Raw genomic sequence first — 144,179 nt, 5'->3', positions numbered from 1 at the left:
CCCTTTATACAATACATGTATTCATAGTACCTCCCACCTAGGGGCGGGAGAGTAGCACATACTCCCTCTATACATGCAACAAACCAAGTGAGAGAAATCCCCCTGACTTTTACAGACATTTGAAATACATCCACTGTTTTCTCATTATATAGTTTGAAATAACACTTACAAACTCTGGTGTATGATCTTCACATAGTGGATCCCCTCCACACTCGACCAGCGTTTTTAAGAGACAAGCGAAAACTTTGAAAGATAGGTTCCTTCTGTCTGCTGCCTATAAATCGAACCTGGGTGAATCCCAAGAAGAATTATTATTTCCCAAGGAAGAGAAAAAGAAAAAACAAAAGAAAAGTACTTGTGATGATTATAAGTCCAATTTTATCACCAGTTTTAACCCTTAGGGGACACAGCCAGTTTTCATTTTTGCGTTTTCGTTTTTCCCTCCTCGTGTATATAAGGCCATAGCGCCTGCATTTTTCCACCTAGAGACCCAAGTGAGCCCTTATTTTTTGCGCAACTAATTGTACTTTGCTATGGCAGATGTAATTTTTGCCTAAAATGTGCCGGGAAACCAGAAAAAAATTCAAAGTGTGGTGAAATTGAAAAAAAAAACGCATTTCTTTTATTTGGGGGAAATGTGTTTTTACGCCATTCACCCTGGGGTAAAACTGACTTGTTATGCATGTTCCTCAAGTTGTTACGATTAAAACGATATGTAACATGTATAACTTATATTGTATCTGATGGCCTGTAAAAAATTCAAACCGTTGTTAACAAATATACGTCACTTAAAATGGCTCCATTCCCAGGCTTATAGCGCTTTTATCCTTTGGTCTATGGTTCTGTGTGAGGTGTCATTTTTTGCGCCATGATGTGATCTTTCTATCGGTACCTTGATTGCGCATATATGACTTTTTGATCGCTTTTTATTACAATTATTCTGGATTTGATGCGACAGAAATTGCGCAATTTTGCACTTTGGGATTTTTTTGCGCTGACGCCGTTTACCGTGTGAGATCAGGAATGTGATTAATTAATAGTTTGGGCGATTACGTACGCGGCGATAGCAAACATGTTTGTTTATTAATTAATTAATTTATTTTTATTTATAAAATGGGGAAAGGGGGGTGATTCAGACTTTTATTAGGGGAGGGGGTTTTGTGTTATTAAAAATACATTTTTCTTTTACTTTACACATATACTAGAAGCCCCCCTGGGGGACTTCTAGTATATGTACTCTGATCTCTCATAGAGATCCATGCAGTATAGTTATACTGCATGAATCCATGAGATCGGTGTTCTATTACTTTTGGCTGCTGCAGCCAAAAGCAATAGAATGCCGAGCCGGGATCAGCGCCATTACGGAGCAGACCCCGGCCCGGGATGGATGCGGGGATCGCCCCCCCGCAATCGCGCCGCAGGGGGGCGATCCCCCCACTAGACCACCAGGTATGAATAAAAGCAAGTATTTAGAAGCAGCTGTCAACTTTGACAGCTGCTTCTAAGTACTTAATTAGCGGGCACGGCGATCGGACCGTGCCCGCTAATAGCCGCGAGCCCGGGCTACACGCGGCACCCGGGATCGCGGCAGTTCAGAGGGTGGTCGCCGCGCGACCCCCCTCTGAACTCCCATAGCGGCACGAGGACGTTCAATAACGTCCTGGTGCAGCTATGGGTAAATATTCATAATAAGGAGATTAGGAAATCATTAGAGCGAAACTGAAAAATTTTACTGAAAGACCCCATTTTAAAGACTACCATTTCGAAAAAAAAGGAAAATTACTTTTAGAAGGGGGAAAACCCTGAAAAACATTTTAGATCCCAGCAGGGTAAAAGAAATAATACCAGTCTGAGAAAAACACAAGAAGAAAGGAAAAGTGTCTAGATGCAACAAGAAAGGATGTTTATGCTGTGGTAATATAAAAGACCAGACAAGCCATTTCAAATCCAATAGCACTGGAGAGAAATTCTGTGTTCATTCTGAGTTGGATTGCGGTTCACATTTCGTTATCTACCTCCTTGAGTGCGAGTGTGGACTCCAATATGTAGGGAGGACCTCACAGACATTGAGGAGGAGACTGACGGGTCACCGCTTTAATACCAACTCATGCTTTTTGAAACATAGTGTATCCAGACACCTCTGTGAGGCACACCAAGGAAATTTTAACTCCATCACAATAATGCCCATAGAACAAATACAGATCACTGATAGAAATAGATACAAGTCTCTGAATAGAAGAGAAGCCTATTGGATCTATAAATTGAAGACGTTAGTACCTGAAGGCCTTAATGAAGCAATTGAATTAGGGGGTCTGAAAACCATAACATAAATATTTTATATTTATATTTTAGAATAATTTTTTATATATGGCCCTTCTCATATATGCTCTTTTTTTATATATGTCCTTTTAATGGATTGTGATTTCTTTTAATATGGATTGTTATTTCTTTTAATATGTGCTCCGTGTACATTGTGCAATAACTCAGGATGTCACTGTTCTTCATGTGTGCCCCCTCCAGGACTTGATCCAGTGACCTGTGCGCTGCTAACTCCAGAGGCTTTCATGACGCAGAGCGGCAGGATCCACGAGGCTTGATAGCTTGAGATGCGATCCGGCAAGATATAAGCCATCCGAATGTATGGTGAGTTCAAGGGCCGGTACGCGGAGAGTTAACAGCCCGAGGATGTGTCACCTGACGTAGGCGGATGTGATGTCATGGTAGTTTGTCAGCTTGCAGTTTGTCTAATGGAGTCGAGTGTGGAGGGGATCCACTATGTGAAGATCATACACCAGAGTTTGTAAGTGTTATTTCAAACTATATAATGAGAAAACAGTGGATGTATTTCAAATGTCTGTAAAAGTCAGGGGGATTTCCCTCACTTGGTTTGTTGCATGTATAGAGGGAGTATGTGCTACTCTCCCGTCCCTAGGTGGGTGGTACTATGAATACATGTATTGTATAAAGGGACTGTTAGTCCCATACACTGTAGGAGCTTGATAAAGGCGACGGTACGCCGCCAAAACGCGTTGCTCAGAATAAAGAAGTTGGTTTCTAATAGCTCCCTGGCCATTGGAGTATATGTCTCAAGTCCAGCGCCGAGGTCATTGCAGTCTCTTTTTAAGTCTTGTCTCCAATGATTATGCAAGTGACAGCATCGTGACGGAGCTGCCCATTGTACGCTGTAGACCTGGCTGCGGTCTATTTTACAATTGTCAAGCTTGACTAGTGTTGTGCCTATCGCTCACACAACACTTACTGCACCATAAGCGCCCCTCTTTGTTCCTCTCTCTTTTTTTTTTTTTTCCCCGTCCTCACTGCACTGCGAGATATAGTACGTAGACCTTTTGTTATGGTAACTTTGCTCTATCCAGGTCTGTTCCTCTGTAGCTAGGATACTGCTCTGCACTTTGTTGAGTGGTTCTCGGCGTGGGCTGCGATTGATCCCCGACTTGTCCTCCTAGTAGCGTCTAACACTGCATAGTAGGAATATTTAGACTAAAGAAGCTGAAAGTCTCTAGTTGCTCCATACACGTTGGTCTCTGACTCTCCAACACAGCTTGACTGTCCCGGAGAATCTGAAGGGAAACTGAAACTATTCTTCCTCCCACCAAGTGACTACTTCCTACAGGGATATGTGTAGCCCCCTGTGAGTGGTGGAGGAGAATGTGTGCTAGAGAAATAAGAATAGGGATTGGTTAGCAAAAATACATACCATAAGAGGAGCAGTAACCCTCTTTTCACTACAGCTATGCAGTATATACAGGTTCACATACAAGACACTGACACCTGGTGGTGAAACCAATAAATACCTTCATCACCACCTGACTTTTGAATGAAAGGCTTTTGCGACAGGTGTAGTGCAGGAAACACCTGTGGTGGGACACCACATATGTCAGTAAAATACACGGTTTAATGCATCTTTGCGTTGCTGGGGATCAGTCCTTCTTTATTTCCTTTGGGGGTGACTGTCCTGACTGAAGAAATCCTCGGCGTAGACAAGGGTGGTCCTATTGTCTGGTTACTGCAACTCTAGTGTTCAGCGCTACATACTGGCTGTATGTCTTAGCATAACAAAATAAGTCTGGTCCCTGTCTAGGGCTCTGGCCTAAGCCAGGCTGGTTTAGCTACTGCAGCAGGAACTCTGGCCTGTGGTCAGTGCCCGCAATACAATTGTAAAAAGCAGTATCGGCTTAAGGAACGTGCCGAACTCCACCTGGCAGTATAATACCATCTGTTGCTATGCAACGGACGGTGTTATACTAAAAGTGAATATAACCATTATATTTCATTCGATCTGACAATTATTTAATTTTACATGTTTTATTTGTATAATAAGTATAACTCATCCGGTGGTCAGGGAAAGTGATTAGGACCCCTGAAATTACACTGTGGGTGTCCAGATCGGTAAGTGACAGGTGCTGCGTTTAAGGGGTTAATGACAGGCTGATACGGGTACGGCATGGGTCACCTGGTCACAGACGCCCATGCTGTACCCATAGGGAATTGTCATCTAGGGGTTAAGCTCTTCACTGTGATGTGCACCATCCCTCCTTCCTCCTTTTTTCAGTGTGACTAAGCAGGAGGAAGAGAGGAAAGATGCACTAACCTCTCCTTTCAGGCTCTATAGTGCACCCCCTTTCATCCTTTACAGTGCAAGACCCCCATATCTCATTGTCAGATGTTGCAGTTATGATATAAACTCACAGATCACCTCTTCACAAGCTCTTCCCAGTTCTTCTTACCTGGGGGCACTGCAGCCTTCACTTATTTTGCCCCCCATGCTTCTGGAGGAGTTACAGGTTAGCACAGTCACTGACTATGTGACTGAATGGAATCACTGTCATTGATATGCATGAGCCTGTACACTAGAGGAGGAAGTGATTAGCACCCAGAAAATGTTGCTGCCACCTAGTGGCTATCATGTGTCAAAGTCAGACCAAGTAACTGCATGCACCAGTTCGGTCCTACTAAGTCTCCTGAAGGAGTCAGTGGTCAGTCAATAGCTAATAGAGAGGAGATAAAGTAGTGGAAACAGAGAGGGACTCGAAAAATTAATTTGCACAGGTGCGTTAGTCCTTACCCAAGGGATTATACATTCATCATTCAGAGTGCTAGCTATAGAGAAAGTCACATATTCCTCATCATATTCATGTATGGATTTGATGAAGGGAGAAGCTATTCCCCTGAATTCCATTGTCAGTTTTCTTAAAGAGTCACTGTAGTTAATTTTTTTTTTTGCAGAAATCAATAGTCCAAGCGATTTTAAGAAACTTTGTAATTGGGTTTATTAGGCAAATATGCCATTATCTGCATTTAAAAAGCCTTTTCGCAGGCCCCCCCCTCCCCTCCTTTCTGTCATCCACTGCCCAGAATCAGGAAATCTCGACTGTTTTTTTTATCCTGTCTATGTAGAGGGGAGGGGGGGAGGAGAGATGGAGGAGAAGCAGAGAGCTGAGAACAAAGGATTACTCAGTGGGGGAGCTATTCAGAGAGCTATTCAGAGGTCAGAGAGGTCAGTAGTGACTGTCAGAGGAGAGAGCCTGTGATGTTGCTGTAAATTAACTCTTTGTTGTCCTGTTTTGGTGCCTTGTTTCCCTCTCTCCATAGGGAAACCATGAAGACAGGGGGGAGAGCTTCAAACTGCTTTTTCATTATAAAAATTCATTTTTCGGCTAATAAAACCAAATACAAAGTTTCTTAAAATCGCCTATACTATTGATTTCTGCAAAAAATTTTTTTACGACAGTGACACTTTAACCCTTTGAGGACCAGGCCCAAAATGACCCAGTGGACCGCGCAAATTTTGATCTTAGTGTTTCCGTTTTCCCTCCTCCCCTTCTAAGAACTCCAGCACTCTCAGTTTTCTATCTACAGGCCATGTAAGGGCTTATTTGTTACAGGAATAGTTGTACTTTGTAATGGCGTCTTTCATTTTACCATAACATGTATGATGGAATTCCAAATATATTATTTATGAAGATATAAATAGGTGAAATCGCAAAAAAGAATGCAATATGGTAACGTTTGGGGGGTTCCTGTGTCTACGTAATGCACTATATGGTAACAGCGACATGACACAATTATTCTATAGGTCAGTACGAACACAACCATATGCAGGTTACACAGATTCTCTAATGTTATATATTTTTTTTAATGAAATCCTTTTTTTTGGCAATTAATTATAAATAAAATGGGCCTATTGTGACGCTTATAACGGTTTTATTTTTTCACCTACGGGGCTGTATGGGGTGTCATTTTTTCCGCCATGATCTCTAGTTTTTAATAATTCCATATTTGTGAAGATCGGACGTTTTGATCACTTTTTATTAATTTTTTTATATATATAATGTAACATAAAATCGGTAATCCGCGCACTTTTTTCCCCTCTTTTCGTGTACGCCGTTTACCGTTCGCAATGACGCTTGTTATATTTTAATAGATCAGACAATTACGCACGCTACGGTATATTATATGTTTATCTATTTATTTATTTTTATATGTTTTATTTATATAATGGGAAAGGGGGGTGATTTCAACTTTTATTGGGGGAGGGGTTTTGGGGTAGTGTGTGTGTGTTTTTAACTTTTTTTTTTTTACACATTTGAAGTCCCTTTGGGGGACTTTTACATAGATTAGTTTGATTTCTACACTGATGAATGCTATGCCATAGGCATAGCATTGATCAGTGTTATCGGCGATCTGCTCATTGAGCCTGCCTGTGCAGGCTCAGTGACCAGAGCACCGATCGGACCGCACGGAGGCAGGTGAGAGACCTCCGGCGGCCCGTTTTACCGATCGGGACCCCCGCAATCACACTGCGGGGGTCCCGATCGGTAAGTGACAGGGGACTCCCCCTGTCACTTACACTTAAACGCCGCGGCGTTTAAGGAGTTAATGACACGCGGCAGCGCGATCGCTGCAGCGTGTCATTACCGGTGAGGTCCCGGCTGCTGATTGCAGCCGGCCCCCACCTGCTATGAAGCGCGCTCCGCTCCGGAGCACGCTTCATAGCGGGAGAAACACCCAGGGCGTACAGTTACGCCCTAGGTCGTCTGGGGACAGACTTCCATGGCGTAATTATACGCCCTGGGTCGTCTAAGGGTTAAAGTGTTACTGTCGTGAAATTTTTTTTTGCAGAAATCAATAGTCCAGGCGATTTTAAGAAACTTTGTAATTGGGTTTATTATCCGAAAAATGCATTTTTATCATGAAAAAGCAGTTTGAAGCTCTCCCCCCTGTCTTCATTGTTCTCCTATGGAGAGAGCTAAAGAAAAGACCAAAACAGGACAACAAAGAGTTAATCTACAAATCCCTCACGGGATATCTCCTGTGACAGTCACCAGTGACCTGTCTGAGCTCAGATTACAGCTGTCACCCAGCTCAGTGCCTGTAATCCTCTGTTATCTGCTTTCTGCTGCCGGCTAACTCCCTCCTTCCTCCTCCCCCCTCCCCTCTCCCTAGAGCAGACGGTATGACTCCTGCAACAAGTCACAATTTTCAGATTTTTTGGAGTGGATGAAAAAGAGGAAGGAGGGGGGGACCTGGGAAAAGGCTTTTTACATGCAGATAATGGCAGATTTGGCTAATAAACCCAATTACAAAGTTTCTTAAAATCGCCTGGACTATTGATTTCTGCAAAAAAAAAAAATTAAAAATACGACAGTGACTCTTTAAGAAATAAAATTTCTATCGTATTTTAAACCATCAGTCCAGAGTTCCTGCTTTCAAGGTGGATCCATTGGGCAGCTGTTTTGGCGGCTTGCATACATGCTGGTCTCCCGAGAATTTTATAATATTTGCATTATAGATCTTCTCCCTTTGCTGATCATAAAATACTCATATTACTGTACTTTTTATTGCTATGAATGACTAACATGGTAGAATAATCTGCTACTCATGGCCATTTTAAGAAATCATGTACAGCATTCATACAATTGCATTACATTTTCTCCTGTTGTTAGCACAAAACACCACAAGGTGGCAGCATTGGCTGAAGGAAATCAGCATTCAGCCAAGATGAGCTGTGTTCATATCTATGTTGTGAATTCCATTTTTTCGGTCCATCATAGAAACACATATTAAGGTTTCTTAGGTAATGTCATGATGTCTGTTGAGGGCAAGAATAGCATTTTATCCTGCGCTATTTGTCATGTCATTGACTACAATGCAGGCTCTGTACTCATTAAATGTAAACCCTGCGAAGCACATAATCTCCTAATTCCTTTGTTGATATGTCCTCTGAAATTATTTTGAATTAGGAGATGCTTTGGATTGGTAATTTGTGATTATATTAGGCATAGTTGCCAACATTTGAACATTTTTTCAAGGGACACTTTAGTGTTGGCAACAAGGGGTGTGGCTTATAGTAGGTGTGGTCTCGGTAGGTGTGGTTTATGGGGTGTAGCTTGTCGCCAGTGTTTTAGGGTTAGAACTTTACAGTGAGAACAACAAAAAAGGATGAGGGGTGTAGTAGTAGTACAGGAACACATCAGGGGTGTAGTAGTACAGGAACAAATGAGGGGCAGCGGTGTGGCTAGGAGTCATGGGGCCCTATAGCAAACAACTGCATGGGGCCCCACAAAACCTTAAAAACTTGTAGCTGGGGGAGACTGGGGGTGACTGAAGCAGACAAAGGGTGGCTGAAGCAGACTGGAGCAGACTGAGGGTGACTGGAGCAGACTGAGGGAGACTGGAGCAGACTAAGGGGGACTGGAGCAGACTGAGGGTGACTGGAGCAGACTGATGGTGACTGGAGCAGACTGAGGGTGACTGGAGCAGACTGAGGGTGACTGGAGCAGACTGAGGGTGACTGGAGCAGACTGGGGAAAACTGGAGCAGACTGAGGGTGACTGAAGCAGAATGAGGGTGACTGGAGCAGACTGAGGGAGACTGGAGCAGACTGAGGGAGACTGGAGCAGACTGAGGGTGACTGAAGCAGACTGAGGTTGAGTAGAGCAGACTGGGGGAAACTGGAGCAGACTGATAGTCACTGGAACAGACTCAGTAGCGGGGCCCTGAGCTCCTAGGGGGGCCATGGCCCTCCAAACAGACTTTTACTTTCAGTGGTGTATTATCTCCAGGCTACAGTTTTGCCATGATTTGCATAAAAATTGCTGCTTTTTACTGCAATTTTGCACAAATCAAGGCAAAACTGCAGCCAGGAGACAATGCAGTAACATTAAAGAAGATACTTAAGGACCTTATCATGTGACAATAATGTCACCCCAGGTCCTTTACAGGCTGCATTATGGAGGAAAAAGACTAAAGCTAGTGTCGCCATAGTTACAGTGGGTTGGGGGGCCCAGCTTAGTAAACAGCCCAGGGCCCATGGTGAAGTTAATCCGCCCCTGAGCAGACTGAGGGTGACTGGGAGTAAATGGAGCAGACTGGGGGTGACTGGAGCAGACTGGGGGTGACTGGAGCAGACTTAGGGTGACTGGAGCAGAGGGTAACTGGGGGTTACTGGAGCAGACTGGGGGAGACTGGGAGTAAATAGAGCAGACTGGGTGTGTAATATACTGGGGACCTGATACTGGGGTGTGTAATGCTCCTTTTGTGTTGTTTTAACTGGAAAAAGAAACCCTCTGGTGACAAGCCACAAACCTCAGACTACACCCACGACAGGCCACACTCCACTGAGGCCATGCCCACAATAAGCCACTCCCCTTGTTGTCAATGCTAAAGTGTCACTGGAAAAAAAATTCAAATGTTGGCAATTATTTACTAGAAGAAACACCCAACCAACCCAAAAAAATTGCATTTGGTAACTGGGGCAGACTGGGGGTGACTGTGGTATCGGGCAGCCTGTCTGGGGGCGCATCCCCCAGTAGATATTTATGGCTGCGAGGGGGCCCTGTTTGCAATCTGGGGTAGGTATCCTGGATTCTTCAGTGAACATAGCTTTCAATGGTATGTGCCTTCAGGGATGGCCTTAGGGGTGTTCGACCACATGAGGCACATCACCACATCAACCAAAAGGGGGAAACAGCACCCTGTATACCAGACCTAGTGCAGTGCAGCCCCCTTTAACTATAGGTGAATCTAATAAAATCCTTATAGTTACAGTATCAAGGAGCCTAAAATGTTTCTCTGTCAAAGATTCATGTCAAAGAGAAGACTTCAAGATGGAAGGAGAGAAAATAGGACAAAGTGAACGACACTGATCAGAGAAGATGCCCCCTGTAAGTCACTGAGTGGAACTGGACTCTTTTATAGGGCCTGTAATGGTAGTGATAGTGGTCATGGTGTGGTAGTATTATTAAAGGGAACCTGTCAGCCCCCGTGCCGGGGTGACAGGTTCCCGACCTCCCGTTAGAGCCCCCTATACTCACCTAATCCCGCCGGGTCCCGCTTCTGGAGGTGGTCGGGTGATGAAGATCTCAGCCACTGCAGCCCGGCGCGCGCGCTGAGAGATGAGTCCAACACCCATAGAGAATGACAGGAGAGTCCAGCACTCCGTCATTCTCTATAGGTGTTGGACTCATCTCTCAGCGCGCGCCGGGCTGCAGCGGCTGAGATCTTCATCACCCGACCACCTCCAGAAGCGGGACCCGGCGGGATTAGGTGAGTATAGGGGGCTCTAACGGGGGGTCGGGAGCCTGTCACCCCGGCACGGGGGGTGACAGGTTCCCTTTAAGGTATTATGTAGTGGTATCATTAGCAACAATGTTATAAAATAACTGAGTATGTATTGGGGCACTTTAAGGGCATTATACTGTTTGTGGAGCACTAAAGTAGGCATATATTGTGGTGTCCTACCATGGGTGTTACAGTAATATACACCCCTAGCAAAAGTCTGTACTTATTGTACTTGTGTGGTGATTAAGGTAGTACTAAAGTTTCACCACTAGATGTACACTGTATTGTATATGCGTATATGGAAGCTGCACAGCTGAAGAATGTAAAGGGTTATTGTTTCTCTATGTGTCACCGGAATCTTTAGACCAGTAGGAGTCTTGTGTTCTTCTCTCCTATCACCTCTCTTCTTATTTCTTCTGTTGCACTCTTCACCCACTCACAGCGCACGTTAGTTACGTTAGGGAAGTAAGTCACATGGTTGGAGGAGGTGCAAGAGGTCTTTCGTGTTAGGCATTGTGGAGGAAGGACGCAAGCTAGATAGCTCTCCACAGTGGTCCTATCTGGGCCCTGGCCCTCTGCCAGGTCCCTGTACTCTAAAAACTCAGTCTTAGCTAGAATCTTGTATGGGTAGGAAGTAAGACAGTACACCTTCTTTAGTAACGCTATACAGCACTATGCACTGTTAAACCCCTCTTAGGAGAGGACAAGCCCAATGTACATCTTGTGCGATGTATGCAATCCTTGATCAACCGATCGAGGGTGCATACCATTGTGGGAGATGTGTGTATGTTGCTGATTTGAAAGCCCAGATCCTGGATCTAAATGAGCGGCTGCGACGATTGAGATGCATTAGCAAACTGGAAAGGGGTCTGCTGCTCACTGAGCAAGCACTCCAAGGGGTAGATGGGGGAGAGAGTGATAGCATGGAGGTACAGGAGGAAGAGGCAGCTAGTTGGGTCACAGTTAGAAAACGGGGTAGAGGGAAGAGTGTGAGGGAGGCCAGTCCTGATCTGGCACACCCCAACAAGTTTGCCAAATTGGCGGATGAGGGGGATGTTGATTCAGGGGTGGAATTGCTGCAGCAGGACACTGCCTCTGAAAGCCAGGGGGGTGTCTGCTCCAGTAAGGTGGGAAACAGGAGTTCAGGGCAGGCCAGGCAGGTACTGGTAGTAGGGGACTCAATTATTAGGGGGACAGACAGGGCAATCTGTTACAAAGACCGGGATTGTCGAACGGTGTGTTGCCTTCCTGGCGCTCGAGTTCATCACATCACAGATCGGGCTGACAGATTACTGGGAGGGGCTGGCGATGACCCAGCAGTCATGGTGCACATTGGCACCAATGATAAAGTTAGAGGTAGGTGGCGGGTCCTCAAAAACGATTTCAGGGACTTAGGCTGGAAGCTTAAAACTAGGACCTCCAAGGTGATATTCTCCGAAATATTACCTGTACCACGAGCCACAGCTCTGACCGTTGGTCTCAACTTTGCAAAAGGGAATCGTTTTGGATATATCAACTTCAAACCCTTATACCTGAGGGTCTCAATGAATGCATTGAGCTTGCAGTTTAGTCCTCTCATCCCCCTTCCTTCTTCTTCTTTTTTTCTCTTCATATAATTATTTCCTAACTACTATTTCCTAAACATTATCTACTAATATACATATTTCTCCAGTTAGTTATGTACACACACACACATGTGTGTTTGTCCAGTAGGTGTCACCTGATAATGATATTTCCATCCACTGCCTTACTGGATTTACATCCTTACATTTACTCACAAACAAGCGATCATATACATATGTTCATCCAGTAGGTGTCGCTGGAGTGATGTGTTATCTCTGCAAGGTGCAATTTGATAATGTGTTTTCTATTATAATATCCTGATTTTATAATATAAGTTAAAGATAATTTTATGATGAAATATGTGTATATTTTCTTTTAATGCAGATATGTTAAATGCTTTACGCTCTTTTCTTATTCTCGATTCCTTATTACACAGATGGCGCAAGTGACGCTGCCGGAGTCATGTGATGCCATTACGCTCCTCCGTGATGACGCGGTGACGCATGGCCGCTCACGTGTAAACGCCGGTCTGCAGCACTTGGAGCCCTGGGATCTCTCTTTTTCACTGTAAGTTATGTTTTTAATTGGTATTTTTAATTGATATTATTATGAACGTACTACCATGAATGTATTACTTATGTATGTATATGCCTATGCCCTGAAACGGTTTATATGTGTTCACCCGGAAGCTCTCTCCCCTGTCCTGGTGCAATGAGCTATAAATGATGCTGTATTATATGGTCTGATGTTAACTTGAGAAAGGCCTCCTTTTACCCGGTGCCCGAAACGCGTCGTTTTATAAATAAATCTACACCTTTATGGAATAACCACGTATTTAGTGTGGTTTACGTTACAAGAGAACACCTGTGCCCACTATCAAGCCGGGATTTATGGTCCCGTGGTCCTTGGAAGACCACAAACGCATTTGTATCACGGACGTCTTCGGACGGTGTACCCCGGCAGGAGCTGCGGTGGTTCTCCCCCTCCTTCCTATAAGTGCTACATAGAGTTGTGCCTATACCTTGCACAACTCCACTAGGTGAGTGCAATCCATCCTACACATTGTTTGTAGGAACTGATCCCTACATATTACACCAGGAGGCGCCCCCTCTTCTTATTTCTCTCTGTCTACGAGCCACACCTGAGAGACAGCGGGAGATAAGGGAGGTAAATAAGTGGCTCAAGAGCTGGTGTAGTATAGAGGGGTTTGGGTTCATGGAGAACTGGGCCAACTTCTCGGTCGGTTACAGGCTCTACGGTAGGGACGGGCTGCATCTCAATGGGGAGGGTGCAGCCGTGCTGGGGGAGAAGATGGCTAAGAGGTTGGAGGAGTGTTTGAACTAGGGACAGGGGGGGAGGGCAACTACAATATAGTAAGTGAAGACAGAGTAGATGGAGAGCTGGGCCTAAATTATGGAACTGGGGGTGGAGCGGCAGGAGGGGATAGAACAGTCACTAGTGACAAGAGGAAAGGGAATATGGACAAACAAATTAAATGTATGTATACTAATGCTCGAAGCCTCACTAATAAAGCTGAGGAATTAGAACTCATAATGGTTGAAGAGAAATATGATATAGTGGGGATAAGCGAGACATGGCTGGATGAGAGTTATGACAGGGCTGTTAATATCCAGGGTTATAGTCTATTCAGAAATTACCATAAAAATAAGAAAGGGGGAGGGGTCTGTCTATATGTTAAATCATCCCTTAAGCCCATTCTGCAGGAGGATATAAGTGATGATAATATGGAATCTCTTTGGGTAGAAATAAGCGGAGGGACGAAGAATAATAAAATTCTTATAGGAGTGAGTTATAAACCTCCAAGTATAGTGGAAGAATCAGAAAATCTTCTCATAAGACAAATAGATGCGGCAGCGAAGCAGGGTGACGTCATTATTATGGGGGACTTTAACTACCCAAATATAAACTGGAAATCAGAAACCTGCAGCTCCAGGAAGGGAATAGTAAAAGATAATTACCTTTCCCAACTAGTACAGGAACCAACAAGAGGAGGGGGGGGGGGGCACTCCTGGACCTAATCTTAACCAATAGGCCAGACAGAACATCAAAAATAGAGGTGGGGGGTCACCTAGGTAATAGTGACCATAACATAGTAAGTTTTCAATTATCCTTCAATAAAATGATTAGTAGAGGGCTACAAAAACATTAAATTTCAGGAAGGCTAATTTCCAAAAACTAAGAGAGGACCTTGGGAACATAGACTGGGACAATGCCTTCAGAAATAAAAGTACACAAGAGAAATGGGACATATTTAAGAGCATCCTGGGTAAATCGTGTGAACGACACATACCATATGGGAATAAAAGTAGTAGAAATAAGAGAAATCCAATGTGGTTAACTACAGCTGTAAGGGGTGCAATAAATGATAAGAAACAAGCATTCAGACTACTAAAACAAGAAGGTAGTGGGGAAGCATTGAGCAACTATAGACAGAAGAATAGAATGTGTAAAAAGCAAATAAAAGAAGCAAAAATAGCAACAGAAAGAAGGATAGTCACCGAAAGTAAAACGAATCCCAAAATGTTCTTCACCTATATAAACAACAAAAGACTTAAAACCGAAAATGTTGGTCCCCTCAAGGAAGAGGAAAAGGCCAATCTACTAAATACATTCTTCTCTAATGTATTCACAGAGGAGAATCCCATAACAGAGGGCATGACTAGGGATAATATAAATCCTCCTATAAATCTCACCTGCCTAACACAACAAGAAGTGGGGAGATGCCTTAAAAACATTAAAATCCATAAGTCACCGGGCCCAGAAGGTATCCATCCTAGAGTTTTGCAAGAATTAAATACTGTGTTAGACAGACCGTTATTCCTAATATTTAAAGATTCTATTATGACAGGGATTGTTCCACAGGACTGGCGCATAGCTAATGTGGTACCAATATTCAAGAAGGGGTCAAAGAGTGATCCTGGAAACTACAGGCCCGTAAGTCTAACATCTATAGTAGGTAAAGTATTTGAGGGGATTGTAAGAGATGCTATACTGGTGTATCTTAATGAAAATAATCTTATGACGCAGCACCAGCATGGATTTATGAGGGATCGGTCCTGTCAGACTAATCTGATCGGCTTCAATGAAGAGGTAAGTTATAGACTGGACCTGGGGGAGGCTGTGGATGTTGTGTATCCGGACTTTTCAAAGGCATTTGATACTTTGCCGCATGAAAGGTTGGTCTACAAAATGAGGATGCTGGGAATCGGGGAAAATGTATGCAAATGGGTAAGTAACTGGTTGTGTGATAGAAAACAGACGGTGGTCATTGATGGAACATATTCAGATTGGGTTTTAGTTACTAGTGGGGTACCACAGGGGTCAGTGTTGGGTCCACTTCTTTTAATATTTTTATTAATGATCTTGTAGAGGGACTACAGAGTAGAATCTCCATTTTTGCAGATGATACTAAACTGGGTAAAGTAATCAGTACAGAGGAGGATAATATCATATTACAGACGGATTTGGAGAAGCTGGCAAATGTGGATAAATGTAAGGTTATGCACTTGGGCCGTAGAAATAATTAGTACAGTTATGTGCTAAATAATAAAACACTGGGTAAAACTACTTCCGAAAAGGACCTGGGGGTATTGGTGGACAGTAAACTCAACTTTAGTGATCAGTGTCAGGCAGCAGCTGCCAAAGCTAATAAAATAATGGGATGCATCAAAAGAGGTATAGATGCTAAAGATGAGAAAATAGTTTTGCCTCTTTATAAATCACTGGTCAGACCACATATGGAATACTGTGTACAGTTTTGGGCACCGGTATATAAGAAGGACACAGCTTAACTGGAGCGGGTGCAGAGGAGGGCAACAAAGGTCATTAAGGGAATGGGGGGGTTACAGTATCAGGACAGGTTATCAAGCCTGGGGTTATTTACGCTGGAAAAAAGACGTCTTAGGGGCGATCTGATCACAATGTACAAATATATGAATGGACAGTACAAAGATCTTTGTAGTGATCTTTTTACTCCTAGGTCTGTAACCATGACTAGGGGGCATCCTCTACGTCTAGAGGAAAGAAGATTTCATCATCAGCATCGACGCGGGTTCTTTACTGTACGAGTGGTAAGACTGTGGAACTCTCTGCCACATGATGTTGTCATGGCCGATTCATTAAATAAGTTCAAGGGAGGCCTGGATGCTTTTCTTGAACAATATAATATTACAAGTTATGGGCATTAGGGATTGTTCTGGTTGCCGTTGGAGTTGCGAGGGGGTTTTCTTGCCCTTCCTGGATCAACACAGTAGGATTTCCCTAGGTTGAGCCTGATGGACTCTTGTCTTATTTCAACCTTATTTACTATGTTACTATGTCACTATGTAAGCCAGAGATAACCCTGAACTCAAGCCGTGGACAAGGAAAAGGCGGGTGTCAGCAGTAAATCCTCAGCACTCCGCTCATCCCAGGTAACAAGGTCTGGGGCCTGTGTCACCCTCTAGGAAGGTTCAGCCAAGTCTAGTGGGCATAAGGTGGTGTGAAAACTAACTCAAGGGCAATAGACAGACACAGGTGTTCTTCTTCTAAATATTCTACCTCATCTTCCAACATCCCGGCAGAGCACAACTATTTCCTACACTGCACTTCTACTACAGATCAGCTTGCTGTATTGTCAAGTAATTGTCCAGAACTATTGTCAAGTGTGTTATCAAGTGCTTTATCCAGAGAAACCTCATACTGTTCTGTATGACCTGCTGCACATTTGCAACTTTACATTAACCAAACTTATCCACACTGAAGAGACTCTGTGATTCTTCACTATCCACTGACACAGCACACACCGCAACCTTGGGACACTTCCCCTTACGGTGGGTGGCAGTTCTGATAACCTGAGAGGGTCACTACACCACTCTGGCCATCCGTGATCACTCTAACCTAAGGGACCCAGTAGCAACCCAGCAGGACACTGACCACAGGGGAAAAGGGTACAATCGGCCTTGTCAACTAAAAGCAGGCGTGCCATCACACCTGTGTGCCTCACTGGCACTGGTGTCACAAAGTAACACTCCAAGGTCCGGCTGTATCCCGGCCAACCACCTCTGGTGTGGAGTCACACCTGACCACCTAGCAAGTGACCGGCCACTCCTCTGATATAACATCACACCGGGGGATATGCATACACCACATATTGTGTGGGGAGACTTAGAGTGTCTCCCTACACAGTATATGGAGCACTACCTGTATAGATTCTGGTCTCATGTCCTGCTGATTTTGTTGTTCTGTTAGTGCTACATCTCAGGTTGTAACTGGTTATCTACTACCTGAGCACCTTCACCATTGCTACATCTCTGCTTGCCACTAGCTATATTAAAAAATATATGTCTGCGGATTGCTTCTGCCACTAGGAGGTGTGAACCGGTTACTGTTCATTTAGATGAGTAGCAGCTGTAATAGGATCAAACCCCTTTAGATGCATTCCCTGAGAATTATCTTATTTGAGGGAAAGAGGAGAATCAATACTCCACTCCACTTCCATCTTTAAAGATGTGGGCTTGTAAGTGAGTAAATTGGCAATCTTGGAACAAAGCACCAAAATCCAGCACTAAGGGATAATCTATAGGGGTGTTGTCGCAAGAAAAACGCTAAAGCATTTCAAGGCTAGATGTTTGCTCCATTCCAAGGTCCCCATACACTAGAAATAGGAATCGCAGTGTTTTATTTTAACGTCAGTATATGATGAGCAATACTTTACATAAGACGCAGAAAAAACGAACTAGTCTACTGAAAGGAAGACATAGCCATACATAGTTATTGTTACATTACTAATGATCCTATGAAATCACACTGATTAATATCGCGATGATCAATGATGTCTCTGATTCGAAGAGTAAGGGTACAAACACACACGGCATATACGCTGCGTATTTACTGCTGCGATACGCAGCAGATACGCAGCAGATTAGATCTAAATAACTGAACAGAGCATCAAATCTGCTGCGTATCTGCTGCGTGTTTGTACCCTAATAAGGACAATACTCAAGCATATACCTGTCTGCCATATTCCATTTCTGCCATAGATTGTAATCTTAATAATAATTATTTAAAAAAAAATCTGTGTTTTAAATGCTAGATTCTAATCAACAGACATGTTGTCAGACAGTGATGACTACATCTCTGCTGTTCAGGCTTGTCAGAAATCTTATCATGAACTCTTACTGGGTGATAGCACTGAATGAGTTAATCATTACACACAACTGATTGCTTTGAAAAGGGAAAATGGTTGCTAGGAGATGGAAGCTTATGGTTATATCTGTGACCCTATAACGTCTCCGCTCTTTTCCAGTGTTTTATTCCCATCACACAGGCTCCTCTCTCTTGGTGAGTTACAGACAAGGTATAAGACATAAGGCTGACGTCATCTTGAGGAGTATGGAAAACAACTACAATTTCTTTCATGTGAACCACAGTACAAGGATTTACTTTAACTGGTCAGCTGAGGAACATTGGAAAACCAAATTAACAATTCTGCCTTTTGCTAAATTCTTGGAGCTCAGCTCTACAGTAAGATAATTTCCACAATGGGGCTTCTGTCTATGTTCAGTGATGCTGTCAAAATTGGATGCCGACATAAACCATGGAGTACAGACAGCAGCTCCATTTGCTTCAAAATGGTCTAAATGTAGTCACTAGTGGGCAATGATCAGGGCATTAAAGTGAATGGGCTCACTGCCAGTATACCACAGTATGCAACAAAAAGAAGGACAAATTTGGTCAGCTCTCCTAGAACACCATTCACACTAGGCAGGAGCAAGTTGCTATGGCTGAAGTTGCAAACACACAAAAAAACAAAAAAATGCAACAGCTCACCGCAATGACAAGATACAGACCCACTACAGACATTAAAATAGTTAAAAGCAGCCCCCCCAACTGCCAAAAAAAACTTCCACAAAAATAATGAGGCTCTTGGTTACCAATGGTGTAAACTACCCCACCACGTTACGGTGGCCTCATACATGGGGAAGTCCTACACTGTACTATGGCCTCTGCATGGCATGAAATACACCTATGCTCTGGGCATGCATGATTTGAGCGATAATCGTTCCGTGTAAACACAGCGAACGATCAAGCGACAAGCAAGAAATTCATTTTGATCTTTCAACAAGATCTCAAATCGTTGTTGGTTGTTCGCAAAAAATTTGCAGATCATCCCGTGTAAACAGTCTTTCACCGATGTAACCTAAACGATCGCAAAACGATTTTTCCGTACCATATATCATTCCGTCTAAACGCTGATCGTTATGAAAAACACATTGTTCATTCGGAATTGTTAATCATGCGAATTATCGTTCCGTGTAAAAGTACCATAAGACAGATCTTGCATGCCCAGAACATAGGCGTATTTCATGCCATGGAGAGGCCATAGTACAGTGTAGGACTGCCCCGAGCATGAGGCCACCGTAACGTGGTGGGGTAGTTTATACCATTTTCAAATAGTAACCAAGAGCCTCATTATTTTTGTGGAAGTTTTTTTGGGAAGTTGGGGGGGGGGGGGGGGCTGCTTTTAACTATTTTCATGTCTGTAGTGGGTCTGTATCTTGCCATTGCGGTGAGCTGTTGCATTTTTTGTGTATTTCTGTGTTTGCCACAGTATGTGGCGTCATCTCATTTTTACAGGATGCCAACATATCGCCTGAATATAAGGGTAAATCATGATGTGAACATACCTGAAATGGTACAAATATTTCACTGCTCAAACAGTTCTAGTCATTTTCAGATAAAGCATGTGGCTGTGCTTTGCTATGAGGAAACTACCTTTATGAATCTTGTATCTTAGTTGGGGCTGCCATGTTTTTTTTCCACATTTTCTTGGGGCAGATGCCCAGAAAGCAAAGCAAAGTAATGTGTGAAATCTGTCAAATGTTCCATACCCCAGGGCTGGAATTACTTTCTTGTGCACAGACTAGTAACCAATGAGTTGTTGGTGATGATGGCCCTGACAGCACTTCTGACCCTTATGAATCTAAACACATACATACATTATTAATGTGATTACTTTTCTTGGTTGCTTTGCAGATATCAGGTCTTCCATGGTGATTGCTATTCATCCAACTCATGTCCCAACGATGTAGTAAGGAAAGAAGTAGGAAACTCTTACACTTAAAATTACTTGTACGAGGCAAGAAAACATGTTTTTTTATGGAATCACTCAAAATGGCTACATCAGGACATTTAAGCTCCACTCCCAGAAATCCTCCGAAATACTTAAAGTGACACTGTCACCCCCTTTGTGCATTCTGACATCTCTACACAGGTGTAAAGGGTAAATTTAGCATTTTTCATACCTTATTTCATATCATTCGTCATGGTGCTTGTTCAAGTAAAAAGTGTCCTTTTATCAACTGTAGATTGTATTAAGTAGGCGTGGCCTCGCGGCATAAGTGCCACTTAGCCCCGCCCACAACAGCACCATTGGCCATTGGTTGGCCGACGTAAAGGGGGTGGGGTCTAGACCTTTCACCCAGCCTGTTCCAATGGCCGACGAGGGGGAGGGGCTAACTGTGGTGTGGTGGGCGGGGCTAAGTGGCGCTAATGCCGCGAGGCCCCGCCCGCTTAACACAATCTGCAGTTGATAAAAGATGACTTTTTACTTGAACAAGCACCATGACGTATGATATAAAATAAGGTATGAAAACCGATAAATTTACCCTTTACACCTGTGTAGAGATGTCAGAATGCAAAAAAGGAGGTGACAGTGTCACTTTAAGATTACCACCTGCTGTACCTTTTGCAGCCCAGAATTATTGGCATATTTGGGCACATACTGTAGATATGCTTGTATATATGTGGGCCTATATATATATATATATATATATATATATATATATATATATATGCTCCTCAACATTGCAACACCTAAAAGGAAAGATAGATATGTTAATGATAAAAAATGGAAGCAAAATATTCAAAATATCTTAATTTATTCAATATTGAGTATAAACATGCAGAAATACATGTACTTACACGTCTTGGCATGCTATTCTGAATGCCACTCTGAATGCACTTGGGCATGCAAATCATTAAGATCTGTTGCTGGCAGCCCCCTATTTATTTTGATTCTATTTTCTACTCCTTTGTATATCATTAACATGTCTTTTAATCCTGTGCTTCCCATAATTCCATGATTTGCCATCTTGATGTTACAATTTAAATATTGAAGAATGATAAATCAAACTGATAAATCCAGGGCTATGTCTTTCTGGGTTTGAACTAGGTGACTTTTGGGTGACATGGCCAACATTAAATGTATAGTGCTAATGTTATGTATGATCGATACTTACATGGATATATGAAAAATGTTAGCTTCTGTAGGGCCCGACAACTAAGGGGGCCCATTCCCACAGAGACCTTAAGTGCACTTACTGATGAATATAGCTAATGAAGGAATTTGGATTATCACTTATATTACTATTACCCCCTATATACCTGTATGTAATCCCTTATAAGCCCTCCAAACAGTTTCCCCACAATAGACGTTAAGCTTACCGGTCTATAGTTACCTGGGGAAGTCCTAGAGCCCTTTTTGAAAATTGGCAACATTTGCCTTACGCAGACTGTAAAATATGTATGTGGGAACAAATAGCTGCTTTCCCATTAGATTCAAAAGATCCATTGAGAAAAATACAGTCTTTTAAAAATACAGTTTTTGCTTGTTGGGTCCCTTTAAAGTTTATTATGGGACCCTGCAGTTATTTGTTATACCCTTGAATACATAAATAAACACGTATGAGTCTGTTTGTGTCATTTTAGTTTACCTATGTACTTCCTTTGTGTCTGGTTATAGTAAACCTAAGCTGATCTGCATAACCACTTTTAATTGGCACTTACCGGGGCCCTTGATACCTTCATGACTCCTGTCCTGGCATTGCTGTGGGTTATTTTTGTTTTAGATTTACAGATTAGTCACACTACATGTGACCACAATCCCTATTTAACTAAATACTCCTACAGTGAGGTCACTCAGCAGCTGCTGTCCAAGCTATAAAATTATACTTGGAAGCTTATAAGGGGCTTTCTTGTAAAACCCTAATGAACTCAACAATGATGAGATAAAGCGGATATGAAAGCTATGTCGGACAGCCATTTGTGGTAGATAATATTTGATATCATGAACGGGACTACTGGAAATCCCTGTGTTTCAGCTACTTTTGGAAAGTTGAGCAATAGACATACAATTAGCTGGTTTAATAAAAGATAATGAGAACAGACAAGTGAGGCATAGTCCATCTGTCTAGACCTGTGCCCATGTCCCTCCTTTAACAGCTCAAAACAATAGCTTCACGTAAAAAAAAATCATTTTGTTGTAAATATGTTAATTAGATGGACTGTAAAGTGTAGTCACCAAGGCATTATTTTTATCCATTGTTATTCATTGGCAAGACACACTGCTTCAGGCCCCCACATCAATCAGTGTATACGGACTGATCCACATCTGTGCTCAAACCATCCAGATGGTCAGTCCAGTAAATGACTGGGTCAAGCAGCAATATCTAATATAGGCTTGTAGGAATAGCGTTGTGTGAAACTATCCAACTAAACAACACAAATAGTACCAAAATAGGCTGTAATTTAAGGCCCTATTCCACCAACAGATCTGACGACAGATTATCTGCCAAAGATTTGAAGCCAAACCCAGGAACGGACTATAATCAGAGATCAGGTCATAAAGGAAAGACTGGATTTCTTCTCTTTTCAAATCCATTCCTGGGTTTGGCTTCAAATCTTTGGCAGATAATCTGTCGTCAGATCTGTTGGTGGAATAGGGCCTTAAGATTTACTTGTTATCTGTATTTTTATGTGTGTGTGTGTGTGTGTTTTATTGTAGTGTTGCTATTTACATCTGGTGTTAGGCTATGTTCACAATACGTAAAACTACAACGGTGTGTGACATAGCTTTATGTTCAATGGGATCCCGGCCGGAGTGTACACACATCATATGCGCTCCGGCCGGGATCCCATGTGGTGCCGGATAAAACTGTCGTGTCAGTTTTCTGTGGCCAGAATTCAGTGAATTCTGGCCACAGAAAGACCTGTCAGTTCACACAGTGAAGCAAAATCCCAGCAAAACAACGAACAGTGTGCAATTACTCTGAACCATTGGTGAAAAAATGCGGAACTTGAACGAACAAATGTGGAATTACAGTGAACGACTAGCGAACGATTAACAATAATTTTAGGTTCAGATCTAAATCAACAATCAACGACATACGAATTAAACTCTCCCTCACCTCCCAGTACTCAGCCTATCAGCACATCGAAATGGCAGGACAGTGACAGTGGAAATGGAGTCTGCTCATGGTACTCCTTGTAGTGTATGTTAGAGATATTTGATATTTTTTTCACCTTTTGTTTTGTTGCAGCCAAAAATTTTTTGCTCCCATAACCCATCAGAATTTTTTTCTGCAGGTCTGAAAAGATCTGAAACATGAGAACATATTTACTGAAAGAGTTTAACCCCTTCAGGAGGCTAAAAACCACAATTCTTTTTCTTTGGGGGGGTTTCGTTTTTACGCCGTGTGTCCTATGGAAAAACGAAAAACTTTTTTTTCTGCAGGGACACTGTTTACATGAGCCATTTTGTAAGGGAGAGGGGAAAGAGAGAACACCTCTTACACAGTTTTTTTTGTCATCAGCATAAAGCAGCCGCTCAGAACTGGGGGAAGGAGACAGATAAGGTAATGACATGTATGGAATGAATTGTTAGTCTCTGGGGGGGGAAGGGAAGGATGGATGTGATAAAAACCATTAAATATAATAACGGGTTAATTAAGGCTCAGGAAGAAAGTGTTTTTAATAAAATAAAAAGATCGGAAACATGAGAACATATTTACTGAAAGAGTTTAACCCCTTCAGGACCAGGCTAAAAAAACCACAATTCTTTTTCTTTGGGGGGGGGGGGGGGGGGTTCGTTTTTGCGTTTTCATTTTTTCCTCCTTGTGCTTAAAAGGCCATGGCACTTGCATTTTTACACCTACAAACCCGCATAAGCCCTTATTTTTTGCGTCACTAATTGTATTTGCAATGACAGGCTGAACTTTTGCATAAAATATGCTGCAAAATCAGAAAAAAATTATATGCGCAGTGAAATTGAAAAAAACCCACAATTCTTATTCTTTGGGGGGGTTTCGTTTTTACGCCGTGTGTCCTATGGAAAAACTGACATGTTATTTATGTTCCTCAAGTCGTTACGATTACAACGATATGTAACATGTATAACTTTTATATTATCTCATGGCCTGTAAAAAATTCAAACCATTGTTACCGAATATATGTTCCTTAAAATCGCTCCATTCCTAGGCTTATAACGCTTTTATCCTTTGGTCTGTGGGGCTGTGTGAGGTGTCATTTTTTGCGCCATGATGTGATCTTTCTATCGGTACCTTGATTGCGCATATGCGACTTTTTGATCGCTTTTTATTACAATTTTTCTGGATTTGATGCGACCAAAAATGCGCAATTTTGCACTTTGGGATTTTTTTGGGCTTACGCCGTTTACCGTGCGAGCTCAGGAATGTGATTAATTAATAGTTTGGGCGATTATGTACGCGGTGATACCAAACATGTTTGTTTATTTATTTATTTATTTATTTTTAACATGGGAAAAGGGGGGTGATTCAAACTTTTATTAGGGGAGGAGGCTTTTTATTAATAACATCACTTTTTTTTTAAAGGGAACCATTCACCCCGTGGCCCAGGCAGAAACTGACATACAGTGACATAAAGGTCAATATACTTACCACATCGCTCCCGGTCCCGTCCCGGATCCCGTTGTTGACACAGAGAAATCGCCGATTCTTCTTCTCACGCCCATTATGGTAATGAGCGCCGCCGGGCCCGAAGTCCAGCCTTCTCCCCGCCTCCGACACTTGATTGACGCCGTTCTTCTTTCTCCTCGTCTTCTTTCTTCTCGCCGGATCCCATGCAGGCACCGTGACAGTCGTTTTCGGCGCATGCGCAGTTCACAATTGCAGCCGCTCCGCAGCTTCACCCTTTACTGCGCGTGCGCCGATTGTCTCGAGCACGTATCCTGTTTACCGCGCAGGCGCAGAAGAGGTGACGAGACCATCACAACGGCGCCTGCGCGGGAATTCGTCAGAAGACTGAAGACGTCAATCAAGTTCCAGGAGGCGTGGATGGGCGGCGACGAGAAGAGGACCTCATGAATAAGTTGGACTCATCCGTCGCTGCTGCAGCCGAGCCATCTTGGAGAGGTCCCCGGCCGGCAGCAGTAACGGAGATCGCTTCTCCGGGACAACGTCCCGGAGGAGCGTTCTCCGCCACTAGACACCAGGGAAGTGCTGTCATCTTTGTCAGCTGCATCTGATTACCTTATTAGCGGGCACGGCGATCGGACCGTGCTCGCTAATAGCCGAGGCTACATGAGGCACCCGGGACCGTGGCAGTTCAGAGCAGGGTCGCCGCACGGCCCCGCTCTGATCGCCCGCACCCGTGCGAGGACGTACAGTTACGTCCTCTTGTGGGAAAGGGTTAAGATGCTTGGAAACTAAAGTAAATTAATTTAAACCTGCTTGGGATAAACATATATTTATGCTAAGGCAATAAGAAAGGAGATAATAAAAGGGCGAACTAGATGGACCAGGTAGTCTTTGTCTGCCAACAATTTGCTATGTTTCTATTTGAAACAACCAGGACTTCTTAGAACTGGCTTTCCCAACCAATCTAAATAACTGGGGGAGAAGAGCCTTGGTAGGAGAAGTGACCAAGAACGCAATGGTCACTCAGAGAGAGCTCCAAGGATCCTGTGTGCAGATGATAAAATCGTCCAGAAGATCAACCATCACTGTAGCACTCTACTAATCTGGACTTCATGGCAGGGCACCAGAAAGAAGCCTCTAGCCAGTAAAAGTCACATAAAAGGCTGTCTGGAGTTTTCAAAAAAGCACTTCAGAGAAATAAGATTCTCTGGTCTGAGAAAACCAAGACTGGACTTTTTGTCAAAATTTCCAAGCGTCACGTCTGGTGGAAACCAAGCACTGCCCACCCACCTAAACCATCCCTACAGTGAAACGTGTTAGAAAAGATTTCTAACACTCTAATATCACTTTGTAATTATGGGGTACTGGGTGCAGAATAATTGGGGGGGGGGGGTATTTATTTATTTATTTTGTTTCAGCAGAAGGCTGCAACATAACAAAATGTGGCAAAGTGAAAGATCCTGGAATGCTACACCTCTTAAAAACTTGGATGCATTTTTGTGCACAGTGTATATTCTTTTGCAGCATTTATCAAGCAGTTTGCTCTATTTTCGAGCAGTTGTTGCCGATTGTGCCTTTATTCAAATATTTTTTGCTTGAAGGTGTGTGGTTTATAGTAGCCAGTTTTTAGGGTCCCTTTACACACACAGATTATCTGACAGATATCTGACAGATTTTTGCAGCCAAAACCAGGAATTGATTTGAAAAGAAGAGAAATCTCAGTCTTTCCTTTATGACCTGTTGTCTGTTTATAGTCTGTTCCTGGCTTTGGCTGCAAATATCTGCCAGATATCTATCAGATAATCTGTGTGTAAAGGGCCCCTTAGCCAGATTTACCATGTGCAATTTTTTATTTTGTGCAAAAAATATTGCACAGCAGTGCTCCAGTCAGATCCTGGCGTGGTTAAAAAAAAACCCCCACACACACACAAAATTTGCACAATATTTATCAAGTCCTGTTCTCCTATCGATCATTTTTTGCACAGCACAGGAAAAGTGCGCTAGTGGGGAAGAATTTTTGTTTTCTAATGAGACATGCCCCCATAAATCTTTCTTGCTATAAGAGGATGTAAATGTGTTACCATGTGCACCGCTTTTGACTTTAGCATTAAAGGTGTTATCCAGGATTTTAAAAAAACACAGCTATTTTCTTGCAAAAACAGTACCACATCTGTCCCTAGGTTGTGTGTGGTTTTACAAATCAGCTCCATTCACTTCAATGGAACTAAGCTGCCAAACCTCTTTAACATGTCTTAAACTTGAAGTGAAAGGAGTTCCATTGAAGTGAAAGGAGCTTAATTGCAAACCGCACCTGAACTGGAGACAAGAGTCGTGTTGTCTCTGAAAGAAAGTTGCAATGTTTTTGTAGTACTGGATAAACTCTTTAACCCTTAGGCGACCCTGGACGTACCCGTACGTCCAGGGCCGCCTCCATGCGTTCAGAGCGGGGCCGCGCGGTGGCCGCGCTCTGAACTGCCACGGTCTCGGGAGCCGCTCGTAGCCCTGGACCACGGCTAATAAAGTAATCGGATGCAACTGTCAAAGCGATCCACACATCTAACCCCATCTGGGGTCAGCGCCGTAATGGCACTGATCCCGACTCGGCACTCAATTGCTTCCGGCTGCAGCAGCCGGAAGCAATCAATGTACCTATCTCGTGCAGCATAGATCTGTATGAGAGATCAATGCACTTATACTAGTCCCCCAGGGGGAATAACCCTAACCCCAGGGGGAATAGCTCTAAACCCAGGGGGAATAACCCTAACCCCAGGGGGGCTTCTAGTATAAGTGTAAAAGTACAAATAAAAGTGTTGTTTTTAATAAAAAGCCCACTCCCCTAATAAAAGTTTGAATTACCCCCCCTTTCCCATGTTATAAATAAATAAACATGTTTGCTATCGCCGCGTGCGTAATCACCCACGCTATTAATTAATCACATTCCTGATCTCGCACCGTAAATGGCATTTTTGGTCGCATCAAATCCAGAAAAATTGTAATAAAAAGCGATCAAAAAGTCGCATATGCACAGTCACGGTACAGATAGAAAGAACACTTTATGGCGCAAAAAAAAGACACCTCACACAGCCTCATAGACCAAAGGATAAAAGTGTTATAAGCATGGGAATGGAGCGATTTTAACCCCTTCACGTCAGTAACATGTATATATACATCAGATCCAAGATGGCCGCCGCCATCACTGTGAACAGACTAATGTCTGTTCACAGTGATTTAAAGTAAAAATGAATGAAAGCCCCATGCTCTCCGCCACCGGAGGTAGCGGAGAGAATGGGGCAGTGATCGGGGACCCCCCTGTGGGGTCCCGGTACAAGCGATCAGCGGTATATACTATATACCGCTGATCGCTTGTGCCATGTGCTTCCCAGCACTTTTTATCCCCTGTCACCATAAATGATTGGTGACAGGGGATAAAAAGTGATGTGGCCCCCCCCCCCCCCCAAGTCGCCCCCCACCCCACCTACCCCATATACTCACCTGATCCTTGGAGCTCCTTCCTCCTCGACGTCCTGGCTGGTTATGAAGTGCGCATGCGCTCCACAAGCAGCCAACTCAGAAAATTTAAAGTGACAGAGACCAATTTGGTCTCTGTCACTGAACTATGATTACTGTGATAGAAAATATCACAGTAATCATAGTAATATAGTGAAAATAAATTACCCGTAACCACCGCAGGTTGCCCATAACCACCCCAGGTTGTCCGTAATCATGTCAGATTGCACGTAACCCCCCAGATTACACGTAACCACCGCACGTTGCCAGTAACCACCGCGCGTTGCCCGTAACCACCGCACGCTGCCCGTAACCACCGCACGTTGCCCGTAACCACCGCACGTTGCCAGTGACCCCCTCCAGATTGCCCGTAACCAAGACAGATTACAGGTACCCACCTCAGATTGCCTATTTGCACTTCAGTTTATCCGTAACCACCCCAGATTGTCTGTAACCACCCCAGATTGTCTGTAACCACCCCAGATTGTCCGTAACCACCCCAGATTGTCTGTAACCACCCCACGTTGCCCGTAACCACAGCAGGTTGCCTGTAACCACCCTAGATTGTCTGTAACCACAGCAGGTTGTCCGTATCCACCCCACGTTGCCCGTAACCACCCCAGGTTGCCTCTAACCACCCCAGGTTGCCTGTAACCACCCCAGGTGGCCGTAACCACAGCAGGTTGCCCGTGACCACCCCATGTTGACCGTATCCACCCCAGATTACCCATAACCACCCCAGATTACCCGTAACCACCTCAGACTGTCCATAACCACCCCACATTACCTGTAATCTCATTTTTTTCTTTTATTTTAGTAACTGCGCTATTCTAATAACCATTACTAGCTGCGGTTTTGCTCCAGCAAATTGGCGCTTCTTCCCTTCTGAGCCTCGCTGTGTGCCCATACAGTGGTTTATGTCCACATATGAGGTACCTTTTTACTCAGGAGAACCTGCGTTACAAATTTTGGGGTACTTTTTTTCTCTTGTTCCTCGTGAAATTGAGAAATTTTAAACTAAACAAACATATTATTAAACTAACATGTTTCCCAGGGGGCAATGCACCTAGGATTTCACTGCATTGAGCAATTTAACTGGCAGCCGGGAGTGTTATCTTTAGCTGGTCTCCCTGAGATCAGTAATCTGTTTCTCTTATAGTATTGGAGAGTGCAGCAATAAAGTGAATTTCTGCATGGGATGTTTCCTGCTGTGACTGCACATGGACATTTAAAAGGCTACACTGTAACAGGCAGTGGCATAGCGATAGGGGTCACAACAGTAACCACATCATGTCACTCTTCCAAGTTAGCTGATGATAACAGCCGGTTCAGGAAAATTGCAGAGAGCAACTCTCTCTCTCCCTATTCAATTGTATCAGGAATCACTGACACAAGTAGATAGCTGAATGGCACAAGAGGGGAGCCCCATGCTTTGTCTCCTGCCACTTCCTGTGTAATGCGGGGAGAGCAGTGATTACCTCCGTTCACATTACACAGGATGCAGACCTGACCAGAAGAGGCCAGAGCAGTGGAGCACAGCAGGACAAGTAAGATTACCATCATGTCCTGTTTATACTTCATGATAGGAATTGTAGTTTTGCAACCTGTGGCTCTCCAAGCCGCAGAATCACAACCCCATCATGTTCGGTTCTTAATTCATGATGGGAATTGTAGTTTTGCAGTCTGTGCCTCTCCAGGTTTCATCACTAGAGCCCCTATCAAGTCCTTATGACAGTTCATTATGGGAGTTGTAGTTTTGCAACCTATGGGTCTTAAGGTTCCAGAACTACAACCTGAGCATGGACTGTCAACAGGGCATGATAGCAGTTGTAGGTTTGCAACCTGTGGCTCTCCTGTGTGTCGATTTTGCATCTGATTTGGGGGGAGGGTTCATGCTGAAATTCTGCACCAGGGCACACAAGGCTTTAGCTACACCTCTGGTAAAAGGTATACTTTAATAATATATTTTTGGGGGAATTAAAGTGTAATTTTCCCACCAGATCTAAAAAGTTCAGTATTGAGAGACACTGCACATGCTGGTCAGTATAGTTGTTGAGGCAACCATATGATGTCTAGTGAGTTCTGGGCACAAGTCTTATCAATTAGAAAAAGACTCATGCAAAGAACTCACTGCTGAACTTTGCAGAACAGGCAGGACAGCAATGAAACAAAAACTGGTGTTATTTGCCCACAGCAACCAATCACAGCTCAGCTTTCATTTCACCAGAGCTTGTTAAGATATTAAGACTGAACTGTGATTGGTTGCTATGGACAAATGACACCAGTTTTTGTCATCCTTTATGCCTGGCTTATTAAAAGTGACAGGTACAGAACCACAATTTTTTTTTTGCTTTGTGCAAAAATTAAATCTGTCACAAGGTTTATGTCTCCCTCCTTAGCCCAGATCTGAGCCAAGGAGGGAGACATCCAGTAACTAGCCGCTATGGCTGCTACGGGGGCCCATGGCATCAGAGGGCCCTGCAGGGCTGGCCTTCTAGTTTAGAAGTTCCCTGAGGCCAGTCACTCGGTATACTCCTGCTTGCCATCCCAGCCATAGGCTCTATACAGTAAACTGGATAACCACCAGTGATAAGAGTGATTATGCAGAAGTGTAGCTAGGCTCTCCTGCACCCAGGGCAAAGATTCAATTTGGCACCCCCCCCCCCCCCCTTGTATGCGCAGTAAGCACAGGGGGGCCATGTGTGTGTGTGTATATATATATATATATATATATATATATATTTATATTTATTTATATTTAATTATTTATTTATTTTTTTCTTGATGAAGTTTAGGTGAGCTATAGTTTAGATGAGCGATTCGGTCATCTCTACTTGCAGCACTAGTGTGGTGTTCACAATATGGGATACATAATGTCATATTTACTGTGTACCTAGAATGTTCCCATTTAAAATTTGCTCCCTAAGTACCTTAACAGAGACGCCGTTGTCTCCGCTCCCTGCTATCTGTACCTGAGGAGGTGCCGTTGTCTCCGCTCCCTGCTTTCAGTACCTGTGAATTAGGAGATGGCGTTGTCTCCCCTCCCTGCTGTCTGTACCTGGTGTCGACACAGAGCCTCCCCCACCTCCCTTCTATGAGCTCAGGCTTCTTCCTGCTCCCCTCCTATGTTGAAACATAGGAGGAGGAGGGGGAAGAGGGAAAGCCCCACACTGACAGCTGCTGCTGCAGGGAAAGAGGAGACCTCAGAGCTTCCCTACATGTACAACTTGTGTGTGGCTGGGTTGGAGGGAAAGGGGGTCCGCAATCAAAAGTTTGCTATGGGGCCCAGTCATTTCCAGTTACACCCTTGGAAATATCACTACTTAAGCATGCATAACAACCTCCATGCTCTCTTTGTTTTCCATAGAAACCAATTAAGCTTTCATTTTTCAATAGCAACAATTGAAATCAAAGCTTGCTTTTATTGATTGCTACAATACCATCAACATACACATATACAATTTTGATAAAATGATAACTGTGTGTTGCAATGCTGCCTCCAAGTTCGCATACAGCAGGTATGGTATTTGGTATTGAACACGTAACAAATATTTCTAAGGATGGTTACACAGAGCCTTAAATTTTCACAAAAAGGGTGCGTTCACAGTGAGGAATCTGGGCGGATTACCGGCTGCGGATTACGCTGCACATTCCGCTGTGCATCTCCACCCGTGCTATAGACTCCATGCTATGGTCGGACAAATTCTGCAGTCCGCCTAAAGAATTGACATGTTTGTCTATCTTTATGCTGTTATGCACCTGGGCAAAGTAACTCACTCAGGTTCTTACTAGAAGGGGATGAAGGAAAGTGTGTTTTTCCCACTAGGTGTCACTGCTGCATTTTTTATGTATATTGTACTATGCATAGCTGAAGGTCTCATGGGTTAACTGTTATTTTCACATGTTGTGTTCCAACCTATTACAGGTGCAGGCCTTTTTCCCTCTTATTTCAACCTATCATCTCTCACACACACAGCCCCACCAAAACCACACTAGCTAAGGTAACCGTATAAAAAGAAGCACTATGCAGTGCTAGATTCTTAGTAGAGAGTGACATCCTCTGAGGAGAACCTTGTCCATGCCAGGGATACCTTCAGCAACACACAGGGCAGTATACCTGGAGCTAGGTACTGACCCCAGTAAGACAAAGCAGAGTGCAAGCCTACATATCCTACTGTAACACATGGCTGTTCTGGGAAGTCTTGGAAAGTCTGCTCATCCCAGTGCAGGCACTTGGGACCCCATACTACCCTAGCAGGATGGATACCCTGACACTTTAGGGCAAAAGACGATCAGATCAAAAGTATCTATATGTGAGTACTAGTATCTTCTTCTTCTGTTCTCCACTACACTATCCCGGCAGAGTACACTACTATTGTACATTGGACAGGGCCGTCAAGATGCTCCTCTACTCTGTTCTACTCTTGTTTTGTAAAGTCTACTATAACTACCTCTTGCCTGCACCTGCATGCCAAAGTCTGCCTATTTTCTTGTATTGAACTGAAGATTCTACAGTAAGTAAACGGAATTTCTTCTGGTTAAGTCATTGGACTTGGGTCTAGCCTTTTAGTTCACACTACACACCAGTTCGCACCAGCTACCCAAACCTCGAGCAAGATGCCTGTTTGTCCTGGGATGGGTTTCAACACCACCCCTGGCCACGGTGACAAGCGCCCAAGTGACCCGACACCCACGCAGCCACAACACCGCATAGCTACCCCGACATACAGCAAAAGTGTCCAAGTACCCAAGTGTCCCTCTTTTTTGGGGGGGTGGTGCAGTGCCTACTTTTGACCCACGTCCCTCTGTCCCTCTTTCCCCCTTACATGTCCCTCTTTTTTGCCTAGGAATTAGATTTGCATTAATAAACTTTCTATGTTGCTTTTGAAAGAGTCTGGTTTCTTACTGTGTAATAGACCCAAACATGCCTTTTATTCTATCATGTGGTGAACAGTGGATCCTAAATATTTTATATTCAGATGAATTATGTGGCATTATGCTCCTTTCACACATCATTTCACACATGCAGTTCTTTTGGCCCTAAACACACATCTGTAGGTGTTATGGATCCGTTTTTGGGCCATGATCTGTGACACAAAAAAAATAACTAAGCCATTGTGCATTCGTGTTACATGTGACAGTGGGTCCCTGCAAATGGGTATTACTATTATATACACCCTTCATAAAAGCCTGTACTTATTGTACTGATGTGGTGATGAAAGAAGTTATGAAGTTTCGCCACTACGTGTCACTGTATTAGATATGTATGTTCAGATGCTGCACAGCTGAAGTGTGTAAAGAGTTATTGTTTATTTGTATGTCTAATGGATCTGCAAACCAATAGGAATCTGTTCTTCTCTCCTATCACCTCTCTTTACTTCTTCTGTTTGCACTCTTCACCCACTCACAGCACACTTTAGATGCCCTGGAGGAAGGAAGACACATGGGTAGAGGAAGTCCATGGGTCTTTCGTGTTGGACATTGTAGAGGAAGGACGCAAGCTAAGCAGCTCTCTACAGAGGTCCTCTCTGGGCCTTGGCCCTCTGCCAGGTCCCCTACTTGGGTCAGTCTTAGTCAGAACCCCGTATGGGTAGGAAGCAAGACCTGACACAGTTAACAGTTTCTTCTCAGTAACGCTACACAACACTAAGCAGTGTTAAACGCCTTTTAAGAGAGGAAGAGACAACCTCAACCCACGCCATGGACTAGGAGAGTCACAGAGCAGGACAGTATCCACAGACAGCAGTAATCTAGGAACTGATGTACATAGAGCAAAGTTGCAGTACGCCTAGGAACCCTATCTCGCAGCGAGGTTGTCAGCAGGGAACCCTCAGCATTCGGCTCATCCCAGGTAACAAGGTCTGGGCCTTGTGTCACCCTCTAGGACGGTTCAGCCAAATCTAGTGGGCATAAGGTGGTGTGAAGACTTATCAAAGGTCAATACACGGCACAAGTGTTCTTCTTCTCCTAAGCACTATTCTACCTCATCCTCCAACGTCCCGGCAGAGCATGGAACTACTTGGGCTGAGACTCTCGTGACATCCTCCTCTCTGCCACTCTGCTTCTCTGTATCACTCCACAAGCTACTCAGTCGGCACGTTTATATCTCACACTATAATCCTATGGCAGATTTGGTTGCTGTATGGTCAAGTATTTGTCTACAAGTGTTATCAAGTGTATTATCCAGTGCTTTATCAAGAGAAACATTATAATTGTGTAACCTGCTGCAAGCAAGTGCCTTCTCTACTAAAGACAAACTTATTCATGGTAAAGAGACTCTGTGATCTTTTGCCTTACACCGACACAGTACACACTGCAACCTTGGGACATTTTCCCTTTCTGTGGGTGTCAGATTCGATAGTCCGGGAGGGTCACTTCACCGCTCTGACTATCCTTGATTACACTAACCCAAGGGACCCCACGGCAACCCGGCAGGACACTGACCAGAGGGGAAAAGGTACAACCGGCCTTGTAAAATAAAAGCAGGCATGCTCTCACACCTGTGTGCCCACCAGCACTAGCGTCACACTATAACTCCTCAAGGTCCGGCTGTATCTCGTCCAACCACCACCGGAGTGGAGTCACACATCACCATCTAACAAGTGATCGGCCAATCCTCTGACACAACATCACCGGGGGCTCACATATTACAAAAACACATTCATAATTCGGTCTGCAATTACAGACAGGGAAACTGATGTGTAATTAGGATCTAAGCATGCATCCACATAAACAGAATCTGCTGCAGATTTATAGATATCTATGTAACTAAATGAAGAATGAAGGAGTAGAACAGCACTGTGCAGACTTCCAGTCAGTGAGCTTCCAGCTCGTGGGTGCAAGACTCCAGGTAACCGACCCCCGGTACCAACAGTACGTCAATGAAGATAGGGATGAGACGGCACTCCGTAACTAAATGTATGCATCAATCTGCAGCAGATCCTGTATGTGTGATTGAATCAATCTGCAGCAGATCCTGTATGTGTGATTGCATCAATCTGCAGCAGATCCTGGATGTTTGATTGCATCAATCTGCAGCAGATTCTGGATGTGTGATTGTATCCTCGAATTAAAAAGTATACAAATGTCTGTAAAATTTTCCTACAGTGAGCAAGTGAGCCATAGCTTTGATTGAAACTGTAGTTTGGGGACAGCTGGAGGGCTGCAGGTTTCTCACCCCTGGTTTAAGAGATCCATATTCCATTCAAAAGGTGGCTACCAGAACTAAGTATACTAAGTATAATAACCAGAGTAATGTGGATATACAGCTACAAGAGCACATAGCTATAGGGGTGACCAGGTAAGCAGTTGCACCCTCACCTTCTGTCATATACAAGGACACCAGTATTTTAAATAACAAGTGGTAAGTTTTGCACTGGGGGCCAGGAGCTCCAAGTCAAGCTGGTACAATAGGCTTTTAAACTCATTTTCTAATCCCTAAACTTGCTTCAACAAATACAAAGGCAGGAAATGAATGGGCAGGTGGTACAAGGATAGGGGGATTCCAAAGTCACTCTGCACCTTTATTAGCTTATTCCTGCATGAACCAGGGGAGGGGTGGGTGGCAGATATGGGAAAGCCCTTTAAGCAGAGATGGGCTCTCAGCTGTCAGAGCGGGTACCAGGAAGTCAGTTCATGTGAATTACAATTATTTCTACTATGCGTCTGGAAGGCCAGCATCCCTGAGGAACAGCTGAGCCGTCCAGCCCACAGAGAATTCTACACATGAGCAGTCATCTGCTGGCGCAGCATGACAGTGTTTCTCATGTGTTGCCTTGTGAGCTGCAGCCTGTGTTAGGTTAGTCTCATCCTGATGCATTCAGTGATATCTGTGAATCAGACATTCTTTTTTACTACATGAAATTTGCCGTGCAGTTTTTGGTGCTAATATTGATATGGTTTTCTAATATTGAATAACCATGTTCTATGCTCACACAAAGTCTTTTTTTAGCTTTATTTCGGCCATCCTTTTGGATGGCTACACGTTGGACAGTAATTTGCATAATACAGCCGTATTTTTGCTGACGCGGCAGAGAAAGAAAACCGTTGTGTGTAGCCTAGAGAAAAAATAGCAGCAGGTTAGAGGACTATAACCCGCTGTTCTGTTCCTAAATCCCACCCCCAGTGCACCAAACTGCCTAATTTACATATTAATTAAACTTTAATGAAAAGGACACTGAGGATGCAGGTAAGAAAACTACCTTCTTTCTCAGTGTTGTGCTCCCCTATATCAGGCTCTAGTGTGTAAGGTCTATATATGCACTAAATCCTTAAACCACAACCAAAAAAGAGAAATGGGTCTGAGGGGAAACCAAACCAAGGGAACCCCCCGACTAAAACAGATGCAAGACCAAAATATGAGAAAATTATATATTATTGAATGTATTCCAAAAAAATAAACTTTACTAAAATGCATGTAATGAGAACTGGAGCCTATACAAATCCGCAACATAGGGTGGATACAAGTAGATTACATCACACAACATAGACCAATAAATAAATAAATAAATAGATAGGTAACCTACATACACATATACTGGGCACAGGGCACATCACAGACAGAAATATAACTCACAGTGGATAGTCAAGCAGTAAATACCATCAAAGGTTATTGCACATTACCCATACAGCGTGTCCTTAGTATATTTGTCCACCACACCACTCACCCGATGCGCGTTTTGCGTGTTGCTTTATCGAGGGTGATCTACTTGGTTTGGTTTCCCCTCAGGCCCATTTCTCTTTTTTCGGTTGTGGTTTAGTGCTGTGCTCTGTGGAAACCTGCCTAGGAAGAAAATCCTGCAGATTTTTCACTGTGAAAAATCTATAGCCTTTCCGTAGGGAGGGAAAAATATTCACACTTGAAAAAAAAAAATGCAAAGTCACAGTTGCAAATTCTCCTATCAATTTATATGGGGTTTTGATTTCCCCAAAATGGGGAAAATTCACAATAAATTGTGGATTTAGGCTATGTTTTCACTTATGTGTTCGTAGTGCGTCAAAACTTTTCAGCATCATTGTGAGGTTTCCATTGTGTTCGAATGCTTATGTGGAAACACAACCTAAATCCACAATTTATGCCATCAATTCTTGGGTGAGTTTTTCTATAGTGTGTGGACAATGTTCCTTATCATCTAGAGGTGAGCGAACCGGGTTCGGGTTCGAGTCGATCCGAACCCGAACGTTCGGTATTTGATTAGCTGGGGCTGCTGAACTTGGATAAAGCTCTAAGGTTGTCTGGAAAACATGGATACAGCCAGTGACTATATCCATGTTTTCCACATAGCCTTAGGGCTTTATCCAAGTTCAGCAGCCACCGCTAGTCAAATGCCGAAAGTTCGGGTTCAGATCGACTCAAGCATGCTCCAGGTTCGCTCATCTCTATTAACATCCTATCCACTGTAGGAAAGATTTGAATGGGTGCATCAAAATACATAGTTCTATCGCTGTAAAAATCACTTGACCAACAGCACATGGCATATTATTGTTACAACTCTAATGGGTTGCTAGACTCACCTATAAGGCCCTATTAAACTGAGTGATTATCGTCCTCACTTGGCTCATTAGCGACCGTTCAGGCCGATAATTCTTTTGTGTAATAGCACATGTTGAAAGGCAACGAACAGTCACATGTCAGTTGATCGTGGTCTTTTAACCTGATGTCAAATCATGATCAGTCTGCTGCAAGTTGCTCCATCTAATAGTAGTAGTGGCAGCAGACCGCCGCTCATTGAGCACGGCTGTGTCAGTACAGTAGTGCACAGATTTAAACTCAATCAGAGCTCCTGGCATCATAATGAATCATGATGCCGAGATCTCCCCATTTCGTTATGCAGCAAGTTTCCATATACATACGGATCGTGCACAGAACCTGTGAATGCCCTCTAAGGCATTACCTAAAAAGCAGTCAAAACAAGTTATAAACTATAGGCACAACAAACATCATCGCTGTTATGGGAATATCACTCCTGTTTCTGACTAAAAACATTGACCCATCGATCACTGATTGTGAACATGGTTTGTCCACATATGGCAACAGCAACCCTATCAGTTGGGAGACAACTGTGACTCTTTGTTCTCCAGCACACTCATTTGATTAACACCCACGGTCTTTTCTATGAAATAAACAAGTATTGTAATGTATTGTGTGAAGCAGTAGAGGATTTGCATCATTAATGCAAAAGTTACATATTTAGGGAACTAAAGAGCAAATAAGTCTTTGTTACACTGTTAATACCATTCTCAATGACTTGCAAAATGTAGCAGTAGGTCATTTCATAGAATACTGGAAGTGGTGGTGTTAGCAGTGGTTTACGCTTTATGGACAGGTACTTGTGTCTAGACTGCGTGATGTTAATATTCTCTTTCAGGTCAGAATTTTTTGAAAATAAGAGATGGAGCTAAGCAGTGTCTAGTGGCTATTAGAGGTCGAAGCTGATTATTATGTCCAATAAAATATGATCTGTATCAGGGACCAGTTCAAATTTCCATAATGACAGAAGATAGAACTACAAGCAAAAGGTATTGTTAAGTAGATGACTACACTAAATTGGGAATTTCTTTAACAAATCCTGCACAAAGTGTCATTTGTCAAATCAGGGTAATAAACAGCTAGTATGTAGAGATAAGCGAACCTTAAGAACACTCGGGTTCATCCAAACCCGAACACTCTGCATTTGATTACCAGAGGCTGAAGAAGTTGGATACAGCTCTAAGGTACAGCCATAGGCCATAGGCTGTATCCATGTTTTCCAGGACTTCTTAGGGCTGCATCCAACTTCTTCAGCCACTGGTATTTAAATGCAGAGTGTTCGGGTTCGGATGATTCAGAGCATTCTCAAAGTTAACTTATCACAATGGGAAAGCATGTGTTTCACATAGCCTACCATTCAATTGTAACACCAAGAAGGAAAATTCATAAGATAAACAGAATGGTAATGATATGCAAATTTGGGAAAAATTTCAACAAAATATTTTAAACATCTTTATTTAGCATTGAGTATTTGCACTATGCGCAGAACTATAGGCACTAACATATATTGACATTCTATCAGTGTGGTTAATAATTGTTGTCTAAGAAATTTCTGCCCCACTCAATATACTTGGGCAAACAAGAGAATGTACTGTGTTCCTCAATAAACTTTTTTTTTTTTGCTCTAATATTGTAATTACTAACATATATCATCATTGCATTCATACATTGTTAGGACTCAGGCCATGCGCTCAGCTCCTGGTGTCACAGATGCGTGCCGCCAAAGTTTTCACAACAACCACTCAGTCCGGTTGCTAGGGGCGTAATGATGGCGTCCATAGAAGCCTCTCATGTTTTGCTCTACTCGGCTCTGCTATTCCTTGTTGTAGCGGTGGCCGGGGTTTCACTCCACTGGTAGAGCAGCATAAGGTGTAGTGTGTTTTACTGATTGTTGATTGACAGCTTAAACACCAGTCAGCTGTTGGTATCTGGGTATGACCTGGAGCCAGGGGCGTAGCTAATGTCTCCTGGGCCCTGGTGCGAGAGGCCAACTTGGCCCCCCCCCCTCCTTTCACGACCAAGTGATGCTATTGGTGTGTATATTTATATATATGTATGTATATATATATATATATATATATATATATATATATATATACACCAAGACAGATATTACCAATAACACCAGCATATTGGAAGAGAAAGTATTATCACCGTACATATTACCGCCATACTGTTACCGACCAAATCCAGTATACTGAGACCAATATTACCAGTAATACTAGTATATACGAAGGAAACATTACCGCCACACCACAACCACTACCATCACCACCATATTGTTACTGACCAAATCCAGTACACTAAATCACCTCATCCTAGTCATATAGAGGTGGCCCCAGCTCTACACAGGTCCTGTACACCATATACATTACAGTGCAGTTATATCAGGTGACTCCCAGGAGACGTCTTTTCTGATCAGAGTTCTTTCCTTTTCATCTTCTTCTCCATCCGTCCTGGGCCGTTATGAGAACTTCTCTGAGCCACGAATCCACGGAATCTGCCAGACAGACATATTAGTCTCCTCACTCTGGCACCATCCTTATCATCTATACACACTGCACATCTGTATTGGCCCCTTTACACCCTCATTTAGTGGGTAGGCTGACTCTATGTGACCCCCTAATAATATATGCCCCCCTCTGTGTATTCCCTCTCCCCCTATGTTGACCCCCCAAATAGATGGCCCCTCTCCCCCCATGTTGCCCTCCTTATAGATGGCCCCCTCTCCCCCCACCCGTCCCTTATAGATGGCCTCCTCTCCCCCCTCCATATAGATGGCCCCCTCTACCCCCTCCCTTATAGATGGCCTCCTCTACCCCCTCCTTATAGATGGCCCCCTCTACCCCCTCCCTTATAGATGGCCCCCTCTCTCCTCACTCTCCCTTATGGATGGTCCCCTCTCCCCCCTCCTTTATAGATGGCCCCCTCTCCCCCACCCATGGCCCCCTCTCCCCCCTCCTTTATAGATGGCCCCCTCTCTTCCCACCCTCCTTTATAGATGGCCCCTCCCCCCCACCCTCCCTTATAGATGGTCCCCTTCACCACCCCCTCCCTTATAGATGGTCCTCTTTCCCCTCACCCTCATAGATGGCCTCTCTTTCCCCCCACCCTCATAGATGGCCCCCTCTTTCCCCCCCACCCTCATAGATGGCCCCTCTTTCTCCCCCACCCTCATAGATGGTCCCCTTTCCCCCCACCCTCATAAATGGTCCCCTTTCCCCCCACCCTCATAGATGGTCCCCTTTCCCCCCACCCTCATAGATGCCCCCTCTTTCCCCCCACCCTCATAGATGGCCCCCTCTTTCCCCCCACCCTCATAGATGGCCCCCTCTTTCCCCCCACCCTCATAGATGGCCCCCTCTTTTCCCCTCACCCTCATAGATGCCCCCTCTTTCCCCCACCCTCACAGATGCCCCCCTCTTTCCCCCACCCTCATAGATGGCCCCCTCTTTCCCCCCACCCTCATAGATGCCCCTCTTCCCCCCTCTCTCCCCCCCTCCCCCCCCCCCCCCCGTGCAGGCTGATAAAAAAAACAAAAACTTATCTTATCCCCGGCAGCGCGTGCATCCCAGAGCTCCCTGGGCGCCGGAACTGGAAGTCAGGACCCAAGGCACTGCAGGGAGCTCTGGGATGCGTGCGCTGCCGGGGATAAGACGCGACACCCCCGGCAGCCACGCAGCAGCCGGGGGAAGACGGAGCCGGACTCTTGTGACCGCAAGTAAAACAATGCTTGCGGTCACAAGAGTGATTGATCGGGAGGGCCTTGCGGGGCCCCCCTTTGGCTACGCCACTGCCTGGATCCTTAGCACCAATCACGCCTGGGGCTGGGACTACAGGTTCCATAAGTACCTTCCCCTGTTTCCCATCCCTTGCCTACGATAGAGCCTAGTTGTATAGCGTTTCTTGACCTAGCATTTACTCTGACTTGTACTCCTGGGTACCTGACTTTTGTCTTGTACCCCAACTATTCTTTGGATCTCGACTGTGTACTTAAATTGACCGGCTATTACCGACTCAGTCCACTGACTATCCCCTTTTTGTGTGTACGTCTAGTCTCTGTTTTATGTTTCCACTTGGATCAGGTCAGGGAACGCCACCCGATTGTCCGATGCCATTTTAGGGCTGTTGAGGCAAGTAGGCAGGACCAGCTGGGGCGGGTGTCAGTTCTAGGGCTGCACCTGTCTGTTGTCATCCCAGACCGACCCCAACCAACCACCTGACTCATACATTTATTCACCCATTATGTGCAATACAACGTTTCAGTTTCTCAATGAAACCTTTTTCAAGCAACACATGGCATCCCAGAATGTGCTCCCAGAATGTAGAGAAATACTTTTATTCTATTGAATGAAGTGTCAAAGAGGCTTTCCTAATGCTGCGTTTACACGGAAATATTATCGTGGGAATTCGCAAGATAACGATCGAATTCGAACGATAATCGTACGTGTAAACGCTGCGAACGATCAAGCGACAAGCGATAAATCGTTCATTTTGATCTTTCAACAAGTTCTCAAATCGTCGTTGATCGTTTGCAAAAAATTCGCAAATCGTTCCGTGTAAACAGTCGTTCACCGATTTACCCTATGTGTGAGATGGGCTTAAGCGATCGCAAAACGATCGCAAAACTAATTTCCCGTACGATATATCGTACCGTCTAAACGCTGATCGTTATGAAAAACACATCGTTACTTTGACATCGTTAGTCGTACGATCGGGCGAATTATCGTTCCGTGTAAACGTAGCATTAGCTTCTGATCTGCTGTAAGCCGGGATGCCTCCTCTCCACCCTCCCTGTTGATTGACACCTGGAAGATGAGTCCCAAACAGGCTAAGGTATGGGAGAGAGGAGTAAGGAGAGGTGCACAGCTTGGTGCACTTCAGGAATTCAGGAAAGCCTCTTTGACTCTTTATAATATATAATAAAAGAAGCTTTTCTATGTTCTGGAATAGCTGGATAAACGAAAGGTAGCATGTGTTTCCTTATTCTAACAGCTATTTAACATTGTTAGCAGCTTGAAATGTGAATTACAGCTAACAAATTCCCTTTAATGGACCAAACTTAGTAACTAGTAGACTACTGTTGGTCCTTGATTTGAAAATGGTATAAGTTCACAAACATAATGTAATGCATGGTTACATGGATTGCTGCTGAAGCTATAAAGAATAGAGGCTGCATTACATGGCATAAATTTACAGAACCTTTTACCTTCCCCGTATATACAAGTGAAGTTGGTTATGCTGCAACCTGCAGGTGGCTGCAACCCCTCAGTTGCAAAAAAAATCCATCCATTATGGGTTTTTGGTTACTGCTTGTGAGTGTCAGCACGACCACAGTCACTTGTATGAGTAAAGAAGTTGCCCCAGCAGGCAGCGCAATGTAACATGGTGATTCCTTACAGCCAAATACATATACCACAGCGACTACCACACAGTTTCTCAGCTCCCTGAATGTCAAGTTCAGCTGGTTATGAATTATAACACTACACCCATCTGTTGTTGCATGGCAAGGCTTAATTGCCATTCATAGTTCAGGGAAAATTGGGACTGCTAGACAAAGATACAGGCTGTGACCCAGGGTCAGAGCTAAATAAGAATTGTTATTATTAATTTCTTGTCATTATTTAAATGGTAAATGATTAGTGATGAGAGAGCATGCTCGTCCGAGCTTGGTACTCATTCGAGTATTAGGGTACATGTTACTTGGATGAGCATCTCGCAATACTCAAGACAATGGCATCTTCCTCTTCCTGCATGTGTGGTGGCTTTTTCTCAACAAATTATCATGCAGGAGAGTCTTTGGGAGCTTGTAGCATCAAATGGGAACCCTACATGTCGATAGCAGTGATTGGTTGGCCAGATCAGATGACCTAGGCATATAAGAATCTGCGCCGGCGGTGCTCGCCTCACATGCATGCTGGATGAGCATAGGGTGAGAGCTGCTGATTGTCAGGGAGAGCGTTAGGGAGAGAATTAGCATTCTTATAGGCAGGGAATACTATAGAAAGAACCCAACAGCCCTTGTAAGGGCTTAAATCTTTATTTTTTTTGGAGGCCTCCAGACTGCTGGCTGGGACTTGCAGTGCAGCTACCACGATTTTAGCAGCACACTGTGGTGATTGGCTGCTGGCAGAAAGGGGACATTAGGTGTTGCAAACAGACCACAAAGAAGTCCTCAGTACTATTGTTTTTTTTTTTTTGTGGCTGGTGCTGCTGCTGTTGTACATTGTATTGCTGTGATTTGTAGTACAGCTGCATAGACCCTCACTGCTCATTGTCCTGTGTAACAGGTGGCCAGGGCCGGTTTTAGACTAAATGTGGCCCTGGGCAAAGTTGAAGGTGGGGCCCTAAATGCTGAAATATTGTAGCAGCAATTTAAGGTCCCCATACATTTTAAACTTTTGTTGCTGGTCCCCGCTGCTCGTGGTGGGTTCGGCCATCAGTGTAAGGTGTATGGGGCTCTCTGGACAGTCCTCTGACAGATGATATCAGTGGACATAGGGGGTTAGGCTTGATGGAAAATCAACATCCAACCTCTTTGTTCTCAGAGAGACAAGCCACCATCAGATCTGTCTGACTATGGCTTACCCCTCCTATAGAGGACACAGGAAGACTCAGCTGTGCCGAACATTCCTGTGTATGGGAAGGATGGGGCCCGATGGGAGAAGGATTGTTCAGCCAGCAGCCACTGAAAGTGTACGGCCAATTTAAGGGCCGTATTACACGGCCTGATATTCCGAAGTGAGCGCCAATCTGGTAGAATGGAGCTTGCTTACAGAGACTACTACATGGCTCAATTATCGTGCAGCAAAGGCTGTATATATATATATATATATATATATATATATATATATATATATATATTATTAGTGATGTCTGTGCAGCCCTTGCTGTATATAATAAATAATAAAGATATATACTACCTGATCACGTTCCCCGGTGTCCTCAGGTCTTGTCTGTGATATATACTACCTGATCATCAGCCAATGATTTTTGAACTTGCCAAAAGACAATGATTAGTTGATGACTGTTGTCTGATGACTGTTGTCTATACACAGAGCAATATTGGCCGGATTAGGACAATTTTCGCTCGGTGTATTAGGGCCCTTAGTCACAGTCAGTCAATTCAGAAGGTTACATGCCGGGACTGCCGCTACAGGCCAGGACCGACGCACATGTCAGAACCCCCGCTACAGGCCAGGACCCCCGCTACAGGCCAGGACTGCTGTTAATGTTGCAAACACAAAAACTATTTTTATGCATTGTTTTAAAAAAATTTAATAAAATAATCACTATATCAGAACCAAATATTACCTCCATACCGTTATTGATGAAAACATACTATGTATAGGCCAATATTACCGCCATAGAGAGACCACCGCATAATGACACCATATACAGACCAATATAAGCACCACACCATGACCGCCACATATTGACTCTATATATACACCATATACAGACCAATATTACTGCCATAAACTGACCACCATATAATGACTCTATATAAACTATATACAGTACAGAGCAATATTACCGCAATAGATTGATCACCGCATAATGATACCATATACAGACTAATATTACTGCCTTAGACTGACGACCGTATAATGACTTTATATACACTATATACAGACCAATATTATGTGGCGGTCACTCTATGGCGGTAATATTGGTCTGTATAGAGTGTGTATGTAGGGTCATTATGTGGTGGTCACTCTATGGCGGTAATATTGGTCTGTATATAGAGTCATTATGTGGCGGTCACTCTATGGCGGTAATATTGGTCTGTATATAGAGTCATTATGTGGTGGTCACTCTATGGCGGTAATATTGGTCTGTATATAGTGTATGTAGGGTCATTATGTAGTGGTCACTCTATGGCGGTAATATTGGTCTGTATATATTGTATATATAGAGTTATTATATGGTGGTCACTCTATGGTGGTAATGACTCTATATATACACTATACACTGACCAATATTACCGACATAAACTGACCACCGCATAATGAACCTACATGCACACTATATACTGACCAATATTACCGCCATAGACTGACCACCGCATAATGACACTACATACACTATATACAGATAAATATTATTGCCAAAGAGTGACCACCGCATAATGATACTATATACACTATATACAGACCAATATTACCGCCATAGAGTGACCGCCACATAATGACTGTATACACTGTATACAGACCAATATTACCGCCATAGAGTGACCACCACATAATGACTATATATATATACATACTACATACAGACCAATATTACTGCCATAGAGTAACCACCACATAATGACTATATATATATACAACATACAGACCAATATTACCGCCATAGAGTGACCACCACATAATGACTATATACAGTATATACTACATACAGACCAATATTACCGCCATAGAGTGACCACCACATAATGACTATATACAGTATATACTACATACAGACCAATATTACCGCCATAGAGTGACCAACACATAATGACTATATACAGTATATACTACATACAGACCAAGATTACCGCCATAGAGTGACCACCACATAATGACTATATATATATATATATATATATATATATATATATATATATATATATACTACATACAGACCTATATTAACTCCATAGAGTGACCACCACATAATGACTTTATATACACTATATACAGACCAATATTACCTCCATAGAGTGACTGCCACATAATTACTCTATATACACTATATACAGACCAATATTACCACCATACAGTGACCACCACCTAAGGACTGAATAGCACCTTATTTTTTTCTCAATAAAATACACGGTATTACCTTAGTGACATCATCATACACTATACATAGGAGCTGCAGCCAATCACCGGCCTCAGCGGTCGCCTGCAGCAATTACATAGGACTGATGAGGCCAGAGAATGGCTGCAGCTCCTATACACAGTACATTCACTTCTACACTTCTGCTGGACAGTGGAGTCAGCAGTGCTGATACACACACACACTATATATACACACACCCACATACACACATATACACATATACACACACATACTTACACATCCATAAAACACATTATACAGATCTTAACCATCCAGTCCATACACTATACACATGACATGTAACACACACTACATTTATGCATTATACACCTACATTCATACACACACACACACACACACTATATATATACACACACACATACACACACACACACATCCATAAAACACATTATACAGATCTAAACCATCCAGTCCATCCACCACACACATGACATGTAATACACACTACATTTATGCATTATACACCTACATTCATACACACACACACACACACACACACACTACATGTACAGTATACTTACTACCTTCTAGCAGCTTGCTGGGTGTAGTGGTCCTTGTCAGCAGGCAGAGATCCTCTCACTGTAGCCCTCTCCTCATCGTCCCGACTGCTGGTACATTACAGCAGTCTCACCAGCAGGACGGAGACAGGTCATATGGTACAGGAGGCAGGTCACATGATGCAGTAAGAGGGGGAGGGGGAGCTACACTCCGGAGCCCAGCGTCCTGCAGCCTCTATGTGACCCCTGATAGCAGCTAATAGCTGCAGCCAGGGATCACTGACAGAGGCTGCAGGACGCTGTCTGTGTGGTCCAGCCCCTGACACCTAATGTAACTGTGGCAGGGGGCCCCTGGGGGATGGGGGCCCTGGGCAACTGCCCTGTTTGCCCCCCCCCTAACGCCGGCCCTGTAGGTGGCATAGACCATATACCAGCAATTACACACAGACTATACGACAACCTCCAAAAACTAGTGTGACCAGTATCTTTTGTTGCTTCCTTTTTAGATGCAGCCATATCCAACCTCACTGCTCCTTGTCCTGTGTAAGAGGTGGCATACACCATATACCACCACTTACACACAGCGTAATAGTGCGATTAGGCAGCTTCAGAGACATCCATGCATGCTGCCCCTGCTCTTTCCCGTCCATTTCCATCATTTTCTGAGGTTCCCAGGTTTTCAAGCAACCTTTCCTGGGCCGAGCTTGGGTCCCCTGCAAAAATGCTAGAGTTTCCCATTGACTTCAATGGGGTTCGTTACTGGAAACGAGCACTCGAGCATCGGGAAATATTTGTCTCGAGTATCAAGCACCCGAGCATTTTAGTACTCACTCATCACTAGAAATGATCTGTACAGTGTTATCTAAAATGCAAATATATTCATTTATATAGTCATTTTTGAGGTCGTTCTACCTGATTATAAAATGTACTAAGATTTGCATTTCACAATTTATAAAACACCTTATTTAACAGTAGAATTAAACACAGTACCTAACTTGTGCAAGAGCAAATATCTTACTGTTAAGGCCCCACACATCGCTTTTCTGCATGTTGACGTAATGCGTCGGCAAACTAACAAAAGTTATGCTGACGTGTAAGATGACATGTTCTCAGTGAGCGAGCCCATTTACTTTAACGGACCAAATTTACTCTACTGGTGACTATGTAAGGTTAGTCCATTTTGCAATTTTAACTGTGTTTGTGCGGGTCATCTTTTTTCATGAATAGTCATCCATTTAATGTGTCTTTCGCATTAGGCATATCAGAGTTTATTAAAAGTTTTGATCAGTCAGAGTCAAAGCTTTTAGACCCCCACCTATATTTTAATAAGCTCCATAAACTTAAAGGGGTTATCCAGTGCTACAAAAACATGGCCACTTCCTTTCAGAGACAACACGACTCTTGTCTCCAGTTCAGGTGCTGTTTGCAATTAAGCCCCATTCACTTAAATGGAACTGAGCAGCAAAACCCCGCCCAATCTGGAGACGAGAGTGGGGCTGTCTCTGGAAGAAAGTGGCCATGTTTTTGTAGCGCTTGATAACCCCTTTAAGGCCATATTACATGGCACAACCCGCCATATAAGCAAGTGCTGACCTACTACATCTGCTGATCTAGCAAGCCTATTACACAACGCAATAATCTTGCGGCCAGGGCTGCACAAACATCTCTAGCGATCATTGGCTGCACATCTCTTATTACACAGAGATCTGTACAAATGTACGATCTGTACGTCTGATGGATTATCTTTTGACATGTTAAGTCAGTTGACAATCTGCCAATCACTGGCTCTATATCAATAATAGATATCTGCCTGGTTTGAGAGGCAGTCTCTCTGTGTAATAGGACCTTTATAATGGCGCTCATCTCATGCAGCAAGACAGAGATTGGGAGAGAAGCGTTCAGCCGAGTGCTTCTCCTGGTTATAGGTAGATGAAGTGTAGATGAAGATGAAGTACTTGACAAAGGGGCAATTTATGCCTCGAAACGCATTGTTTATTAGACCATTAAAATTCATCGTTTTACTTCATTAAACCTGAAGCCGTGAAGCGCCGTCATTCTGGCTCCTGTGGTCCCCGCCTACCCCAAGGATCCGACACTTCATCTACCATTCTCCATTTCCTGATCTCCTGGCTTGGGATCTCGGCATCTACCCTTGGAGCCTGGCTGCTACGGCTACTACCTCTCTCTTCACTGTTTAGGTTGGTGTTGCCTTTACTGAGGCAGATGGAGTCAGGGTCAAGGTGTAAGAGGATGGTTGGGGGTTTCTTCCTCTGTTGTCCCATCTGCCCCTCGTGCTCCAATACGATTCCCCTACCTTTCTTGTAACCGTAAGTATTGCTTCCTTATTACTACGTTTTTACATTCTTCTAAAAATATGTTTGTTTTACTCCTATATTGGGGTTCAGATCACAGGGTCATACGTTTTGATCCCTTTTTGTTTACTTTAGAATTTCTGTGACAGAAGGTTGGGGACACCTTACATTGACTATTTTTTGTATTTAGCTGAGTCAATTTAACGTACGCGCCAACATTGGGTCTGGTGTAAGTTTTAAATGAATCCATGGACCCCGATTACCCAATGGAAGCCAAAGAAAACCTCTTTTCGAGTGGTATCTTTTGGGGATTGGAGGATAGAACAGTACAGGTGTCTGTGCAATAACATTTAGCTGGATCCAGTAAAAAATATATTCTACGCGATATACTTTTTTTTTTTTTTTAAAGGAGTTAGCTACTGCTAGAGTTGTCTAGGGAGCAGAGGGAGGCTGAAGCCTTCTGCTCCTTGGCACTTACTTTCTGCGATTTAACGTAGCGCAGTAGAAAGCTTCAATCTTGACCTGCTTTCTGGACAAATCCTTTAATAGCTAGCTAAATATACATCACAATAAAAAAAGGTATTCAGTAGAGATTAGCAAATTTTGAGCACGCTTGGGTTTCTGCAAACCTGAGCATACGACATTTGACTAATGGTGACTGCAAAAGCTGGATGCAGCCCTAGTGAGTCCTGATAACATGGATGCAGCCTATGGCAGGCAGCCGCACAGCCTTAGTGCTGGATCCAACGTCTGCAGCCATGTGTAATCAAATGCCGCACACTCGGGTTTAGACTAGCCCAATCGTGTTTGAGAGTCACTCTTCTTTAGTATTTGGACTTCTCAGGCTACGGCTTCACAGTGATAAGGGACAGCAAGTCTCATTTAAGTCGTGGGACCAAAATATTTGTGCAACTTGTAGGCAACTTGCTGTCTTGCGACTATTAAAGTTGCAATTTGGCTGTTAAAAAAAATAAATAGATTAAACGCTGGGTAGTTGCAATCAAGTTGCAGTTCCAAGTCACCTGCATTAAGATCAATAGTGGTAAAGTCACATACATCTTTTTGACCTGCAACCAAACATCCATCAATGTGTCACATGTCACATCGCAACACCATTCACTATCATTACGTACGATTGACACCGCAATCTATGTGTCGTGCAATCAGAGTCACTGTGTAGCCTCAGCCTTAGGTCTCTTGATATGACATAACGTGAAGAATCTGATATTTCTCAACAAAGAATTAAGTTGTATCCTTGTTGAAAACAGGATAAAACTAGGAGGAGCAGGGAAGTGATAATGAAGATTAGGAGTTAATGTAGCAGCAGATGGAGGGTTAAACCAAAGCAGGAGGAGTCTGCTCATTTTAGGCACTAGGACCGGGGAGCAGACTCACCCACCCTGGCAGGAATCCCTTGGCTTGAAGCTCGGATAACAAAGGCAGATTGGAAATAGCCGTCATTCCAGCAGCATCCTCAGCTTGTACCAGTGCTAGTGCGGTGAGTAGTAGCTGCTTTCCAGTAACATCCCTGCATGTGCATGTTAAGGGGACAGTCTACAATGGTGGGAAATGGATAAAAGATCACATGTGCCTATTGATACCTATTATCATTCACTGCATGCATTCAGGGCACTGTCCTCTGTCTGAATCTGCAGTCATTATCAATGAGTCACTATTAGCTTTTCCTCTTAGTATTCGGAGCACGTCTATTGCTCACATTTTAAATACCGTGCTGAGCAAAATGAATATCAGCATAGAGCTGCATAGGAAAGATCTGGAGAGGGCTGTCATCCCTTATGTCACATAGGTGACAGACAGTCAGCAGTCGTGCGGTGGCAATCGGTGAAGGTGGTTGTTACGGAAACAGACGATTTGACAGATGAGACCTAAATTAAGGATTAATGCTAAAAAAATCTCAGTATATGCAATGCACGTGCATTATGGTATAGGGGAGGTTACGTATAGTATTCTCATGTCTGATACAATACATATAAATCACAAATTTTATACCGATTATTTAACAATTACAGAAGTGAAAAAGTAGGTAACATAAAAATAGTGGTTTACAATCACATGGGCAACAGAGATGTAAAGGAAAAAAAATATTTGCTATTGGTTAAAGTGTATTGGGACAATGAATGTAAGAAAAGGTGTGGACTGCCATTGTTAATGCTGCCATACAGTCATGTAATCATATATCCTTCAGCACGTTACAGTGGGAGGTGAAGGTTGGCGATATTTCCTAAATGTATGTAGAAAATGGGAGAGGCCAATTGTCATATGGGATTAACCCCTTGGTGGGCACTCTTCTATTGCATGATGCTGCAGATGGGATGTGTTAACAGTTGCCTTGTTCCACCCATTCTCTGCAGCATGGTGCTTAGCAGGGAGGTAATAGATGAGTCTATAGAAATCCACATGTACATTTGTCACATACTAAGCCCTGCAACAATACACGGAGCAGATCAAATGAATGATTTTATGTTAGACCGGCTTAATGGTGCTTACCTGGCACAAAGGAATCGTTTTTTTCAATTTGGCTAGCAAATCTTGTGGAGTATTTTGGCTAGTGCAGACGTGAAAGAGCAAAAGTGGGTGAGGATTAGCCGTGTCAGCCATTGATCAATAATTCTTTGTTATAAGGAGATGACCTCTCTGAACCCCATGCTTTATTGGTATGCATTCGAGGAACAATAGTATTCAGGTGCATGGCTGGATTTGCATATTTCAGTAAAGGTAGCCTGCAGAATTTAGGTTTTACTTACGCCCACCCTCACAGGTACAAAGGCAGCTACTATATCACTGTGACTAATTGACGCCATACTTCTAATTCTATTCTTTTGATCTTCATAGACAATAAGTTTCCACTATAAGTTAATTGCAGATATGCAACATATACTAGTGATCATCAGACATGCAATTTTCTTGGACTTTTGGACATAAATCCCATTGAACAATGCAACAGCCAGCTTTTTTAACTCTGACTAAATCTTAGTTATATTCAACTCTAATGCACATGTATGAAAGAGATAGACTTTAGGATGAGCTTCCCTTCAAGCCACTCCCAACTTATATTAATTACAATAAAAAAATAACATGCAGAAGGGGGCAGGACACACATTCTCCGCAAGTCATCATGACAACATGACAACAGTGAACCATCAAGAGGAACATCCGAAATTGCACTGACAAGTGGTCATTTGTGTATAATATATGGTAGCACTGAAAATCAGATTCAAGTCTAGTTTTGATAAAGGAGTGGTCTTCTTAAAGTGATAGTCATTTGGAGAGGTATCACTGTATATATTCATGTCACACATCCAGGTCTGGGTTCCACTTGCCATCTTTAACTAGGAGCTGGGCTCAGAGTACTGTAACTTTTGCCCTCTATATCTTTGACCACTCTGGATCTACACATTTTTGGATTTCTAACTGAAAGGTGATCTGGATATGACCCCCCCCCCCAAAAAAAAAATATATATCCAGCTGTGTTTCCAGGATGTAGAAAAATACCTTTATTAATCTGTTACAAAGAGTCAAGGAGGCTTTTCCTTCATCTTCTACAAGCTGGAATGCCTGCCCTTTTCCCCATCCCTGCCTGTTTCACACCTGGAGTCCACAGCAGGGTCAGGGATAGGAGAGGGGAGTAAGGAGGTGTTACAGTTTGCTGCACTTCGGGAGCTCAGGAAAGACTCTTTGACTATTTGTACTATAGAATAGAAGCATTTTTTTATGTTTCAAAAGCACATACAGATATATGAAAGGTACCATGTGTCTCATTGAGGTAACATCTATTTTACAGTGTCAGCAGTTTGGAATGTGAATTGCAGCTTAAAGATTCCCTTTAAATTTAAAAAAGACAGAACTGTAGTATAAGACCCATCCATGTGATGGTGGCAGATTGTCTCTGCATCCTAATGTCTATGAGGCCTGAGGGTTGCCTTGGAGAGAAATGATTCCCAGTGGGTGACCTACACCACATCTATTTGACAGCTGTGCATCTACTCTCAGGCTAGTATTGGAGTATTGGTGAATTTTGGTTGACAGCTATAGATAGCTATAGATGGTTGGCTGAATAAGTTATGCAATAATTGTGGCATAAACCTAGAGGTAACACAGATGGTATTAGTTAATAAGCAGACTGACCAGTAAGCAGCTATGGATTTGGCAGGTATTAGTTAGACCAATGGCTAAACTTACTCCATGACATCATAACACATTAGACCACTAAGTAACCAGTATTGGTCATATTAAAACTAAATCAAAACTGTGAAACAATTGACCAATATTTGGCTATGGAGTCAAATGCATCAGGCCTGAAAATGTCAACTTTGGAGTAATCACAGGATGTATGTGACCTGTATGTATGTATCTGATGACCCATGGTTTCAGAATAAAGGACATTCACCATGCTAGTAATGATTTTTTAGTAAGGGATCAATGTTATGGCTATTGGTTAATGTTTTAGTTTATGGGACTCTTTATTTGTATTGATTGTGCTTTAGTTATTTGAAAGACAAATTGATTTTATTTTCTTTCTGTTTTGTTCCTGCGTGAATATGGTGGCATCTGTGTCCACAATAGCAATATGCTGCCATCTCTGCAATAAATAATCTGTATTGTTACGCAGGGAATTTAGTCTTTCCCTCTGAAATTAGTCATGTAATCCTGATTCGTACAGTATCATGTTAGATTTAGACAGGTTTCCCTAATCCGATCTGAATGTCCTCTCACACGATGCTGTGACTGGCAGCTTTGCCTTTGGTCATACAACTTGCAGGACATGCCATGTGATAATTGGCTTTCTTGTTGCATCTCTCAGCCATGGCAACTGATTCTTTTGTGTCGACTAAGGCTGCGGCAGAATCAAATAGATGACATCATGCCACATGTGCTAGGAGTGTCTTTTATATTTAGGAAATGTGGTGGCTTGTGAAAAATGAAACAGATTCATGAAGATGACTCATGGGAACGCTGCAAACTGTACTTGATAAGAGCATTTTCATAGGCAAACTTGAAGACAATGGTTCTCTATAGAAGTAAAGGCTTGAGAATGAAAAATCAAGAATAGAATTTAGTGGTTAAAAAAGGGGCGTTACAGTGTGTGTGTTCTCCTTTGCTGCTTACAAGATCCACCTATATTTTATATGAGGATGTGCTAGCAAAATGAAATCTAGATTTTTTTCAAGTTTACCATCAATTCTTTATTATATTTTATTGAGTTGTTTTTATGTTTATGTTTTTTTTACATATATTTTGTGCTCTGATTTTATAGGATCTTGAATCTGTTTAATGTCATGACATAAACATTTGGTATGCCCATCAAATTCCTGGCAGTTAACACAGCTGTCAGCTGTCTTTGACATGGTAAAAAAAGCAGGCGTGTCTTACACAAATTTATCACATCCTGCCAAGTGCTCAAATGGGGTCTGCCAAATGTGTATTTAAAGGGATTGTATACCTTCAGATGAATGCCATTTACCACATTATACACAGGATTGTGCAACTGTTTGAAAAGGCATTGCTTTGGCTTTGCCCTTCTGTTACTTGCATGGTCCCTTTACAATATCGTAAAATAAGGCAATGGCAGTGGTCCTCAGAATCCCAAATACAGGCAATACAGGCAGCAGAATGCAGTGCGCTATGTACGCCAGCCTGCATTCTGACAAGGCCTTGTATTAGTCTGCCAACTAAAGGTGGCATCTTCCCAACTCTATTTTCTTATCAGTCTGAATGTGAGGTGCCCAATGTTCACATCTGCTTTTAAGGGTCGGTTGGGTGCACAGATTCTGTAACAAATACTGGATATATTATGCTTTTTCCTATTCTTCTGCTCCAGTGATGGAGAAGATCAGCACTACCTGCTGATGTGAACACAACCTTAGTAACTGTAGGGGGTAACTAAAGAAACATGAATGTAAAAATGAAATGAATGAAAAATGTAAAGACAAACATACTAATATTTGGTGTAAACATAAAGCCCCCCCTATCCCATACATATTAGTAAAAAGTCAGATGAACCCACTTTTTATGGGACTGGCTAGTTGTGTATGGAGGCCCTTTCTACTCTCTACTAACAGATGATGTTGGGTCAGGCATATTAAATTTTACCTGCCGGACCTGTCTGTAAGCTAAGCTAAGCCACAACCAGAGCTTACCTTTCCTGCTCCATTTAGAACACATGAACAGTCAGCCAAGACAAATGTCCATGGATGTGAAGAGATATCTGTTGGCCAATTCTGGCTGGCATTTTTCTATTTTGGAATGGAGTTCCTATTATTAAGCATATGCATGTTCTAGGAGTAGGGAACCTTGGCTCTCCAGCTGCTGCAAAACAACAACTCCCATCATGCCTGGCCATCTAAAGCTAAAGCTTTGGCTGTCCAGGCATGATGGGAGTTGTAGTTTTGCAACAGCTTGAGAGTCAAGGTTCCCTACTCTAGGTTAGCCCAAAAGTCCATTATCAAGCAGATTTTTACAACACTGATTGTGAAATGACAAGTAAATTACTATAGAAATATTTATTGTCATTGTATCTCTGATTTACATATCACTAGATTCACTTCCAGTTCTTTCTCTGGTTCTTTTAATTAATCCTATAAAATTCTATTTAAGAGCAAAATCCTCAGACAAAGTGTCACCTTTGCAGCAATAAACTAAGCTCATTAATCTTCAAGGAGCAGACAATGGCCTGAATTTGCATGGGCTCAGGTGTTGCGGCTGCTGTTTGTCTCAATTAGCAATCTCTGCTTTCCACCATGCCTCACTTGAGTCACTTTTGGTATAAATTATTCACAAACTTTGAGTAACATGAGAATGTGCCAGTAACAAGTAAAAGGAATTATTAATGTTACAAGGGGATTGCTCTGTTTTGTAGTATCTCTGGGCAAGACATGGGAGAAACATTCTCATCTCTGCATGAATGACTCTTTTAGGTCTCTGGAGGCACTCAGACATGGAGCTCGAATTTGGTCACTTTGACGAAAGAGATAAGACCCGGAATGCACGAACATCTCGAATGAACGGATTGCCCAGTCCTACACACAGCGCCCACTGCAGCTTTTACAGAACCCGCACTTTGCAAGCTCTCAGCAATGAAAAGAAAGCCAAAAAGGTCCGGTTCTATCGTAATGGGGATCGATATTTCAAGGGGATAGTGTATGCCGTGTCTCCTGACAGATTCCGAAGTTTTGATGCCCTGCTGGCTGACCTGACCAGGTCACTCTCTGATAATATTAATTTGCCCCAGGGTGTTCGCTACATCTACACCATAGACGGAATGAACAAAATTGGCAGCATGGATGAACTTGAGGAAGGTGGGTATAAGTTTTCCTAAATCTTTATGAAATATTTAAGTAGAAAAATGATAGATTTTGCTGAAACACGTTTAATAACAGAATTATGATCATAGATAATATGAAGATTGAGCAGCTGGACAACCTGTTTGGGTGCAGCGCAAATAGATCCTGGTGATCAGAAGACAGTGAAACACATAGAAGCAATGGCAAGATCCTGTATGGGTTGAAGCATTGCAATATTCTGGTGAAGTAAATCAAATGAGACATTGGGGGAGATTTATCCAACTAGTGTAAAGTAGAGTTGTCTTAGTTGCCCTCGGCAACCAATCACTTTCCACCTTTCGTTTTTCAAAGAATCTGTGAAGAAATGAAAGTGGAATCTGATTGGTTGCTAGGGGCAACTAAGCCAATTCTACTTTACACCAGTTTGATAAATCTCCACCATTGTGTTCTGTGACAATGTGTTTTACTATAGACGAAGGTTACTAGGCCCCAAAGCAAAATGGTAACCTCCCTGCCCAGTTGGCCTTGATTGATAAATCAGTTTCTATGTCTAAAAGGGGGGAGGTTTCTCACCCTAAGGGCCCTATTCCACCGAACGATTATCGTTCAGATTATCGCTAAATCGTTCAAATCTAAACGATAATCGTTCGGTTCAAATGCAGTTAATGATTAATGACCGAACGAGAAATCGTTGATTGCTTTATAAGACCTGGACCTATTTTTATCGTTGCTCGTTCGCAAAACGTTCACAAATCGTTCGCATTGAATAAAATGTCGTTCGGTAGTTCGCAGTAGATACGAACGCAATAGCGAAGAAATAGTGAAAAAAAATGATCGCAAATACGATCATAAGTAACGATTATCGTTCCATGGAAATGAGTGAACGTTTTCAGGTCTTTCGCAATAGCGGTTGTTTGTGATCATTAATAATTAACGATTATGCTAACGATAATCGTCCGGTGGAATAGGGCCCTAAGGCTTCTGGGGACCAATCCAATGACTTGTGGTTTGTGTAGCAAGTGATTAAAGTGATGCATATCCTGGAGTGGGAAATGGTGGGGTGATGCCGATACTGGAACATTGATAAATAGTGATAGATAGTAGTTGTAAATGCTGGGTATCTCCATCTCCCAAACTCATAGCAGTTCTTTGGTCTGTCCCTGTTGTAAATATACCACTGTCTATTGTTAAATATACAGTATAACATAACTGGGCTCACTTATGAAAACTAGTGCATGTAGGACCAGTTAGATTAGAGCCTATCTATCTATCTATCTATCTATCCATCCATCCATCCATCCATGTATTGCTTTATGTCTGTTTGTTCTTTATTCTTTAGAACATTTACTTGTCATATGCACTTTAATTCACTGTATTTTGGGCTGCTGACCCTTCTATGACAACCACTTTAAAACAATGATCTGAAATGTTGGCTTTTGCTTAGCTGATTCTGTGGTTTTTCTTTGAGATGTGTCATCAGTCAGAAACGCCTTGCAGCCACTTCACTTTTGCTGCTGTATTGAAACTACATGCATGTTCAGTGGAGACCAATGTGCATGTTAGTGGGGAAGGTAGCCAACAGCTATATAATACATATGGCCCCTTGTAGAGAAAACGTATTATCTATTGATGTAATTCACTAGGGAAGTAATTATACTTTATTCAATTTCATGCTGACAATGAAACAAACATTGCAGCTACAGGCTATGGGCCCTATTACATGGAGCGATAACAGAAATTGTTGTCTCTATTACACAGAGTGAGAATTAGATGAATCACTCCCCTTTGGCCGATTCTCACTCATGTAATAGAGACTATGATCACCTGATGAAACCATCATAGGCTGACCGTTTCTTAACATCCAGACCTAAAATCGCCAGCCGCCTACGTGTAATTGCTACGTGTAATAGCATTGCACGGCCTACGGCTAATGATTGAATAAACTGTTTATACATTACCTTCCACGCTCCCAGTGTTCTCCTGCCCTCTGTTCTCTTTCTGACACTGTGTGCTGCAGCTTCTCTGAGCTGACAGGCCCCTGAGCCAATCGCTGTCCAGGACCACCCTGGCCAGTGATTGGCTGAGCAGCACGTCAGCTCGGAGATGCTACTATGTAATGTACACTATGTAGAGTACAAAAGGTGATGCTTTTACTTTGTGTGGCACAAATGGCACACTTTTACTGTGTGTCACACTATTAACCACTAGAACACAACTAATATCTGCAATAAGGGGAGTTTGTGTGGGTTGATAAAAGGTAGGAAGGATGGTGAAAAAGGTGAGAAGTTCAAGTTGTCTAGACAGCAAAAAGTGGGCAACTCCACTTAGTTAACGGAGAAGTCTGGTGAAAATTTTTATTACAGGATTGTATTGCCCCTAAAAGTTATACAAATCACCAATATACACTTATTACGGGAAATACTTCTAAAAAGTGCTTTTTTTCCTGCACTTACTACTGCATCAAGGCTTCACTTCCTAGATAAAATGGTGATGTCACGACCCGACTCCCAGAGCTGTGCGGGCTGTGGCTGCTGGAGAGGATGATGGCAGGGGAACACTGAGGGACACAGGGCACTGGAGGGACACTGAGCATCCCTCTGCCATCATCCTCTCCATCACCATTTTATCCAGAAAGTGAAGCCTTGATGCAGTAGTAAGTGCAGGGAAGAAAACACTGTATGTGCATTTCCTGTAATAGGGGTATATTGGTGATTTGTATCACTTTTGGGGGGCAATACAATACTTTTAAGGGGAAGGCCAGGCAAAATAATTTTAAGATGTTATTGCCCAACAAAAGTTATGAAAATTACTAATAGACACTTATTATGGGAAATGCACCTATAGTGCATTTTCCCTACACTTACTACAACATGGCATGTTCAGGTCTCTGTAAAGTTGGTAATGTCACGTCACTAGAGATGAGCGAACCTCGAGTATGCTCGAGTCCATCCGAACCCGAACGTTCGGTATTTGATTAGTGGTGGCTGCTGAACTTGGATAAAGCCCTCAGGCTATGTGGAAAACATGGATATAGTCATTGGCAGTATCCATGTTTTCCAGACAACCTTAGAGCTTTATCCAAGTTCAGCAGCCCCCGCTAATCAAATACCGAACGTTCGGGTTCGGATCGACTTCAACCCGAACCCGGTTCGCTCATCTCTACACGTCACATAAACTGTCGGCTCCTGCTGCTCCAGTCTGTCTCACCTCTGAAGCAGGAGTCGGCAGTTTATGTGACATGACATTACCAACTTTACAGAGACTTGAACACGCCATGTTGTAGTAAGTGCAGGGAAAATGCACTAAAGGTGCGTTTCCCATAATAAGTGTCTATTATTAATTTTCAGAACTTTTGTTGGGCAATAACATATTTAAAAAAATGTTTGCCCGGACTTTCCCTTTAATAAACATTTTGCCGTATTTCTCCTTTAAGACATTATATGTGAGTTATTGGACTTAATTGTACTGTAATCACTTATACGGTTTGCACAGTACCTGTGTGGAGCAGGCATCTACCAATATATGGTGTGTATACTATACCACCAAATGGACTATTTGTTGTACCATTATATGGACTATATGTTATGCCACTATATAGTCGTTTTTGGTGGTCTTTGTATAGTGGAATGTATTAATTAATTCTATTTAGTCAGTAGTGGTAGTAATACTTGTTATCATGGTGTGGTGATATTGGGTCCTTGTACAGTACTCATTTGTTAAAGGAGAAGTTTGTCCATAGTGAAAACTCCACTGCAGACAGGGGGGGTGCAGGAACATAATAAAGAATCTATACTTACCTTCCCTGTGCCCACGCAGTGCTGCCTTATTGATCCAACCAGCCTCCTAGATCTCCCAGTCCTGCAACATCATGGTCCAGCTAAGGAATGCTCACTCAGCTAGTCAGTGACTGGGGTGGAACAGTGCTGCAGTTACTGACTGGACAGTCCTTTTACTGTACACCGGCTAGGTTCTATGCACTAGAGGAGGAGTGCCAGGCCCTGATGGTACATTCACTTTAATAACTGTATTAATATAATATTTGTTCTTGGTATAGCAGTGTTATTTGATAACTATATAAGTACAGAAATTATTTGTGTGTATTGAGGGGGGGGGGGTAACAATTGCCCTGGGACCAGGATTTTTTAACACAGAAAATGCTGTAGGAAGCATTAAAAATATAGTGCTGCAGTTCTCTGTGTTGTTGGTGCAATATTTCAGCGCATGACGCCCAATTTTGCAAAAGGGCACACTGTCCAAATCCAGTCTTGGCCCAAACTTTTGTTAATAATTGGAGATTTTAACAATGAGAGAGAATATATTTCAGTCTTATGAGTTTTACTAGTCCTGCGAGAGCTCTAAATTGCTTACCAATGATATAAATAAACATTGCATTCTCTGCAAGGGATCTGTATATGATTTTTCTCATGTATTACACTATATATTTCCAGGAAACATTTTGATTTTGTAGCATAGACGCCTCTAGGCTGGATTATTTACTGTTATAGTGTTGGATAAGTTTGCCTTAGACAGCATTAAATGCTTGTTCCGAATGTCGGAAAACCACTTAGGGGCTTGGCATATAATGCCTAGTCTCTCCAGGAGGTCCACAATCCTCTGTGATCAATGGAGAGTACACACCACTTAAAAAGCATTTATGGCCCATTTTAGACATACATAGCGGACTGGAAAATAAAGAAAAACTCAAAAGCGATAGTGCCAATGGCATAACATCTGCGGACAAAAAATACTGTGTCGTGTTTAAACCTGAATTCCCGTCTATACACCCTACCAGATATTAAAGCCCCAGTTTAAGAAAGTTCATATCAACGCAGAAGCTAAATTAGGGGGGGGGGCAAGGGGGGCCGTGGCCCCTGGGCTCACTCAGGCAGGGGCCCACTGATGTCCCAGACGGTTAATGCTGTCTGTAGAAGCTATTGCTTAACACGTTTATAGGGGCCCCCAGACGGCATCAGCGCCTGGCAGTTGCGGGCCCCCTGCTCCTGGGGGCCCCACTCAGTCACCTGATGCTGCCCCTGGCTGGGGATGTTCTGCTCTCTCCTCTTCTCATCCTGTTTCCTCACATGTTGCACGGCAGCTGTAGCTCCTCCCCCTCAGCTACACACTGCTCTGCATAGTGCTGTGTGTGAGGAGGGGAGGAGGGGCAGCCATGTGATGACAGGTGCCGAGGATCCTGCAACTGGATGGCTGCCAGGGATTGTGAAGAGGAGCAGCAGCAGCTGACTGATAGTGATTGATCATCATCATCTGTGTGTATGTCAGGCTGCTGCTGTGTGCTGTAGGTGGTAGAGGGCAGACTGAGTAAGGGGTAGTACAAAGAAACCCCTGTCCTGATGATGGAGCCTGGACATCTCTGTACAGGCAGCAGCTTCACTCAACTGGTTTTAAGTTTATTTGTTTCTGCCAATAACTTTGCCCCCCTCCCCTGTGCAGAGCTTAGTGCAGCATGGTGGTTCCTTTTATTATCTACCCCCCTAAACAGCAACATACAATGTGTCCTATCTGTGCCCCAACAGTGCCACCTCCAGTGTGTTATCTCTCTCTTTTACCTCTCTTTAGGCTATGTTCACACTACGTAAGTTCCATGGAAATCACGGCCATTGTTACAACGGCCGTGATTTCCACAGAACCTACGTAGTGCTGCAGGCTGAAGGGATCCCGGCCAGAGTGTATACACATCATATACGCTCCGGCCGGGATCTCTCGCAGCGCCATAAAAAAACTGATAGTCAGTTTTCCGCAGCCGCTATTAACTGAATAGCGGCTGCAGAAAACCCTGTCAGTGCACACTATGCAGTGAGCGGATCTGGCCGCACACTTCATAGTGTGCTGTGGGGAGTTCTGATGCGCCCGAATCAGAACTCTGCGGCGCTGAAGATCATCCGGGATGAACCTTCCAGGGACCGGCCGTTCCGTGTCCCAGCCGGGTATATGGCAGCCTCCCAACTGTCCAACAGCAGATAAAGTAGGTAGAGATAAGGGTTGGGTGTGCTGGATTTTGCCACCCACTATTTTATATAGATAGATAGATAGATAGATAGATAGATAGATAGATAGATAGATAGATAGATAGACAATCGATATCCAGCCGCACCTCCTAGAAACACGGGTGCCAGGGAATGTCCCGACCACGGACTCAATAGATTCCAGTTCAAAAGTATATCCCGGCACTCCAAAGAATTAAGTTAGTGTTTTTTATTGCAAAATTTCATCAGTGCGCAGCACAGCAAACAGGTTATGATGCAACGTTTCGGCAGTCAATTACCGCCATTTTCAAGCTTGAAAATGGCGGTAATTGACTGCCGAAACGTTGCATCATAACCTGTTTGCTGTGCTGCGCACTGATGAAATTTTGCAATAAAAAACACTAACTTAATTCTTTGGAGTGCCGGGATATACTTTTGAACTGGAATAGATAGATAGATAGATAGATAGATAGATAGATAGATAGATAGATAGGAGATGGATAGATAGATAGATATCCAACGAAAAATCCGCAGCACTCCAGCTCAGGTAGTAACTGTGATTTTATTCACAAAAGTGCATATACAAATGATGCATTGTTTGTATATGCACTTTTGTGAATAAAATCACCGTTACCACCTGAGCTGGAGTGCTGCGGATTTTTCGTTGGATATTGTTGGAATCCCTAGCCTGGGGACTTGGTTCCTGCAGCACCCGCCACATATGCATTGGAAGTGCGGCCTTTCCCTCGACTCTCTAGATAGATAGATAGATAGATAGATAGATAGATAGATAGATAGATAGATAGATAATCCTCACAATAGAGCACACTCCCAGTTGCTGTGCTGGAGTGCCAAGCAAATGGAGATTGGATAAAATCTCCTACTAAATAAATCCAAGAATTTTGCGGCACATCCGTCTTGTGAAAAAAAACTGTGGTATTTTATTGGTACATCAAAAGCATCATTAGCACCTGCTTTTGATGTACCAATAAAAGATCACAGTTTTTTTCACAAGACGGATGTGCCGCAAAATTCTTGGATTCAGATAGATAGATAGATAGATAGATAGATATGAGATAGATAGATATGAGATAGATAGATAGATAGATAGATAGATAGGAGATAGGTAGTGGTGCCATTTTTCGAAGAAAGCAGCTATGTTTTCTTAACCTTAGATAACCCTTTTAATTTTTACATGGTTCTATATGTGAAATGTAGAAGCCTCTAACACTTTTCTCAATCCTTATTCACTATGAGTAATGTAGTAGAATATAGCCTTTGTTATTCAGAAAACATTGTCGTCTGGCAAGGTTCCCTATGGGTAACATAATTGGTTGGGGGCCCACTCAGACTCACTCACCCCCCCTAGGCTGAACCCCTAGTTACGCCCCTGCATCAACGCAAAGCCTAATGCCAAAAGAAAATGATAACGCAGGTGTCATATAATCCTATAAGCTGAAGTCCCTAGCTCTGCCCCCTCTCTGCTTCTAACAGCAGCAAGGGATAGAGGGAAGGGGGCCAGGGGAGAGAAATAAGACATCCTCCCCAGAATACTCACCCCAGGACCAAGGGCACATCGGCAGCAGGACGTGCCAGCGGGGTGTGTGTCAGGCGCAATGGGGTGTGCGGAACGTGCGTCAAGCGTGCGGTAAGACGTGCAGTGGACGGGGGGGCCATAGACCTGTATGCCTGTGGCGCCAGCTATAAAGGTCCACGAGGAGATTGGGTGAGTCCTAGGTGGCAGTGGGTGGCAACGGGCAAGCCTTAACTTTAGAGCTGTTTTTTCTGATATTTGAAGCCATTTTTAGTAAATTATGTGATTTACAAATATGTTAGGAACCACATATTCAAATGTAAAAAGTTACTTAAAACCAATTTGCCAAATTTGCTATAGAACCTATGACCAGACCGATGGAAGTCTGCCAGGTGGATCAATGATCTGCAGCTCCCTAAAGGGCAGTTATATGAAGCGTTCAAGATAGTTATGCCTTTTTATACAACAGACTAAAGTGAGTGCAATAGCACTATGTGAGCTTGTTTTCCTCATATAAGCTCTTTGCTATAATTCTACATTACAGGCGTGACTGTTCCCTACTGTGCTTTTGTCATTATGACAAGTTTCTTAAAAGTTTCTCTACATAATTGTCTCTTGGACTGGTACAGTTTTGAAGTTTTCTTCACATCATGACTAATAACATTGCAGAGTTACCTTATTTCGTCTCACGTAATTGCTTTCTGATGGTGTCTTAATATAGGATCAGTCACTTTGCAAAACTAAGTATTTTTATCTGACAAAGATCAAAGGCTTAGCATATTTGAAGGAATTTGTGAAAGTTAAAAAAGAAATGATACTTTGCTGAATAGCAGAGAGTGGATTTTATTAAGTAGATTTTACTCAGTTGTGTATTTAAAGGTCCCATCGCTGCCCCGAATTACGAGGCCTAAATTAATGTGTAAAGTAGGGTCATAGTAACTTTGTCATAGAGATTAGCTGTGCTGGACCTTAAATCATGTCCTAACCTTATTAGAGAAAGAACAGCATTGGTTTACTTTCTGCCATTAAGGCTCTGTTCACATCTGCTTCATGACTTCCATTGATAATGTAAACCACAACATAGTGCCAAGTCTACTAGACAACAGATATCATAGGTATTAGCCAGTTTCTATTAAAGGGGCTGTCCGAACAGGGCCCCATTATGCCCATTATACCCACTATGCCCAGGGAGGGGGTGAGTAATAAATATAACATACACTTACCTCTCTGGCTCCCATGCTGGACAACCCCCTTTAACTTATAGTAGGATTCATTGGTGTGAGTTGTTTCAGTGGGACACATAATGCACGAGCAGTTGTATGAATTTATGTAAATCTCAGTTCATTCTGGGTGAGGTAGCCATGATGGCAGCCCTAATCAGACAAAAAACAAAAGGTGCAACAGCAACCCACAGGTGTAAGGGCTTACCATATATTCTCCTCCCAGCGTACACACGGCAAACACCTACTCTGTAGATATTAAAAATTAAAATATAATTTTTTGGTTTTTTTAGAAAAGTAAGGATCTTAGCAAACTATTTGATCAAACAGAGTGTATCATGTCGCCAACGTTAAGGCGTCTTTGAGACATGGACCCTACTCTAGATTTTCACACTAGCAACGGCCTCTCCTGGGCTGAATAAGCCTACAACTGGGCAGATAGGAGCCAAATAATCTCTTTTATAGCAACCTTGGGACAAGGGTGGAGTGCAGGCCAACAGGAGGTAGCCACACACCCCACATTCAACAGAAAAAAAAGGGAAATTTTGGCAGCACATCTATGACTCTGTTCACACTGCAATTTCCCTTTTTTCTGGCAGCCCTAATCAGCGATTGGCAAACTTCTGTGTGTATAAGTGTGCATGTAGTGAGCTTTCAATCACTGAGTAGGAATGCCCATTTAACTACTTATCCAAGAAAATGGAAAGTAGTCACATGTGTGTTCCTATGATGATTGGCAGACCTCTATACACACATATAGCTGTCTCTAAGTAGAACCAACCACATGCCTCCTTGGCCCAGAATGTGCAGAGATTTACAACAATAAAAGACAAGTAACCCTAGAACTTTTACCAAAAAACTATATATCAATCTGCTCAGCTGCTGCTGCTCTTTAACATGGTGTATACCAATTGGAGTGCAATTTTTAATGTGACAGGTTCCATTTAATCATTATATATCTGACTTCTCTCCGATGTCCTCCGCTGATCGCAGCCGCCCCCAGCCCGCTCAGCCAATCACTGACACGGGACAGTGCCACGACCAGTGATTGACCGAGCCATGGCACGTCTCACTCAGTGATTGGCTGAACAAGTCTGTCCCTCAACCAAATAGGGACTGACTGAGACGAGACAGCACTGTGGCCTGTGATTGGCTAAGTGGGCTGTCACTCTAATCTCAGTTAGGAAGTAAAGGCAGCTGTGATCAGAGGGGGACACTGGGGGAGCGTGGACAGGTAAGTATTAATGAGTGAATTTGCTGAACCACATTAAAATATCTAAATGCTAGCAATCATTTAGCTGTTTTAGTGCAGTTCATTTATGGTTTGGTTCAGACAAACTCGAACTCTTCTTCAGAGTTTGACGAACCTGACAAACCAAACTTTGCTCATCTTGGTTCCCATACTTTAATGCTGTGGTGCATCAGACTGGGCTATTATTGCTATCAGTATTATGATAAAAGCCTAAGGAATGGCAGAAAATATCAGTGTGAACAGAGTTTAAAGGGAATATGTCAGCTGTTATTTACATTCCAAACTGCTGACACTATAAGATAACTGTTAGGGGAAGTTGACACATGGTACCTTTCATATATCCATCTGTACTTCCAGAATGTAGGGAAATTCTTTTATTTTCTGTTACAATGAGTCAAAGAGGTTTCTCCAAGCTCCTGAATAGCTGCAGGCTGGAATGCCTCCTGTCTTTTCCCTCTCTGCTTTATTAACACATGGAAGCTGAGTAGCAGCAGATTTAGGTATGGGAGGGGCAGGCAGGAGGTGTTACAGCTTGTTGCACTTTAGGTGCTCGGGAAAGCCTCTTTGATTCTTCATTCTATAGAATAAACACATTTTTCTACATTCTGGGAGTACAGACAGATATATGAAAGGTACCATGTGTCTTCTTGACCTAACAGCTAACAGTATCATAAGTTTGGAATGTGATTGGAAATAGTAGCATAGTAGGAATAGTTTAAAACAGTAATTGTTTTTGTGCCCAATTCTAGCCATCTCACATGAATGGTCATAGACACATGGCCAGGAGATAGCATTTGATTAGGCTGCGGCGTGGGGAATGTTTTCAATGTTAACGTCTTTATAGAGAAATCCTTCTGTGAACCCTATCTGCCCAATATGTTACAAGTTTAGATAGGTGAGGGCCGTGTCTTTTGGTGCCAAAGTCAGAATTTCACCCTCAAATATGCTGCAATCTGTATAATGCATAGTATTTTCAGCCCTGTTCTCTAATAGTATGGTGTGCACAGTATTTGGTGCCCCAATATGTCATGAAATAAAGCAGGGACATCGACCCAGACCAGGCAGGTAATCTTCCTCATAAGATTAAAGCACAACCAGCCAAAAACATAAAATAAAATAAAAAGGCACGTATGTTGCTTAATGTGAATAGGACATAAACCTACGTATCATAAAAATGTATTTTATTAAATGTATTTATTTGTATGTTTTTATTAACTACATTTTTATGTTACGCATGTTTATGTCATATTCACATTTAGCAGCATACACGAGTTTTAATTCTATTTTATATTTTTGGCTGGTTGCGCTTTACAGTTATGAGGAAGTCCTCTTTTCTCTGCCTGGTCGGGGTCTATGTCCCTGCCTGATTTGCACCCTCTCTGGTGACTGGATCGCCAGTAGTGGTCCTCGGACAGCTGCTCCGCACTTTGTCAATGCGCTTTGTAGAGTTGTGCCTATGATATTGCACAATCACATCAGGTGAGTGGGATCATTCACTGCTCTGCATGAGCACGTTCATTTGTCTGACATACCACACCAGGAAGTGCCTGTCCATTTTCTATTTTCACAGATGAATCCAATAAATTATATATATTAGGAGAAATGTTGTCTAAACTCTTTACATTCATCTACAGTATGTAGTTTTTTCCCCATCACTCAGGTTATACTGTATGGCATGATTTTCTATTGCACTTCTGTAGCTTTACATTTGTCTTGAGTGCTTTTCACTGTATTGCAACCACTGGAAGCTGAACACTGCAAGTGGACCATGAAATAGCATTGTATTGATCATACCAATGACTGCCTCATTTTTTATCTGCCTGTAGCTATGTGACTCGTATTTCTAATAGCAGGGAACATTGTGGGCAGAGTTACTTCATTTATTTTCATTATGATACGTTGTGAATATTTTTAGCATTGGTCAAAATCTGTGACTATACTGTAATACTGTACATTAATATATGTTGTCCCTTCAGTCATTATACATTATCATCATCATTATTATAAAACTCATGAGAAACATTGGGGGGAAAAACTATTCTTAGGACGTATATGTAGAAATTCCAACAGGAAATGGTATGTTCCATATTACAAACACATCTAACTAGTTCTCTTATCTTTTTCATTCATTCATTGGAAACTTCCAGGCCGGTCAAATCATGGACAGGAAATTATATAGACAATATGTATTTTTCCATGAGCACCATGCAAACTGGATGTACAGGGGAAACAGCTATCTACTCAGTTACTCATGTCCATACGTATGCGACAGGCATTCTAATGATTGGGCTACCTCAGCCATACCTGTTGTTAATGGTCCCCATACATCATAGACTTTAGACCGCCGAACCCACCGCTTACGGGTATGTACAGGGCAGCCCTGAACAACCACCTATAGATGATATGGGTGGTGATATGAAGGCCCATCCCTTTGTTCAGAAAGAAATAAGCTGCAGCGAGAGCGTTTTCACTGCAGCTTACCACACCCCATAGAGAACACAGGAACGCTTGGCCATGGTATGTTCCTGGGCGTGGGGAGGATGGGAGGAAGGTGGTAGACATAACTGATGGCTGGACAATCATTCAGCTGTCAGTTATTGAAAGTGTAAGGCCACCTTATGAGGTAGGTATGGTATTTCCCACCACCTGCCTCATTAGGTATCAGTCTTGAGAATCAAGGTGACGTGTGTCTGTCCCCCACAATAAACATTGCACACCACACACCAGAGGCCAGTGCTCGATTAATTCTCTCTGGGTCTTTCAAACATTGCTGAGTGCTGGACATTCCCAGTTAGACAAGGTGGGGCTAGTGCAGAACTGTCATTCCAAACAATGCAGAAATCCAAATGTTATTTCAAACTTTAATATAAATATTTCTTTCCATGAATATGAGCCAACTAACTCTATGCATAAATTCCTGTAGAGTAGGCAAGGATTCCCGCAACCTATATCAAATATTCAATTATGCTACAATATATCACATATTCAAGGATGCTACACAGATATATTCTGTGTAGCAGGTAGACCTGTGACAGCCTACTGAAATCTGGATTTTATCATATCCAATTATGCCTTAGGTAGGTACCCTTCTAATTTAATTTTTTCAGGGCCAGTAGTGATTTATCCTAGGTTTTGTTGGAAGATTCCTATAATTTGAGGTGCGGCCATACGTCTAGTCATGTCTACTAAAATGTAAAATATCAGTTGTTCTGGCTTCCAGTTTTTTTTGTTGAGCACATTACTTAATTGAAGATATTTATTAAATTGACTTTGGGGACTATATGCATTAGGCAGATATGTTTATCTCTCCATCTAGTGTGATATACAATGTGATATACGATGAATAACCTTAAAATCTGTCTGGCCCTGGCCCTGACTCCAATCAGGGTGCTTTGGGCATAACGTAAAATGCCCATTTTGTTTTGTACCTTCTACCATATAACAAATCATAGATTTTTAGAATCATTGTGCAATATCCCCCATTAGTAATAAATAAGTTCCTGGGTCAGAAACTACCAGACTGCCACAGTCCTGCTTTTCTGCAGTGTTTCCAATATACTGTAATCCTAGCATTCCCCCTACACCATATCAAGTCAGTGAACACGACTGATTTGAAACAAAAACTGTTGTGGTATCCACACAGGGGAGTTTTGTCGGATATATAATAGTTGCTGCATTCATATATTTTTTATGAGGTTAGCTCAACCATCCATTCATAATTGTAACTTACATCAGACATGCAGTTTTTTGGTCCAAGTTAACATATTCCAAAAATATTCTGATAATTTTTAAGGATGCCTTATGCTTGTATGTCATTGCAGTAAATCAGATAACACTACAAAGTTACTTTGATGTCAAAAGAAGAAAAATAGCATATAATCACTCATTGGTTTCACTGCATCTTCTGTTCTGCCATTACCACTGGGCCATCTGTCCCTTTCTGTGCTGACTTGGCAGATCAGCATCCCTCTGCCTGGAAGACTGCCCTCTCTAGTAAATAGAGGCAGATTTTGCATTGTAACGGCAGGTGGCAAAGCTTTTTCATGACAATGTCTTCCTATGTCATTTCATGGATCAGAGTTTATATTAGTAGGCAGGAACTGGGCAATCTGTTTAACCTTGCAGCCACATTAAGTAAAGCATAGTTATAATGTCATACAATGCACACTGCATCCAGTTGTGTACTGGTTTATGGTTATACAAATTATATATTTATAACTACATAAAATATTCTTACTAATTGACGTTTTTTGGAATTACTATTTATTTACTTACCTTAAACCCAATGATGTTCCCTTCCGGCCCTGACACATACTTATGTAAACACACACTGCTACATTGGTAGATTGGGGTTTACAGATGGAGAGGACTTCGACTGATTACTACCAAACCTTTAGGGTGCCTTCACACGTACCATATCGCTTTGTATATATCGCTGCGAGTTTCTCGCACATAAATCCACAGTGATACTGATTGCTATCAAGTCAATGTATGTGTATTCTCACTGCGTGTTTGGTGCGATTTTTACATGTGAGTTTTGATTTTCATATGATTTTCACATGCGAGTTCAACACCACAAAAAACGCAGCTACTTTCATACGAGTTTAATGCGAGTTTTGTACGAGAAATAAGCAGTGATACGGTACATGTGAAGGGACCCTTGAATGGATTGTCACATCCGATTCGACATCCTTTTCTGATTTAGTAGTACACTTGCTGGGCCTGCCAAATTTACTAGTGTCTTTGACAGGAGTACAGGGTTTTTAGTAGCAATCATGTGACCACATCAGCACATAAATGTATGCTAACGTGGTCATGTGATCCCTGATTTAAAAAAAAAAAAAAAACAGTCCAGTTTATCTGACAAATCAAAGTGCAGAGACGGAGTAAAGTCCTTATTACACTGCCAATTCTGAGGAGCAAACAAGCACCGACCTGTCAGGTCAGCACTCGCTTGCTCCTCATTCCCCACTTGCTGCCTGCACTATTACATGCATCGACAGTGAGCGGGTAAGAGCGTGGGGGCTCGGGAGCTGCTGGGGGGCTAGATCGCTAGATCATCTGGGCAGCCCAAAGAAGATAGCGGTGTTCTGCTGCCACTGCTCCTGTTACGCAAGGCGACGGCAGCATATCACTGCTATTATTGGTGCTTCACATCGCTCAGTGCACAGGAATAGGGTACACATTCATGCTCCTGTATGAGCGATTCAAATGTAACAAATCCCCCAAAAATTTTGGTTTGGCCAAAACCATTTCTTTGGGGAAATTTTGACTGAAATCAACTAATTCTGAAATGATTTGCTCATCTCTGATGACCTGTTCACCCTGGGTATGACTTCCAGCAGATGGTTGATGTTGTTAGGAGAAGTCATGGTATGGCTATGTTCACACAACGTTTTTTCAGCTCTGTTTAAAATGACGTCCATTATTTTAAGTCTAAAATAACAGACTTTATTTAGCAGCCTGGCCTCCCCTTATTGCAATGACTGGTGTTTGTACATTATTTTAGTTTGGGATTACTAATTGAACTTTGGGTGTGCCTTAATGGAAAAGTCCATTGAATTTAATAGTAAAGACAGAGAGAACAGTTAAAAAAGGAAAATTGTGTGTGAACTACTAATAAAAACGTCCGCTGTTTGCAAAAGTCGTCCGAAAATAATGATCATGTTCATTATTTTGACATCCGCTGCAAAAACGTCCGTTATTCAATACACTGTGTTCATTGGATGTCCGTCTTCTCATTGACTTCAATACATTGCCATTGTAGTCAGTTAAATCGCGGCAAAAACTGACGTTTTTTAAATATGAAAATCGGCCGCCTTTTTCAATATTTTTTACATTGTGTGAACATAGCCTAAGCGAGACATTTCCCCAGCAGCAGTCACTGCAAGGAAATGAGTATTAGGTGGTGGTCATTAATAGGAATGGCTGCTAAGTAATACGAGTATGGCTCTAGCCCACAGAAACAAGAGACACTCCTACAGAACAGCTCTCCATTCTGGCTCAAAGATAGTAGTAATGGGGGATTATCCTCTTTTAAGTTCATATACCGTAATAAGACATATGGACAGTAGTTGTCTTTGTGAGACATCCAGTGGCGTAGCTACCAGGGTCGCAGCGGTCGCCCCCCTTGCCACTGCACTCTCTTGTGACCGCAAGCATTGTTTTACTTGCGTTCAAAAGAGTCCGGGTCTTACTGTCCCCGGCTGAAGCACGGCTGCCGGGGGTGTCCCGTCATATCCCCGGCAGCACCGCATCAGTGAAATCCCTGTGTTGCCTTGGGCTCTGACTTCCAGCACAGGAAGCGCACGTCAGAGACGCTCCTGTGCCGGAAGTCCCAGGCCTGGCACATGGGGAGCTCTCTGATGCACGCGCTGATGGGGATAAGACAGGACACCCCCGACAGCCGCGCATCAGCCAGGGACAGACCAGGAGGCGAGAGGTTCGATGGGGGAGCGGATGGCAGGTGAGTTGTTTTGTTTTTTTGTTATCTGCTATGCACTGGGGGGCTTCTATAAGAAGGGGGGAAAGGGGGACCATCTATAAGAAGGGGGGAAAGGGGGGCCATCTATAAAAAGGTGGGAGAGGGGGGCCATCTATAAGAAAGGGGGAGAGGTGGGCCATCTATAAGGGAGGGGGGGAGAGGGAAGCCATCTACAAGGGAGGGGGGAGAGGGGGCCATCTATAAGGGGGTATAAGTAAGGGGTGCATCTATAAGGTAGGGGGAGAGGGGGCCATCTATAAGGGGGGGAGGGGGCCATCTATAAGGGGGTATAAGTAAGGGGGGCATCTTTAAGGGGGTATAAGTAAGGGGGGGAGAGGGGGCCATTTATAAGGGGACTACATAGGGGGAGAGGGGGCCTATAAGGAAGCTACATAGAGGGGGGCATATACTATAAGGGGGATCACATAGTGTCAGCCTACCCACTAAATGAGGGCATAAAGGGGCCAATACAGATGTGCAGTTTGTAGATGAGGATGGTGCCAGAGTGAGGAGCCTAATATGTCTGTCTGGCAGATTCTGTGGATTCGTGGCTCGGAGAAGTTCTCATGATAGCCCCAGGCAGACGGAGAAGAAAATGAAAACGACTCTGATCAGAGAAGACGCCCCCTGTGAGTCACTTGATATAACTGCACTGTAATGTATATAGGTAGTGTATAGAACCTGTGTAGAGCTGGGGCTATTTATATGACTGTATGAGGTGATAGTGCTCTTTGTACAGTGGATTATTCAGTAGCAGCAGTGGGGTTAGTCCTGGCTCCCATCTCCCCCGCTCCTGGCTCCCAACTTCCCTGCTGCTGTCCTCCTGCTCCAAGCTCCAATCTCCCCGCTGTCCCCCTCTTCTGGCTCTCACCTCCCCCACACGGATGCAACGAGCAGACGTTCAGTGTTTCTCACGGAGTGGACAAATTCCTGCTCCGTGGAAAACACTGGACATGTGAAGGAGGCCTAAGTGCCATACTTTACAGAAAGCCTTGTCTTATCTGTATTTTGGTGTCACCTTTCACTGTAATGCTGTACAGATCACTTTCAAGCAGCCCTTTACTCATCATCTTAAAACAGGAAGTTGCAGCTTAGTTTTAAGCCTAGTGGCCAAAAAGAAACCCCCCAAATTTCACGATTATTTAAAAATGGAAAATTGGGGGGAGGGGGGGGGGGGAATTACCGGAAATTCTTAAAAAATATTTCTGTTGACACATTCCCTTAAACTGATTTGTTAAAGTGACAGTCACCCCCTATTTGCATGTTGACTGCTCTCCACTGGTGTAAAGGGTGTTACAGCTTTCATTACTTATTTTATATCACACCTCATGGTGCTTGTTCTGGTAAAAAGTCGTTTTTATCACCTGTGGATTGGTATATGTGGGCGGGGCCTCGCGGCTTATGTGCCACATCGCTTCGCCCCTAGCGCCACTTCATCCCACATCATCGCAGCATAGGCCCCACCCCCTAGATTGTTCCACACCAATGGCCACTGAGGGGGCGGGGCCTATGCTGCGATGATGTGGGATGAAGTGGCGCTAGGGGCGAAGCGATGTGGCACATAAGCCGTGAGGACCCGCCCACATATACCAATCCACAGGTGATAAAAACGACTTTTTACCAGAACAAGCACCATGAGGTATAATATAAAATAAGTAATGAAAGCTGTAACATTTACCCTTCACACCTGTGGAGAGCAGTCAAAATGCAAATAGGGAGTGACAGTGTCACTTTAAGTCCGCTGCAATGCTCTGTAGTGTAATTTCCTATAAATACATTCTTGCAGCCGATTTTCATTCTGCTGCGAGAATGTAGGCGCTGCCCACTTAACCCAACGCTGCCCAGCTAATACATTACCTGTCCGCGTTCTGGCTTCTTGACATCGCGCTCATCCAATCAGTGGCTGCAGAAGGACAGCTCACTGATAAGCTGAGTGGGACAACAGGAAGCCGGGAGCCAGAGAAGCAGACAGGAATGTGGACAGGTTATATATTAGACAAGGAAATGAAGCAGCACAGGTACATTAGTTGAGTCTGGTGCCAGTGGATAAGCCTTGACCAAGGCTTGCAATATATCTTGAGGAAATTCCATGGCACTCCACTTGTATCAGGTGCAAACGTAATTTATTGTGTGAAAACAACACAGCAATCCATTTGATGCGACGTTTCTACGGCTTCACGTTTGAAGATGACGGCATGAAGCCATAGAAACGTTACATCACATGGATTGCTGTGTTGCTTTCACATAATAAATTAAGTCTGCACCTGATACAAGTGCAGTGCCAGGTAATATATTAGCAGCGGTGGGTTAAATGGTCAGGGGCTACATTCTCGCAGCGGAATGAAAATACACTGCAAGAATGTAGATTCATAGGAAATTACACTACAGAGCATCAAAGCGGATTTTGCTGCAGAACTCGCAGTGTGAAATACGCTGTGATGCAGTACATGTGAAACTGGCCTAAATCGACAAATCTCGGAAACAGGAGGCGGTATCAAGAAACGCTTGAAAGGTGCGTAAAGAGGGCACCCTTCGCTATTTAATGTTGGTGCAATCTCATTTTTCGAGTGCTGGCTACAGGTCCTCTTTCACTTTATAGCCCCCTCTTGTTTTAGAAAGTTTTAGAAAATGAGTTGAAATCAAAGACATTGTAAATCTTTTATGGATCTACGAGGGAACAGATCTCATTTATCATAGAAAGCGCTATTTGGAAGTGATTGCTGCCAGAGAAACTTTTAAAGGGGTTATCCAGCGCTACAAAAACATGGCCACTTTCCCCTACTCTTGTCTCCAGTTTGGGTGGGGTTTTGAAACTCAGTTCCATTGAAATAAATGGAGCTTAATTGCAAAGGGGCCATGTTTTTTTAGCGCTGGATAACCCCTTTAAGCTGAGCTTGTGGGCTTTTATATTGGCATATTGCAGTAGATGGATAACTTGCTGGCTGATAATTAGAAATGAGTGAATCACTCGGAAATTTGTTTTGTGAAGCTCGCAAATATTCGGGAATTGTATACAAACGAATTTTTAATTAAAACAGGCAAACTATAGTAGCTTCAATAGTGGGACTATTACAGAATTTTCAACAGCTGTTCCTGTGTCAAAATTGAAAAATGTAAATTTTTTAAAAATGTCTGTCAATCATTCAATTTCCACCATGGACAGTAGTGGACTATGGTAAATCAGCAATGTAATATCAATTTTCTCACAGGACAACAGTGGACATTGGTAAATGAGCACCCAGTGAGTTATTAAGATGAGCACTGTGTTCACTGTGACTTCCTATAATGCAAACCCAGCACCCAGTGACTTGGTATAATGAACAACAATCACCCAGTTACTTGGTATACTGGACAATGGCTTCACTGCTCCCACAGAACCCCCCCCCCCCCAATCCACCCTCCTCTCCTCTCTGTCCCTATCTCTCTGTATTTCTCTCCCTGCTCTTACTCCCTGCTGCAACCTACTGTCCACTATACACAGCCAACTGGCCGCCTCCAGGGAGCCAATCGCCTTATATTAAGAGTGAGCGGGGTTTGCTGACATCACAGTGAGGTTTGCAGCTGATTGGACGGGAGCAAGGGATTATGGATAATCCCTTGCTCCTGCCAAAAGTCAGTTCTGTAAGCTAACATGTGCGGCCACTATGTTTAGTGAATTTGCAAAGCGAATCTGGCGAATTAACAAATCGTTACGAAGAACATTTAATACCAGATTCGTTGCAAATTGGAATTCGGCAGAATCGCTTCGCTCATCTCTACTTATAACCTTCCAAATGTGTTCTAGGAGCCTTTTGTGTTTCCTTTTAAGACCTATTTACTTACCCCAGTAATCAGTTAATAGAATGGCCGGCCATACATAGATGGACAACATCCGTTAGACTGGTTACTTCTCATAGTCTGGCTCTCCGCTCATACAAGGAGGATACAAGAAAGGGGCATATAATAAAAGCATATGGGCAGGGATTGTCTTCATTAAGTCTTTCCTCTGTGGGTGTAACTACCAGCCCAACTAGGAGGCAGGGCTACTAAAACTGGCACTACACTGCAATTCCCAGTCGCACGACTAGTAATCATTATCTCAAACTAGGAGTGTGTAAAAATATAAGCAGAAGGAGACAAAGGAAAATAACTTGTGTGTTCCTGTATAGCTGTGACTTGTTACACCCCCGCCTTCTTCTGCCTGTATTATGCCCAAAGATGGATTTTTATACTTATTAATAAAACAGTAATGCAAAGCGCTGAGCCACTGTGCCTACCATGTGAGATACATCCACTTTGACAGCTTATAATGGATGTGGGAGTCACTTATTTTCAGCAGTCCATGTCAAAATGCAGCAAGAGTCACTGAACCTAAGTGACACTGACCTATATTTTCAAGGTGACATCGTTGACTACAGAATCCTGATTGTAACCTGAAGCCCCCATGCCCCATCCCTTTCATGCACTGATTGTAATTAAGGAATATGGCATACATTACATGCACAGTACTGTAAATAATAAAGCGGCACAGTCTGAATATTATTCCTATTCGGGGTCTATCTTAGAGCAATTAGTAGTGTTGTCTATTAATGATTTCCAATTATAATTACAAATAAATCCTCGCTGCCAATCTGTACGGCTTAGTTATTGGTCTAAAAAAAGGGGGAAGACATTAAAGCGGAAAGTGCTGCGGGTTCTCCTGGCAGGGAGGTATAAAACAGAATTTTTTAGCATATATATTTATAAATTAGCGCGGGAGAGATATGGCAGCATTTCCTGACAGTCACGCAGTAGAGATTTCATGAATAGGATACAGGCTGCTGGAATGAAGGGGCTGTTTAGATAAGCATGTGCTCTTTTTTGGCAAAGCTAAAACTGCTCCAATTAATTTGCAAATCCCATTGAGGCCTAGAAGCTGAAAGAAATTAAAATGGATGTGTATGATATGTGTTTAGAGGGACCGGCAAGCAACGCTAATCCTATAAGAAGCCCTAGTTGCTACTTTGCTTCTAAAAATTTTAGGAAATAGACCCAGTTACAGCATGTACAGCCTAAATCTTGATTTTTCCGAAGCTTTTTCTAAGACATAAATAGACACCATTAATAGAACGGAAGGTTTTTAACCCCCTCTTAGCACGTTTCGAGACAGCCTATTGCAGAATGCTGTTTAGAACTTGCATTGTTTCTATGGTAACGTGTTCAGGTTTACCTTGTCTTTCCACGTACAGAAATATATTTTGTCATTAGAGACCTGCGGTGGGTGGATCTGTAGCCCTAAGGAATGCTATATAGGGTTTACCCATCTGATAACATAACGGCAAATTATTAGGATTGGTGTAAGTTAAAGCCAATGGACCCCCACCAATCATGAGAATGACAGGAGTGCAGCATTGGTACCCTTTAGAGTTCAAGAGGGGCCCAATTGGTTGGGGCCCAAGAGGTTAGACCACCACCCACTATAAACTAATGGCACATCCTTTATGAGATGGGAATACCCTTTTAACATTTTCAGGTCACTGCTCATTTAAAAGTAGGGATTATTCAGTGTCTTTGAAGTAAATGAGATCTGAAGTAAACCTCTTTAAATGATATGTACTTTGTAATGAAATAGTGTGCTGACAAAATACAGTGTGGAAGGAAATGTCACAATAATCTTTCAAGCTCTTAAAATGGGAGATTGCTCAATAGAAGGCATAAAAAGCATTACCACATATGAGCTATGAGATCTATTGAGTGGACAAAAAAAAAATGTGGTTGTGCGAGACTTGCAGTATCATGATATATAATGGAGTCATTGTGTGACCATCCAGCTACAGATCACATGAAGGGGAATTGAACTGTAATGTCTCTGCCTGGGATTATTTAAAGAAAACTTTAATTCTGGAGAAAATTTATAGTCTGGCAAAACTGAGGCTGTGTTGACGTCTGCACTGTTATTTCTGTTTTCTACTTCTGTCAAAGAAACACAAAACTAAAAAATAATGGGGGTGCCAGATCTCTTACATGCTGAACACTTACGGTGGTTGACAGACCTCACTGACTGTAATTAGGACTGTTGGGTTTCCATCATGGTGTTCGGCATTTTACCAGACAAAATAGTTAGAGATGAGTGAAGCGAATCTGGCAAATCAAGATTCGCTGTGAATCGAGCTGTCAATTCGCTTTGCTGTGCAAAGCGAATTTGAGTGGATTACTTAAGAAAATTCACAAAAAAACAAAATGGCAGCCACACATGCTGTCTGGAATGTCACTGGGCGGGAGAAAGGGATTATCCATAATCCCTTGTGCCCATCCAATCAGCTGCACCTCCCCTTCTATATAAGGCGGTTCGTCAAGGAGGTGGCCAGTGGGCTGTGTGTGGAGGAGAGAGCAGGATGACAGCAGGCAGTTAGAGCAGAAAAGTAAGAGACTAACAGAGAGATATAGGGACAGAGACAAGAGGAATGGGGGAAATTGGATGATTGACTGGCTGATTGATTTTTTTTTTTTAAGTGTTTTTTTTTATTTTTGACACTTTTATAACAACATGCTTTAACTAATTTGCCCTTCTGTAATAGTCTTAGTATTGTAGCTACTATAGTTTTGGCAGTTTTAATGAATCTTAGCGAGTTTGACTGAAAATTTTCAACGCTCACAAAACAAATTTTGTAAAAATAGCACCTCATGTTGGGTCGTTTTGTCTCAGATCATTGACAGTAGTTGACACAGAAGTGAATCTAAGTTATCCAGGCAACCAGTTTTCTTTTTATCATTCTTAAAATATTTTTTATGCAATTGAGCAGGTTTTACAAACATACATTTACATTCTTCAATCCCCCGTCACTGCAGGTATGACAGAGATCATGTCCCTGCCACGCAGCTCTGGGTTTGGCGATGTAATGTAATAGACCTGCTTAGCCAATCAGTGGATGAGGTGGGATACCACTCCAGTGTCTGTAACATTATATCCATAAACTCACAGGAGTAGCAGGAATCAAAGCTCTGTCATACCAGCAGCGGCCAAGAAGCAAGAAAGGTAAGCAAATGCCATACCAAAAAATAGTGCCTAGACAACCCCTTTAATTTGCAATTAAGTGTGCAGAGTATTTATTAGCCATCTGTAGCCCTCTATGTTCAGTATATAGCCCCATGTATTCTCAAATTTCCTATGCTTTTCTTTCCTTATCTGCTTGCTATATGTTTCTGCAGACATGTATATTTTATGCAAATAATAGCATATAATAGTCAGATTCATCCTGTATTCCTACAGTTAATCCAGTGGAAAACAGAGAATATCATGAGAGGGGAAAATCCTTTTTAACTTTAAACATGGCCATCATAAAAAAAATACCTCAACCAGTGACCTATGTCTACTGATGTCTACTACTGTCTATAGCAGTCCATTGTCTCAGTGCCCTTACAGTAAAGAATATCCCTCTATGTTGGTATACATATTTTTATTCTCCTAAATACAGAGGACACATAATTAAAATCCTAGGTACAATCAGATCATAAGGGAGATCACTATATTAACCTCTGATATACTATGTTAAATAATGGTGATGACATCGCCCCTGGGCCAAACTTTTCCAAACTTAAAGGGAACAATTTAAATAAAATAGTGGTAAATAAAAAACCCGATGATAGTATACTGATATCTACCATCAACAGTCTTAGGCTATGTTCACACTACGTAAAAGTAAGGCCGTTGTTGCCATCGTACTTAATGCAGTGTTGAACATTGCCTATTCCTCTATGGGATCCCGGATGGAGCGTATACACATCGTATACGCTCTGGCCAGGATCCCGTGCGGCGCCGCAAATAACTGACATGTCAGTTTTCTGCGACCGCAATTCAATAAATTGCGGCCGTAGGAAACCTTGTCAGTTCACACAATGAAGCGAGTGGCTCCGGCCGCTTGCTTCATTGTGTGCTGTGGGAGGTTCTGATGCGGGCACGTGCTGATGCGGCCGCATGAGAACCCTGCGCCTGGAAAGATCATCTGGCCGGAACTTAAGTATCGGCAGGGATGATCCGGGCAGTGACTGACCGTTCTGTGACCCGGCCAGGTCATGCAACGGCCGGTCTAATATGACGTGTGAACATAGCCTTAGGCTATATTCACACATCCGTATTGCAGCCCGTGACTGCGGACCCACAAATGTGCATCTGTATTGCTCCGTGCTTCATGGAGCACTACATTGACGCTTCATTTGCGTAGCGATCCTTGTCGCAAAATGCGGTCCACATTACAACATGTCCTTTACTTTGTGGTATGTATCGCGGCCCGGTACACACATACAGACGTATGAACAGGGCCATTGAATACCATGGATTCTATGTTCTGTCCGCAATTGCGTGCCTGCAATTGCAGACAGGACAACGGATGTGTGAATGTAGCCCTAGCCACAAGTGGCTGAAGTAGAGGTGAAGTCACCAGGATTGGATTTTCAATTACTCAGCAAATAATGTTGACAATTTGACAACATACATTTCAGTAACAAAGGAGTAACAAAACAAGGAGTAACAAAACACACACACAAAAGGAAAATGATACCAATAACATTTGTATACCCACATAAGAATTCGGCAAGGATATCTATTGGACATTATGGCATATACCTCCGAACACAATGTGGAGCAAAGCTATTGGAGGTGGCAGATAAATGATCATTGGCCCTCCTCACAGTTACGTCGCCAGCCAGGTATCTAAAAAAATGTATGCCATGTGGCAGCAGAGTAATTGGGTGGGGGAAATGAAGAGCTCCCAGTGCGTTGGCAAGGTAATTTTGACAATACCACTCAGTATATCTATATAGTTGATTCTCTGTGTTTGGTAGTGGGTTTCTAAGAATGTCTGTCAGCGACTAAAGAATTTTTTTGTGTCTTGATTTTTTTGCTGCTCTGCAAAAATCTACCCCAAAAAGAATCTTAAGGTTGGAGATGGAGTGGCCGCTGCTAACCATTCATAGTAGAGACACCTTAGGGCTACAAGTAGGACAATATGTATCACTTCTGGTACTGCCCTCTGAATTTCTTCATCTGGTGGGCAAAGACGTTGGAAGAGATAGGCCTGAGGGGTGTTTGGTATTCTGATATTGCAAGGAGTGGCTATATAGTCTGATAGCCTACTCCAGCAGGTTTTTGTGTATGAACAGTCCCAGACCCCATGCCACAAATTGGCAAATGGCCTTTGGCATTTAGGACATGCTCTTTTTCTGTCTGGGAAATGTAGAGAACGTTGTAGGTTTGAGCCATATAAGGCAAATGGGAGCTTAAAAAATGGGAGCTTAAGGACCTTATGAATTTAGCTCCATGCCATTATGGTAGCTTTTATGAGTATGGGGGTTTTTATTTGAAGGTGGTAGTATGTAATAGTATAGTGGGAGTATGTAATAGGGCTACTGGGCACCAGGGATAGGCTACTGTTTTTCTAGGGCCATGTTAGAGTGATAAGATGAGTCATGAAGCCAATCAATAAGGTTTGCTTTCTCTTTTTAAAGTCTTTGTTCCGACAACATATTTCATAAGTGAAAAACAGCTGTTTTTCGATAATCATGATCAATATTAACAGCCATCATTAAAAAAAAATTAGCTTTCTCGTCCAAAAGGGGTTATCCAGGATTAGAAAGGACATGGTTGCTTTCTTCCAAAAAACAGTGCCACACCCGTAGGTGGTATTACATACAGGTGTGGCACATGTCTATACACTTCAATGGAACTGAGCTGCAATACCACACATAATCTAAGGACAAGAGTGGCACTGTTTCTGGAAGAAAATAGCTATATTTTCCTAATTCTGGAGAACCCCTTTAAAGCGACTCTTTACACAGACACACAGACAGGTGTCTTAACGATCCAGCCCATGTGCTGTGGTAACATAGGTGAGGAATAGGAAGCAATCTGCTTGGAGCATTCCTAATGATGAGGAGGGCGGGGATGAGGGACGGAGGGGTGGTGCAAAGTTAGGGCACTGATACGCCGTAGGGGACCGAGCTGCAATTTTAAAATTATTTTGTTATGACAATGACTGCATCACCTGCCAAACGGACCGCAGGACAGATCTTGGATTAAAAGCAGCTATCCGGAAGTACAAGTGGTTTGAAGGGTCAGATTGTGGGTACAGAGTCGCTTTAAGTAAAGTAGCATCAAATTGGTATTTACTTTAAAACTACATCTACATGCATAACTGAAAATAAACTTGTTAAATAGGTTATCGACTCTCTGTTTTTCTATTTATTATAGGAGAAAGCTATGTTTGTTCATCTGACAACTTTTTCAAGAAACTGGAATATACAAAGAATGTCAACCCAAACTGGTCGGTGAATGTGAAGACTTCTGCTGCTCAGAAGAGTCCACAGTCCCTTGGTAGCTGCAACAATGCTCAGTCCAAGGAGAACAAGGACTTTGTCCGTCCCAAGTTGGTAACTATCATTCGTAGTGGAGTAAAGCCCCGTAAGGCTGTGCGTGTCCTGCTCAACAAGAAGACTGCCCATTCATTTGAACAAGTCCTTACTGATATTACTGATGCCATCAAACTGGAGACTGGAGTGGTCAAGAAGCTATACACCTTGGATGGAAAACAGGTAGGGGGGATTTGAACACTCATTGTTGTACATTTTCATTATTTTAATTCTGATGACTGTCGCCTTTGCTATAAACCAAAGTTAAAGTATGTCAGCATTGATCATTAATCCATCTGATGAACTGTGACAGATGTGATTGGCACATCCACTGCCATAGGGAAATGTGTCACAATCTGAGATAATGTTTATTACTCAGACCTGACAGTACCTTGTAGGGTTAGGCTGGGTCTACACTATGGTGTAGGGTTAGGCTGGGTCTACACTACGGTGTAGGCTTAGGCTGGGTCTACACTATGGTGTAGGTTGTAAACAGGGGCAGTCATCAACCTGTTTTAAGTATTTATTTATGTATTTATTTATCTATGTATTTTTTTGCACTTACATTTTGATGAAGCTGGTGTGACCAAGTTGGTCAAAGTGAAGTGTTCCCATTTGCACTAGTTTATATATTAGGAATTTTATACCATTACAATAATAGTTAAGTTTTTGAGGTAACCATTTTGATAATATGCTACTTAATTCTAAAATGACTTACACATTTGAATCCATTCAACATGGTTGTATTCCACTCAATAGACTTTTACTGAGATGATTTTTTTTTTTTTTTTTGATAGGCAACATGTTTTATTGTGGTATTTTTCATACACACGTCCCGTAATGATTTTTACAAACTTTTTATAAGAATGTTATTCAATAGTTCTGCCCTATAAAAATGTCTAGTAAAAAGACCGGACAATACATTTGGTTGCAACAGAGTTAATAATAGTGCACTTCAAGTAATGATATGAGTTGTATGTTCCCTGGCAGATATATTGTAATAGGAGAGCAGACAAGGAGGTTCTGCCTTTTTTTCCTCAACTGAGGTCACTAGTGTAACCTCATAAATCAGTGTAAAACCTGCTCTCATTTCATTTTTATATCCTCATGCACCACCAGGTCCTAATAAAGTGTAGCCAGCCATTACAATAAAGATTTAGTATAAGCGGCTTTCAGAACAAAAGAAACGTATCCCCATTATATAGTGGTAGGAGGAGCCCGCAGCACATATTAATTACAACATTCAGGCTACACTTGGAATTTCAAGTAGAACTGTACTTTTCTAAAAATATCCCATTTACTGCTCCTGCTAAGACAATTATGAATTGTTCTTGTGGAATCTCTGTGTTCTCTGAGCCTACGACTTAATGTAAAGCATATTGAAAGTATTAAAAGACTATTACTTAACCAGACAATACAAAAAGATTCTTAAGTGCTGCTTTGGGTCACTCTGGCGCATTGCTCAGTATTTCAAGCAGGGCTAAATAGGAGAAATCCAGTCCGGGGTGTAACTAAAGACAAGGGAGGCCAGGAGGAAGAAAGAGGAGAGGGGTTGTAGGCCCAGGGCACAGACGCCCTAGGCCCCGCCTCTTTGACACTGCGGCTGCAGAATAAAAGATTGTTTTTTGCTCCGACCACGGCACCAGGCACATTTTGAAAGACAAGACCAGTGGTTTGGGGGTGTATACAGATTTGCTGTTAAAAACTATTAAGGCCAGGTTCAATCTATGTAAGACACAGAACGGCCGGTGTCAGTGAAGATCATCCCGGCCGGTACTGCAGTGTGCACCCGCATCCCAGTTTACCATTGAACACAATGGAGAATGCATCCAGAGCTGCACTTTCCATTGTGTGACCTGTCAGGATTTTGTGGCCACTATTTAATGAATAGCGGCCACACAAAACTGACATGTCAGTTTTTCGTGCAGCCACTAGGGATCCAGGCCGGAGCGTATAGTATGGGATTCTATTGACTGCAGTGCAACAACGGCTGTGATTAATACAAAACTTACGTTGTGTGAACATGGCCTAATAATGTATACAGTACCAATACCCTCATATTTCAATAAATCTATTATATTTAGAGTTAATAGTCCTACACCACTTCTTACTCTAAATCCTGACCTAAGAAACTACTTGGGCACCTCTAAGTGCGAATGTCTCTGGCAGCTGAGAAAATAGAGGACACTGACATATAGAGCTCGAGAGTTGAAATCCGTGAAATCATTTGAAAAGATTAATATAACAAGCCTTTCAAAAATAGCTGAATAGACGGAACGCCAAGAATAATCTTTATATTAAGCCTCCTTCCTGTATCTTGAACTTTATCAACTGCTGCAGACTCATGGATTACAATGTAAATTAGATACAGACAGACATTAATTAGTTCCTTAGCAAAAAGTATTTCTATAAATTAGATGTTCGGCTCACCACACATTCAAGCCTCTTAAATGTACATTTGCCTTAAGGGAAAAGTCTAATTTTATATAGTATTCTTATAGTATATTATAGTAAGGGGTTTTTCTGATCTGGACAGCCCCATCAGCTGTTATTGACCTGGAAACCGCTGTGTCAGTGCTTTTATAAATGATGCATTAGATGACACCCACTGAAATCAATGGACAGTCATTGTTTTCAGCAAGAATCCCCTGAGCTAAACTGTGCATTGAGACCCGGACTGGACAGCCACATTAATTGTAATAACACTAAAGTGTTCATCTATAGGGTGCGAAAGAGAATACATGTGCTGCATAGAAAGTGCATGTAATCTCAGCCCACATGGGTAAAAATGCCACTTATTTTTAAAAATATAATTTAAGTAGAGAATATGGGATTTGATGGAGCATGGCACAATTATTTTGCAACCCCCTTATATATGTGAACCTAATTCTAGGTGTTCAGGTAAGTACCAGGTGGAACAGGGAGAGAGTCTCAGGCTCACAGATGTTCTCCACACATCAGACTGCCATCAGTTGGACCCAATATTCAAAGCAACAGACAATGTATTGTAAAGCTGTTCAGATTCTTAATCAGGTCTGTAATTATACTTAGAATAAGGAATCCAATTAGTGTGGAGCACGTCTATAAACCAGAGATTTTCTTCCAATTTCACTGGGTACTTAGCTCAATATGTGGGATTGGTCTCCACCTTTTTAGTCATATGGCTAACACTGGAGGAGCTCTGCATATATTGGGATATCTTGAACCGTTAAGGAGGGTTATCCACGATTAGAAAAAAACATGTCTACTTTCTTGCAAAAAGAGCACCACGTTTGTCCTAAGGTTATGCAGAGTATTACAATTAAGCTCCATTCACTTTAATAGAGGTTATCTGCAAAACCACACTAAAACTCAGGACAAGAGTTATGCTGTTTCTGGAAGAAAGTGGTCTTGTATTTGTAAGCGTGTGTGTGTGTGTGTGTGTGTGTGTGTCTGGTAAAGTATTATATATGACTGGAAATGTTAGCATCAGTAAAGCATTAGCTGGTTAAATCCTATTTGAAGAAGCAATTTACTGTATTCCTGCTTTGCTATGGTAAAATATGTGATGTGATGTTTCATTTTTAGTTTAATATTTAGAATGTATGAAAGTGTTATATATACAAAGAGAAGCAGTGGGGGGAGGCTGGCTGTGCTGGATGTCAAAGGTCTCCATTATTTCAGGCTTTGGCATCTGTTGTATGACCATGTGCTGAATATAGGTCAGTAACAATGGGTTACTTATTTGCATATGGTTAAGCAGATCACAAGGTGTGCTGTACAGATCAAAAATGTTTTTTTTATTTTATTTTATTTAGATGCTCATAGACACTTTATTATGGTTAATATATATATATATATATATATATATATATATATATATATATATATATTGTAATGTAGTGTTTTAATGTGTTTATTTGTAAACTAATGTAAACCCATGTTATAAAAAAAAATGAATGATTGAATCAAAAAGATCTGCTAGAACCCTTGATGTCGGTGAATTGATTTTACCAGCTGTACTGACAACATTCCTAAGTATTTTAGAGATTGATTTCCATATTATAACTTATGTCTTTCTTACAGCAAATTTTGTCCAGTCTATGGACTAATTGCTTACTGTATATAGACATATATTTATTGAGCTGTAAACCTAAAGGGGGTTGTCTGGGGAGCAAAAGACAGCTAAAGCCCTCTGCGCCCCGCATGCACTTACTGACATTCCATTCTATCTCGAAAGAAATCCTTCCAAGGCATGGAAGGACGATTATGGATGGGCGAAATCACACCTAAATATGATGTCAAATATCTGCACAGTGTCTCTGATGTTGCAGCACCACTGTGTAAATATTGGACATCATGTGCGGACGTGTTTTGCACACACACTCCATGGCAAGAACGGCGGTACTTTTACGTAGTGTGAACATAGCCTTACACAGAATAGTAAATAGCCCATCACAGGACAGTCAATGCAATAGAAAATGTATTCACTTAATGGCAGAGCTCTTGTTCTAGGACAAAGACAGCAGTCTATAAATCTAAATATCTATAATAAAGTGAATATATCACAGTCTTTAAATTCTGATGGTGGTGGTGATTTGTTCTTTGTACATAAATGAGGTCGCTTGGTACATTAGAGGTTGGCCCAGCACCCCCAGTGCACCGATATCCCCGATCCTGTGTGTCATGCGTCTTTTGAATCAATTCCAGCCATGGGCTGGCTCTGTCTCAGCATGAACCCCAGGTGAGGAAGGGGGGGCTAGGCTCAACTCCAGTGCACCAACCAACCTCATTTACTTATAAAGAAAATGGTGCAGATCGCAGAATCGGGCATCATGGACGGAGCAATCAGATTTTGAGCAGTGGCGCCCATTAGGTCATATAAAAATATTTATTTACAGATTGAAATCATACGTTCGCTTTAAAGCGAATGTACCATCACGTACATTGCTTTGGGATTTTTACCTGGCACGGTCCTTTTTTTCAACCGCTGCCCGATTTCCCTCACACAGTGCTGGTCTATTCCAGAACACCGGCATGGAGTACTGGGGGAAGGCTTACCGGCTCCCAGTGTAACAAAACCCCCTCCCCTCTGTGATGCGCCTCCATTGATTCTAATGGAGCCATGTCACAGAGGGAAGGGGAGATCGTCATACTGGGAGACAGCGGGCCTGTCCCCAGTCCTCAGGGGCGGACTGGTGCACGGGAATACAGTGGAACTGAGAGCCGGCTCAAAAAAAGGACTGCGCCACCAGCATCCCCACTCAATTTATATTATATATAAAGATGAGCGAACCTCGAGAATGCGCTAGTCGATCCGAACTTTCGGCATTAGATTAGCGGTGGCTGCTGAACTTGGATAAAGCCCTAAGGCTATGTGGAAATCATGGATATAGTCATTGGCTGTATCCATGTTTTCCAGACAACCTTAGAGCTTTATCCAAGTTCAGCAGCCCCCACTAATCAAATACCGAACGATCGGGTTCGGATCGACTCGAACCCGAACCCGGTTCGCTCATCTCTAATTATATATTATATTAATTTATCTTATGTTAAAAAGGCACAAAGCAGATGTAATGAAAAATTCATTCATACAGATTTATTAGAAGGTAGACGCCTTTTACTAAATGAGGTGCAGTTTTCTCTTCAGCTGCAATGTTATTGCTGGTTGAGAGGCTACAATATATCCAGCATTTCTAGTGACTGTGCTGTAAGGACATGTTTGTGTAAATTAACCTTCATATATCCACAGTCCCAGGGGCTGAATGTTAGAAATACTCATACCTGAGAGTGCCATTGTGTGATATTATAACTACATGCTTTCACACTCATTGAATGTAAGTGAATCTGTTGGAAATAATGAAAGTAACAATGTTCTCCATGGCCTTTCCTGGGTATCCTTCATCATATTTCTAGATGCTTCTATAGAAATGGGATGTACATGAGTGAGGTAGAGCTGGCTTCTGCAGTCACACCTTCCCCTCTTAACATGTGCATGTATTACTATAGTCTCGCTGCAGTCTGGCAGCTGCAAATTCAGGTTGCTAGGAAACAGTCTCTGTAACACAAAGGGCTGCTAGCTGGATAGGTCTTATCTGTCATCCAGCAAACAGCTGGATAGCATTTTATTTCATTCTCTTCAATTCTGCATATAAGGGGTCAGCTGACACATTGGGGCTGATACTAACATGTTTCCATCATCAAATTGGCAGGGTTGTTTTTTTTTACAGTTTTTTTCCTGTCAGTTTCTTGTTTTACCATATTTACTAAGGCTGTATGCCACAAACATCTACAAAAAACCAACACGTCCATAATTTTCTATTTTAGGGTGTGTTCACATGTACAGGATCTGCAGCAGATCTTCAGCAGATTTGATGGCACAGAATTGAAGTTGCAGATTCAAAGCAAATCTGTAGCTTCAAACCTGCTGCGGATCCTGTATGTGTGAACGCACCCTAATAACCAAAAAGTTGGTGTGTCCTTTATTAAGTAAACTGTCAATTTTTTTTTTACAGGCTGGGTTCACACTACGTATATTTCAGTCAGTATTGTGGTCCTCATATTGCAACCAAAACCAGGAGTGGATTAAAAACACAGAAAGGATCTGTTCACACAATGTTGAAATTGAGTGGATGGCCGCCATTTAATGGCAAATATTTGCTGTTATTTTAGAACAACGGCTGTTATATTGAAATAATGGCCGTTATTTACTGTTATAAATAACAGATCCTTTCTGTGTTTTTAATCCACTCCTGGTTTTGGTTGCAATATGAGGACCACAATACTGACTGAAATATACGTAGTGTGAACATAGCCTTACATTCTAACAACCAGCCATCACTTAAGTGGTCAGTTTTAGATTTGTCATGTCAAATACCCAACAAATTTACTAAGGGCAAGAGACGCATATTAATAAATCTGGCGGTTTGGGAATCCAAAATGTTGGTGTGTAGTGTTATTGAAAACCTGACAATCTTAGTAAAGATTATCTTATAAGTTATATAATTTGGGGACATATAATAATTGATGATATATAAAGTTATAATGATATTTCCAGTATAAACATTTTCCTACAAAATACAAACACTATTCAGGTTTTCCCACTTTGTTTTAGTTTCCCTTATCTTTCTGATTAATCATAGTAAATGCCCCATCACTGTGGTACCTTTGTCTCCGAGCTTCAAAGGCGATAAACCAGCTGCACATCTACACATGCCAACAAATGTGGTGTCCTGTCTGGAGCTGGCCCTGGTCCTGAATGTTGCTTTTCTCTGACCACAGTATCTTCTAAGATGTCCATGAAACAGCTAAGAAATCAGATGACAATTGTTATGTCCCTTTCAGAGGGATATGAAAGCTGACTCTGTTGGATAGCTTGGCTTCTAAACCATGGTCTGGTATTTGTTGTAGATTTACATAGGTAAAATACAGCACTGAATGGGGTTTTCCAATTAAAACTTACTTTTCCTCTATCGACAACCCGGAGGTCGGACTCCCCATGATCTCTTACTTTTCTCCTAATCTGTGGATAGGGGACAAGTAAGTTTTATTTAAAAAAAACCTTAAAAGGTTTAAAGTGTCTCTGTCATTATAACTTTCAAAATCTAAATCAACTGTAGATGTGAAATTAAGTAAGTTTGCAATATACATTCATTATTTTATTTTTTTGTTGTTATCATGGTGTAAAACAAAACTGAACTTACAATAAATCCAGGTCCAGTCTCTTGAAGGTAGATTTTCTGACTTGTGCTGGTTGAAAAAAAGAGATTAAACACAGAAGTTCCGGCTAGTACTAAGAGTCACGGCTCAATGTGTCCATCAGTCACATGACTGCCTTCTCTCTGTGAGCGTTTAGATTGCCCGGGATACACAGGACTTCCTGTCTAAACCCAGGAAATGCCGTGTTTTCCATGATAATATAAAAAATAATGAATGTAAATTGCAAACTTGCTTTATTTCACATTGGATTTTGAAAGTTATAACAACAGGGACACTTTAAATTGCTGAACTTTAATTAACCTGATAAGTTGTATGGTACAGGCTTGAAACACAAAGGGGCACATTTATCATCTACGCTCCTGGCGTGTGCCACAGAAAAGCTGTATATTTTTGCCAAAACTTTACACAAAATTTTTGCCTTTTCCATGGCATAAGTGCAGGTCTTGCTGTATTTACTAAGAGGCGTGCTCCTCTTAGTAAATTGGGGGTGGGGAGTTAAGACAAGTCTAAAAAATTGTCCCCCAGAGAGCATCATGTTATTTGAAGTTGTAAAAAGTTTCAGTGTCTTTGAGATAGAATCTCTGTAACCTGTTTTAATACATTGAGATCTAATGATTTGTAGTCTGTGTGTTTAAGGGCTCATGTGCACTTATGTGTGATATGGCGCCACATGGACTGCAGTACATGCATGGATCTGTAGTGTACACCATGTGTCTCTGTGTGATGTGTCAGCGAGGCATCATAGCTGCCTTATACTGATCCTGAGTATGTTGATAAGCATGATGCCTCCATGTATTTAATACTGTAAGCACCGAACAGATTTTCTCTCGAAATTGAAGCAAATGTGAAGAGAAGAACACACAGATTTTCAGTGTAAATATTAACTGAGAAGATAAACGCTCGGGAGAGGTTCTGACAGCTGATGTTTTCTGACATCTAGTGACAAAAGGTTTTTTTTAACTTCTGGGGTTTTCTCAGTGTATAATCACACAGTAGCTTTAAATCTGGAGATTTGCAGTTCTACAAGCAGAGAGCAAAGCGTATCATGCCAACCTCTGGGTATTTTGCTTAGAGCTGTGGGATTATTTCTAGCGATTGCAGAACAAAGATGTCTGAGCTACTGTAACACTCCCTAAGCAAATTATAAGTGCTATGTATCTTTAAAACATATCATTTGTGCTCGGCAGACATCCCCAGATGCTTGATGAGAGAGAATACATTTTCATCAATTAGTTTGCAAATAAATTGTGGTTGGATCAGGGTGGGATCTGTTAATGCTGAGACAGTATGAGATAACAGCTATGCCCACATTAGACACAGTGGTAACAGGTTCATAACCCATTACAATATGATTATGTCATAAATTAAGGGGAAAAATGAACATTTCCATGCATGCAGCTAGCACTGTCTTATATACTGTATGTTGTAGAGTTGATAGAATATGTTTCTTTTGTAGAATGTATTTACATGCCAAAGAATTACATACAATTTCATGCTCTGGGTTAAGCTTCTTGTCAGGATTTGGGCGTCGGTGCTTCTATGATTGTTACTGTGAAAGTTATGTCTTGTCATGTCTGTGTGTAATGTAACCATGATGGTTGAGTTCAAGTATTATTCCTGAGGATCTTCACTATCCCAATCTCTATGTGTAGGCAAAAATGGCACAAATTTGGCAAAGCCTTAAAGCGTAACTATAATTTCAGTAGCCAAAAAATGAAATTCCTCAAATAAAAAGCCCATGTGTTACCCTTTAAAAAGAGCCCTAAACTGTGTTGATAGCATGTACGCTCGCTGAGATATCCCCAGTTGTTTGGCTCAGAGGAATAAATGAATTTTTCTTCGGGCTGACTGAATGTGGGCGTGGCCTATCCCTCATCTCCCTGGCTGCGTCCCTCTATTCACTGACCAGCACCTTAGCAGATGTATCACACAAAGTGGGATTAGATACAGCCCCAGCATACAGTATCACAATGTAAGATTCAGAGCCCCAGCCGATGGTATCACACACAGTGGGATCAGATACAGTCATCTGCTCTCATTACACTGTAGGATAATGTCAGCTCCAGCTCTTCCCCTGCGCTGCTCCTCACACACAACCCCCTCAGCTCTGCTTAGGGGAGGGGGGAGAGCGTGCTGCTAGGAGGGGGGAGGAGGGTTTGTTTATGTTTCTCTCTGTGTCAGAGCTGTTATCTGATCCTCCTGTCAGAGTCCGTACACTCAGGACGGATCTGCAGGGAGGGGGCATGTCCAGCAGGAATGCAGAAATAAGTCACAGCCAGAGAGGGCTATAAGGGCTTAATCAGCCTTCTGTATTTAAAAAACTGTTCATTTTAGGTTATTAATGTATATTGGAAAAATTCTTATCATGACCTAAGCTAACTAAAACTGAATGGTCAAAATATTTTATAGTTGCGCTTTAAATCTCAACCATTTGGAACCATGGTGTCTCCTATACCATATTACAGATATATTTTGCCTCAAAGAATTGGTTGTAGGGGAGATTATCCCCATCATTCAGTAGAGCCTATTATACTACAGTAGAGCCCTTTGCCTAAGGGACGGACGTTATACTACAGATCTCTACTACTAGGTGGTAGTAAGGAGCCCTCATACAGCAGTGTGCATACTACTAGGCAATATCTTCTATATAGAAATATACCTTTTACTAGGTAGTAGTAAAGAGCCCTGGTATAGAAATGTACCTTCTACTGGGTAGTAGTAGTAGTAAAGAGTTCTTATATAGCAATGTACATTCTACTAGGTAGTAGTGAGGAACCCTTATATAGAAATGCACCTTTTACTAGGTACAGTGGTTTAAAAACAAGCTCTATACAGATGTGTGCTTACTACTAGGCGGTGGTAAATAATAGAGATGAGCGAATCACTTATCACTCTGCTGATCAAACCCACCAGTTTTCAGCGCTGCTCCGCTCCCTTGCCACTCTTCCCAGGATGCTGTGAAAAGCTAAATCCAATCCTGGAAAACTCCTCACAGTTTCCCAGGATTGGATCCAGCTTTTCCTGGGCACCTGGGGTGGAGCGGCAGGGAGTAGAGCAGCGCTGAAAGCTGGTGGGTTTAATGAGCAGAGATCAAACAAAACACTTTACTTCATTTAGATAAGCGATTCGCTCATCTCTAGTTAATAGACATGTCAATACTACTAGGTGGTAGTAAAAAGGTCTTATACAGAAATAGTCTTACTACCAGGTGGTAGTAAAGTACATCAAAGAAATAAGTTTAATTAAGAAAAGACATACTCATTTAGTTGTGTATACTGTTAATATTGGTTTTCCATTGTAGAACCATTCTTATCTGCTTCAGACAAATTGGTTATTTAGGAAAAAAAGAGAATTCTGTTGAGTTTTGATAAAGCCCAGAGCATGGAGAAGACATATGTTACAGAACTGTAGTCATTCATTATTAATGGTTACATTTGGCTTTCCAGCTCACTGAACTGTTACTTCCTCATACAAGAGGTAGAGGCTTTCTTCTTTAGAAGACTATGGTACTCTCCTTACATGCTGTAATTTATATTTCACATTTCCTATTAAACAACATTGGTTAAGCCTTCTTCCTACCCTATATATGTGTTATTGTGTGCACTCGTTATTCATATTGTAGACTTACGCTTACCTTTCAGAGTCACAATAATTTCCTGGAAAAAAATCCCAATCCCATGTCTCTGTAGAAAATACTGTTGAATAGGAAGTGTGGAAATCACATTCAATCACAGCTAAGACGCTATTATTAATGGAGATTAGCTGGAATTAAAGCCTTCTAATTACAATTAATGCAGCCTTTGGCTACTGTGTGGACTATGTTGTGTCTTTTATGCTTTGTAATGTTCATCTAGATCTGATTTCTATCCCTTGATATGATAGTTACAATTATGTATTGACTGATTTATAAAATAACAAATGTTAGAGGCCAGTAGACATCCCTTCAGATGTACCAAAACAAGAATAGAATGAGCATTGCCTAATGCATTAAGTTTAGAAAACCCAAAATTACCTAACCTATGAGGGTATTCTAAGTTAATGTAGGGGGTCTCAGGTTTAGGATCCTCATCTCTTGACAAGTGCAGAGTAGTTACGAAGGACATCTACTGATCCAGCGGTCCTTTCCTGCTCTGTATCACACAGGCAAGCCATTGATGTGAGTGGCTACTGTATACTGCTTAATATCCCATGCGGACCCTTGGGAAATACCCAAACCTCAACCTTTGACATGTCTCTAGAACATATCAAAAGTTTCTTAAAGTGAAAGGTAGAATGTAAGCATAAAAAAGCAACTAACAGTTGTCTTCAGAATATAGCAGTGCTTCAGATTGATCTCTAACTTATTTTTCCTTGTAAAAAGCATGCATTACATGTTCATCAAAGATAATGCTGACTGACAAGGTTTTTTCAGGAAACTAAGTGGAGGTTTTGGTTACTGGTAAAGAGAACAGATTTATTTAATTTTGGAAAACCACAAAACTCTAGTGTACAGAGCTGAGATCATACCGAAGAAGATCTGACTGACTTAGCACAATTTCAGATACTATAAGCAATTCCTTCCCACTGGTCTCCTCAACCACAGCTGGTTTACCACTAACTTAGAAGAGCAAAAATATCATCCTGGGAAACCCTTTGAGGAAAGGAACTGCTGGAGCTCCAAGAGATGCTGGGACCTCCTTATGGTCCATGGATCTTTAAGATGCTGTCCAGGCTTTAATAATTTATATCATAATCTCAAGTTAGGACATCAATATAAGCTCTGCGGGGGTTACCCTCACCAGCCTCTTCAGTGTTTACAAATGATGTGTACCTGGAATTGCTGTGCTATTAGTAGCTGTACTGCAACAAACTGCAACATTGTCCTATTCAAGTGAATGAGATAATGCTTCGGTACCTTGCCATGCCACTACAAATAGTATAGCGATTGCTGGTGGTAGGAACTCATTAAATGTTGCAGCACTTGCACAAGCACCACACCTCTTTAGGGTATGTTCACACTTACCGGATCCGCAGCTTATTTTCTGCTGCGGATCCCCAGCAGATCCGCAGCAGATTTCATTTAAATAACTGAACACAGAATCAAATCTACACCATCAAATCTGCTGCGGATCTGCTGCGGATCCTGTAGGTGTGAACATACCCTTAGGGTGCGTTCACACGTACCGGATCTGCAGCAGATTTGATGGTGCAGATTTGAATCTGCAGCAGATCTGCAGCAGATCCGCAGCAGATATGCAGCAGATCCACAGCAGATTTGATGGCCCAGAGTGACTTTGCATTGAACCTGCAACTTCAAATCTGCGCCATCAAATCTGCTGCAGATCTTGTATGTGTGAACGCACCCTAAATCAGCTGATTGCGAGGGTGCTGGGAGACAGATCCCAGCTGATCTGATATTGATCTCCTGTGAAGCCATCAGTTTTTCTTACCACTACAGTATAATGCACACTCCCCACTACTATTCCTGCTGTGTCATCTGTTTAATTGCAGATCTGCTGCATTCATTCATTTTAGCTACATCCATACATTTCACTGCATGAAGGTTAACCAAGGACAATCCCGGGAACTGGGCTGCAAAAAGGTGACGTGGAATTTTTTAAGGGCCACAGTCCTGATTTTGTCTTTTGCATTGTTGACAAGTACATCTGGCGGTGAGGGGACATTTTAACCTTATAGCAAGTATATTTCAGTCAGTATTGCAACCAAAACCAGGAGTGGATTAAAAACACAGAAAGGATCTGTTCACACAATGTTGAAATTGAGTGGATGGCCGCCATTTAATGGCAAATATTTGCTGTTATTTTAGAACAACGGCTGTTATATTGAAATAATGGCAGTTATTTACCATTATATGACGGCCATCCACTCAATTTCACCATTGTGTGAACAGATCCTTTCTGTGTTTTTAATCCACTCCTGGTTTTGGTTGCAATACTGACTGAAATATACTGACTGAAATATACGTAGTGTGAACCCAGCCCATAGCTGTTTTGTAATAGAGAATAATAAGGTACAGTACAGGTAACCTATATACACAACCCCGAAATAACTCTCATATAGTCAGATATGTGAGCGGGTGATTTACGGTCACAACACAGGACTTTCTCCAGTTTATTAAATACACCCCCATGCACTGTAAATATTCTTTGCTTTACCTATGCAATTTAAGAGTCTTTTCTGTTCACATATAAATTAATTCAAAATGTCCCTGGTTCCCTGTTACCATGGTAATCTGTAAGGCTTCAGCTGACAGTGACAAAGGGTCAAGCTGTTTAGGTCACATGACTGGTCTGAAAAGGGTGCAGGGACTAGAAATGCATTTTACAAAAAAGAAATTACCTACTGTAAGGGTCCATTCACATAGACAGGATCTTCAGCAGTAATAATGTACAGGCATTTAGTGTGTCAGTGACAGGACGGGTTTTGGTGTAGCCTTCCTCAGCTGTCTGCCTTTACATATACCAAACATATATTAAATAGAACACAGTACCATGGCACTTCTGGGAGAGATCGGTCGTGGCTAGGCAGCCGTTGTAGCATACGATCAGATCTATGAGCATAGGATATCATATGGATCATTTGAGTGTGGGCCAATGAGATTCCCTCCTTCTTTAAAGCCATGACGCTGGATACATATATTAGGTTAACTTTATGCCTATATCGGCAGATTCAATGAACTATATATACTCGGGCTGCCATGAAGATGACGTCGGACATCTCATATGGCCATGTCCAGTGTCTCCCAGAAGGGCCATGGTTCTGTGTTGTATTTAATATGTATTTGGTTTATGTGAAGGCGGATAGCTGAGGAAGGATACATCAAAACGCGCCCTGTCACTGAAACACTAAATGCCTGCACATAACTACTGCTGATGTTAATAAATCGTTATTAAAAAAAAAGTTTAGTGAACTTCTTTCTCTCTCTATGTATGCTTATCTTTGGGCACCACCAATTATCTGGATTGCAGGCCGCACAGTATATGCATCTTGAAAAATAACTTTTGATGTCATCAGACACGTCAAAAGTTATTGGTCTCACCATGTCTCCCACCTGCCGAGACCTGCTGGGATCAAGAGACATAGCCAGGTCAGGATAAGGACACTGCAGCAGCGCGATCCACTCACCGGACTCCTGCTCTGTCCATATAGATAGTCTTATAGACTTCCACCAATGGACGTAGCAGTAACAGAGATACGCTCGGGGATTTAATGCCACAGCTGCTGTAGTCTCTCCCCAGCTGTATCTCCTGATCATAGCAGGTGTCAGCAGTAAGACCTGCTGTGATCAATAACTTTTGACATGTCTGATGACCTGTCAAAAGTTATTTTTCTTGACAGGTAAATTAATTACATTTATACCCGCAGCATCAAATCGGCAACATAAAATCTGTTGGAGGATATACAGATTACATTTCATTTTATCATAACTAAGGGCCTTGTTACTGCATCGTGATTACTATAGGCACAATACCACTATTTTGGTAAAATATATGACCGTGAAAGCAAAATGTGGAGTATTTTGGATAAAAGATGGCCAAAAAAAATGAAGCAGTTGTTCATCGTAACTATCGCAAAGACACTACACTAGGAAAATAGTGATTGATCCCTAGGGGCATAAGCTAAAAGTTGAATATTGTTCTAAGTGAAATAGAACAAACATAGTTTGCGATAGGGAACATCATGAATGATCCTAAAGAGTAACAGAATACTGCATGGAGGGAGACCACACATTTGTCATTTGTATAGACCGGAGCAGTTTCCAGGAAATATGTCCACATGGCCCCAACAATGAAGGTTGCATGTACAATACAACCCAACACCAATGATGCTAATGACTTTTTATTATTTTTTTTTAGAAAACCCCTTTAACTTCATATTTCTTAGAACTAATAGCTTTTTGCAAGTTTTTTCTCTGGAATTAAAATAGTTGTGAAAAACCTCTGCAATATCTCGAAATGTCAAACTTGCTTGTTTGTTTTCAAGGAGCTAAAACCTTCATTCAACGTGGCTTTGAAGTGGGAAATTTCCCAGCCACTGTTTTACTTGTCAAAACATCTGTCAAACAAGGCAAGCAATAGAGATGTTATTGAGATACCAGAGTGACGAAAACTGACGCATTTTGGGATGTTGTCTAATGGGCTGATGTCTGGTTTTGATCTGCAAATTTTTATTTTTTTTTATCATTGTCATTCTTTAGGACTGAACGCTTTGCCTTTCCTTTTCCCCTGCCGATTGCATTAAGGAGGGGAAAATGTGGAGAAAACAGCTGAGTGTCTACATTTGATAGATGACTGTAATTACCACTTGGTTGACATGCACACTGGAGTAGAGTGTAGTAATCTAACTCGGCCGGCATATTTTTGAGGCAAGATATATATGTGCATCTGTCACTGAGATTACCAGTTTGGAAATTATTTTGGGACACTAATAAATTAATGTGTCCTAGAGTTTCATCTATATCATTAATAATAATTCTAGGACATACAATACCTTTGGTGCTCTTTATAGTTAGACACTCTATCATCAGAATCTGAGTGTCTTCTAAAATAGTTTCTCTTGTGAAATATTTATTTTAAAAAATTGTGATATAAAAATAAAATCTAAAATATTACAGTTTTTCATGTGCTGTCATCTAGTGGCCAAACAGTCTTCACTGTAGATTGGTGCTAAAACAAGCAATAGATTTTATAGCCTACAGACAAGCTGAGTTATATTACTTTAACAGTAGGGAGTGCATTATATCCTATTATTTTTATAAGACGCTATATACAGTAGAGGAAGAGGATACACTCCTTAGACAGAGGAAAGTCAGGAGGTATAAGGAGACGGCTGATAAAGTCCCTGCTCATCTAAGGTGCAGATCGTATTTACAAAATGGGTTGTCCAGCTCTAGAAAGATTTTTTAAGTGGTCAACTACCCATTTTCATGCTATTCCTTTGGTGCCCAGGTTCCTGCTGTAAAGCACACCCTTCTGCTGTGAAGAAAGGAATTAAAAAGTAATTCCAAACGCTAGTATCATTTAATTTAACCCCTTAAGGACAGAGCCTGAAATGGCCTTAATGACAGAGACAAATTTTATGAATATGACCAGTGTCACTTTAGTCATTAATAACTTCGGGATGCTTTTACCTATCCGGCTGATTCTGAGATTGTTTTCTCGTGACATATTGTACTTTACATTTCTGGTAAATTGGAGTCGATACTCATAACAAATCTTTATGAAAAAAAACCAAATAATGTGAAAAAATGTGAAAAAATGCATTTTTCCAACTTTGAAACTTCTTTGCGTATACAGAAAGTGGTTATACCACATAAATTATATATTAAATAGCATTAGCAACATGTCTACTTTATGTTGGCGGCATTTATTAAACTATTTTTCATTTTTTTTAGACGATAGGAAGCTTAAAACATTAGCAGCAAATTTCCAAATTTTCAGTAAAATTTCAAAATCAGATATTTTTAGGGACCTGTTCAGATTTACCCTTGTTTCACACGTAGTAATAGTGCGGCCGTATGTACGGATGTAATAGTGCGCCCGTATATTTGAGGGTTCGTGTGTATGCTGTGAAGTATAGGATATGCGGCTGCACAGTGCACACTATGTATGAATCTACGGCCCTATCGTAAACGGACCCGTAAAAAATGAACAAGACCATTATTTGCGGCTGAATATGCGGCCGAGGATTGACAGGCGGTCCGTACAAAGTACTTCAAAAATAGCCGGGAATGATGCCGAATGCCGATGCCTCTAATAGTTACTATATTAAATTAATCAAAGACATTTTATTTGTAATCAAGACACTTTCGTTGATCAATAATTTATTTCTAACGAATCCATCATTTTGCAATTAAATATACTGTTAAAAAAAATAGATATATAAATAAATGTATATTTATCTATATATTTATTTTTTGACATTATATTTAATTGCACAATGATGGATTCGTTAGAATTAAATTATTGACAAACGAAACTGAATTTATTTCCAAGAAAATGTGTTTTATTCATTAAATATTAATTAGTACAGGAAGCACTATAAGCCGGTAATTCATATTCCCGGTAATAGAGCTTTCTGTACTAATCATCACTTTACTTTAATGAAAACATCAAATGTTTCTTCTAATTATGTTATGACAATAACATTATTAGAAGAAACATTTAGAATTATATGTGCGCTCAGCTGATTGGCTGTTCGGCTGAGCGCACATATAATGAGCCGGTCCGCAGTACAGTGACTTCATTGTGCTGCGGATCAGCGAAGAGGACACATCGGGGTGAGTATAGAGCTCTCCCCACCCCCTCCCCAGCACTGCACCCCTCCCAGCAAGGAAGGGGGGGTCAGTTAACCCCTTCCTTGCTGGGATGGGTGCAGTCTGACATCAGTCTGGCCCCCAAGGGGTTAAGGGGGATGCAATACATCCTCCCTTAACCCCTTGGGGGTCAGACTGTAAGCAGCGATCTGTAAAGATGCTGCATACTGTAAGGAGCACAACACCGCTCACAATGATGGGTGTTGTGCTCCTGTTTGTGTGTTTTGTGTGTTTCTCCCTTTTTGTTTTTCAGATATCGGTATCCTGGGGATTACGTCGGATTCCATGGACTACGTCGATGACCAGCGGTTGTTCTTTGAATTTTTTTTTAATAAAATGGTCAATGAGGGTTGTGGGGGTGTTTTTATTTGAATAAAAAAATTTGTAAACTTGTGTCTTGTCTTTATTTCTTTACTTTATAGACTTAGTAGTGGAAGCCGTCTAATAGACGGAATCCATTACTAAGTTGGGGCCTAGTGTTAGCCGGTATAAAATGGCTAACACTAACCCCCCATTATTACCCCAGTACCCAATGCCACCAGGGGTACTGGGAAGAGCCGGGTGCCAGTGGTCCCGGAGCGTCAATATTGGCGCTCCTGGACCGGGCGGCAGCAGGCTGGTAAGATTTAGGCTGGGGAGGGCCTAAACCAATGGCTCTTCCCACCCTGGTGTTACCAGGCTGCTGTCGTTTGGTTTTTAACCCGGCTGGTTATAAAAATAGGGGGGACCCTATGCGTTTTTTTTTAATTATTTATTTATTTAAAAAAAAAACGCATAGGGTCCCCCCTATTTTTATAACCAGCCGGGTTAAAAACCAAACGACAGCAGCCTGGTAACACCAGGGTGGGAAGAGCCATTGGTTTAGGCCCTCCCCAGCCTAAATCTTACCAGCCTGCTGCCGCCCGGTCCAGGAGCGCCAATATTGACGCTCCGGGACCACTGGCACCCGGCTCTTCCCAGTACCCCTGGTGGCATTGGGTACTGGGGTAATAATGGGGGGTTAGTGTTAGCCATTTTATACCGGCTAACACTAGGCCCCAACTTAGTAATGGATGCCGTCTATTAGACGGCTTCCACTACTAAGTCTATAAAGTAAAGAAATAAAGACAAGACACAAGTTTACAAATTTTTTTTATTCAAATAAAAACACCCCCACACCCCTCATTGACCATTTTATTAAAAAAAATTCAAAGAACAACCGCTGGTCATCGACGTAGTCCATGGAATCCGACGTAATCCACAGGATACCGATATCTGAAAAACAAAAAGGGAGAAACACACAAAAAACACACAAACAGGAGCACAACACCCATCATTGTGAGCGGTGTTGTGCTCCTTACAGTATGCAGCATCTTTACAGATCGCTGCTTACAGTCTGACCCCCAAGGGGTTAAGGGAGGATGTACTGCATCCCCCTTAACCCCCGGGGGGCCAGACTGATGTCAGACTGCACCCATCCCAGCAAGGAAGGGGTTAAGTGACCCCCCCTTCCTTGCTGGGAGGGGTGCAGTGCCGGGGAGGGGGTGGGGAGAGCTCTATGCTCACCCCGATGTGTCCTCTTCGCTGGTCCGCAGCACAATGAAGTCACTGTACTGCGGACCGGCTCTTTATATGTGCGCTCAGCCGATCAGCCAATCAGCTGAGCGCACATATAATTCTAAATGTTTCTTCTAATAATGCTATTGTCATAACATAATTAGAAGAAACATTTGATGTTTTCATTAAAGTAAAGTGATGATTAGTACAGAATGCTCTATTGCCGGCATATGAATTACCGGCTTATAGTGCTTCCTGTACTAATTAATATTTAATGAATAAAACACATTTTCGTTTAAATAAATACAGTTTCTTTGTTCAATAATTTAATTCTAACGAATCCATCATTGTGCAATTAAATATACTGTCAAAAAATAAATATATATATAAATATACATTTATTTATATATATATTTATTTTAACAGTATATTTAATTGCAAAATGATGGAATCGTTTACATTTAATTATTGAACAATAAAAGGGACTTTATTAGACAGAAAATGTGTTTTATTAATTCAATATATTAACCATGAGAGACATCGGCTATAGTGCAGAGGATCGCAAACCCCGGTAATAGCGATTCATGTAAACTGTGTTCCCTGCTTTCCCAGATGCATCCAGAGGTGTTTCCATCACTTTCTTAACATTTTATTTGTTATTTTTAGTTGAACCAGATTTCCAAGTAAATGACCGTATGTTTTGAGCCGCATGTCTATTTTTTCCCACGGCCGTAGTTTCACCCGCACATTTACAGCCGCATAAAAAATACAGCCGCACAGTTACAGCGTGTGAAACCAGCTTTAAAGTGTATTTGAGGGGCCTGTATGTTAGAAAGCCCCACAAAGCACCCCATTTCAGAAACTGCACCCCCCAAACTCTGCAAAAGCACATCCAGAAAGTGTTTTAACCCTTTAGGGGAGTCACAGAAATAAAAGCTAAGTGTGTAAGGAATTTGAAAATTTTAATTTTCTGTGCAGAGATTTTATTGTAATCCAATATTTTTCATAATTATAAACCTATTACCAGAGAAATGCACCCCAATAATTATTGCCCCGTTTCTGCAGTTTATAGAAATACCCCATATGTGGCCCTATTGCGCTATTTGACGCAACCACAAGCCTCAGATATAAGGGAGCGCCTAGTGAATTTCAACGCCTCCGTTATATTTGTTCATTTTTGACTGTACCACTTCAGGTTTGCAGAGGCTCTGGGGTGTCAAAACCTAAAAAACACCCCTAAAGGGACACCATTTAGAAAACTACACCCCTCAAGGAATGTAACAAGGGGTGCGGTGAGCATCTGGACCCCACAGGTGCTTCACAGATTTTCCGAACAATATGGCGTGAAAAAAGAAAAAATTATTTTTTACACTAAAACGTTGTTCTAGCCTTCAATTTTTCATTTTCTTAAAGGGATAAGAGGCAAAAAAAGACAAAAAATGTGTAGCGCAGTTTCTCCCGAGTACGGAAATACCCCACATGTGGACATAAAGTGCCATATGGGCACAGGGCAAGTCACCAAAGGGACAGAGCGCCATTTAGAGGCTGGAATGGAGGATGGAGGCCATGTCGCAATTACAAAGCTCCTGTGCTGCCAGGACAGTAGAAACCCCCGACAAGTGACCCCATTCTGGAAACTACACCCCATAAGGAATCTAACAAGGGGTGCAGTGAGCATATGGACCCCACTGGTGATGGGCACTTACGTAGAACATGTGCCGAGAAAATAAAAAATACATTTTTTTCATTTTCACGTCCCAAATGTGGCCGTCACCAGGGGGCCATATCCCCGCTGCCCCCCTTCTTAGATTCCTTTTGGGGTGTAGTTTCCAGAATGGGGTCACTTGTGGGGGGTTTCTACTGTCCTGGCCGCACAGAGGCTTTGTAATTGCATCATGGCATCCTCTAATGGGAATGGCGGCCATACCTACTTAGCTGGGGAAAAGGGACAATTCTTATTTATTTGGGGGTATTAGGCCAATTATTAGTATTATATTAGTATTAGTATTATAAGGTTGGAAATGACAGGTGTCCATCAAACTCAACCTGTGTTGATCCAGAGGAAGGCAAAAAACCCTCGTAAGGCAGACGACAGTAGCCTCATCACAGGGATTAAATTCCTTCCCGACTCCATAATGGCGATCAGAATAATCCCTGGATCAACGTGACCCCTGAAATAGGAATAAGGGACAGAATTTAGATAATGTAGAACCCCAGTGACGTGTGGTGCGCCTTGAAGCGATCCTGTATGCAGAGGCCGGGGTGATCAGGACAGGTGTCACACGGGAAAATGGTGTCCTTCCTGATCCCCCTGTTACACCACACTCTGCACTTCTTCTGGGGTCTCCTGTTTTCCAGTGTGGGGGACGTCACCTGGAAAATGTTGCCCTGGTGCGATACGGGGTCCTTCATATCCAGAAGCGCTGGGTCCGCTCCATGGCTGCTAAATATTAGGGCGCTATTACTGCTTCTGATATTTACGGATCGTGCCGCAAGCTACAGTAGCTCAGGCAGCGAGGGGCCAGAAGAGGGGGTGCTGGTATAAAAGTTATCCCCGTACAGGTGGTAACCTTTATCCAGCAGTGGGAAGATCAGTTCCCAAACGATCTCCCCACTAACTCCGAGGATGGGGGGGGAGGGGGCATCTGGGGGCTGCATTCGGGTGTCCCTTCCTACATACACTCTAAGGGTACGTGCACACTGCGGAATCGCGACAGATAACCCTTCATGCATTCCGCAGTTGGCACCCTCCGGCGGACTGATGCAGGCGCGCGTCTCCACACGTGTCATAGACTCCATTCTATGCACGGGCGGATTCCGCTCTCCGTCCAACGTGTTCATTCTTTGGATGGACGATGGAATCCGCCCGTGCATACAATGGAGTCTATGACACGGGTGGAGACACGCGCCTCCATCAGTCCGCCGGTGGGTGCCAGCTGCGGAATGCACAAAGGGTTATCCTTCTCCATTCCGCAGTGTGCACGTACCCTAAATCTGTAAGTGTACCCTGAGGTACTCTCACAGAGTGTGTAGAATTTCACGCCATACCGTCATCTCTTATTGGGACGGTACTGGCGGAAAAGACGTGTCTGGGGGGCAGCGTACGCTACGCTACCCCCAGACACGTCACTGCATGATGAGGATGAATGGAGGAAAGAAGGATCCCCCCATTCATCCTCACTGGCTGTTTCGGTGTCGGAGGCAATAATAACGTATCCCTCTGACGCCGAAAACACCCTAGGGGCCATCTTTATATGGGGATTGGTATATGGGGTATGTAGTGGTGTAGTGTCAAACTTTATTCAATGTAGTGTGGTGTAATGTAGTGTTTTTTACGTGTTTTTTTTACAGTAAGTATAAAAAAAAAAACCTACGCCAACAAAGGAGTTGCTGATAAATGGCGCACTTATGTTCGGCACTTATTAGCAGACTGTGGCAGTAGAATATAGAAAAAAAACACCCTACGCCAAAAAGGAGGAGTTGCTGATTAGCAGCGCACTTTCGTGCGATGCTGATCAACACTCAGCGGCGATAGGGTGCGGAAAATAGAAAAAAAAAAATTTGAAAAAAAAAAAAAAAAAAAATTTCTTCATTCTGAACATCCCTGTAGCTGCTGATAAGTGTATTACACATATCAGCCGCTAGAGGGCAGCAGAGCGCAAAATACGGAAAGAGCCGACGCTGGAGCCGAAAATAGCCGAGAGAAGCCGAACGTGACGTCACGGAAGAAGCCGAAGACCCGAACGAAGACGAGGATGCCGCGAACCCGGAAGACGCCGATCAGGAGCCCGGGACAGGTGAGTAATGTACACGGCGGTGGCACGGCGATCACCATTACTTTTTACAGTAATGGCGGTCGGTGCCGTCCTCGGACAGCACCGACCGCCATTTTTTTCCGGGTCATCGGGTCGCCGATGACCCGGAAAGGTTCCGATCGCCGCTATTGGCTGATCTGAATTGATCAGCCTATAGCGGCGATCGTAAGCACGGGGGGTGTTAACCACCCCCCGTGCCGTGAAGCTAAGATGGCCTGCTATGATTTATAGCAGGCCATCTTCCCCGACCGCTGTGTGTGAACACGCAGCGATCGGGGAAACATCGGGCGTAAATTTACGCCCTGATGCGCCAAGTACCAGGGCGCGAGGGCGTAAGTTTACGCCCGATGTCGTTAAGGGGTTAAACAGTAGTGTTGCTTTAAGGATTTTTGGTAGAACAACATATGCATTAGAAAATGGCAAAACTGATGTTTGATATTATAGAACTATAACAGGGTGGTCCATGTTCTGAAATATAGCAAACTGGATATGTAATATCCAAGCTCAGTAGCATAATTTCTACACAGTCCTTTGAGCCAGGCTGGGGCATGTGTTGGAATGACTCCTGGGACACGTGCCCCGGATGCTAGATGGCAGGAAGGTGTCGCCGATTGAATGTCTAGCAAAGGGTTCTCCTTCAGGTGATAAAATAGATTCTCCCTGTACGACTTACAAGGGGTTGACCATGAAAAGCAATTATGATCAATAGCAAGTGGTCCTGTACATATATCTTATTAGCGTTTCAGGTTTAACTCTTTTTCATCTTGTAGAATTTTAAACGACAGCCATAAATCACACCGCAAATCCTATCCGCCTCCTGGATTGCATTCCAGTATTTCCTTGAGATTCCCATCTTGTACAACATAGATGAGATGGCTGTCTTCTGAATCCTTGGAGCTGAATTGGATGTTCTCCAAGAGAGATCTGCCTGCTGAATAACCAGCAGCAGACGTGAGGAAACTGTCAAGCAGGTTTTTTTCTACAAGAGCTTTAATTCACTGCAGTCAATTATGCAGTTTGCTGTTTTTAACATTACACATTGCACTCTTACTGCACTCGACTACAGGCACTGCCTACTGACAGTGAATACAAATGGCACAGACCTGCCACGGAATGTGCTGGATTACTCTGGGAGGGAATACAATCAGACATATTTTACACATAAAAAGTATATATATTTTTTTATCACTAGCACAAAATATTACATATTATTTTGATTTCTTGTCCTTATGGACAGTAAATATGAGGTTCTTCAAAGGGGCTGATGGCCTAAATTGATTGAATAAACTAATGCTGCGTTTACACGAATCGATAATTCGCCCAATCGATCATTTAACAATTTTGAAGCAACAATCTGGTTTTTATACCGATCAGCATTTAGATGAATAAATCGTTAGAAAAATCATTAGAAAATTCGTAAGAAAAATCGTTATTGCGATAATTTTTAAGATCGCTTAAGCCCGTCTTTCACATAGGGTGAATCTTTGAAAGACTGTTTACACGAAGTGATCTGCAAATTTTTAGCGAACGACGATTTGAGAAGATGTCGAAAGATCAAAATGAACGATTTTTGCTCGTCGCTTGATCGTTTGCTGTGTTTACACGGAAAGATTATCACTCTAATGCGAACGTTATTGTCAAAACTCGCTCCGTGTAAATGTAGCATAAATCGGAACAGTACCAACTTCTTCCAGTGCTGTTCACTGTGTAGAACAGGGTCTGATCAGCTGATTGGTGGGGGTGCTGGGTGTCAGCACACTACCAAAGAGCAATTGATGACCTATCCTCTGGATAGGACATCAATCAATTTGGCCGAAGAAACCTTTTAATTAATTGTCTAGTGAATATGGTGCTGAGCCTTGTTTATGAGAAGTAATCTATTGCAGGGCAATAGAAGGCCATGCAATATTGGCTCATAAAATATCGGATGTACATAACGTTTTCTTGTATTATACTGTACATAGCATTACATTTGTACTTTTCCGTTAATTTTCTTTTTCTTTTTCGGGGCCACAATATCATTAGATGTGATATTTTTCTATTAAGTAAAATGGAAAGCCAGTGAGTTCTGTTGTAATCCATTCAGATATCGTACATAATGGGTTATAATGGATCCAAAATATGTCATGGCTTATGTTAATAATGGAAGAAGTGATGTAATGTTATTAGAATCCTATGCATAATACCATTAACAGCTATTGTATAATGACAATAAATGGCTTATTGCCCATAACTTTCACATCGGCCCAGATGCTTTCGAATGATGAATGTGCCATTAAAATTGAGTTTAATAGTACAACCGGTTTATAACTATTCTTTAGTTGCTGTGGAGGCAACTAGTTCTCTATAAATAGTTTTAGAATTGTTCTCATACATTTCAGTCTGTCTAAACAGGGTCATCTCTATGCAAACCATGGATAAAAAAGACAGAAGCTTCAGAGATCATTGAAAGACGAATGTTTCAGACCACTTCAGGCTTCCTGTAGACATGGTAGCTGGTAGGGAGCCATATCTCTTCTATAATAGGGCAGAGCTAGAAATACACAATAAAGTTAATGTTCTGGAAATAAATGGTAGGTAAGCTTTACATAGTATAACTATGGGCTCAAAACTGGACATCCATTAAAAGTTCAACCATTGGTCTGTATCAGTTGACCTTACACTGATATATTAGAAACGTTATATTGTTTAGTCTCAATATTAATTGCAGTTATAAGGGATAATAGAGCAGAGGAACAGTAGGAACATTTCCTGATACCTGCACTTATGAAAGGGCATACATGCCATAGAAGCGCCAATGAGACCTCTGGAGAAAGTAGATCCAACCTAGGCCTTAATTCATGTTTATGAGGCTGTGAGTGGATCCCCTCTCCACTGTTCCTGCAAACAAGGGTGAGATTGAACTTGGTTATCAAAGATGTACATCAACATCATGTCCATGTGTCTTGTACCAGCACCAAAAGGGAACCCCCTTGTCATTTTTAATACGGCACTACTCAGTGTCCATCTTAGTCCTGTGCCACTGCCAGTACAGGCTGTAGTAAACTAGCTTCTGGCTACTGTTGGCAGAGAAGCAGCAGGAAACAACTTTCCAGCTTCACAGCATTTATTTGCCAGCCAAGAAGAGGCTATTTACAAAGCTGTCCTCTAGTAAGTAATCCAATTACACAAATTCTATAATAGAAAGCATAAAAGGATTTCCCACCAAACGTATGTAGGCCATTATGCTCATCATCTGTCGAAAAGAAGATGTACAGTATGCTTTGTACAATCTTGAAAAAGAAAACGATTGTTATGTTATCTATCTATCTATCTTCCTTTTTTTCCTTTAAATTTTGTTTATTCAAAAAAATTTGAGAAATTGAAAAACATATGCAATACATCTCAAATTGTGTTAATACAATGATGTAAACTCCATCATAAATGCAAATTCAGAAAGAGAAAGAAAAGAGCGGAGGAGAAAAGGCGTAGGAGGAAGAGAGGGACGGGGTTGGGTAAGAGGAAAGGAGGGGGAGATTTGAGGGAACATGGTAAGACATAACATTTAAATCCAGACGGGTAACCAATCATTATACAGACTGTAGAGTAAACATAAACACTAAGTTACTATGAGAGATAAATAGGAACCATTATTCCAGCTTTTCCCTAGAGTGGTAACTAGAAGATATCCACTTGTATCAATCCCTATTGAAACTGTCTAGGTGGTTTAGTCTACAAGCAATTAACTTTTCCATAGTACAGTTGTAATGCACTGCAGCACAGATTTCGTGTATAGAGGGAAGATTGTGACTCTTAAAATTTTGGGCTATTTTTGCTTTTGAAACAGTAAGAACGTGTACCATAGTCATAATAACTCGAATGTCCATGTAAAGCATAAGGTGGAAAAGCGCAATTTCAGGGCCCTATGGTGGGGGAAAATGTAAAATATTGGATGAGATATTCAATATTTCTTTCCACAATGGAATTATGAGTTGACAATCCCACCATATGTGAATAAGTGTGCCGATATGGGAACCACACCTTCAACAGGTGGCTGGGCAATCGGAATACATTTTTGAGAGACGATAAGGGGTGTAATATACCTATATAATAATTTGTGTGAGGCTTCCAAGTGGTTAACACAATGAGAAATCTTTAGGGACAGTAAAAAGTATAGGCCCATTGTTGGTCAGAAGGCTTAATTTTTAACACAATTTCCCACTGTAGTCAGGGCTGGGTATCTTCTTTCTTATTAAATAGAATTTGCTGTGCACTGAAAAAAAGTTTGTAACTAATCCCAGCAGTACTGTGCACAAATATGGCAGGTATTTAGGAAGGGTAGGAGATGACCAATGTTGGTGAGACTAGAATGTGGTGGGTATGTTTCCTTCTTCCATACTGTATGGTCACTAAATCATGCTTGCCATTTAACATTGAAGGTTTCATCACTGCAGATTAACACACCCCACTAAGTAAATCCAGGCCATGGTAGCAAATGTTACACTTTCAATCTAATTGGTACACTGGAAAGGGAAGAAGATTAAAGCAAACCACAAGTCAACCAAGAAATATTCAGTTAAATGTTGTCATTGTTTTCCCACAATAACTTCTTTTGGTCGGATATACAAATGTACTGAGCTCTATTCAAATTGATGACGGACTCTCCTTTACTTCACCTGTCTCTTGGTCTTTTGCATAGACGTCCCTTGGTCTTGTGCAAATGAATATTTGGGTCAGTTATTTGTGTTGAACTTTAATCACAATTTTTTTTACCAGTCTTTTATTAGAGAGGAAGTCCCACAAACTGTAAAAAACAGCAAGTGGGGGTTGGTGAGAAAACCAAAAAGTGAAGTCACCCGTCCCCTTTCCTCCATTGGTGTGTAACTATTTATATACTGTATTTGTGAAAGTTATTGTAATTCCAAATTAAATGATTTCTGTGAAGGGGTTAAAAATCCTGCCTCTGAGCCAGCAATGACATCAGTTTCTCCCGCCATTCCTTCTGGCAGCGGGTAATTACTGACAGCAGGGCAGACAGCAATGAGGGGAATTATTAATTCTGCAGCAGATCAGTAGGTGTATGGTGGGTAACTCCTTTAGCAGCATGGCTGTGCTCAGGGCACTGACCTTTATGGTGAGATATGACACCTCCTGCACTGATATAACATCTGTTTATTTAATCTGCTTGAATTTCCTCGTGTCGGAGCAGTCATGCCATGTTTCTGTCTTCACATTGTCACAATCTAAGGAAATTGTTGTAACTGAAGGTCATTTCATATAGATGAGATTTTGGAGAACAAGAAGATATATTGTTTTGCACATAATTGGTAAACTATAATCTTATACATTTAGACTATGTTCACACTTCGTATTTTCGTCACTAGTTTGGTTAGTATTTGTAGCCAAAATTAGGAGTAAAACTGACAGGGTAAACTTATAATGGAAAGATTTGCACAGTCTCTATGTTTTCAATCCACTCGTGGTAAGAACTCCATGTGTGAACATAGCCTTACAGTGTAATTTAATACATAATGTAAAGATGGTATACATATTTGATGCAAAATGTAACTGGTGCATTCAACTTGGTGTTTCTTAGTACTTATTTTCCTGTGACACTTTTGTCTTTTAACTTCAGTATAAGCAATATTCATACTTTAGCACCCACAGCCATGGAAGTTCCAAATTATTGTAACAGCGCTGACAGATTGCTAGACTGGAGAGCTTGGATTTACCATTAGCAGTCACCTTTCCTGTGTACTAACATTGGCTCCCAGTACGCAGATACTCCCAGGACTTATGGAGTCACTGTAAGATGACAGGACCTGATTGGAGTGGTAGTCTAGCCTGTGAAGAGAATGGAGGACAGCAGTGTCTAGCACAAATAACAGAAGTTCTCCTGCCATGTGTGACAATTACATCAATGAGCATAAGTGTATTTGAAAATGAGAGCAATTCATTACATACCAATGTACATTGGATCAACCTCCCTTATCCCAGTCACATTGGAGTGACTATTTTTTTCTGTCTTTGAATTTAGACTGATGCTGGTCATCAACAGTGATTTTCCTGTCCAGCATGGTAAAATCTGGTCTTTTAAATAGTCCTAAGTGCACAAAACGGAGTAGTTTGTAGAGGCATAGCATAGGAGGGGGTTGGTGTCTCATATTCTAGGTGTTAGATACCAGGTGAGGGGTGCCAAAAAGTCTGGACATTCTAGACAGACATGTAGGAAAGCATAATAAATCTTTGCCACTGATGATGGAAATCTTAACTGTGCCAATGGTAGCAGGGTATTGTTACAGTAAAATTGCCCTCCCCCCATTGTTACCCTGCTGATGCATTGTCAAGTGCAACCCCACAATGAGCAGTCAGGTTGCCGAAGCAAGTGTCAGATGCCCAAGGGCTCTGTGCATAGGTTCTACTCTAATGAATGGGACTGATGCACTAAATTCACACAATTACCTTGGTAATCTGACCCACCCAGCATGAAGTTCCAACTCTCTGCTTGATCTGAAGATTAGGTGGGAGGGTAACATTAGAGGGACACTTTTTCAGGTCAGCACTGTTTTTTACAGTAATTATTCTACTTAGTCTGCATTATTCCTTGGGAATGGGTGAGTAATCCTTGCCCGCCTATACTTCTGTAAACATAATGGTGCTGGTTGGCATCCCTCTCACTGATGTGAAGGGCAGGATGGTAACACCACAATGAGGGAGGCGTAGCACCGCTATTAATGACTGAGCTGCCATTGTTTGTGACAGCCTTGCTGTGATGGGAGGTCCCTCATCCAGCCTCTCTTTGTTTTCCTAACTCAGACAAAATGTGCAATTTCAGATCTTCTGTGCCTTTAGGCTTCTGGAAAACGCTGCTATAAATACACAGTATAATGAGCTGGAGAAATTTGAATCAAATTAGTGGCTTGCTTCCCCCAGCAATAATCTGTTATCAGCTCACATCCCTGCGCCATAAGACATTCAGAGCTGGCAGCTCACGGCGGCATTTAAGATGATTAACTCCTCGATTACTAGAGGGGGGGACCAAGGGCTGAATTTCAGACCTCTCTGCATGAGAAATTCATTGAGATCCTATTATTCAACACATACTGTATGAGATGTTGCATGGATTCCTGAAAACCTATTAGTAAGCATGACAATACAATTCTACTGTTCTACAATATTACGAAGCAATGTGTCCTCGGGAAAAAAAAACCTTAAAGACATACAGAAAAATGCAGGAAAGTAAATGTAATGTGGTCCTCCATCTATGTGTAATTTATTTTCAAAAATGTGATTAACTTAGTGATTGTAATGGGAATAGTATGGATTTTCTGCTGTCCACCTAGTCTCCCTTCTCATGGTCTGTCCTGCTGTTGCCGTAACAGCTGACTGATTTGTATCAGACTGATGGATACATTACTCCGTAATAGTAACAACTGGTTGCAATAAGCAGTGTATGGTATCATTAGCAAGCAGTCTCTGCCAGAGTACTTAGGTCATCACCAGCACATAGACACATTAGGCTTTGTTCACACTTCTGTTATATATCAATAAAAAAGTCAGATCATGGACCCTGTAAGGGCTGGCTGTGCAGCTACATAGGGGACCTATAGATATACTTTAGATCACCCGTGTCAAGCTCAGGCCCTCCAGCTGTTTCAAAATTACAATTCCCATTATGCCTGGACAGCCAAAGCTAAAGCTTTGCCTGTTCAGGCATGATGGGAATTGTAGTTTTGCAACATCTGGAGGGCCGAAGGTTCCCCCTCCCTGCTTTAGATAAATGGGTCACCCAACATCATAAAGGACTCTACTAGATAACAAGTAAGGAACCGTGTTAATAATTTTACTGCCTCACAAGTACTGGTGAGTTTCTATATACCAGACAAAGTAGCATAGTACTGAAGAATTAAATATGGAGGTGCTACATTATAACTATTTCATGAATGATGAACAGCGAGGTGCTCACATATCTAATCTTGCACAGCGAAACTTTTGTTATGGCTAAATGTTTTATTGAGAATAGGAGATATAGGAAGGGTTACATTGGGTTTTTTTTAAACTGAATAATTGACAATGAAAATACTATTGAGCATTATAATTGTATTATTTATATAGTATAAATAATAAAAAAATTATATAGTATAAATAATTGTGCCTCTAGTATTGGTTAGCACAGTCATACATAGCATAATAGATGGGTGAAGGGAGGCCTTAGCACTGAGATAATACTGGGGCCCAGTCACAACTTGTGAGCTCCTGCTGCGAATAATCCATTCTGAAGCTGACAGCCGAGAGGGTTGTTTGCTGCGGGTTTCATGACCTTTTTGGGCTATTTCACAAAGAAACCATTAGTTCTTATTAATGCAATGATTATACTAGTTTACAATGACATTACATGTGGACTACTAAGGAACCTACATAGATTACAGCACTGCAAAAGTCTGTATACTGTTATAATTTAACCAATAACGATGAAAGAGTATAGCACCGTGTATGTAGTAAGGGTCTAATAAAGACCATTTATTGTGGCTTAGCTATATAAAAACTGAAATAAAATGACCTTTATGTACAGTAATATTGTCCTGCTATACTTCAATACAGAAATATAGCAAAACAGTGTCCATAATGTTCTATTTGCTCAACTGCATTTCTTCTTTTCCTTCTAGGTGACCTGTCTTCATGATTTCTTTGGTGAGGATGATGTATTTATTGCCTGCGGCCCAGAAAAGTTTAGATATGCACAGGATGACTTCTCCCTGGATGAAAATGGTAAGTCAATATAAAAGACCATATAGTTAAAGAGCAAGTAAGTTATCCCATGTTGGCAACTTAATTTCCAATGTCCTGTTAGGGCAGGAATAGGAAATAAATTTTGCCATGGGGCCGCAAGAGGAATTGGAATAGTTTTCGAGGGCCAGACATAGTACGGCCATGGGGGGGGACACGATGTCGAAAGTCAGGAAGTGGTGGTTTGTCATGAGGTTTTACTGTGATTGGTGATGGTTTTGTACTGCACGTTATGTGGCTTGTGCTTCACATGTACATGCTGCCCAGCCAAAAACCCCATTGCACACCTGACACAATGTGTGAGTACATTTATAGGAGTTTGTTACAATGTATGGCTATGTTCACACAATGTCCAAAAAAGGAATAAGACATCCGCTTTCTGTGTTTAAAAAGATGTCCGTTATTGCATCATTTTAAGTGGCTTGACTAAAATGCATTGAAGTCTATGGAATCCGGACCTCTTTTTCACCCATTGTATTGAATGCGTCTGGCTCAAAAGCATGGCAGTGTGTTTGCTTACAGCCAACCTGAGTTGAAAGTCTATGGAGCTGAGCTTGACTTTACACTGATAGGCTATGTTCACACAACGTCCAAAAAAGGACGTCTTTTTAACCACAGAAAGTGGACGTCTTATTCCTTTTTTGGACATTGTGTGAACATAGCCTATCAGTGTATAGTCAAGCTCAGCTCCATAGACTTTAAACTCAGGTTGGCTGTAAGCAAACACACTGCCATGCTAACAGGTTATAAAACAAATTATATACATATATATATATATATATATATATATATATATACATATACAGTATATATATATATATATATATATATATATATATACACTCACCAGCCACTTTATTAGGTACACCATGCTAGTAACGGGTTGGCCCCCCTTTTGCCTTCAGAATTGCCTCAATTCTTCGTGGCATAGATTCAACAAGGTGCTGGAAGCATTCCTCAGAGATTTTGGTCCATATTGACATGATGGCATCACACAGTTGCCGCAGATTTGACGGCTGCACATCCATCCCGTTCCACCACATCCCAAAGATGCTCTATTGGATTGAGATCTGGTGACTGTGGAGGCCATTTGAGTACAGTGAACTTATTGTCATGTTCAAGCAGAAATCAAGACTCATCAGACCAGGCAACGTTTTTCCAATCTTCTACTGTCCAATTTCGATGAGCTTGTGCAAATTGTAGCCTCAGTTTCCTGTTCTTAGCTGAAAGGAGTGGCACCCGGTGTGGTCTTCTGCTGCTGTAGCCTATCTGCCTCAAAGTTGGAGGTACTGTGCGTTCAGAGATGCTCTTCTGCCTACCTTGGTTGTAACGGTTGGCTATTTGAGTCACTGTTGCCTTTCTATCAGCTGGAACCAGTCTGCCCATTCTCCTCTGACCTCTGGCATCAACAAGGCATTTCCGCCCACAGAACTGCCGCTCACTGGATGTTTTTTCTTTTTCGGACCATTCTCTGTAAACCCTAGAGATGGTTGTGCGTGAAAATCCCAGTAGATCAGCAGTTTCTGAAATACTCAGACCAGCCCTTCTGGCACCAACAACCATGCCACGTTCAAAGGCACTCAAATCACCTTTCTTCCCCATACTGATGCTCGGTTTGAACTGCAGGAGATTGTCTTGACCATGTCTACATGCCTAAATGCACTGAGTTGCCGCCATGTGATTGGCTGATTAGAAATTAAGTGGTAACGTGCAGTTGGACAGGTGTACCTAATAAAGTGGCCGGTGAGTGTATATATATATATATATATATATATATATATATATATTGTTGCCTTGGATTACGAGCATGATTCGTTCCGGACCGTGCTTGATATTCAAATCACTCTTAAACAAAAGCAAATTTTCCAATAAGAAATCAATGGAATGCCGACAATTGGTTCCACACCCCACAAATAATGATTTTTTAAATTCTGAACAACATGTAAGACAAATGAAACAAACATTTAGAAACAGCTGAATATGTCATATAATAAGTAACTGTATAGCAATCAGCATGTGGTGTATAATATATAGTAAGTGCATAAACCTGAAGAAACAGCAACAGTTTGTAGATACAGGATGGAGCTGCAGATCCCCATAATGAAGTAGCGTAGTACAACAGGCTAGAATGGAGAAGCAGGGCTTCTGTGAGAGGTCTATGTTGGCACATGACAGCAATGGGGAAGGGATGTGTGCTCAGCCTGGACCAATCAGGAAGTGAGAATCACAGAGCTGTGCAGGAGGACAGTGACAGAAACTTTTCTATACAGCAGTGTGTATAGCTGTGTGTAAGTGCAGGCACATTATAGCAGCAGTGTGTATAGCTGAGTGTAAGTGAAGGCACATTATAGCAGCAGTGTGTATAGCTGTGTGTAAGTGCAGGCACATTATAGCAGCAGTGTGTATAGCTGTGTGTAAGTGCAGGCACATTATAGCAGCAGTGTGTATAGCTGAGTGTAAGTGTAGGCACATTATAGCAGCAGTGTGTATAGCTGTGTGTAAGTGCAGGCACATTATAGCAGCAGTGTGTATAGCTGAGTGTAAGTGTAGGCACATTATAGCAGCAGTGTACAGTAAATGGCTGAGTGTAAGTGCAGGCACATTATAGCGGGAATGAAGAGGATAGGAAACACAAGGGCTGTCAGAGACTGCAGGGAGCATTAGGGAATTGGCAGGGCAAATGTGGGCATATAAATGCAGCACTCTGTGACTGGGAGAGACGAGTTACAGTTATGAAGAGATTACCCCCACAATCCTTTCCTCTGATACAAGCCCCAGCCTGAAGTGGATCTTCTATGATTTGGAAGGTGAGGGAGACTTTCTGGGCCAGAGTACAGTGCTGTAGACCACTATATATAGATAGATAGATATATAGATATACCCATGTCAGCAGGACAAGATATGTGTTAGTGAATGTACAGTCACTATCATTTTACCAGTAACCCTTGATAGAAAGTTTTTGCTGTGCTCTTTGGGGCCCTACATGCAGGACTGTCCAGAATTTCATCAGTTTCCTCATTATACACAGGAGGAAGAGCCAGGTGCTAAAAAGACTGGTGAGAAGTTTGTGAGGTGAGAAGGTCACATGATAAGTCTAGGTCACCTGACCATCATTCTCTTATTGCAGGGTACAGAGCTAAACTCCCTGAACTATGCTCAGCAACCAATCAGAATCTCTCCCTCATCTACCCAACTATGCACAGAAACCTCATACGCTACACAGCACTTCCTTATATGGAGCTTGTGAGTGGCTGGTGGTGTGACAGAGAATTGCTTCCCCCAGCCGTGTGTGATCAGACAGCTGTCTAATTCAGCAGCACAGATGCTCTGATGCCAGCCGGTCAGAGCTAGTTAGCAGGCCGGATGTGGCTTACAGGCCGTATAATGCCCATGTCTGTGTTAGGGCATATGGACCTTATAGGGTACATCCTCTGTCCTCTCTATCTACTACAAGCTATGGACTTGTACACTGCACACCTTGATGGGCTCAATGGCCCAGATTTATCAATATGTGCAAAACAAAAACTGGTGTGATTGGTCAATAGCAACCCATTTTACCACAGCTCTTGCAAGAGCTGGCCACTTTACTGTAATTTTGATCTAAGTACTGTTGTAAAAAGTCTATGGGGGAGATTCATCAAACTGGTGTAAAGCAGAATTGGCTCAGTTGCCCCTAGTAACCAATCAGATTTGACCTTTCATTTTCCAAAGAATCTGTGAGGAAAGAAAAGTTGAATCTGATTGGTTGCTAGGGGCAACTAAGACAATTTTACTTTACACCAGTTTGATCTCCCCCTATGTATTTTATCACTTACACTTGCTGTCACTGCGCCCTGCAGTGCTTCCAGAAATAAAAAGGGGGCTGCTGTGCTGTCCTGCTCAGTGCTCTGGATGGTGATCCCATCTATATTATGGCAGAGCAAGAAGGATCATGTGACCATGCTGCCCCCTTGGTATCCTCCACTCAATCTATATATGACTAGAAAGGACGTGGAGGGAGGGTGTATGGTCACATGAAGCATGGTCCAAGAAGCACTAGCACATGGCTATGTTCACACACAGTATTTTGATCAGTATTTAAATTTTAACTGTAAAACTATAATGAAAAAATATGCAGGCCCCTCTTGGCTTGGTTCACACTGAGTAAATGACGGCTGTTGTTATGAAAGACAGACATCATTTTTACATAATGTCAACGTAGCCTTTTTGTGTTTTCCACATACACCTGGTGTTGGTGAATACTATGTGTTAACCCAGTCTAACATGTAATGGAGACTACTATAAAGTAGATAACATTATAGAGACATTCCACATAGTTAAACACATGAGCTCACATATCACATTTTATTTCTAGCCTAGTACTTCAGAAGCCGCCTCCTTAGCACAGCTAGACGGCCAGTGGTGGGAGTGAAGAGACCTTCTTAGTCAGCAGTTCTTTTGCAGAGAACTTAATTGGACAGTTTCCTCTCCTTCCAGCACATCTTACAAGAACTCTGTAACTTTGCTATGTTTCTTTTGACAAATGTGCAGCAAAGCATATCACGGCTTTGGGGAGCATGCTGACATGTTGCTGATTTCTTTGCCGTTGTATTATCTCATTCCTGCACATAAGTGTGAAAACCTGGCATTGTCTGGATGAAAATAAATTCTGCCTGACCTCACAACCAACTCCACGGCTGGGAACCGAGGAGCAAACAGATTTTGTTGTCTGTTGCATTCAAAGCCGGAGGCAGAATACGATGAAATGTATTTATTTTTCTATAAATTATGTACAGTATGTTAGGACCAGACGGGTTATTTGTGCCTGGCTCGGTGCACTTTTTTATCCTGCTTTTTCCTTTTGTTTAATTCATCTCTAGACATTGCAGCCATGAATTAATAAGCACTCCCAGTCATATTCTTAATTTTTATCTTTCAGAGTGCCGTGTGATGAAAGGAAATCCAGCACAGCCTCCAAAAACAGGTTCTAGCTCTCTTAAAAGTTCTGCTAAGAGCCCAGCACCAACACGTCGCAGCAAATCTCCAGCTGACTCAGGTGGGGAACAGTTCTGATGGCAAGAGACTGAAAATATATCCCTCTAAAATAAAAAAAAAATAGAAGTTACTTATTTGTGTGAAGTCTTTTAATATCCTATTCAGCTTTTCATAGGTTGTTTTGGACAAAATTTCTCTCTCTCTATCTATATATATATATATATATATATATATATATATATATATATATATACAGTATATATATAATCATTATTATAATGAGCCAATAGGGGTTTTGAATCACCCGACTCTCCATTGACCTGCGATGATGTATACTTCTTTACTATTATGCATAACTTTCAATTCTTTGACTGAAAACTGTTGGAGAACCTTTTAGGAATATAGTCACATGTGGCAGATTTATTGATAAAACATCTGTACAAACTGTATCTGGGTGGGGTTATTTTTGCAGAAGTGATCAGTATGTTGGAGCCACAGTGCCCACACAGTGAAACAGAAGCAGAAGCAGACATTTCTGTATGTTGTGTAGTGGCCATGCTGGGTTACAGCTACTTAGCTCCCATTCACTTTAACGGGAGCTGAGCTGCAGTAACCTAGCAGTGCTACTACACAACATACACAGCTGTCTGCTTCAGATTCTGTTGTTTGTATATACAGTCACCAGCATTCCGGTAAACAGCTGATGTGAGATATCAGATATTATAGACCTAGCCTAAGGATAGGACATCAATAGAGGAGTTCCAGAGAATCCTTTTAAATAAGCACTGTTGTTTCAACAAACTTTGCATAGATCAAGTACAAGTACAAAGGCCCTTGGTAACAAGCGTTCCTAGAAATGCTCATTTGACTCATATAATAGTGTGTTTAGGCAGAGAAATTTATTTGACACATTATTGAAGCCAAAGCCAGGAACAGATCATAAAGGTGTAAACACACCATAAAAGTCCCAGTGATGAGCCAATGAGAAGGAAAACGCAGTCAGCTGATTGTATCTTTTGCACAGGAGTAAACTCTATTGTCATCAGACGCACATCTCTCTTTGTAAACATCACAACAATGAATGTTAATGGTCGCACAAATAATACAGTAATCGTTCAATTAATCCTGCCTCGTAAAGGCACTGCAAATGGGTGCCAATCTTGCTGATAGGCGCTAATTTGTGGGTGGGAATGGTTTAAGATCTCTACGTTTAAAAGAACTCTAAGAAACTTTGTAATATATCTAATCAGACAAAAATGCTCTTTTCTCTTGTAACTGTTCTGCAGCTAGCTTAGGGATTAAGTTACAAGTAACAACTAATTCATACGTTTATTGATTTTGCAGGTCCGCATATAGGTTGGCTCTTTTTACTCCGTAATCTCTAAAAAAATGGTCTAGAATTGCATCAGTAGTGCATTCGCATCCGCATCTGCTATAATTTTACAGCTCTAGTTAACAAAGTTGGTAAACTGGTAAAAAATTTTAAATTAACTAGCTTGCCCATATTTGATCCATGTTTTTCATGGATGTGACATCTGTGACATCAGGAATAAACACCAATCCCATAGACTTCTATTGGCTATTCTGTACCAAAATCACAATCCGCATTAGGACATGTCCTATTTTTTCATGGAAAGGATTAGTGAAAAAGTGTAATGTGTGAATAGCACTATAAAAAAATCAGTGGGCACTAAGTTGATCCGTGACTGGGGATCCACAATCACAGACAACTTTGTGGGACGTGTGAATAAGGCCTAAGTTTCTCTGTGGAGGGGGAGGCAAGAGAAGGGAGATGACAGAAGGATACAGCCAAGAGATACAGCCAAGAGACAGCTCTGTAAGTCAGAGACTGTGAGACTGCTCACAACAGCGGTTTCATGGCCTCCATGCTGCTGCAGGTTTTTAGGTTGTACTCAAAGACTGTGCAGGATCTCCACCTCCATAGAAGTTATGCTCTGCCCATCAGCTCTGGAAGAACTGAAAATTACAGATGTAGCTGTAGCAATCTGCCAAATAATATCATAGATGAGATAAATGATGGCCAGATAAAGTGGTAATCCTCATGTATAAACACAGGATAGTTTTTCAAGAAAAGTCACCAGAAACAACAGCCATGTTTTAAGAATCAGTATTTTAGTATTGTTGCTAAAGCTTATACAAACTGCAAAATTAATTGTTTAATGGTAAAGCAGAATATCATAAGAGTATGCAAAGCATAGTAAGGGATGGCTTCCACTTTTAAGCCACATATATGTTAGAAAAAACACAGCTGAAAAACAAACAAACAAAAAACAACTTTATTGAATAATGCCCCCCTCCCCATGCCCCCTATTGACCCTTTTATGAAAAAGCTATTACAAAACTACAACATTCTTCATGCCTGGGCAGCCCAAGGCATTAATGATAGGTGTAGTTTTGAAACAGCTAAACAGCCAGGTCACTAGTATGGTCATGTGACCAAGTGTAATGAGCAATGATCATGACTACATGTTGTGCATGCACAGAATGTTATCAGTTTACTGAATAGATGTCATATATGCCAATAATGTTATGTCATGGCCAACCACTTACTCAGAATATGAATAAGTTTGTGAGTAGTCAAGGTCTTCTTCCTGAACAAAAAAAAGTTATTAAATAAAAATAAAATGGGAAAAACTGTAATCCATATATACCTTCCCAGTGTTATCTGTGTTTACCGCCACGGGGTTTCACAGGCAGAAGCAGAAAGCTTTTGGCACTCTGTACACCAAAATTTTCTATTTCTGTCTGAGGAACCCTGTGGCAGTAAGCAGTTGGCAGCAAGCCATAGCTGCATACAGCTGAGAAACACTGAAATGACAACTATCTATGTAATGGAAATTTAGACTTAACTGTATTACATGGTCACTGTAGTTTCAAACAACTTCTCTCCATTTAATAGCATGTGATTTATAACATATTTATAAGTCACTTGATTTAACAAAATTTACTCCTTAACCTAGAAAAACAACTGTAAAGTCTTTGGGTAAACAGTAAGTGGGGTGGGGCTTAGCATGTGCTATATGCAGTAGAAAGAAAAAGCCTGGGCTGTGTGAGGTCTTCTCCATCATCCAAAGAATATGCAATGTCCATCAGGGGTAGATCTCTGGTTCAATGTTTTTATAAAGGATTTTTCAAGATTATAAAACATTGCTTTGTTGTATAATAAGTTTTGCAAAACACAAAGATACAAGAATGTCAGTAGAGAAACAGAGAGATATGTCCAAGTCGTGAAGTCCATGCTGTAGAAAGACGACTATATGTCTAAAATAAATCAGTACAAACTGTAACAGTAACAGTAAACATACCACCAGATCTGCATATAAATATCATTGTCAATAGAGAGGTCAGGAGAGGATACACTTAAAGACAATTATACTGTCAATACAATGTAACTGCCAGTAGCCTGCAGCTTAGATAGGAAGGCATAACACTAGGTCTGAGGTTGCAGTTGTTGTTCCTATAGAGTAAGTGGAATGGAAGCATTACAACACTCATAAGCTAGGGTGCAAGTGGGTAGTATAAACATGTCACCTATAGTCACCATTTATTTCTGTATTTTTGGGGGTCAAACTCCCTCTAGCTATTATAGACTTGTGTGTATATATATATATATATATATATATGTATTGTTCAACATTGTTCACATAGATTTTCAGTATTTCGTCAACGCCAATTTCCCTATAATGAAGTTGGCACATCGGAGGTCTGTGTATAGGGGGGACTTTATCTAAACCTACGAACAAAAGTATTGTGTATTGTAGGGAAAACTGAATGCGACAAGGAATCAGATTTTCAATTAACAATTTGTAGGAGGTCCAATAGGAATGAAGTTTTGGGCAAGTATGGGAAGTAGGGTACCCCTGCCATCACATTCTCACCAGCACAGGGCTGACGTTTCAGGGAAAATTTTTGACAAATGGTCAGGTGTGTAATGCCATCTAAGAGTTGTTTTATTGCCGCTACCACATGTGCCACACAATTGAATCTATAGGCTGTTTGTGAAGCACGCTTCCAGGATTCTTTAAAAAATGTTATACCTATCAAGGGTAGATTTCAATTCATCTGGAGTAGTAGCAACAGCAGCAGGTCAGTGCTTAAAGTGAATTTGTAACAGCCACCACCTAACCCAAACTGCTGGTACCTTTCTATAGTCTCCACCACGCCATGTTCGATCCTGGGATAAGCCTTCCTCCTGGGGCTGGTATTATGATTAAAAACAAGTTTTATTCTGGCAGTGCGGTGAGGTAGGGAGTCAATGAGAAAAGGCCTAGAGCATCCATGGCCTAGGGCTGCAGCGCCTCTCTCCCAACCTCCATGCAGTCCAGGGGTGTGCTGAAAAAGAAGAGATGCGGGAAGTTAGGCTCTGCAGGCCTAGGGCATGGATTCTCTAGGCCCCACCTCACTGACTCCCTGCCGTCCCACCCGAATAAGGGTTCCTTCACACACACCAGAACCGCAGCGGACTTCACGCTGTGAATTCGCTTCGAACTCTGCTGCGGATCCAGTGCCCGTTCATCCCATTGAGATTGACATCCCGCTGCGTGTATCTAAGTTAACCACCACATTACCTGCTCCACGCTCTGGCTTGCTTCGGAGGATTCCAGCGTCTGCTCGTCCCACTCGGCCAATCAGTGTGCTGACCTGCAGCAGCTACTGATTGGCTGAGCAGGATGTCCAGCCTAAAACCCCCGAAGCAAGCTGGAGCAGGAAGGAGGTGATGTATGCTCTGGGCCGGCGAAGGGTTAGCTTACATACAGCAGCCCACTGCCCACTGCCCACCTCTGGTAACTCACCCTTTCAAATGGAGAGAATAGGAAATAGATGTGTACCTTAAAGAGGACTCTCAGGAGCTCCATAACAATAGTAAGAGCACTAAAATCTGTTTGTCACCACTCAGAAGGGTTAATTTACCAAAACCATGCAGGTTTTTGAAACCGGTACAATTTAACTAATGGAATCAGGTAAGATCACCTGTTTCATTTGGGTTACTTAAACGGGTTATACAGAATTTAAAAAATAAAAATAAAATCTTTTCAAAAACAGAACCACACCTTTCCCAAGGTTGTGTGTGTTATTACCATTTAGTTTCATTTTCTTCAATGGAACTGAGCTCCACACCCAATTTGTGGAGAGGTGCTGCTTCTGGAAGAAAGCAGCCATGTTTTTATTTAATTCTTTTAGCCTGGACAACCCCCTTTAAGTTGTGCCAGCAGATTTGCTATACGTATCCATTGTTTCCTGACAAGCCTTCGTAGTATGCTCTCTCAGATGCCTTTGGCTTTGATTGTGTTCTGACAGCATTCACAATAAGTCTTGCTATTGTGTAATGAATCCATAACAAAGTACAGTAAGGACGCTACATTATTGTCCTTGTAAGCAATTCAGAATGCCTGGTATTGTAATAGTTACAAATTAATCCCTGAAACAAGACAATCTAATCAGCAAGGGATGTTTTCCGGGCTTTAATTTCATGCTTCCTTAATGGAGGGGTTGGAGAAAGGAGACAAAAGTATATCCACGAGGCTGCGGCAATTATACACAAGAGATACAGCGTGTCAATCAGGTCCTGACTTTACATTCTGTTCCCTGGGGCTTTCAATGATGGCAGCACCACAGAGACAGCAGATGTCATTCTGTTAGGTGACTAAGCTTTATAGTAAATGGATGTCATGAAACCTGATAAAATTACACAGAATTTGTGTTATAAATGCAAAAAGCTCACATGGATATGTCCACAGAATTTAGACTGACAGCTGGTGTGAGGACTCTCTAGATGTTTCATTAAGAGAGAGAACATAGCTGGAACTTCCTTCTTCCATAAAGGCATCTCACAGACGGCATATATTATGTGATATAAGCCATGTGACTTTTTTTTAATCACGTTAGTTAATTGCAAAATTCACTCTATGAGATTTGTTATAAACTACACTTTAAAACACTTTATTAACCAAAAATTTGTTCTTGTCCCAGTAAAACAGCTCTAAAATCTTGGCCACTAGGTGTCTCACTTCTCTGCAGGCTTCTGCTATTACCAGTTGTCAGGGAAAGTTTGTCTCTAGGAACAGCTAGGGCAAAACAAACTACATGAAGTGGGGGTAAGGCTTGCCTTGTCTTATGTGGCTGTGTACCTGCAATTTTGAGTCAGTTTGCCTGCTGAAGATGACCTGCACTGTTCCGCAAAGGTAAATCAAGGCTTCCTTCTTATCTCAAACCAACCATACCAACCAAGTTCTGGGCAGCTGACCCTATGCTAAACAAAGCGTGCTTCGTTTAGCTTCATACGAAGCATCGACCTTTGAACCCTGTTGTCACCCACCTTTATCACCAGGGCTGTATCCACATTTTCCAGGCGGACCTTGCTTGAACTGTCTCCACCTTCTTCAAAGAGTGAATGTTGCACACTCTGAAAAAAGGTGACCAGGATAGGCACTGCTATGGTGGATGAAGCTTTTTATTGTTAAAGGCACAGTACAACAAATTAGCACTTATTGTCCGCCTAGTGTCTGTTTCAGGATCTGCACCCCACTCCGAACAGCAACCGTCTTTTAACAATAAAGAGTTTTGTCCATCAGAACAGCATCTATCCTGCTTACTTTTATTTGTTTTTGTGCAACATTGATTCCATACCAGAGGGATCTCTCATACTGGATCAAGACCTTTGGCTGCAGCTCCTCTTAACCCCTTCCCTGCTGGAGTTTCTCCTCTTACCACGTCTATCTGTGTTGTGCCCTATACCCAGCCCGATCAGGTGAGCGCGTTTTTTTATCTCTCTCCTGGGCTAATTTTATCCTGTCTTTCTACACATAGCACTCTCCCTTTCATTATTCTCCACAGAGTGAGCAGACAGATTCAAAACCAGATGCTTCTGTTTCATATGAAGCTAAACAAAGCACTCCTCGCTTATCTGTAGTATATACTAGTGTACCTACAGTTTTATGTCCATGGTGCTGGACATGAGAATGTGAAAATAGAATTTTAAACGTTTTTGCAAATTTATTAAAAAGGAAAAGCTAACATTTTGCATGGATATTCAGACCTTTATGACACTTGAAATTTGGCTCTGGGGGCCTGTCACACATAGGGAGGCATTTATTAAGTCCGGCATTTTTTACGCCGGACTTAAAAATGCCCCCGCAGCTCCGGCGGTACGGGGATTTATGTAGAGGCGGACTGCCTGTACATAAATCCTGTGCGCGCCGGTGCGCACCGCCAAAAACCTACGCCAGCTGAGGACTGGAGTAGGTTTTCGGCGTACATTTGGGCGGAACGGATGATAAATCGCGCGGACTCTGAGTCCGCGCCCTCCGTTCCTCCCACTTCCCGCCTACTTTCCGCCCCCTTTCCGCCACCTGGCGTACTCGGCGGAAAGTGCCGATTTGCGATTATTTTATTCGCAAATCGGCCATTTGCGTATAAAATAATACGCAAATCGGCACTTTCCGCCAAAAATCATCCGTCCGCCGGATGATAAATGTGGCCCATAGTATTTCCGTCAGTCTTTTTTGGTCAGTATTTTTTTTTTTTTCAACCAAAATCAAAAGTGGGTTTAAAACACAGAAACTGTGCAAATTTTTTACATTGTAATTTTACCCTGTAAGTTCCACTCCTAGTTTTGGTTGAAAAAAGACTAAACAAAAGAATGACGGAAATACTATGCGTGAACATAGCCCGCAGATGTTTCTGTGGTAAATTCAGTTGATATTGGACATGATTTGGAAAGACACAACCCTGTCTTCAGGGCCATATTTGCCATTAGGCACTGGTGGTAATATGTGGGGGATGGCACCTGGCAAACTGTATTTTTTATCCCTGACCTAATTTATGATAAAAACACTGGCAAAGGAAGGGTAAAAGTAGCAAACGTACTACATTCACTAACATACACTTGCATGGAGTGGAGAGGGACATTAGGATTCCTTCTCCCTCTCCTCACAGTGCAGTCACAAGCCCTGATGGTGGAGCAGGAAAGCAGCAACTTCTCTCTGTGCTCTGCTGCCTGCTCCATTGAAGATACTGATGCCAACATCTACCCCCACTGGAGGGAAAGGAGAGCCTCGTCACCAGAAAAAGAAGACAGAACAGTACTCACCCATTGCAATTAGCTGGAACTGCCAGACAAGATTGGAGAAGAATGGAGCCCTGTTGCCATTGAAGAATGTCACCAACCAGATAAGTGGCTTTCTGGGAGGGGGCAGGTAGGTAATATGTGTGCACTAGGCTCTAAATATAAATCATGTATGGCTGTGTTGCTGCTTAAGGGGGGAGGGGGGGGGCAAATGACAAGCTGCAGGGCACAGTCTTAGGGCATAGACTTATGTGAAGTATGGGCAGCACAGCACAAAAACAGTCCTAGTGAACGTGAGCCATGCAGCAGGGCTGGAGGGGTGGTGAATAGAGATGATCGAAAATCTTAGGTTCGATCAAACTCGAACCTTCTGCATTTGATTCCCGATACCTTCCCGAGTAACACCTGGAAAGCAGGGATACAGCATTGGTAATAGGCTGTATCCCTGTTTTCCAGGCAGTACTCGGGCAGTATCCACCTTCCCCACGGAACAGGAAGGCATCGAGAATTAAATTCGGGTTCGGGTTCAATTGAACCTAAGATTTCCCGATGTTCAATCATCTCTAGTAGTGAGAACAAGGAACCTGTAAGCAAACAGTAGACACAAACATGGTCTAGTGGTTATTATAAACTGTAGAAGGGTTTAGGACAGGGGTGTCAAACTAGCGGCCCTCCAGCTGTTGCAAAGCTACAATCCCCATGATGTTTAGGCAGCCAAAGCTAAAGATTCACCTATTTCTATGTTTATGTGTTAATAATTCATAGACTGAATGTGGAGTATGTTACCTTTCATGTGATTATTGTATAGTGATGTTCATGTCTTGTAGTGTTGTTATTGAACTATTATTCAGTTACAGTATAGTATTACAGTATAGTATTAATAATCAGGGTATGGTAGAGTTATCTAGTCTCTGTATGGTGGAGTTATTAAGTACAAATATTGGGGTGTTATGTAGCAAAAGTATAGGGGCGTTATCCAGTCATGGTATAGGGGTATTATTTAGTTATCATAGGGGGAGTGTTATCTAGTGAGTCTGGAAACACAGACTACACCACTGACCACCAGCTCCTGTCTTTGTGCTAGGCAGTAATGCCTTTTGTATAGATTACTATTACTATGAGCAGTATTTACATGTAACATTTTTGCCAACAAAAGTCATTATGAAAGCTTCTCCTCGGTAAAAGGTAAATTAAAGCCCACTTTAGAATTTTGCAAAGAAACACCAGAAGGATTCTCAGACTAAGAGAAGCAAAATTAATCTAAACTAAAGCTGAACTGTTTAGCCTCAATTGTCTGGAGAAAACTAGTCACTGCCATCACCTGCCCCATAACATCCCTACAGTGAAGCATGGTGGTGGTGGTAGCAGCATCATGCAGTGGGTGTTTGGTCAGTGGCTTGGAGCTGAATGGAGCAAAGTACAGAGATATTCTTAATGAAAACTTGATCCCAAGTGCTCTGGACCTCAGACTGGGCTAAAGTTTCACCTTCCATCAACACAGTGACCCAAAGCACACAGCCAAGACAACACAAGAGAGAAGCTTAGTGCCCTGACTTTAACGTTATTGATTGTGTGGAGAGACCTGGAAATGGCTGTCCATCAACAGTCCCCATCCAACATGACAGGGCTTGAGAGGATCTGCAAAAAAGAATGGCAGAAGAATGTGCCTTAACTACGTAGTAGTAGGGTCGGTCCAAATACTTTTTAGATTTTCCTTTTTAATCATATAGAATAGGACCTCTCCTAGGGGCCCCAGGTGACTCTGGGCATATAAACAACCCCCGCTATATTGCAGGAGGTTTAAGGGAATAGGACTCTTCATAAAAAATACATGTTTTTTTATTTTTGCAACAGTAGCAGCCACATAGATTCAATGGAGGATAGTTGGGTCTAGCTGGGCTGTTTGGTGCCTACCAGGATTGATGATGCCATACTATATGTGAAAGCTTCAAAATAAGCAGCCTCATATCATCCAAAATGTCCACTCCACAGATTATTATAAGAAATGTTCCTATAATCTCACTACCAAGGCTAAAGCAATATTAGAGAAATAAATTAAGCAGGATCAGCAGTAATTTAGAAGTTGATCTTTATTCACATCCGTTCATTAATATAGTCCGCAAAAAGTGAACTTATCCGAACAGCATCACAAAAAACATTGTGGGCATGTGAAGACACTCAAATTTTATGGTAAATGAAAAAGGTGATCGCCCACAATTAAACATAACATTATGAAAAACACAATTCCCACTGTTTAAAGCCTCTTGTATATAATGCACAAGCCTGGAGAACACAGAAATGGCTGGACATCGCACCCATGGTTGATACTAAAGCTTCTCAGCTAGATTAAAAAATAACATCAGAATTTAGAATATAATTTGATCAAACCATATTGCCTCATGCACCACGTGCAGGTCTTCTGATACACATGAGTCTCTACTCTAGCTATAGTGCAGTGTTCACCAGCGAACACTACCGTCGCAAAGCCAGCGCCCGCAGGGGGGAGCAGAACCTTAGCTCTTATATATTATACTGGTAGGGTAGGTTCAGACTACGGAATCCGTGCGGATAAGTTTCCTGGCGGATTACGTGGATAGTTTGCGCTCACGGCCGCAAGCCTTTCCTCCAGCATTCTATGGGCGAGCCGATTCCGCTATCCGCCGAAAGAATTGACATTGAAATGCCTAATCTGGCCGTGCATAGAATGGTGTCTATGGCACAGGTGGAGAGGCATGCTGCCGTGAACGAGTGAAAGCCAGGGAATCCACCGGAACTTATCCATGCGCATTCCGTAGTCTGAACTTACCCTTACTGTGAAGGCCAGAAATGGTGTTTTAGAAGTGGCTTCTTCTTGCCACACATTGCTAACACTTCAGTTGTATATTCTCAGAAGGGATTGGGGTCTGACAGCTATTACCTACTGATCCTAAAAGCTGAAATGAGACTGGTTGCCACTATGGAAGATACAGAGAATAGCCAGTGGCTGGACCTCACACATCAGACATTTATGACAAATCAACCTTTTTTACCATAAATTTTATTAGTGAGAAAACCTTTCAATCTTGGGAGAAAACATGGAGGAAAGGAGCACTTCAGATGGGAAATAGTAGTAGTACTAGTAGTGTAGTAGTAACAGAAATAGTCTTCTGTGTCTGTAATACAAAAAGGACAATTGTGTAAATGACTAAAGTTCCTTGCTTCTTTATATAGTGTCACCAGTGTATTCAATAGTACATACAGAGGCCAAGCATATTGCTGACAGATTTCTACTGATATATGAACTATATTTGAGTAGCTCTACCAAGACTTAATTGAAACCACAAAAATCCCAGTAGAATGGAAAATGGAAAGATGGATACATTTCAATGGCAGCAAACACAGCTTGTTATTTAACTGTTGAACAAACCATAAAATATAAAGAAGTCAGCTATATGAGATGGCCCACAGGGGTTACGGGAAACCTAGCAGTTTGGCTGAGCTGCCCATTGTGACGTAACTCAGGCTCCTTTATTATATTTCTTACTATATGTCTTCCAAGAAACCTTCCAAACAGGCTTGAAGAATTAATGCATGTAGCATTTAAAAGGGAAGAGGACTTGCCATTGTTTTTATATGGCTATATTGTAATATTTAATAGCCACCTTATTGACTGGTACAGAACAGTGTGGATACTTTGAATAAAGTATTACTCATATACCGTATATTGAAGAGTCGCACAAACAGATTTCTCTCAAGATTTCCTGATGACCAGAATTTTTAGGTTTTAAATAACAGCATTTTTGCAGATTTTGCACACATGGTGGTTTAACAACCTTTTTAAATTAAAATTTGCATATCACTTAAAGCTGTTTAGAACTTTTTATAGATTTTTTTTCTTTTTAATTTTATTAGAGATTAAGGGGCACATTTACCATCTGCACAACTTTTTTGCCCTTGTACATTTTTATGTGCTGTGGAAAAACTCACAGGCCTTGATGAATGTTGCAAAATTTCTGGGCTAACAAAACTTGGTTTAAAAATAAAAAAATAAAAAAATAAAAAAAATAAATATATATATATATATATATATATACACAGTATTTATATACTGTATAAATATATATATATGATAGAAATGATAGAATCCAGGGATTTGATCAAATCCTGGAAAATGATGAAATAAACACGCCATTCCATCATTTCCCTAGGGATTTGATCATTTCAGGGAGATGATGGAATGAACGATTGAGGAGTCACCCGGCTCTATGTTTGGGGGCGGAGTGGGACGGGGTTGCTGAGCGGCACACCTCCCAGCAGGCATATAGCAGCAGGGCAGACAGGGGAGCAGTGCGACATACCTCCCAGCAGGCATATGGCGGCGTACGGGAACTCCCGGAAGGCATGGCGGCAGAGGTGGACAGGGGAGCAGAGCGGTACACCTCCCCGGCAGGCATATGGCGGCAGGGTGGATGGGTGTGCAAAGCAGCACACCTCCCGGCAGGCATATGGCGGCAGGGTGGATGGGTGTGCAAAGCAGCACACCTCCCGGCAGGCATATGACGGCAGGGTGGATGGAGGCAGAGCGGAACACCTCCCGGCAGACATATGGTGGCAGGGGGGACAGGACCAGAGGCGGGTTGGGAGCAGAGCGTCACACATCCCAGCAGGCATATAGCAGCAGGGCAGACAGGGGAGCAGAGCGGCACACCTCCCAGCAGGCATATGGCAGCAGGGCAGACAGGGGTGCAGAGCGGCACACCTCCCGGCAGGCATATAGCAGCAGGGCAGACAGGGGAGCAGAGCGGCACACCTCCCAGCAGGCATATAGCAGCAGGGCAGACAGGGGAGCAGAGCGGCACACCTCCCAGCAGGCATATGGCAGCAGGGCAGACAGGGGTGCAGAGCGGCACACCTCCCGGCAGGCATATAGCAGCAGGGCAGACAGGGGAGCAGAGCGGCACACCTCCCAGCAGGCATATAGCAGCAGGGCAGACAGGGGAGCAGAGCGGCACACCTCTCAGCAGGCATATGGCAGCAGGGCGGACGGGAGCAGAGAGGCAACCTCCCGGCAGGCATATGGTGGCGGGGGGGACAGGACCGGAGGCGGGTGGGGAGCAGAACGGCACACCTCCCGGCAGGCATATGGCAGCAGGGCAGACAGGGGAGCAGAGCGGCACACCTCCCAGCAGGCATATGGCAGCAGGGCGGACGGGAGCAGAGAGGCACACCTCCCGGCAGGCATATGGTGGCGGGGGGGACAGGACCGGAGGCGGGTGGGGAGCAGAACGGCACACCTCCTGGCAGGCATATGGCGGCAGGGCGGACAGGGGAGCAGAGTGGCACACCTATCGCATTGGAGTGGACGGGGAGCAGAGCGGACAGGCTGGGGGAGCAGGAGGCATGTCGCAGGGCGGGGTGGACGGGACTGGAGGCGGACGGGGAGCAGAGGGACACACCTCCCGGCAGGCATATGGCAGCAGGGCGAAAGGGAAGCATAATGGACAGGCTGGAGGAGCAGGAGGTGTGTAACAGGGGAAATAAGAGGAACGGGGAGCAGAGAGGCGGTGGAGGCGGACGGGGAGCAGAGTGGACAGGCTGGGGGGAGCAGAGATGGTCATTACACATACTGTATTTCTTTGTACACATTTTTAATACAATACCTCCATTATGAGGTCATAAAGGATATTCACTTTTATTTATAAGTTTTCTACTGTAACTGGGACATTTATAGGAAGCAAAGTTATGAGGGAAAATGGCCTCCTACCTTGACATTATTCCCTGGCAAAAAGCAGCAACATTGCCACTCCCAGCTTATTGCTCACTGGGCACTATGTAAGATGCAACAGAGACAGTTCTTTCCTCAGGGTCTTCGGCTGTCTCTGACAGCTGGGCATCCAACCTGCTCCTGCTAGATTGAAGGAGGTTTAAGAGTATTGGACACTTAATAAAAATAATTACTTTAAGGTACAGAAATCTTTAAAAGTGATCACGCTTTACTGCAGCTGCTCAGTAAAGGCTCCCAGCTGCATTGCAGATTCTCAGTCTCTGGGTCCATAGGATGCAAGGTGGTGGCACATCATATTTCCTAGATCCTCCTTTATCATGACAATGGATTCCCTTCAATGGTAACACAGTTAAACAGGGAGAAAACAAAAACAAAACATTGAGCATCTGACTTATATATTTTTGCAATGCATTATTTACATGACATAGATTTTTTTTTTTTCTGTAGAAAATTAAAGAGTTAGTTCACTAAAAATATTTTTTTTTTCAAATCCTCTGGTGCCAGAAAGTGACAGAGATTTGTAATTTACTTCTATTTAAAAAATCTCAGGTCTTCTAGTACTTATCAACTGCTGTATGCCCTGCATGAAGTGGTGTACTCTCTCCAGTCTGACACAGTGCTCTCTGCTGCCACTTCTGTCCATGTCAAGAACTGTCCAGAGCAGTAGCACGTCCCCATATAAAACCCCTCTTGCTTTCCCGACTGGAAAATATATCACTTCCTGTGGGACATACAGCAGCTGATAAGTACTGGAAAACTTAAGATTTTTTTTTAATGGGAGTAAATTACACTTCTCTGGCACTTTCTGGCACCAGTTTATTTAAAAGAAGAATTGGTGAACTACCCCTTTAAAGTGTTCCTGTATCTGTCCTAGGGACATTTCAAAGTTTTGATTGGTCAGGTTTTGGGTATTTAGACCCCCACCAATTGTTAAACAGAGCTGGGAGAGGGACTAGGCTAGGTGATTCACTCCCCGAATTGCTGTAATCTCGCTGCTCGCTGCTGGAGATGGTCTCCATAGATTTACCATGTGGCTCATATGCCACAGCAAGACAGAAAAAGACAATGAGCCAGAGATTGAATCGTCTAGCTGAGTGTTTCCCCTGGATTTAACAACTTTTGGGGATCTGAACACTCAAATACTGACCCATCAAAACCTTTCACATTCTCAGGGACGTGTCAAATTTTTTTATTTTTTTTTTTAGAGTGAGCACCAATTTAATCTTTATTTATAGTGGCTTGAGATATTTTTTTCCACATAAACAGGTTACAGTATATACAGGGTTATGTGCAACAGGTGATCTCTGATATTTTATCCTTATGTATAATGAGGAGACTGCCCATTTTGAGGAGGAACTTCCTGTTCATTGCTAATGGATATCAAATGCCTTCATCCTTTCCAGCAGGAAGAGCTACAGCCTCTGTGGTGCACTATAATGCTCTGCAGCATCTAGGGTGCAGTACTGTATAAAATACAGGCATGTGGACCATTATTTGTTAATAAGGGAAGGTAGCTTCCGATAAGACACAAAATCCATATAGCCAGGATGTCATTTACTCCCATTTATTAGCCCCAAAGTGAAAGAATTTGCCTTGGGTTTCTACTGCAGATCTTCAACAGATTTTTCCAGTGTGAACATGCTATAATGGTTCTTCAGGGGTCCAAGGAGTCAGCACTTTTTCTTATGCTGGTGTGCCAGCTTGCATAGTATCCATAAGAAATGGCCCATAAAGTAAAGTTCTAGAATTAAATCGCATGATAGAACGGTCAAGACCAGCTAGACCTAGTTGACATTTAGTTAGTAACTGGTTTAATTTAAGATATGTTAAAGCCAAAAGACTTTCTGCCGTGCGTATTTTGGATGATTCAGCCATGTTTCTGTTGTGTTGTGTTTTTTACATTTTATTTAAATGTCAGCAGCTGTCTACATAATCTTGGAGATATGCTGCATTTAGCAGAAAGGTAGAAAAGCATATTCCTTCTGCCGTCTGTATATCTTTCATCCTGTCTCATTCTGTACATGTCAAGGGCATGGTGATTTTGCTAAGGTCTGGCCTCCAGCAGACCTGGGCACAGTAAGCCAATCCTGTAAATACCAAGGTACGTAATAGGTTTAGGTTTGCTGTGAGATTTGACATTCCGTGAAATCTAAAGCACTGGAGAATATATAGATGCTGAATATCAACATTTGAAATATTTCTTGTGACAAATGCCAGGGGCAAAAGTTCTTTAAGTAATGCTCGCTTCCTAAAGTTGTGTTTATTCAGAAAACTATTTCTTACATAGAAGCTTCGGCACTGTTTAGTGAAATGTCTACCTGAAAGCTACCATATTTTATGGGGTATGTCTGCTAGGAACATAAGATGCATTTAAGGAGTGATGACAGGTGGGAATCCACTTTATAGACTATACAAATTTTACAAGAAACTACTGGCCATACCAGTTGAAGTTGGGTAAAGGATTCAAATTAAATTGTTGCCACCTAAAAGTACAAAATCTTTATAATATTTATTATAACATGGTAGTTGAGCCATGCTTGTGCCACTTGCATCTTGTGTGGATCCGTGTGCCACCAACCAGCTTGACTTTGGGCCAAACTCAAAAGGACCAGAAGGCAGTAGTACAAGTCTTTAGAGAATTAAAGGCATGTGGCAAAGTAGCCAAATTATGTAGAGGAAGAAGGGTCATGGTAGGTGGCACAAATATTAAGCCCAGGCAAGAGAGGCAACACAATAAACAAGGGACAGACAGACATAAAACACACACTAAATACAAATTTAGCAAAAACATCTTCACAGAACCATGAAAAAAACGCTACAAAAACATGGCCACTTTCCCCCTACTGTTGTCTCCAGTTTGGGTGGGGTTTTGAAACTCAGTTCCATTGAAGTAAATGGAGCTTAATTACAAACCGCACCTGAACTGGAGACGACAGTAGGGGGAAAAGTGGCCATGTTTTTGTAGCGCTGGATAACCCCTTTAATGTTTAGGGTCCTATTACACGGAGTAATTTTTAACGATTAGCTACTAACGATAAACGATCGCAAACGAGATTGTTTATCTTTAACCTGAAATCGTTCACCAAATTTCACAGAACAATAGTTGTTAGTTGTGATTGTTACTACCATCGTTTACTCTATCTGATCGCAGCAAAACAATGAATGGACTTCAGATAGAGTACAGAAATGCTTCTTATCTTCTATATGGCAATACATTATGCCTGAGCCAAGGATTATGCTGGAATCCTGCAGACACTGCGGAATGAAAAAAAATGACATTGATGATTTATTTGCCAGTCGGCTCTGTTCTCATGTTACACATCGAAAAATAACAGGAATGCTGCCTAAACAGCTCATCTAAATGAATAGTGTGGAGGGGGTTAAAGTACAGCGTAAGTTAATAATATGAGAGTAGGAAATAGTGCAGTAGGAGACAGGGAATGAAATGTGGTTGGCTGGGAATCTGGAATTGCTGGTGAATGTTGTGCTTACAGGGCTCTTTTTACACTGTGTCACATTTACTGTATGCACTGGGAAAGTTGTTGGCATATATGGTAAATGTATCTATAGACCACATTACCTAACAGAAACCAGAAGAGTACCATTTTGGCCTCTAGATGCTATATTTGAGGGTTGAAATTTATTTGCTTTATGGTGTATATTGCAGTGTGCCATGCTATTTCATACAGAGGCATTTAGAGATGAGCGAACCGGGTTTGGGTTCGAGTCCATCCAAACCCGAACGTTCGGCATTTGATTAGCGGTGGCTGCTAACCTTGAATAAAGCCCTAAGGCTATGTGGAAAACATGGATATAGTCATTGGCTGTATCCATGTTTTCCAGACAACCGTAGAGCTTTATCCAAGTTCAGCAGCCCCCGCTAATCAAATGCCGATCGTTCAGGTTCAGATGGACTCGAACCCAAACCTGGTTCGCTCATCTCTAGAGGCATTATTTTTAATGGTTTCTGTTGCGGTTGATGTTACTGTATGACATTTGCTGAAGGACACTATGGAATCTGTGCAAATAACATCCTGTGGATTCTGCCGCTTGCCATCGCACACTCCTGCTTGAATCCCCGCCCATGCCGTACACTCTATTCTATGCTCGGGCAGATTCCATGTAAATTCTTTGGGAGGGCAGCGGAATCTGGCCAAGCATAGAAATAAATCTATGAGATGTGCGGAGAGTCAAGCAGGAGCGGCAAAATCCCCGCCATGTTATCTGCGTGGATTCCGTAGTGTAAATGCACCCTTAGACAAGACTCTGTATTGTCTGTTTAGTTTCATTATTCACTATTCATTAGTAGCTGAATCATCTCTACTTGGGGGACACAGGGTCTTTTTTTTTAAATACACAGCCTTCATTAATTTATATTACTGCTAAAATGTATTGTCAATGAATCCTCAAGGCCACCTTTATCCAGACCAGATTTACTATGACAGGACTACAAGTGACCCATGTTTTATTCTTCAGGTGAGGGGTCAAAGAGCTGGGCGTTTTTTCCCGCTCTTTGAGTCTCAGAAGTTCACCTGCCCAATGACATTGGCTGGCTGCTTTGCGTTTGCTAATGACTGATGTGCAGGGTCAAGGTGACATCTGCCTGTTAATGGGCTCTGTTTGGAGCTCGCCTGGGTCAGGTGATGTTTTGTGGCAGAATGAAGTCAGGGGTGCCCGGCGGTCTGGAGAAGAAGAATACTGTATCTTTATTGGGGGTAATGTCGCTCCGGGTTTGGCAGGCACAATAGGGCTGATTTACTAATGTTATTCTGTCCGAAAAATTGTGGTTGTGTCCATTTTCCCTGTCGGTTTAAACAGTTGTGTGTAACATAACAATGCCAGAAACCCATAATTTTGGTCCAAAGATCCGAAAATTAGGTGGTCTGTGGGCGTGGCATGTCCCTTTAAAACACACAATGACCTACATGTTTATTAAACAAGCTGTAATTTTTTTTACAGGTTTCCAGTTCTAAAAATTAGCCACTTCTAGTGGGTTGGGATGGTTGGGCTTTAGTTTTTTCATGTGAAAACACACCAGATTTACTAAGGGCAATAGAGCACATTAATAAATCTGTCAGTTTGGGAAACTAGTATTCTTGAAGAACAGACAATCTTAGTAAATTAGCCCCTTTATGCCTCAGGTTTATGATAATTATAGTTTATATATTAACTGGAGTTGTGTTAAGAGCTTAAGGTTAAGTAAAGAGGCCATAGCCATGTTTTATACCACCATCCAGGTGTTGGTGTGAGTTTTTTGATTTAGTAAGTAATATGGTAATATGTGAAGGTTCAATTTGTAGTGCCCATTTAACCTCCATCATACAGGCCATCTCCTTGGAAAAGACCACCCCTCATAAATACAACTATCAGTGGTCGCCTCAAGGAGGTTTCACTTTGTGGGATTCTTAGTTCAGAGGTCAAAGAAGGCTGAAAAATGTTGCATACATTACTTACTGTATGTATTATATTATAAGTGTATGTTTCTTTCTGAACAGCTAATGGAACTTCAAGCAGTCAGTTATCTACACCTAAATCCAAGCAGTCTCCGATCTCCACCCCAACCAGTCCTGGAAGTCTTCGCAAGCACAAGGTATTATGTTTCTTCTCCTAATTTATTGTCTAGAAAGCTAGGGATTATTAATCTACATAATTACGCCTCATTGACTATATAACTATTTTATACATTTTATGGTGTAAAAAAACACTATAGAGAGGATATCTGATAGGAAAACAAATAATAAATATATATTTGTTACAAAGGACTTTTATTAATTTAGTATGTGCTGGGCTTTCTATAAAAATAATCTTGTGGATTTAGTTTTTGTTATTAGTCTAGTATTTTGAGGTTGCAGGCTAACACTTTATTATAGAGGGGGGAGTGAGGACGGAACGCAGTGATGCTGAGCTGAATCAGCTTGACGTTGCTGTGTCTCCAATTGAGGTTACATGTGTCCAGGTACAATCCAAGCCCTGGAGATATTCGTGACCTCAGAGGTAGACAAGAGTTTGAAAGTAGATACTTACGGCTTCCGAGGATCCCGGCCATCCCTGGCCACTACTCTTACAGCTGAGAGCAGTGGTCGACAACCTAGGCAACGAACTGTCAACTGTAAAGGTAGAGAAAGGGGCCAAAACACAAAGACAGCAATTTTGCTAATGCAAAGTATTTCTTTTGTGCTCTCGATCACTTAAAAGTACAGATGAGCGAATTTACAGCAATAACTAAGTGCTTAATCTCTGGAATCCGCTCACCCGCCTTCTGCCTTTTAATTGACTGCCATTCTTTGCTGCTCCTCCCTGTGTGCTGCAAAGAAGTTGGATCCAGTCCTGGGAAACTTCTCCCAGTTTTCCAGGACTGGCTCCAGCTTTCCCCAGCACCAGGTGATAGGAATATGGCTATGTTCACCAAGTTATTTTTTCTCATTTTGTGGCTTGAAAAACATCCATTTGCCTGAGCGGGCAGGTCCTGCTTCAAGCTATGGTCTTGGATAACTTTAACATCCCATGACTGAGCTATTTGAAGGAAAGGGGACATGGCTACAATGGGCTTTAGAATCCATACTTTCCTACTGATGGGACACTTTTACAGGTTCAAAAAAAATAATGGCAGGATGTCTATTATATTACTAGCTTTAAAAGTTTTTTTTTTTTTTATGTCAACCAGTTACACATTTTAATGTATGATGAATGTTAGTGTCATCAACAAGACATGTCTGATTCTCATTGTCTTGTCTCATTTTTTCCCATAATATTTTTGAAGTTAACAAATGCTGCCCTTGTTTCTCTTTACAGGATTTGTACCTTCCCCTGTCCCTGGATGACTCTGATTCTCTTGGAGATTCCATGTAAAGAGTAACAGTGTAATGTATCCCCCATGAGGAGGATCATCCAGCAGATCAGACCAGCACGTTGGTGCTTTTTAAAGGATCCAATTACAGCTTTCACTGTTATTTTTATTTTTATGTGATTTATAGTTTGTGTCATGAATTACATGTGACCCAACCTGACAGGGATAACCAACTGTTTTATAGTGATGAAGCAGGCTTCAAAATTATGTACTGTATGCATGTGTGTCATTCTTGAGTTGACCCTGGTACCTACTATGGTGCTTCTATTGACTGTAAAAGATGGCAGTGATCACCAGCTTTTGTGAATTGATGTAACAATCCAAGCACATGTAGGGTAAACTAGGAAATGTGGAGAGTATGTCGTGGATCATTTTGTATGTTTTATATTGATAACCAAGATTCCCCTTTTACATTCTGTAATGAGAATTTAAATTGCAATGATTTATGGTTTTTTACTTAAACTAGGCAATGTTCTCAAACGCAAAGATTCACCCCTATCGCCAGGAACTTGCAACTAATTCTGGTCACTGTTTTGTAAGAATATTCCAATCAGTTATCTGTGAAAGAACAAAAAACTAAGAAAACTCTATACCCCTCCTAAAAGTTCACCTGTCTTTGAACTGAACGGAATAAGCAGTTACCATTTAAATATTTACACAGATGTCAAATTTAGGAAGTCAGATTAATAAGCGGAAAATATTTCTTAATACAGTTCAGGGAGTGACTGACTCAGGCACCAGATGGGCCTCCATACTTCCCCAGCACAATTTCAGTCCCTTTTCTTACAATGGATTATTTGCTTCTGTCATATGTTGTTAGACTCTAGATTCTTCTCTAGCCCCAACCACCAATGACTCCCTACTTTAGCAGCAGATGGCAAAAATCTCTTTATAATAGAAAAACACATATCTGAGCCATTTAAATCCTGTTTTTAAGTTAATATGCCTTTGTATATTATTAGATTCCCAGAATTACAGATACAGAGTTCCTCTACTGCTAAGAATTGGTCGACTCAAAATTCCAGGAGACACTATACAACCATAGTAATATATCACGGTAATCCAAGCCTATAGTCTGAATTTATGGGCAGAACTGTATTACATCAAATATAAAAGTGTGAACATTAGCAGAATTTGCATATGAAGTACTCAAAAGCTAAAAATATTTGTTTAATTCTTAAATGACATTTTATGCAAGTTTTTGTGATAGCCGCATCTAGAAGGGGGGACATGAGGTCAGGCTGCTTCTCTTTACTGCTGTGGTAGCCATAGAGAGAAACATCCTCTAAGACAATGCTGCACAGCACTAACTTTACAAATAAAACAGCGGACAAAATTAGAATTCTAAATTTGTCCTTGGTATAAAATTGAACCAAGATCTGAACTAGTCTAAGGGTATATACATTCTAAGCAGATTTGTTAAAAAGTTTTTCTGCAAATGAAAATTAATTCAATTCCTCTGAAATTGGTTGTTTTAGCATCAAGGACATGGATTTTTTCAAGAGCCATTCCAATGAATATTACCGCTATACAATTTTCTGCATCCCTCAAGGGGGTCCTGGGTATGTAACAGGTAGCAACTAATCAGGGTCTACCAAAGCCACCCAGGTAAAATTGCTGAGGGTTGGAGTAACTTTTTTTTTTAGGTGTTTCTACACTGCAGTTGCTACAGTATATATGGTCTTAATATGGGTAAGACATGACTAATCATTTTTGTAGGGAATGGTACTTTATCTTGGTCAGTTGCCAGTGTACACGGCTAATATGACCAGAGCAGGATATACCCTGGACATTTAAATAGACAAAGACCCTAAATTTTCCAGTGCTATTGTTTTTTTTTTACCTAAAACATTGATAGTTTATATATCACATTTACAGTATCAGGCTGGGTTCACACTACGTATATTTTAGTCAGTATTGTGGTCCTCATATTGCAACCAAAACCAGGAGTGGATTAAAAACACAGAAAGTATCTGTTGAAATTGAGTGGATGGCCGCCATTTAATGGCAAATATTTGCTGTTATTTTAAAACAACGGCTGTTATATTGAAATAATGGCCGTTATTTACCGTTATATGGCGGCCATCCACTCAATTTCAACATTGTGTGAACAGATCCTTTCTGTGTTTTTAATCCACTCCTGGTTTTGGTTGCAATATGAGGACCACAATACTGACTGAAATATACGTAGTGTGAACCCAGCCTAAAGATTCAACCTATTAACTGTAAATCTAATGCATTATATTCTGAAGATCTAATACATTATATTATGGGTTCTGCATATGAGCTTCTTTGACTATAGAATGCTAGTTTACCATGACATTTCAATAATATCCATATAACTGGAAACAAATGATGCCTCCATTTATATTGTACATCTGGTGCTTTTTAAGAAACCTGCCATTTGGTTAGTAGTAGCATATTCTAAACGTCCTGTATTGTTTAGTGGATGTTGCTACAAGTGCCTTATTTCAATATGAATCAAAGCAGGGTATATATCTATAAGGTCCATAATAAGGTCCATGCTACACTGTGACTTACTGCTGCTTGTTAAGAGACAGGATAAGTAAAGCTTCACAGCAGAAGGAGAACCTGCTGTGTGGATGGATGGGCTCCCCATTGATGTTGGTTGGTCTGACTTTTGTTTTATAGCCATGTTCTTATG

At 42.0% G+C, this 144,179-nt stretch overlaps 1 protein-coding gene across 1 annotated transcript; it reads left to right on the top strand.

The window, feature by feature from the left end:
• The first annotated feature begins 50,989 nt into the window (after positions 1–50,989).
• DCX (doublecortin) lies at positions 50,990–143,417 on the top strand. Its single transcript, XM_069985928.1, has 7 exons — positions 50,990–51,074; positions 56,512–56,892; positions 83,556–83,896; positions 115,723–115,825; positions 120,762–120,878; positions 140,163–140,257; positions 141,460–143,417. The coding sequence occupies exons 2-7, from the start codon at positions 56,532–56,534 to the stop codon at positions 141,514–141,516; spliced, it is 1,074 nt and encodes a 357-aa protein (XP_069842029.1). The 5' UTR covers positions 50,990–51,074; positions 56,512–56,531; the 3' UTR covers positions 141,517–143,417.
• Positions 143,418–144,179: the final 762 nt, after the last annotated feature.

The sequence above is a fragment of the Dendropsophus ebraccatus genome, chromosome 10, assembly GCF_027789765.1.
Source record: "Dendropsophus ebraccatus isolate aDenEbr1 chromosome 10, aDenEbr1.pat, whole genome shotgun sequence".
NCBI classification, from domain to species: Eukaryota; Metazoa; Chordata; class Amphibia; order Anura; family Hylidae; genus Dendropsophus; species Dendropsophus ebraccatus.
The sequence above is the reverse complement of the archived record's forward strand: the minus strand, read 5'-3'. Positions and strand labels throughout refer to the sequence as shown.

Bases quoted from the DNA above. Each gene is read 5' to 3' on its own strand.
- DCX (XM_069985928.1), top strand. From the start codon at position 56,532: ATGGAGCTCGAATTTGGTCACTTTGACGAAAGAGATAAGACCCGGAAT. The intron at 83,897-115,722 runs GTAGGGGGGATT...TTTTCCTTCTAG, and splicing joins ACACCTTGGATGGAAAACAG to GTGACCTGTCTTCATGATTT. The intron at 115,826-120,761 runs GTAAGTCAATAT...TTTATCTTTCAG, and splicing joins CTTCTCCCTGGATGAAAATG to AGTGCCGTGTGATGAAAGGA.